A 144,179-nucleotide genomic window follows, 5' to 3' on the forward strand; every position below is an offset into this window, starting at 1 on the left:
GACACCCCAAACAGAACCTAGAAGTAGAGGCAAACGTAGTAAGGATTGGAGAAGATATGACCAGGACCTTTCCATGGGAGGGTCCTTGTCTGAGGCAGGTTAGAGGTAAAAGAGGAGAAAACATTTTCGTTGATTGAGAGTTCAAAGTTTTAATATTAAACAGGACAGAACTTTTAATAATTAAAAGTAGCAAAAAAAATCTATAAGGTTTGCCTGAGATTTTACCTAATGGACAGTGAAAAACAATTCAAGTCCTCAGGGTCTCTGACCAGAAATGATGAAAGAAGAAAATATTCTTTCTCTTCCGAAATTTTGATGTTATTGAATCACACATAAACATCACACACACACACACACACACACACACACACACACACACACACCTCTTCCCATATATATTCAGAAGTATAAGGAAGTTCAAATAGGCCTGTTGGTACTACATGTCTCAAAGGTAGTGTTACAATATTTAGAGGAGACAGCCAGGGATATAGCTCAGCAGCACAGCACCTGCCTGGCAAACCTGAGGTCCTTAGTTCATTTCCTGGAACCAAAAAAAAAAAAAAAAGGAGAAGAAAAAGTTAGGTGTACCCAGGATGAAACAAATGCCAAGGTTACTTCTTGGGTCCTTTGGAGAAATCTCAGAGCTCATAGCCAAGTTGTCCAGGATTTGTCATTAAGAAGTTAACAGACAACAAGAACACAGAAGATGAGGGGACATCCCTCGTGAGTAGGAATCCAGGCAGAAAACTCAGTGTGGTCACTGCACAGCTGAGTATCCTTCTGTAACAGACGATCAGTTGTTCTTTTAGTGACGTTTTGTGGGTTTTCACCATATATTTGGGACCATTAAACTACCACTGGTGATTTAAAATAACAAACATTTCCATTTCCTTAGTGAAAGGGCCGATGCTCTCAAGCTCTCAACTCATGTCATACAGTACAATTCAGTTGTCTTCTCTGTAAAGACCTCACTCTTTACAGAAGAGATGTTTTGTGTAATTACAGAATCCTAGTTTTTTAGTAGTGCCTATTTTCTAATAGAATCTCAAGATGTACTTGCAGAAACAGAATCAATATAATCTGCACATTAGCATATCTGTACAGGGTAGTGAGTTGTTTTTTACCTAGGAATTGCTTTTAGATAATTTTTAGTATTCTACTTTGAAAATTAATAGAGTTTAGATTACTAAGCTCATTTCAACTGCATATGCAGGTTAAAAAAAAGAAAACCCTATTGTTTAACAGTGTTTCAAACTTATTAAGAATAAGCCTCATGGATTGTTTAGTCATGCTAACAGATCCTAAATATAGTCTTAACTAAGATGAAAGTTTATTTCTCTCTTATGTAAAAGCCCAGAGGGGAGCAGGTGGTCCCAAACAGGCAGATGGTTCAAGTCCATGGCTCATCCAGGCATTTAGGTTTGGGATCTCTACTGTCCTCAGTGTGTGGCTGAGGCTTCCAAGTCCAGCTGCTCCAAATGCCACTGCCACAGTTGCCCAGTGGCTAGGAGACGACCCAGATGTTTCGTACATTACTTCTTTTACTTTCTGCTGGACAAGTGTGACCACAAGGCTGCATCCAGCTGCCAACAAGACTGGGAAGTATGGTCTCCCACTGGTCACCCACATGCTCAACAGAAACAAGGGACTCTGCTTCTAAGTGAAAACTGAGAAACTGGGTGTGGAGAGTGATGGGGTGGGGTTAATCAGTCTCCTCTGTGCCTGGAATTAAATTGCAATTTCATTTGATAAACATTTATTGAATGCTTTCTGTGTGTTGGTATTCTGGTTTACCCTGAAGAAGAAAGAGGATTTTGTTGTGTGAAAACTTTAAAAAGAAAACGCCAACATATCTGTACATAACCAAGTTCACAGTAGGACATCTCTTTGCAGGAAATTATGCAAAGCAAAGCCTTTCTCTTCACCAACTAAATTGTTTTAAATGCTCATGCATGCTATGGCATCTATCGGCTCACAGTGATGTACAGAACTAACACTATATTCACTAAATGCTAGAAGATAAGCCATTTTGGTTTGGCAGGAAAATAATGCCAGAACCACCTGTGATTCTTATGAGGCCCTTGATCTGTGTCACTTTCTCCTCTTTTGTTTTTCTACTGTAAATTTGACCTTACACAAAATAAACACTCTAAATTTGCCTTTGGGAAGAAGAGTGAGCTTTGGACTGGGATCCAAAAGCTGGAGTTGATAGCAACTCTGCACCAAATAATTGGGTGACCCCAAAGAAATAACACACAGCATCTGGGCTTCTGATCTAGATGTGAAACACACTTGGCACCTGTAGTGCATGCTTGATCCTGTATCTATGGATGTGGCTCTGTGTCACCATTTTGGCCTTTCATGACTCTCCTGATAACCCCACCTCCAATGACCATAGCAACACGGTATAATACAACCTTGTCACATACACAAAGTGAGCAAACACTGGACGCATTGGTGTTTCTGGAAGGCACGGCTAATTTTCTAACCGAACTCATTTTCCTGTTCTTCCCTTGTAGTATAACCCCTGGTTTTCAGTTGGACACAAAGCTGTATCTTCAGTCTCTGGTCGCAAAGAGTAATTATGCAATGAGTTATAGCCGATGGATGAATGGAAGCAAACTCTTTCACTCTGATTAATAAAAGCTGTATCCTCCTGTTCCTTTCCTCTCTTCCTACTGGCTGGGAAGGAGGCATCAAAGTGAATCATCTTGGACCGTGTGGAGGAGAGTGACACCCAAGGGTAGAGGAAAAACAAGATAGAAGAAGCCGGGTGCCACGTGTCAGTACTCTTTCCCTATAATAATTCATCCCAAACTACAGTGGTTTAAAGAAACATTCATAATCTCTTGGTCGATTTCCCTTGGTGAGGAATCTGGGCATGGCTTTCCTGGGTCCCTGGCTCAGGATGTCTCCCACGGCTGCAACCAAGGTGTTGGCCAGGACTCCCACAGGTCCATGTTCAACTGGTTCATTTATGTGGCTATTGGCAGCCTTTGGTTCCCAGCTGGCTGTTGACCAAGATGTCAATTCTTTGCTAAGTAAACCACAAATAGGACAGCTCACTACAGAGCAACCAGCTTTTCCAAGAAACAGCAAGAAGGAGAGAACAAGGGAAGGCAAGAGAGCCAGCAGGAAGTGAGTATTTTTGTAGTCCAATCTTGGAAGTGACTTAACATCACTTCTGGCATGTATATGTGTTGGAAGAGAGGCACCGGCCCCATGTTCAGGCTAAGTGAATGTGCAGGGCCATGAACCCAGGAGGAGATCGTGGGGGGCATTGCAGAACTGTCTACTGTAGGCTCTACTACCAAGGGGTTCCCTCTCACGGTTGGTCTGCTGATGCTACATCCTTTATGAGAAAGTAAAATAACCATTGTCTTTCCTAAAGTAGAGTCTACACAGAGCTGTTCAGCTTTTTATTGGTATGTGTGTGATGCGTAATAATCACATTCAGCTTGGATAAATATCTACAAGTTCTATCTTCATTGCCTTTCATATCTCTTTTATTTTACTCTTTTAAATATTTATATTTGAATCTTTCATGTGAGAGAAATCATGTGATATTTAGCTTGTCTGTCTGACTTGTTTCATTTAGCATTATGGTCTCAAATCCATTCATTTTCTACAAATAACTCAAACCTTTATGACTCTACTGGGTACATATGCCGCACGTGCTTTATCCATTCAGCTGTTGATGGGCATGTAGACTACTTCCATAATTTAGATATTATGAATCATTGTCACTTTTATCACACTTATATCTAATTGTTTGTTCTCACTTGTGTTGCACTTGTATCTAACTGTTTCATCCTATGGAATATCCCCTCGATTTATGAGACTCCTGTACTAGATGTTTTCTGGAATATCTGTCCAGCGAAACCTATTTCAGTGGAAATCTTCCCTCCTTTTACCCCACCATCCTCTGCCTCTACCTCACCTCCCATTTCTGGAGACCTTTATGACCATTTTATAGTAACTCCCTGGATCTATCTAGTTAAAGAAAAGGTTAACAGCCAACCTAAACTGGGTTTGCCAAGCTAAACCAGAATTTAGGATTGGGATCTGGAAGCCCTGGTCAGTGTCTCTTGAGAACTGGCCCCAGGTGAAGGTAAACCTGTGTCTGTTTGTGAGAGAGACATGGGAGAGGAGAAGCAAGTGTGCAGGGCAAGGCCTTCTTGCAGAGTGGGCACCATCCCTGGTGTCCTGCTCCAGGTCTGCCAAGGCCACCTTCAGCTCCCTGCCCCAGGTGTGTGCCACCCACCAAGAATTACAAGGTGTAATTAAAAACTGCAGAGAATATTCTTTCAAAACAAAATTATTACAGCGAAATACGCACTGCCATTAATCCCACTCAGAGTATTTTCCAATGCTTTGAGCACTTATTTCAATGCTCTTGACACTTTCTGGAACATCTCAGAGGTCTTCTTTGTGACTTTAGTTGCACAGTAGTGGCTACCTCCATGTCCTGAGTCAATTCAAAATGTTTACCTCTCATGGTCATTTTGATTTTGGGGAACAGCCAGAAGTCAAATCATACCAGATTGGGTGGAAGTTGCCATAAACGTTTTGAATCAATTTGGGACACTAAGGCAGCCATGAAGCCACTTGTGAAGGAAGTCTTCTAGAACTGCTTTGGAAAGTGGAAAGGATGAGGAGTATTCTGATATTCACTGTATTTTTGTATCTCACCTCCTGTGTCTTCCTGCCCACATCTTTATAAAACTTTGACCAGTAGAGTAGGCTTTAATTGTTAAAATGAAACAATCTTTGACCAATTTCAGTGAACTCTCAGCATTCAGTGCAACATTGCCTGGGGGCTCCTGCCATCCTGTTGCTCTCTTCCCCATGCCTACTAGAAACCAACAGAAGTCATGTCAGAAAGCACATGGGGCAGGGTCAGCCAGGCCCACTGGGAAGGGACTGTGCAGGAGACGACATTTCATGGACATATGTCTATCTATCTGCTTGTCTGTCTGTCTGTGTAACCTGGATTGGTTACAGGCTGGGGGTCAACAGAAGGAAATGACTTAGTGCCACCAGATAACAAAGAATTGAAAAAGTCACCCTTTTTGTCTGGACCCACTGTGCAATCAGTACCCCGTGTCTAGACTGTGCCTCTTTGCCACTGAATTGCAAGAAAGAGCGTCTACATCTGAGCGGACTCCTTTCTGGAGTGACTTTGCTCTGATCCTGTTGAGCTCCCTACTAGCACATGAGGAGCCCGACTGGGCTCTGAGCTAGAGGCTCTCTCCTTGCGTTGCTCTCTGGTTTATTTACTCCAGAATTCAGGCCAGGATCCTGGGGATGGGCTGTGTTTCTCTGCAGGAATTCTGCACTGCCTTTCCTGACTCACACTCTGCATTCCTTCAATGCCTTCTTGGAGCTGGGGGCTGTTTTGCGGCAAAGCCATTGGCTACACAAACCCAGGAAGTTGTGTTCCAGGAAATTTTGTCCTCACCCTTGTCCTAGCAGCTGACGCTCTGGTATTGGAAAGGGAGCAAAGTGGGATTTGGTAAACAGGAAGCCAGCAGGCCTGGCTTGGGCTGGGGAGCAGAGGACATCAGGACTGGGCCGGGTGCACAGCCTTCTCCAGTTGCAGGCTTCAGGGCTCATTTGAACCATGTTCTCAGCAGCCTGAGGTTGTCAGTGTAGCAGAAAGAATTCATCTGAAGACACCAGCTCAAGAATTGCATGGCTCCTAAGGCTGGTGTGATAGACGGATAGACAGATGGAGGGAAGGAGGACAAGGGAGAAGGAAAAGCATGGTCGAGTGATGATCCTACCTACCAAAACCTTCTTCCAAACCACTGCTTTTCCCTTCCCTATCTCAAATCCCAACCCTTCCTGACTGGGCTGTGTATTTCTGTTTCTCTTCCAATTAAGGCATATTCTTTATTCTCACAGCTTGTCTCCCCATGCTAAATCCAATTTTTGTGAAGGCAGGAAATCCTTTGTTTGTTCACCAAAGAATCTTATGTACACATCTTTGGTACACAACAGGTGTCCAAAAAATGTTGTCGAGTGAATGAGTGAATGAATGGATGGATGGATGAATGGATTTCTCTGGGGATGCTTTTTGCAGTGTTCACACTACATTGCTTTTGCCACTTCTCTGCTGTTCTTCAACTTTGGAATGGTGCCTCCCAATCTGTCCTGTTCATATTTCAAGGACCGGATCCCAAGACACTTCCACAGTTGGGCTTTGGGATTGAGAGCTGGGATTCTGGAGTTTAGTAAACCTTTCCTCTAGTGCTTCCCGGTGGTCTGGATTCCACTTGAATAACTGCTGGCTCAACCCCGAAAGGTGAAATATCACAGACGTGCTGAATTAACAGTCGTCCCCTGGTGTGCGCTAGTTGGGTGCCTTCTCTCCTATCTCTGAGCCCCCTTTTCTCACGTCCCTTTAGAGAGTTCTTCATGTTTTCTCTCATTCTCTAATTCTCTTCCTCCAACTCCTCTTCCTCCTCCTCATCTTCTTCCTCCTCTTCCACTTCCTCCTATTCCTTCCCCTCCCTTTCATCCTCCCTATTGTTCTCCCCTCTCTTTCCCCTTCTTTCTCTTCCTCTTTCCTCTCCCTCTCCATCTTCCTCCTCTCCCCTTTCTCCCCCTCCTCGTCTTCCTCCTCCTCCTCTTCCTCCTCCTCTTCTTCTTTTTCTCTGGTTGTCAAACTCAGGACTTTTCTCACTGACCTCCATCCTCAGCCCTTTCTGTGTTTTTATTTTGAGATGAAATCTTGCTGAGTTGCTAAGTTCCCCGGGCTGGGCTGGAACTTGCAGTCCTCCTGCCTCCCCATCCTAGGACATTGGAATTACAGGCGTATGTCATCATGCCTGACTATGTTGTAATTATTCTTGCTCATGTGATGTTTTCCTTTTGACACAATGCTTTGAACATACAAACTCCACAACAGACTCCTTGAGTATTTTCAAATAAAGAGATAACAAGTAAAGAGATATCAAAGCCAGGAGTGAATGTCGATGAGGAGTGAGGGAGACTCCTATTCTGAGGACAGATTAGGCACCACCTGGGAAGGACTAGAGGACAGCATGTCGTGGTGCAAAAGCACACAATCAAGGATACAAATAAACAAACAAAACCAATCACCAAACACAGCATTTAACACTGCCGTACAAGTTTTCCAGATCCAAAGAGTAAGAATCAACCATCTTCTGTGAATCAGAAGCCCCAGTTCAAAGAGAGCTGGTCAGTGAGCAAGAGGTGGGTCCAGAGCCGTCATCTGAGGAAAAGGACCTGCCCCATCTGCACCAGGATTCTCTGGAAAGGGCTTGAGATAAACACTGCTGTGTCTGCAGTCTGGCTTTTACCTCTTTAAAGGTTTCTGAGCTGTGGCATCTAGTGGCTGGAGAAGCCAAGAAAGTGTGCTGTGAGTATAGACAGGTGGGCAGAATACTTCTCCAGCAGCCATGGAGCAGGGTCCTCATTCCCGAGGGCAGTGCAGGCAAGAAGGGAGAGCTGAGGACAAGCGATGTAGGCTTTTGTCTTCCCGTTGGACTGAGTTTCCACTGCCAGGCAATGAAGCCTCTAGGGTGGGTGTCAGGAAAGGCTGGGTGACTCAAAGAACTGCAGAGAGAGAGGAACCTTCACACTGATCCCAAGGGGATGAGCTCTTTTTACATTTTCAATGCCTTTATTACAAAATATCAAAAGTAGATGACAGATCCATGCCCCATTTTACAAAACTGAAGAGAAGGGGGATGTAGGGCCCATTCATACGCACGTTTGAGCACTAGGGAAGCTTGCCAAAGGCGTGGCCCTGTGACCGCTGTCATTTGTTTTCTAGTGGTCCACAGCAACACCTTTACCCCCTCCACTGGGTCAGTGGTGACAAGCCTATGGCACGTGTGCCACAGCAGGCACGCAGAGCCCTGTCAGCACCTGAGCCAAGTCACCCCAGCAGATGAGCATCAGGTAACACTTGTTTTCTCTACACTAAGACCTCAGTATTCAGATTTAATTGCATTGTTGGCACTTATCAATAAATAAGTGGGATGCAGTGAGACACTAAGTCTCTAAAAAGTTTGCCGTCACTATACTAGGCCATAGCATGAAATCTTAAGTTACTTGAAAGAAGATCCGCACATTACAAATACTTCCCACATGTGTGCCCTTTTGTCATTATTATTACCTTAAAAAGCTGAATTGTTCATGGGAAGCACAGCAGTTGAGTCCCGTTTGCTGCAGCTTATATAATTTTATCACAAAGTCCGCTTTGAAAGCTGGCTGACACTGCATGTTACGTATCAACACTTCACACACAGAAGCACCCAAACACATTGCTACTTTTAAAAATTTGATAACAAACAAAAAAGGGGAATCACTCATCTTGGGAACAAATCACCACTGTCATTGAGTGAGCCCTCAAGTGGAACCCAACACCCCGAGGTTCCACTGAGCTTCACAATCAGTCAACAGGATGACCAAGGGGTCAGCAAGATGCAGGAGCATCACCTTAAAACACAGGAAACAGCATTTTGGGAGGATGGCACATCACAGTCTTTTACATCAGGGACCTTGTATCAGAGAGGAATTATGCTTTCGAAATCATCAGGGCTAATAAGCCATTGATTCCAGATGGGACATGGCCATGGGTGATGTGCCTTCGTTAAGGCCTGTGCTGGTTTATCTAACCATGGGTTCTGGGGAGGTCAGCCAGTAACATCGAAAGGGCCATGTTGCAATGAAGGACTCTGTATGCGTGGCTTACATCCATACCATCACAGTGATAGGGCGGGCACTCCCCTGCCAGCAGTGGTCTTGCCTGTGTAACCATAGAACTTGACTTGCCGCATTGTCTGGAAAGTCTGGATGTCCATGACCTGGATGGGTTATCGTTTCCATGCTTAGCTGGGACCACACCTGTGTGACATATGTGTCCATATAAACAACTCTGTCTCCACAAGGTTCTTTATATGTCAGCTTCAGCTGGACAAGCACCCCACCAGTGGAGAACAGAGCCTAGGCCATCGCTGGGCTGGATGTGCAACATGCTGGAGAGGCACGGGAGGCCAGCAGGTCCTCTAGGCTGGACAAGAGGCACGGGGTGCAGTGGAACCAAACCAAGTCCCTGGAGCATGGTGGGTGGACTGGACACCTGGGGAGGGCTGAGGAGATGACAGGAGGAAAGCAGCAGCCAATAACCATCACCACTCTCCTCTCAGACTTCTTTCCACCCCTATCCCCAACTGCACCCAGGGAGGAAGTGAGACCCAGAGACAAATCGAGGCTGCCAACCATCCCATGGCCCTTCCCATGCTACACTCCAAAAGGTCTTTTACAGGAAGTTTAAGTGTCACAGGCTCACTTCTCCCTCAACTTTATTAAGTTACAGATGACAATTTGTAACCAACATTCTATGAATTTGACTATTAGATTCCACATTGTCTTTATTATCTTTCTGTTTGCTGATAAAAAATACTCAGTACCCAAAATTAAGGATAAAATGTTTATTTGGCTCATGGTTTGTAGAGGTTTTAGTCCACAGTCAGCTGGCTCCAAGGCTGGGTGGCATCACAGAAGATAAACACTCCATGGCAAAGCAGAGCAGGCAGAAGTCAGCAAGCAGTGAGGTACCAAACAGCAAGCTACAAACCACAAGCAGGGACCCTCTTTCTGTCCTTTATATTTTGTCCAGGTCACCCCCTACCTCTAACGGGGGACTGTAGTCACACCCAGTGTGGGGTACCCAAAAACCTTCCCAGAACTACGCCAAACCAATCAATGGACTAATTTAGTAATAACACACCCTTGAGCCCAGTATCACACACTCCAGATTCAGCCACCTCCAAAAGCCCCACCTATGACCACATGAGGCTTTGGGGGACATCTGGACACCAGCCATAGCACCACATGTATGTGAAATGCAGAATCTGTTATTGTGCTTGTCTTAGTTACATTTTTCATTGCTGAAATGCAATATTCATGACTTAAAGCAGGAAAGGTTTATTTTGACTCACAGTTTGTAGACAGTTCAGCTCACAGTCAGCTGGCTCCAAGGCAGGATGGCATGGCAGAATGGCATCACAGAAGAGAAACAGTTGACAGCATAACAGGCAGGAGGAAGAGAGGGGTCGAGGGAGGAGGAATGAGATTGATCCTTCCAGGCCACACCTATTCCCACAAGGCTTCACCCTCCAACTTCATACCCAGTTATAAACCCATCAGTGGACTAACCGAGTGATGAATATCACACTCCTATGACCTAGTTACTTCCCCAAAGCCCCACCTATGAGTGCGCTAGGATTTATGGAGAGATCTAGATATAAACCATAACAGTGCATCTGCATCTGGCTTATTTCACTTCTCATAATGTCTTCCAGGTTCAACAAGTAGTCTCAAATGACAGGATCCCTCTTTCTCTCTCTCTCTGAATAATACTCCAATGTGTGTGTGTTTGTGTGTGTGTGTGTGTGTGTGTGTGTGTGTGTGTGTTTTATTCTTTTATCTTTGTCAGGCCTTGCAGTTGTTTCCACATCTTGCCTATTGTGAATAATGCTGCACTGAACGTGGGAATGCAGATTAATCATCAGGAAAATGCAGATCAAACTTACAATGAGATATCACTTCACATATCTTAGAATTGCTATTATCAGAAAGACAGAAAATAACAAATGTCAGTGCATGGGGTGGAGAAACATGTGCATTTTTACATTCCTGATGGAAATGAAAATCGACATAGTCAAAATTTTGAAAGCTGAGTGAGCCAATAGAATTCCCTGGAAATCCATGGTCAGAACGGCTGTCCTTCCCTCCAGGCCAGGAAGGCAGGCTCCTTGCACAGGCAAAGGTTTATGTAAAGGTCTCAGAGAATAGACTTGCAAGTTTATGCCTTAGAGGCTGACTTGAGATCCAACAGTGGCTCTTCTGTCTACTGAGATCTGGCAAGGGACCTCTCTCAGGCTTACTCTCTCTCTCTTTCTATGAAATGGGAATAAAATTAGACCACTGGGATGGTTTTCAGGAATAATAATGGAATAAGTATAATTCCAGACTGAAATGCCCTGAGTGGAAGATATATACATAATTTTATGATTATTATTATTAAAACATGAGGCTTCGTTCTGTAATTGGAGTGAAAGGGGACATATATCAGAAAAGGGAAAAGAGTTGAACTTTAGAATCCAGGAAGCCATATTATCTAGTTCTCCTGTTTGGAGGATTAGAACATTTTAGGAGTTAAAGGATTTTGGTGATAATTTCAGGGCTGTATGAAGATGTCAAAAGTTATCAAATGATATATTTGCATGCAATTCATTGTTTTGGTTACAGTTCAGTAAAGTCATTAAAATAAAAGTTAACTTTTAGAACAACTGCAGAAATAAGACCATAAGAACAGCAATGTTCAGGCAGAGGAGGGTAAGTGAATGGACGCATGGGTGAGTGAAAACTCCCACACGACCTGACACTTGTCACACACAACTATTCCTTGCACTTTCCTTAATAAGCTTCCCTTTCCTTCCCTATCATCCATTCAGATCCTTCATCCTTCAAAGCCCCAGTCAAACCTCACCTCTTCTCAGAAGCCTTCAGTGACCGCTAGACCACTCTCCAATTGGATTCACCCATAAATTACCTAACCCACATAGGCCAGAGTTTCTCAGTTATGCTCTGTGACTCTTCGTGCTCTCTCATTCTATGAATTATTTAACTCCTTGTGTGTTACAGTAATGTTGTGCTTTTTAGAATAGGAGATGCACACTTTATGTCCTTGAGCACACTGTGCTTGAAGAATATTTGAATGGTAAGATGTATAGTGCTAACCCTTGGCTTGATGCTCATCATCACAAACTCCAAGAAAGGACCCCTAGCCCATTGATACCAAATCCTTCTTGATATGAGCAAGCCATTAACTGAGACTTGCACCTTTATCATTTGTTTTTACAAGAGAATTCTGTTTTAGCTGTATTCGTTACATGCAACCAGAATGACTTTTTACTCTGATCTAAAGTGAAGAACCCTAGTGCCTAGTTTGAATGCAGCAGAGTTTTAAAGACTAGTTTCAGTACCTTCTATATGTGAGCAGTGTAGTTCTAAGTCCTAGTCAAGTGTGGACCCAGAACGCGGGGGGCATGGGAGCAGCCACCCAACCCCTCCAGAATGGCCTGGCCCTGAGCTAATCCCCTTATCCTAAGCCCTTTCTTTTTGTTTATTTGTTTGTTTTCAGTTTTCCTGGTAGTCTGATGGGTCTGATATTCCATCCCCCATAGAAGGAATGACATTTATAATCCTCTCTGCTCTAGCAAATGGATAACAAATCTAGAATTTTTCCCTCCATGCCATCTGGTTTCTCAGGTAGCAGCTTCTTACCCTGGTGGCTGGGACTGGTCAGTTCCAGGGCTGCAAGGAGCACAGAAGCCAGAGAACCTCAGACCAAGCATGAACCTAAGATCCACAGCTGAGTATTAGCAGGACAGCTCTAAGTATCCTCTTCCTGTTTCAGAGGGCTGCTGGCAGGTTTCTGAAAACCTGAAGCTTATTTATGTCCTTAATCCTGGGCTCCCTGCCACATTCCTTGCAGGAGAGCAGTCCTGGTTAGTATTAGGCTGCTCCTGCCCATCCCTGTCTGCGTGAGCAGGGATGGGCTCCATCATGCCTGACACCGCCTAGAAGCACAGCCACTGAATGGCCACAGTGACGCTCCTTGGGGAGCTGTGGGGATTGTTTTTCTAGTGTCTAATGGAAGACAGAAATCAGTTTTGTGAGGTAGGAACTAAAAGTATGGGAATATTTAGAAGGAAGTGTTGTTTTCCCAAAACAGTCTTTGTGAGTTTTTTTCTTTCTTTTAAATAATAACTCACCACTGAATGAATTGATGAACATGAGCATTTCCTAAACTGTGTTCCATGGTGTTGATAGGTATTTATCTTTTTAAACAATTGTATGTAGAGCATTCCATGTTCAAAACAATTCAAGATATAAAGATCTAGGGGGCTGGGGAGACAGGCAGCTCACAGTGGTCATGGAAGAGGTCATGCTGGAGCTAGACCTGATTCAGACCATGCAGCAAGAAAGTGGGTTCCAGACCAAAGGGATGCCTGAGGTATAGATCTAGTGTCTCTCCCAACAGCCTTATGTCTTCAGAGACTGAGCTCTGGATAGATGAGCGGATCATGGGGTTTCTATACTCATTACTGGATTAATCCACTGATGGGTTCAGAACCAATTCTGCTATTAGGAGGTGGAGGCTGGCTGGAAGAGGTAGGTCACCAGGGCTCTGTCCTCCTCCAAGCTCCTCCTCGTCTCTGTTTTCTGACTGGTGTTATGTGAGCAGTTTTCGTCCATTACACCTCTTTGCCATTCCACTTCTGCGTCACGGGGTCAGCTGGCTACAGGCTGAAAACTCTAAGAAACATGACCCCAAATAAACCTCTCCTCCTTCAAGTTGCAGGCATTTGGTATTTTGTCCCTGCAATGAAAAAGTGACTAAGACAAATTGCAAAAGACTGCCTTGGAGAGCTCAGTGCAAGCTTTTTATTTGTGTAACTCAGTGAAAATGTTCTCCCTTTCCGTTGCTCTCAGGGAGACGCTGCAAGCAGCCTTCTCCTTTGTCTCTCCAAGGGATCACACTTGCACGTGTACACACACCTGTTCACATGCTTCTTCCTTGCTAGGAGAGCTTTGACTTCTGTCTAGGTGCCCCTGCGCCCACCACATAGTCAGGCAAAGGAACTCTTCACTCTGATCCAGCAGAGTGTATTGATTAATCTTAGCTAAGTGTAGTACTGTCAGCCCCCCATATCCATGGGTTCTGAGTTATGGAGACAACTGACTGTGGGTTGAAAATACTCAGGAAAAAAATTACATCTATGTGGAACACCAAAGAGTATGGCATTTACTGTAATATAAGACACATGTGTCTTCATGGACTTCAGTATCTGAGAGAAGTCCTGGAATCGCTCCAAGCAGATGCTGGATGATGCCTCGCATTGCTTTTCCCTGCCATGGATTGCTGGGATGTGGTCATGTCATCCAATCCTAACAAATAGGACCTGGAATAGTAGCCTTTTTGGGTTTTGGAAGGGTTTCCTCTGCACTAAGTAGACACAAGTCCAAGGGTGGAAATTATCTTATTTTCCCAGAGTGGTTTTTCTACCTGAAATGCTAAGAACTACTGAGCCATGGCGCCAATTGGCAACAGGCAAGGTTGAGACATCCTGGGAAGAGCAGAATGGAAGGATGTGAGAAAGCCGACTCCTTCGTGGCAGAGTCCAGGGGCCAAGCCAGCTGGAACCACTCCCCCTCTGCCTCTGTGTTCAGTAACACAATTGACCCCACTCTGCTTAGACCACTTTCAAAGTTTTTCCCTTGATGGAACCCATCTCACAACTTGACCCTTTGTGCAGGAGGGAAGTTCTTGGCCAAACACATTACTTGGGCTCTTTCTCAGGGTGCAGTTTGGCCTTTCAGGTGCCCCTTGCCCAGTGCTTTCTCTATTCTCCTCCACTGCCCTCTGTTTGTCTGCCCTGCCCCCCCCACCAACTTCAGTCACACATTTACCATGATGCACAGGTTATAGAGCTGGACAGACCTGGGTTTTAATCTCAGCTCTGTCTCATGTTTGTTGTAGGCTTTCTCATAGTAATTTCAGTTCTATGAACTTCAGTATTCTCTTCTGTAAATCAGGAAAAATGACTTACATTACAAATCTATCTTAAAAATTAAATGAGATGATGATGAAAGAACATAGTGTATGACAGAAAATAAGGTCTGAAGTCATAAATAAACAGTTATAGTTTGTTTTTTAGTTCTGGGGTTTGTACCCAGGTCCTCACATATGCTAGGGAAGTAGTCTACCATCAGACCATACCCCTACATCTCTTTACTTTTTTATTTCTAGACAGGGTCTCTCTAAGTTCCCCAGATTGACATCCAACTTGCAATCCTCATGGCTCAGTCTCCTAAGAAGATGGGATTATAAATATGTGCCATCATGCCCAGTTATAATGATAATTTTTAAAATTTTTTATTTTTAAGAGATAAAACCAAACAAAATAAAACAGAATAAAGTCAATCAGAACAAAACAGTGAAAATGATACATGATTTCAAAACAAGATAATAGTCAATCAACAATGGTTACCATGAGTGTGATCCCTGGTACCGTTAAAAAGGGAAAAGACAAAAAAAAAATCTAATGATAATCACTTTGTATTGACTAATCTACCGTGATTCAAATTAAGTCAAGAAGCTAGGAAATGCTGTTTTTATGTAATGCAGTATAGCAACAAGACAAAAATAACCAACACATTGCCTTATGATCTGATATTTTACTGTGTATATACCTAGTTAATTCCCCAAAAGAATCCTTTTAAAAATGTTACCCTCATCTTATTGAAGCAACTGAGCCTAACAGGGCATAGATAAGTGCCTTAGCTCACATAACCGAGGGCTAGCATCTATTTAAGCAGTCTCTCCCTTTCACACTCACCCAGCCAGTGCCCCAATTGCTTTTTGCTCCCACGTTCCGTTTCTGGCCTCTGTGACTGCCTAGACTGGCTGCTATTTTTTGGTTTAGTAACTGCCGGGTTACCGTCCCTTGCTAATGTTCAGCAGTCTGAAAGCACTTCTGTGTTGGGAGAGAAGGGAGCGGCCAGCAGCCTGGTGTTCACGCAGCCTCAGAAGGACAGCTTTGCTGGGCTGCTGACTGGCGCAGCTCCCCAATGAGACAGGAGACGCTCTTGTGGGCGACAGTTAACTGCTGCTTTATTTACGCGGGCTCTGGTTTATATATTTGGCCGTGACCAATCACAGGCTGCCACGAGGAAGCAGGGCGGGAATAGGACGAAGGCTCCGGCTACTATATCCAGCTGTGGCCAATCAGGAGTTGCCACAGAGTACGGAGTGAGCACGAAGTGCGCACGGGTTGGCCAATTTAAAGAGGGACATAGCGCATTGCGGAAGCTGGCGTGGTCCTTAGTCCCGGGTGGGGTATGGTATGTTGAGCGCCTGTGCCCAACAGGCCACACATGAACAGCTCTCCTTCTGGCAGTAAGCTGAACTTTCACACTGCCTCTCAGCCTGGCTTTGTTTCCCCGGGGGCTGAGTCTCTAATCAGGTTTATGTGACTAAGAGTGGACATGTGCTGTAAAACTGTTTACCGGGGTCGCCTGGGCCCATGGCGGGGGTCTAGAGATGCTCACTCAACAGAGAATGAGACATAAAGACTTCTATTCAGAGAAAATAAGACATGCAGGAAAGTTAGAAACTAAGTAAAAAAATCTTTTGGAAATTCAAAGAGACAGCAGTGTAAGGACTGGCTTAAAGGCTTGGAAATATTTCTCAACGTTACCTTTCTTCTTTTCTCTTACAGGAGCCAACCTAAAGCAGGCACTTGAACACAGACGTTTGGGTCTCTTTGGATCTGTTGCATTCTGCAGTATATGAACTGGGGATTGAGGTGATCCTTGTTTAGGATTCCCTAGAATGAATGGATCCAATAATTGCCCTCTGAACTAAATTGCCTTTTTGGTCTTTTCTATTGTTCTGGTCCCCTCGTGTAAGCATGGTCACATATCAGGTTGTCCCAGGAATCAGAAGTCTGTGTCTGAGATAGTGATCTTCCTGCATATTCCTTGAGTTCATTTTACTCTTGTGGAGTTCAGAGTAACAGCATGATTTCTGTGATATGTGTTATTTGTTTGGGAATATCTTAGTTTGGATTTTACCAGAATCAAGAAAATACATGTAAGTTGTTTATGTAGGAGTTGCGCTTGAGACTGCCAGTAAAGAAGTGAAGGGGTGTGATATTGTGAAACATATATTTGGTCCCCACCTCGTTTCCTGGTGTGCAACTTCTGAAAGCCTTCAAATGTTTACAATGAAGAGTGTTTTTGCTTGTTTTCATATCTTATTGAGCTGACTGATAGTTGACAGCCTCTAGGTAGCTCTAAGGTAGAGAATGATCATAGAAAAGATCAAAGCAGGATTAGATGGTTGGAAATTTCACCTCAACCTTCGATCTCTGAGAAAGGAAAAGGGGCTGAAGGGTAAGTTGATCACCAATAGCCAGTGATTTAATAAATAATGCCCACATAATGAAACCTCCATGCAAATCCCAAAGGGCAGGGTTTGGTGGGCTCACCATAACTGGACATATGATGGTTCCCAGAGGGTGGTGAGCCTGGAGAGGCCACGGGAGCTCTGTACTCCTTCTCCCATCTTCACCCTAGCTCACCCCACCAATACCATTCAAGAAGGGAACAATTGACTGAAGTCACTGCTGCCCCTTATACGTGCCAGTCCTGCCCGGTCCCAGAATGTCATCTGCCGGAGCCCCCTTATTTATGGAATGGCTCCACTCCCCTCACTCACCACAGGTCGATGTAGGCACCCTGCATCTGTAGCCTCTTCATCTGTAGCCTTTGCAGTAGCCTTGATGATAAACTGATAAGTATGTATCCTTGAGTCCTCTGCGCCACCATAGTAAATTAATAGAATCCAATGAATGATACAGTTCTTAATTTACAGTTCATCAGTCAGAAGTGCAGGTAAAGTAGCCCAGGGCTTGCAATTGGCTTACTTTGGGGCAGCCTGTGGGACCAACTCTTCAATCTGTGGGAGCTGATGGCATTTCCAAGTAGATGGTGTCAGGATTTAATCAGGTGACCCAGAGCTGAAATGTGCTGCAGAATCGATTGGCTGCTGTTGGAAAAAATTACACACTTTTTGATTAACAAGATCACAGAAGTCTATGTTAAAAAAGAGGATGATGAGGGAAAACCCCACTTTGAGTTTTTCCTTTCTACTGTAGGAACTGAAGCACAAAAGATAAGGAAGTCAATAAAGAGTGCATTGCTGAGCAGGTCACCACTGAGCAGCCAGGACACAGTTCTGCCAGGCACCCTGGGAGACAATATGTAATGTCCCTTGGAGTTATCCCAACTGAAGAAAGCTGAAGATATTAGCCACCAATAACATCTCCCATCTGTCACCAAAGGAAGGGTGATTCCGAAGGGTTTGTCTCTGGTGTTTCCAGCCTCCTCTATGGGCCTGCTTAGCATAAGCCAGCAGGTGGGTGACAGGGCCTCAGGAATGGAGATGCCCCGAGCAAGCAGCAGTGCAGAGGTGCGTGTCCAGGAGAAGTGGGTGGAGTACGAACAGTGTGAACTAGTGCACTGTCTTTGTGGGTCTGGATTTTGAATTTTCTTTCTTCCGATGACAGGCACTAACGTTTTTCAAGGCCCTTTGTATGATGGGGTGACTGGATAGCGTTACTCTGCTCCATTACAGATATTTCTGACATTGTAGCTCCTATCATTTCCTTGACATTTGATCAAGATTTAGAAGTATCAGGTGAAAACACTTCTAATAAAGTGTGGATTAAGAGAATTTATAGTTAAAATATGAATTAGTGAATTAGTGTCTCCTAGCGCATTGAAAATGTGCTAATATTGATTAGAGAAATTTTAATGCCCATATTTGTACTCTGAATAACTACTTTAAACAACAACATACAGTGTATTAACTCTTGTTATTTTCCTATTGTTTTGTTATGAAATTTTGCCTTGCCTTTTCCCATAAAATATAAATAAACAAGTAAATAAAAAGAAGATGAATTAATGAAATCTTAATGGAGTTTTGGACATGTTATTTAAACATGGCAGCAGAATCTGTGAATTACTGATTCTTTAATAATTTCCTATTGTATATGTTTTTCTTCTCCAACTGCATACACCTTTGAAAATCTAATATAATTTTGATATACAATGCAGAAATATTTGACAGAAACTTATTATTACTTAAATAATATGACTCATACTAGGGAGGAGGTTTAGGCTGTGAGGACAGTCTTTACCATTAAAAAAAAAAAGAGGTAAGCTCAGCATCATTAAATTGAATAAGATGCTGCAGAGTTTCAGGGAATATTTGTTTTCCATTTAAAAGCAATACTATAAAATTCTACAGAGTTTGCAATTAAAGATGCTAGGTTGAGCACAAGCCTGTATATTTTTACTGCCTCCTGAAATTCCACTAAAATAATAGGAATTGGGTTCTTTAAAAAGGCATAAACATATAAGAACAAAGAATTCCAAACAGGAGATGATAGCTACAAAATTGTGGAAATGGGGAGATGAGTAATTACTGATTAGTAAGTGCAAGAAAGTTGAATCATAAATTCAGTAATTGGAGATATAATTTGCAGTGAAGAATCCATAAAAACTCCATGAATTGGAGACAGTAAGCATGTCCACAAGCTAGGAGAGAAGAAGGCTAAAACAGGCGGTCAGGAGCAAATGTGTATTTAAGAAGCAGTTAAGATCCCTCCCATACCTTCTCTGATCTTGTGGGGCCAAATGGCAAGCATTCTTCCACACTAAAGCAAGACAGAGCATTGCTCACTGGGAAAATTAAATTATAGTCCCTGGACTGGAAGACAGCAAGCACGATAGTATGGAGGTGATGTCATGAAAATAAATGGGCTAAATGAATGCTTCCCAATGTGGAAAGAGTCTGTTATCTCCCTTGACTCGGCTCCCAAGTGCTGGAATCAGGCTGATAGCCCCACGCAGAAGGTTAGCAGATTTCTCCATGGAATCTGGTAAATTCACAAGACCTAACAGTCTTAGTGTTCTCCTCCCTGAACCCACACTGCACATGCAGCTCACCCTACAATGAAGCTCGTGGTCAATAACCCCATTGACTCCATTTCCCATCAAAATCTGAGGGCCCCACTATTAAAAATGAGCACACAAAGTAAACAGACATATTCAGGAAAAAGCTTAACTCAAAAGATTGGGGGGAACCAATGAGCAGAGGCAACAGATTATGAAAGGGAAGAAAAACTGGAAAGAAAAAATATTACTAATATCGTCAGAAAAAAAAGATAACAGCCATGAAATACGAGCCAAAAACTACTACAATAAAGCAAATTCAAAGTAAAGAAAAGAACTTTGAAATTAAAAGTAGGGTATCAGAAACTTTTTAAAAGCTCAAAAGGAAGAGGTAACAACTTAAAAAAGAGAAAATACAGGAAAGGACAAAAATATATTAGAGGACAAGTCTGGGGGCTCCAATAGCTGCATAAAAGAAATTCCGGAGAAGAGAATGGCATCTCCAGAATGACTGTATGAAGTGTCCCAGGACTGAAATATATGAGCTTGCAGACTGAAGACGAGCAAAGTGACTTTTCAGAGCACATCTGCTGAGGCTCTCCGTGTCTTGTCCAGGTCCCCTGTGCCAGGCCAAAGCATCTTCCTGTTGGGAGTGTCAGCTGCTGCCTTGGTCTACTTCCTGCTGAAACTGTGTCACTGATGAAGAGTGAAGACTTAAGACTTTGAGTTCCGGAGACTGGACAGTCCAAGACCACAGCACCAGTGTCTGCTCATTACCTGGCGGGCACCTTCTTGCTGTGGAATCACCTGCGAGGCAGAGCAGGCGGGCTAGCTTGGGTGTCTCTGCCTCTTCTCAAAGTCGTCATAGGGGCCCACTCAGGGCCTCATCTAATCCAAATTCCTCCCACCAACGTTCCTACCTCCATTAACACACGAATGTGAGAATTAAGTTTCCCACACGTGCTCCTGTGGGAAATTCATTCAAAACAAAGGGGCGCCTGTCTCTGAGTGTTGGGAGCCGCAGCCCCGAGCCCGGTCGCCTCACTTGGCGGACGTGAGGCCTGTAGTAAAGAGTGAAGCCTGAGGTAGATTACCCCTCCCATCGAATATGTTAGTTTCCTGCTTACCGCGTAAACAACCCGCTCAACAATATAGTCTGCCTGGCAACTGATGATGTTAGCCAATCAGCTTGCCTTGCTTACTTTAACATGATTGGACACTGTACCCGTATATATACCGGTGCCACCCCTGGGCGGAAGAAGAAGCCAGGTAGAAGCCCGGAAGTAGAAGCCCAGAAGGAGCCGCAGAGAGCGGACCGATAGAGGCTTCGGGGCAGACTGAAGCACAAGAGGAGCCGCGGAGAGCGGACCAAAGGAGGCTTCAGCTGGGAGAACCCAGGGCAGGCTGTACGGAGAAGAAGAATAAAAAGAAAAGGTTGTCCACTCCCAGACTTTGTCGTGTGTCCTTCCGCCGGCCAGAAGCGACCGCGACATTTGGTGGCCCGTATGGGGACTGATCACCCCCGAGACGTGAAGTGGACAACGCTCCAGTACAGAGCTGCGAGACAGGTGAGTTGGGGATAAGCCTGGGCTCTGGGTGGCGCGCACCTACAGGGCTTTTAGACTCCCCTCAGGCTCACGCGTAAGTGGCGGATTCCTTGGGCCTCACGCGGTGAGTAACATATTAAAAAATGGGAAACATGCTAGGTAGCGGCACTAAGAGCGAGGGTGGTTGTGGAGAAAGCTCTCAAGAGCTTACAAAAGTACGCAGGGTATCTGAGCAGGCCCAGTCAGGGAGCTCCCGAGAGGTGTCCGTCAAGGGGAACAAGGATGCTAAGGAGGAGGACGGGGCTCTAGCCTCGGAGTCGTCTGACTCCAAGGACGAGGGAAAGTTGAATGGCAGGGAGGCCAAAGAGACCAGCTGTCAGGAGCCTAAGTCGCTCAATAAGGAGTCGCAGGGTTCTTTTCCAGCGTTGCCCCGCGAATTGCGCTCTGCTCAACCTGGTCTGCGGAGGAGTAGAGAGCTCCTGAGTGCGCCCCGGCGCGAGAGGGAGGCAAAGCCTTCCGCCCCACCTCGGGGGCCGTTTCCGGAGGCGATTCCTCGCCACGAGGCGGCCGCCTGGGAGCCCCCCCCCCTTTCGCCAGAACAGGAAGTGATGCACGGGCCCCCATTTTCCGCCCAATCACGGCCGCCGTCTTATGCTCCGCCGCCGGCGGGTCGGTATTTTCACAGGCGGCTTTGGCAGGGGGGACGCTTGTCTCATGAGGTACATCCACCTGGGATAGATAGTGACCCCTACGAGATATTTCCTGTACAAGTAGCTATGGGCCAGGGACGCAATGTATGGGAGCCTTTTGAGATAAAGCAGATTAGAGAACTTAAAAATGCAGTTACAACCTTTGGGCCGACTGCGCCTTACACCATTGCCATGCTGGAGAATCTGTCTTCTGGGCCCCTCACCCCCGCGGACTGGATTCAGCTAGCAAAGGCGTGTCTGCCCTCGGGTAGTTACCTGGATTGGCGAGCCTGGTATGCAGAGTTCTCTGCAGAGCAGGCTGAGAAAAACGCCAATCGAGGAAACCGGGGGTGGAACAAAGAAATGCTTATGGGAGAAGGTCGGCACGCTGATGATCAGACGCAGTTCCCCGGCGCTGTCTATGAACAAATCAATGCCATAGGGCTCCGCGCCTGGAAGCAAGTAAGTGGTGCCGGAACAGCCTCCTTGTGTCTTTCAAAAATAATTCAGGGTACCACAGAGCCATTTGTTGACTTTGTGGCCCGAATGCAAGATGCTGCCGATAAGATATTTTCTGATCCGGGAGTGGCTCGACCGCTGGTAAGGCAGCTGATTTTCGAACAGTGTACAAAGGAGTGCAAGGCAGCGATAGCTCCTCATAAGAACAAGGACCTCAATGCCTGGATTAGGATATGCAGAGAGATAGGGGGGCCGCTCTCTAACTCGGGAGTGGCTGCTCTCCTGGCCGCGGCTGTACAGCAGAGGGGACCTCGCGGGTCAGGAGGGGAATGTAAGGCTAAAGGGTGTTTTGCCTGCGGGGAGCCAGGACACATTAAACGTCACTGCCCAAACAATGCAGATGCTAGGCCTCGTCCTAGGAATGAAGAGCCATATGTTTGTGGGCGATGCAAGAAGGGATCACACAGAGCTGAGGAGTGTAGGTCAGTTTTTGATGCTCAGGGCAACCGTATTTGTGGACAAGATGCTAGAGAGCCAAAAAACGGCCAGAGGGGGCCCCCTTCACAGGCGGGCCCCCGCCCCAGAGACAGGACAGCTCAGGGTGGCAGCCTTCAACAAGGGCCACCCCTGGGTCAGCAGGTGTGGACCTCAGTGTCGCCTCAGGACTTATATTAGTGCCTGATATGGGTGTTCAAGTGGTTGAAACCACTTTTAAGGGACCGTTACCCAAAAATTCCGTGGGTCTGGTGATCGGGAGATCCTCCACGGCCCTTCGGGGTCTCACAGTAGTCCCGGGGGTCATAGACTCAGACTACACAGGACATATTAAAATTATGGTTCAATCTCTTGTGGGTACTATGGTAATCAATAAAGGAGACAAGATAGCGCAGCTCTTGCTGCTCCCCAGTCTCCACAAGAGATTTCCCTCAAAGCAGAAAATTAGAGAAAGTCAAGGTTTCGGTTCCTCAGGGGAAGTCTTTGAGGGACTCCATATGACACTTGGTAAAAGGCCTATGCTCTCACTTAAGGTCAATGGCAAAAATATAACAGGGCTCCTAGACACAGGAGCTGACCGTTCCATTATCTCCAGAAAGGATTGGCCTTCCAACTGGCCCACCAACACTGCAGATAACACGCTGCAGGGCCTGGGGATGGTGTCAGCTCCTCAGGTTAGTGCTTCAACCCTGCTCTGGTGCGATGAGGAGGGTCATCAGGGCCATTTCCAACCGTTTGTGTTGCAGTTGCCAGTGTCTCTATGGGGAAGGGACATCCTCACTCAGATGGATGTCACGCTTACGTCAAACTGCTCCCCCCAGGCTAAGGATATACTCAGGAACCAGGGATATACCCCCGGCAAAGGCTTGGGCAATGCCCTGCAGGGTCGGACATCCCCAATACCAGTAGAGAACAAAAAAGGTAGGCAAGGATTGGGTTTTTCTTAGGGGCCGCTGAAGAAGCTCTCCTACCCACTTCGATCAAAATCACCTGGAGATCAAATGATCCGGTTTGGGTACCTCAGTGGCCCCTGCCTAAGGAGAAGCTATTAGCCTTGTCAAAAATAGTCAGTACACAACTTAGATTAGGACACATTAACATTGTCTCCGATTCTAGGTATGTGGTCAATGCTATGCAAGTGCTTGAGACTGCCGGTTTAATTAGATCCACTTCCACAGTGGCTGGGCTGTTCCTGTCTATCCAGACATTGCTTCAGAACAGGCACCATAAGGTCTTCACCACCCACATAAGAGCACATACATCCCTGCCAGGGCCTATGGCACAGGGAAATGCGGCTGCTGACACTGCCACTCGCCCGTTATGGATTTTTACCTTACTAACACCAATCGAGCGAGCCCGTGCCTTCCATGATAAGTTTCATGTCAATGCCAGGACACTAGCAAACCATTTCCATGTTTCCAGAGCAGATGCACGAGATATCGTGCGACTATGTGACTCCTGTGCCACATATAAACCTGCCATACCGATGGGAGTAAACCCTCGAGGTTTGATCCCTGGTGATGTTTGGCAGATGGACATCACACATATACAGGAGTTTGGGACTCTTAAATATGTTCATGTTTCCACAGACACCTGTTCTCGCGTCATATTTGCAACAGCAGAAACAGGTGAAAAAGTGTCTAATGTGATCAATCATTGCCTGGCGGCTTGGGCCGCATGGGGCAAACCAAAGATATTAAAAACTGATAATGGACCAGCCTATATAGGCAAAGCTTTCAATGAGTTCTGCAAAATGATGGAGGTTCAATTAAAACATGGTATCCCATACAATCCCCAAGGTCAAGGAATCATTGAGAGGGCTCATAGAAGCCTCAAAGAAATTTTACAAAAACAAAAAGGGGGAGTAGGCCAAGGCCTGGCCCCAAAGGCACGATTATCCATGGCACTATTCACACACAATTTTTTAAATTTAAATAATGATAATCGCTCCCCAGCTGTGGAGCACTGCAACCCTTCCCCCAACCATAAAGGGTGGGTGAAGTGGAAAGATGTCCTGACAGGACAATGGATGGGCCCGGATCCAGTGGTCAGCTGGAACCGAGGCGCGGTTTGTGTTTTCCCACAGGAACCGGGACGAGAACCACTGTGGATACCGGAGAGACTGACACGGGCAACAAAGCCCTCGACTGAAGATCAGACCTGCCCTACTGGAGATCCATCACAGACCAACCAACAAGATGAATAGAAATAGCGGTAGCCCGAAATGGACAAGAAGATCCTCAGGCATATGCATGGCTCGCTCGCCTAGCCTACGACCGAGTCTAGGGACGGTGAGCTTCCCACACTCCTCCTCTAAAAAATTATGATATAGCAGGGTAGATGAGTCAATGACGGGTAAGAGCGTGCCTCCCCAGCATGACTCGACCTAAGCCAGGCCCTACCCCATCCTGCACGTAAGCCGCTGGACTGTTAGATGCTGCCCAGGTCTAAATTTCTCTCCGAGGGGATTTCTTTACGGAGAGGAAATGAGTGCAAGCTTGTGTGCATCCAGGTTCCGTCCAGTTTGTGCCTGGCCCTAGAAAAAGGACGAGGGCCTCAGGGCCTTGGCAGACCATGGGACGGCCGACCAGGGTCTAAGCCAAGGACCTACGGTGGGCCTACGCATAGGGCATAAGCCTCTGCACCCAGTCCAGGAAGGGCTACGATGCGCACATTCATAAAAAATAAAAAAGGGGGAGATGTTGGGAGCCGCAGCCCCGAGCCCGGTCGCCTCACTTGGCGGACGTGAGGCCTGTAGTAAAGAGTGAAGCCTGAGGTAGATTACCCCTCCCATCGAATATGTTAGTTTCCTGCTTACCGCGTAAACAACCCGCTCAACAATATAGTCTGCCTGGCAACTGATGATGTTAGCCAATCAGCTTGCCTTGCTTACTTTAACATGATTGGACACTGTACCCGTATATATACCGGTGCCACCCCTGGGCGGAAGAAGAAGCCAGGTAGAAGCCCGGAAGTAGAAGCCCAGAAGGAGCCGCAGAGAGCGGACCGATAGAGGCTTCGGGGCAGACTGAAGCACAAGAGGAGCCGCGGAGAGCGGACCAAAGGAGGCTTCAGCTGGGAGAACCCAGGGCAGGCTGTACGGAGAAGAAGAATAAAAAGAAAAGGTTGTCCACTCCCAGACTTTGTCGTGTGTCCTTCCGCCGGCCAGAAGCGACCGCGACATCTGAGAATTCCATTCTGAGGGAGAATTGAAAGAAGCAAAAGCTAAATCTTCCAGAAACTTCTACCCACCACTCTGCCTGGCAAAAGACAGTTCACACCAATGACTGATTAAACTCAACAGCTGATAGATAAACAAACAAACTGGAAAGTTGAAAATGTCAGTCACCTTGCCTTCAAGAGGGACTGAGTCTGGGGTACGTTTGCTCTCCGCAGCACCCCTCAGTGCCGAGGGACGTGAGTCCCCATGAGAGCACTTCTTCACCTCTTTCCAGGGCCCGTGATACTTTGCTAGCTTTCCTTATCCTCAGAGTTGTCCTTCAGTTAATCACATCTGTCAAATCCCTGCCTTAGTCTATCTCTAGGGAACCCAACCTAAGGGAGTAGGAGATAGAAGAAACACTCTAAAAACTTCTAGAAAGCAAAAGTAGGTTTAATTCAAAGGATTAAGAATCAGAATGGTATCAGCTTTCTCAACATAGAAGCTGGAAGACAGCTGAAAACTTCCATAAAAATCCTGAAGGAAAATGATTGTCAGTGTAGGATTCTTCACTGAGCACCTGCGATAAACAAAGAAAAGGGGGGAAAAAAATCACAGACGTTTTCAGAATCCAAGGTCTCCAAGAAACTTACTGCTTCTGTACCCTTTCACAGAGGTCCTTCTGCAAAATGAGACAGTAAATCAAGAAAGAAATTGAAGTGAAGGCAGGAGGGGGGCCAACAAAAAGGTGAAGGCTGTGCTCAGAACAAGGGTGAAGGGACATCCCAGGATGACAGCTGTGAGCAGGCCTTCAGGGGCTGGCACCGGGAAGCGCCACTTCATGCCTAGGGACTGGTAGGACATCTGATGTCTGTGGAGAGACACCTCTGCAGTTGCGGGAGGGGTCAGGAATGCACTGGTGACCTTGGGCAGCTTGCTTAACCTCTCCAGTGCTCAAGTTTCTCATTTGCGAAACAAACAAAAAAATCCCGTAGTTGTTGCTTTCTCATAGTGTTTTCCCGAGGGTTTAATGAATTAATAAATCGCATCAAACACAAAACTACCTGGCACAGAATGGACCATTTATGTTTCCCATGTTGTTTTATCTCTGGAAATGCAGTAAGATTGGACAAAAAGCACAAAGGTCTTATTTTGATATATATAGTAATGAAATTAATATATTGTTAAGATTGTGGTACAGTTTTGTCTCTGTTTTTGATTTAGTGCATTCCAAAAAGTTATTTTGATATTTTTAAAGACTTGTGTACTGATTCCATTGAATGTACATTTTTAAGTTCTTCCTTTTTCTTTTCTTTCCTTCTTTTCTTCTTTTTCATTTTCTTTTCTTTCTTTGTCTTGCTTGTTAATGGGTTCCCAGGCCATGATGTAGTGAAAGGGCCGAAGGAGAAAGTGTACCAATGAGTCCTGTAAATACGTGAAGGAGACACTCAGGAAAATAGGAAACACCACACAATGTTTTGAAGGCAAGTCCATGGAAATACTAATTACATTTGTTACATTAAACAACCCAAAAGGACTCCATTTCCAATACAAGAGAACAGCAAATTAAATTACAAGGTACTTAAGGGCATATCATCAACCATTACATTATGATCATAGATGTCGTATAGCCATGCATATATATGGACCAGGTTGAAAACAGTGTTCAGTAACTTGAAACAAAGCTTAAGGCATAGGGCGATTTTCCTCTCCTGGGTCCTTTTATGCCTCTGTTTCTTGCACTTTTAACTCGTTTGTTCCAAAGCAGCCAGAACTGCAGGTGTGTGTTTGCCTTCTCCCTGGAGAGCTGGCCCAGCCTAGTACAAGACCGGAGACCCATGCTGGGAGTGCAGTGCCACCCCAGTGTGCCTTGGGCAGCAGGGCCTGCCACACCTGCACTTGGACCAAGTCTGGAGAAATTTATGCCAACACATGGTTCCACATCTGGGAAGGCTGAGCACCAGTTACAGTCTCAGCGCTGTGGTCTTTGTTTCTTGAGCAAAACTTCAGCATCCCTTACAGATCAACGTTTTCCTTTCTTCCCACACTCCAAGGTGGGCCAGCAGGCGCCTTCCCCAAGCTGAACATGTTTAAACATTCAGGCCACAAAACTAAATTTTCCAAGATCTCACTTGGAAAATCCCAGATACAAGCAGATCTGCTACCTGTTTAGGTTCCCATCTGAGGAAGATATATTTTAAATAATATTCCTTGAATTAAATTAAATGTTTGTTTTTGCCAAAGTCTTCACAAGTCTTTTTAGGAACTGATTAAATTCAGTCCAACTAAATCTCCTGGCTTAGGCTTTTCTGAGGAGAAAAGGTTAGAAAGAAATGAATGGAAATTCTTTGCAAAGTTAGGAAACCAATGGAAAATAGAAGTAAGTCAAAGGAACTTTTTATTATTATATTTTGTATGAAAGAAAATAACCAGTTAAAAGAAGTCAAAGTAAAATCATCTACTTCGTGATTTAGAAGAATTTGCCTGTATGTTTTCCTATCATTTATATGTACTTTGTATAATTTGTGTTTAGGTGGAACAGAAAACATTATTTATGCTGTGATCCAATTAGAGGAAAGGGAATTGGGTGAGAATACTTTAATATTAAGAAGTGCTTTGTCTTTTTTGACCTACATCAGAAGATACAAAATAGCAGATACACAGGATGAACAAATCTAGACACCTAGTAAAGAACATAAAGACTAGGGTAATACATGTGTATTACGGACCTCTGTTAAGTAAACAACTTTTACCTGCTACTGTCACTGTAAGGTAATCCTGAGATGAGAGACATGTTAATTGACTTCCCTCTCGTAAGCATATATTTGTCTCATAACATTAAGCTGCAAACCTCAAATATACACAGTGAAATTTTCTGTTTTTTAAGGTACTGTGTCCATCGATAAACTGTTGTTCAAACGTGCTCTACCCAAGTTCCATGTCCACCCCTGCTTTTCAGTGTCATACTTATTTATAGGTCCTGTTGTGGTCCCAACTCTGCTAAAACCATTTCTTGAGAGTTCTCAGGCCTTGTTCCAAGCACAGCAGTGCCCCATTATGCCTCTGCACAGATGTTTATCCATGCAGACCTTGACTCAGCTGTGGGGTGTGTGTATGTGTGTATGTGTGTGTGTGTGTGTGTGTGTGTGTGTGTGTGTGTATGTGTGTGTGTGTATATTAGTGGTGAGGGTTACTCGTAAAATGTTTTAGTTTTCTTCTGGAACATCTTTGGCCTTATTGTGACTGAGCCTTACAAATGATGGAATGACACAAGCTGAGACCTTCTTTGTTACCCCATGCCAAAAAGATGGTCCTGGCACTGTGGGTGGGACCAACCCCCACTCCTGTCTACCCAAAAGAGAAGCCAGTGGGGATTTGATTCACCATGACCAATGAAATTAGCCCACCCCTGAGAAAAGCACATGTGGCTTGTACGGGGTCAAGAGATCTCCATCAGATATAGACATCGAGGCCTCATGTTCTGTGACGTGGTAGCCTTGGGAAAGCTTTGAAAATCTGCAGTGCCCTAAGTGCGTCTGACACTAGGCAAGTAAATACCCAGTAAAACCTGGACATCTGGCTCTGCACCTTCATGTGGCACTTCCTGAGTTCTCCAGGAGTCTGATCAAAAAAGCGAGGTAGCAGGAAAGCCAAAAACAGTCTCTGGATCCTGCTTTTTTGGATTTGGATCTCTATCCAGCCACTTATTAACGAGGTGACTTCTGAGTTTATTTTTCTGTGAAAGGGAGATGCCAATTGCTCTCACCGCATAAGATGGTTAGTAGGATCTACGTTTGTAAGGTACTTAAACTGGTATTGGAAAGTGTTATGTGTTTTCTGGATTAAATAAATAGATATGCAGAAACAAAATATTCTGGCTTCCATGTATTTTCACCGAGGGTTGCTTGGACATTAGAAAAAGAAGTATTGAACAGAGATGAACAGGTAAGTCAAAGCTAAACATTAATTTAATTCTCAGTAATTATAGGGACTTGAGAAAGTTTTTTCCCTTCCCCAAACTCAGTGCTTTATATAGCAATAAACTGGGAATAATATGAAACTACCAGCACTCCTCTGAAAATCAGTAAAAGTTATGTAGGGAAAGTACCAAGTCATTGATCTGGGGGGAAAACAGGGCTTTTGAGGTTCATGTTTAAAATTTTTGCTTTAATTTCCTTCATTCAACTGATTCTCTTTTTTAAAAATTGGTTTTGTAGTGTTGGGGCTCCAACCAGGGCCTCCAGTATGGGAAGGAAGCACTCTGCCTCTGAGCTATATCTCAGTCTTCTATTTTTGATTTTGAAATAATGTCTTACTACGTTGCCCAAGCTGGCCTCTAACTTATGGTCCTCCAGCCTCAACCTCCCAAGTAGCTGAGATTATAGGCGTGTACCTGGCTCCTTTCTTTAAATTCTTTAAAGACTGTATAGCTTATTTATTTATGGGTTTGGGGGAAGTTTTCTGATGTAAACAGTAGAAATTTTATCTTCTTTGAAGTTCTTTGTTATTAGTTTATCTATTAAAAGAAATGAAATATTAAAATGAAGTCTATCTATTAAAATAGATATATTTATCTATTTTATCTATTTTATTCAGTGTTTATCTCCATTGAATCACCCCGCCTACAATATCCATGTGATGAAAGAAGCTGGCAAGAACTGTAATTATTGGTAAGACTATTTTGAGAATCCTATATTTCAAGAAAATCTTCCAGACTTGAATTTTTCCTCTTTAAAATCTATCAGCAAAGTGAGATTCTCTCACACTTTGGTTGCTCTCAAAGCTCTATACCACTAGGTAAATGTCACCCAGAACTTTTTGTCTGCCTCAGCATAACTATTTGCAAGGCAAGCTTTTTAAAAGTTTTGATGGTCTGTCATATTTTTATATAAAAGACATACTAAATAATATCGAGTTTAATTTGAATTGAAATTGTGTCAAACATACTAAAACATGTCAAAACTATCTATGATTTTCAGCTGCCCAACATTTGTCTCACATCTGTCCCTTCTTAACCCGGATTGGTGCTTTTCTCTCCAATGTCAAGTTTAAAACCCCAAACCATCTTCTAAAACGTGCTTAAAACATTGAGCAAGTTGCTCTCCATGGGGGTTGCTGACGCAGGGCTGTTTGTGTTTCTTTTTCCAAAGAATGATCACTCCTCTTACTTAACTCTGAAAATTTCCTTGGAAATTTTACCAAACCACCAAAGCAACGGACTGTCTCTCCTGGAGAGAAAAATACAGTCTCTGTCAGTGTGTATGACTGTGTGCCTCTGTAACAAACATGCATGTGAATCATAAGGTCCAGGATCCCTGGGACATCCACCTCCTCCTCAAAGGCATTCCTGGCCACAGAATCATGAACTGATACTCTCTTTCAAAACAGCTGATAATCAGAGCTATGCTTCATGGTACTCTGCAAAAATAAAATGAAATCAAATAAAATAAAGTAAAATGATTTCTGTAGTTGCTATGGTTTGAATAAATGCCCATCAAAGGCCTTTTTTAAAAAGGCTTATTCTCTAACTTGGGGGATTGGGAGGTGGTAGACTATGTGGTGGGACTATGCAGTGTCTTCACCATTGGGAGAGATCCCTTGAGGAGCATGGTAGAGCCCCAGCTCTTTCCTCTCCTCCCTCCCAGCTATAAAGAGAGTGTGTTTTTCCCATCATATGCTCTCAGTTGGGTTAGACCAAAAGCAGTGGGACCAAACTATTTGAACTGAACCCTCCAGAACTGCAAGCCAAAATCAACCTTCTGTCTTTATAAACTGGTTATCTCAGATATTTGTTATAGGAAATGAGATGTTCTGTGACATAACAGTCAAACAGGCTAAGAGAATCTTTGCAAAATAGTTTAAAATATGTTGTAAATCATAAAGTCACAATACACATTAACAGATTGCAGTTCTTTCTTTTCTTTTCTTTCTTTCTCCCTTTCTTTCTCTCACTGATAGTTAAATTTTTTAATAAAGTATTTTAAAGAACACTGTGGCTCCAAAACTCACCTGGGCTCAAGCAAATGTGCCAAGAATGGCCTGCAGTACCCATTTTCTCAAAGTCATCAAAACTCCTGTCCATCTCCCTGATGCTGGCACAGAGAGCTCTCCTCCTGGAAGCTCGGAAATGAGTCTGCACCAATGGAACACTCTTTATCTCTGAAGCAAGCAACCCTATTATTTACAGCATATGGATGGGCCTGGAGGACATTATGCTAAATGAAATAAATCAGACATAGAAAGACAAATACTACATGATTCCATTTCATGAAGTATGTAAAACAGTCCAACTCATAGAACCAGAGGGTTTAAATGATAGTTGTCAGGAACAGCTAGAGGGAAAAATGAGAGGTATAAAGTCTCAATGATACAAAGTGAGTAAGTTCTAGAAATCTGTGGTTTAGCACAGTGCCCCAAATTAATGATACTGTGCTGTATACTTGAAAATTTGTCAAAATGGTAGATCTTATATTGAGAGTTTCTATAACAAGCTAAAAGTCAAACTAAGGAAGCTTTCAGAGGTGGTAAGCACACCTACTATCTTGATTGTAATAGTGTTTTTCTGGGTGTATGCGTATATCCAAGCTCATCAAATTGTACATATTAAATATGTGCAGCTTGTTGTATTAATTATCCCACAAATAAAGAAGCTTTTTAAGAAGAGAAAGTGTGCCAGGATATGTAGTTTCTGTTTATGTGGTTGCACTCACAAATCAAGTAGATGATTTGATGATCTATCATTTTGTACCGTTTTGTAGTATTTATTCCTCTCCTCTAGCACAGATAATTTAGTCTGCATCAGCTATCATTTTTTTTTTTTTTTTGCATCAGCTATCTTGAGAAAGTATCTGTAAAAAGCAGAACAAAGCTGGCAAAGTAGAGGCTGGAAGCAATGACATTCCATCAACGGCGTCCTGAGAAGCTGTCATCCTGAGGCCCCCTGCGGAAACTGGTTCAGCACCCCACAGCCATGTGCAACTGTTAGGTCTCCCCGTTAGGTGTTCTCTCCTCTTTTTCTCTTTATGCAAACAGAATTAAAAATTCAAGCTACTTTTAAGCCAGCTCAGGAGCTCCCATTGCTCTCGATATGAAGCCTGGTCTCTTTTGAAATGTGCCACAGAGACGCGCACAAGCTGGCCTTGGCCTCCACCTCACTTTACCTTTCAGCATTTCCTGCTTTGTGTGTGGGAATCAGTCATTTGTAACTTTCTTCTGGTCCCACACTGAACCCTTCTTTCTACAGTTCTCTCTGCCTCAAAATGTAGCTCATTCCCTTCTCTCGACAAATTCTCCTTGACCTGACCACAGCCTCTGCCTAGGCACCTGCCCCACATCTTTTATGTCTCAGTCTAGACACCGTTTCTTTCTGGAAGCTGATCCTTGCCTGGCCTCTCTTAGCAACACACTTGTGTTTATAGCATTGCGTGCCCTCCCCTTTTCTTCTTTTATACTGAAGAGTGAACCTAGGCCTCTGTACTGGGCCACATCCCCAGCACTTTTTATTTTTCACTTTGAGACAGAGTCTTGCTAAGTTGCTCAATTGCCCAGGTTGGACTGAAACCTGAAATTATCTTGTCTTGGACTCCGAGAGTGCTGGGATTACCGGCATGCACACTATACTAGCTTCCACTGTAACTGAGACTGTTTATATCATATATCATATTCACATTCCCTATTGGACTTTAAAGTCCACAGGGGCAGAAACTGTCTCACTGAAGCTGTTTGACCAAGTCATTTGATCAGTTAGTGGATCAATCTTAACCTTGTTGGGAGTGAATAACAATAAGAGTCTATCACCAGATTCCCAAATATTATCCCCCGTCTTCTCAAAGAACAACACATTACAATTCAACTCCTCAGTCTCTAAAATTAGGTACTGCTGCAAACATGTAGGTGTGTCTGGTAGAGAGGCTGCCCTTTAACTGACAAACTGGACTTGGTGGTGCATGACAGTAATCATAAAACTCTGGGAGACAGAGGCAGGAAGATCACAAGTTCTAGCTCAGCTGAGGCAACAAAACCCACAGGATTTTGTCATAGAGATGCATTTTTTTTTTCAGATTTTAAAAATAGTTTACATTATGTGTTTTCTGCAGTATAAGAAAAGGTGTTATTTCCTTAAAAATACAGCTTGAGGTAGTGATACAAAGTTGCTTAATAAGTCATATTGATAATTTTCTAACCAGCAATTTATTGCAGGGAGAAATTTGTGAACTAAAACAAATCACCGAGCTTTATGTTTTACCAAGCCATTAAAAATGAATTTTCATCTTGAGGACTTGGTACACTTTGAAATTGAATACGAGTAGCAACCTACATTCTTGGGAGCATACATCTCTCTTTTGCATTGATACACAAGAACATGATTTGGTACCAACAGCTTATTCCCAGGTTCATATTACTCCTATACCCTTGATTTCAGTCACGTTTCCTGCGAGTGATAGGGAACAAGGTACTAAAAATATCAAGAAAATAGCATTTGGAAACAGAAGCTAAGCTATCAGGAAGAATCAGAGTAAAACAGGGAATTAAGGGGGGAAAAAAGCAGTAAGAACCACAGAATGGGATGCAATTGTACAACTCTTAAGATTTCTTTGTTTCTAGCTCATATTTTCTGAATGTCAAATTTCCTTAAATGCATTTTCTTTTTTTTTTTTATTTAAGAGGAAAAAGAGAAAAACACAAAACAAAACAAAGCAGTGTAAGGTTACATATAATACAGAACTACAAAAAAAAGCATAACAGTAAGAAATCACCTGTTAATAGATTACATATTATCATCTTGGAAATAGTTGCTCAAATCACAGTATCAAAGAATACAAAGTAGACATTCAAACAGAGAGACTACAAACAGCTGTGTTCAATGATCCAAAAACATTAATATAGTCAGCTATTCAACATCCCTATACACACTTGCTGTTATATCCGTTAGAACTCTTTTTTCCCCTTCCTCTCTTTTTACAAGAAAATTTACACATTTTAGATTTTATTACTCCTTAGTTCTTATTACTTTTTGGGGGGGGGGGAGAATAAAGTCAAATATGGCAGAACAAAGCTGTCAGTGAAAACCAAGGATAGACTTAGCACATGATGTAGAACAGAGTATACGGTTATTAACAATAGTTATCAACGTTGTCTCTTGTTTCCTTAAAAAGATTTGTCTATCTCATTAGATATTATAAAGTTGGACAAAACAGTAGAGAACAAGACCAATAAAACTTAGACATTGTAAACATTACAGGACTTCCAAAGGAGACAATAGTCAAACCAGAATGGGCATCTTAGTGAATCTTACTGCCTTCAAAGTAGTTGCCTATACCCTCGGGCCTGATACTATCCCACAGAATGGAACAGAGTCTAATTTTGTCATGAAGATGCCAATTTTGTCATAAAGGTACATTATTGTGGGCATGTTGTACCGAACTTTATTCTTAAAATATTTCTATTTATGAATTATTAATTTTAATTTTATGAGTTTTAGTATATTAAACAATGAATATTTAACAGGAAAAATATCAAAGAAGTATTGAATTTTTAATATTTATTGTTTATAAAAAACAGCCTCAAAATTTTCAATATCAACTGGTTTTTGGTGAACAAAATCTAGAAAATAACAACAGAAATGAATTCCTATATGAACTACAATGAAAATACCAATAAAACTCTAACAAAAAATAATCTTTATTTCAATTATCAGATCTATGGTAGTTCTCACACAGAACATTTCTTTTGCACATATGACTTACACTGACAGCACTTGTGTTTTGTGTTCCTGGCCTTTTTGTAGGACATACTTGATGTCCTGCAGCTCTTGCTGCATATTATACAATGTATAGTTAGCAGGAACATACAATATCAATGAAATAAAGAATTCAAAACAGAGAACTGTATAGTACAATTCTTAATATGCATTGCACATTTGGAATAAACATCAACATTTTCACATCAGCTGTGTACTTGCCTACAAAACCTAAAAGATAGCATCACAAATAAATTCCTATATGAGCTATGAAAATACCAATAGAAATCTACCATAAAAAGAAGTTTTGACCCCATTGTCCCATCCAGGGCAGTCTTCACACATGACAACTGTATGTTCTATGCACACATCTTGCTTACACTGAGAGCACATGTGCTTACCTTTCCCTTCCTATTCTACAAACCCCATTCTGGTCACCTCTCACCTTCCTGTGTTGTCAGAAGCTTCTTACTATATTATACAACATGGACTTAACAGGAAAATAAGTAAGACATCTATAAAATAAAATATCAAATATGTAGTTAGTGCTTAGAATAGACATCAACATTTTTCATTTGTTGTTTACTGGCTTACAAAACCTAAAAGATACCATCAGAAAAAAAACTCTACGTGATCAACAATGTAAATACAAACAAAAGACCACCATAGAAATAGTCTTTGCTTCAACTGTCACACCCCAGGCAGTCTTCACACATGAAAATTGCATGTTCCGGGCACAAGCATTGCTCATACTGATAGGGGGTATATTTTGTTTTCCTGTCCTTTCCTGTGTGGCACAGTTGACATCTCTTTATTTCCTGTTCTCATACTAGGACTTTGTGATGTTGCACTTGCCTGTTCACCTGTCAGCTCACGAGTGAACTCCACAATTTTTTTCTCATAATTCCCTGGGTAGAAACATTTTGTTTTTCCTCTGCTGCAAATGATCTCCTATGAGTTGCAGCTCCAGTCTTCTAAGAAGATTTCTCCATGATATTTTCCATTTCTTATTTTCTTTGGAAACTATTTATACCACACATGTTTAGGATCAAATAAAACACAACCAGGGTTTTGTGTTTTGAGTGACATCATAGTTGCAACATACCTCATCAACATCTGCTCCACCTTTGGTTTTGTTAGAAAGTTATCATCTCAAGCTTCCATCCTTTCAAGGTTTCTCTATCAATAGTTCCGTCATGGTGCAATATTGATATCAGCAGTACCAGTTTGTTTTACTTTGCCATATATGAGGCCAATGTTATATGTTTCTGAAATCCAAAGACTGTACTATACAATTCTCTGTTTTGAAATTGCAATGCTTCAATTGGAATTTCTGCTTTGTTCCTGTGTACATCTCCTACACTAGTCTACTTGTTCTCTGTTAGTAAATGTAACATCAACTTGAAACTGGTAAACCAATTATCAGATTCATATTCCTGATAATTTGGGAGATGAGAGCAACAAATCTGTTCCCAACGTCATTTGGTTTGTTACTATATGAACAAGGACTTGATGGCTGAGTTTCATGATAAATTTCTAAGTTGAAAGTCTTCACATCTACAAGAGCATATAATTTTGTGCCATATTTTGAAGGTTTTTGGAAATATACTGCCTGAAACCATAACGACCCTTAATTGCTGCAAGATGTTCATCGATCGTCATGTGTTCAGATAGTGTGTAAATTGCTTGACAATTGCCCACAAATCTTTCGAACCATGAGCAGATGGTTTCTTTGTGATTTTATTATCAAACCTTAAGCAATTTTGAAGAAAACCAAATCTCCTCAGTGTCACCATTATTCTACAAACCTCAAGCTCACACCCATCATTTTTCCATAAGTATTTTACATTCCTGTGATTACCATGAGACAGCCCTGGTAAGTACAGCAGACCTATGAATGCTTTTGGTTCAGCTAGTGAGATGTCATAATAAATAGTTTTTTTAGTATAGCTATGGGTGCACAAAGAACATTTATTTGTATTTCAGCATTTGTGTATTTCACATCTTGTTGCATTTCATTTGTTACAAACAATTCCAGCATTGAATGGCAGTGCTGGCATTCTGTCCAACAGGTTTCACCCGTGCCATGATCCTCACTATATTTTCAGACCTAGTTTTAACATTGAAGGGTTTCATTTGGTTGTGTGACTATTTTGTACCATTTCTACCAGTCAAATATGTTCTCACATGGCTGTTTGTTTCATCATCTGAAATAAGGAGCTCTGCATTCCCTGTGTCTGTATCAGTTGATTTTTGTTTTATTTCACTGTCACAGGAACTTTGGCTCACATGGCCAGTGTCAAAGTCATTATCATCTTCATCATTCATGAATGAGCGATCTGATGATTCACTTTTGACCTCCTCCAAAACTTGCAAATCTGGTTCTTCATGTGCCATTGTTTTGAAATGGGCTACTTCTACCGGAAAAATCAAAATAAAATTGGATGCAACTTGAGACCATACTCATAAGTGAAATAAATCAGACACGCATGTGCAAACGTTGTATTGTCTCACTAGTGTGAGAAGATGAAAGAAAATATATGTGTAAAAGATAGCTATACTACTGATTTCTCTGAACTCGTTAAAGAGAAAGATTTGTGTTGGTATTGTTTGGACAATTAAATGCAGATGTCTTGTACTCTGTGTAACTGATTTGAAGATAACAATATGCAATGTGTATACCATTGTTACCCCCAATTATTGTGCTTTGAAATTTTGCTTTAATTTTTTGTCTTTAAAATAAACTAAAATTTTAAAAATGCTAATTTTTGCCCAGAAATTTAGCAATGAGCATTTCACGGGTAAAACTCACCAGTTGCTACTTTGGTTCTTCTGTACACACTTTGCCTTTCATCTACTAAGTAGGTGAATGAACAGATGTGTCTTTGCTTTCCCCAGGTTCAGCTACCGTAAGTCACACCTACATTCCACTTACGTAAAATACATATTTACAGAACAGAAGTGTGTTGTCAGTGTGATGCTCAAGTAAAAAAAAAAGCAAAACCTGTTAGATGGAGCATTATGTGAGTAAAAGTCATTGTTTGGTACTTTTGCACACATGCATGCTCCTTGCTGTTCATCACATCAAGTGGGTAAACATGAAGATTGCTTCTTGTAGCCACCAGCCACAGCTGCTGAGATGAACAGATGGCTACTATTAAGCTGAAGTACAAATTTATAGTAGAAAGCTATGTGATAGGTTGTAGCTCAATGTTATTCCCCATAGAGCATGACTTAGTGAGACTCAGTCTCAAAATAAAAAAATCTTTTTAAAAGGACAGGGGGTGTAGGTCAGTTAGTGCAAAGACCCTGGGTTCAATCTCCACTACCACAAAACAAGAAAGAAAGAAAGTTTGACTTTATTTCCATCTGTTGCTTGCTCATCAGTATTTTCCAGTCACCCAGGGAGGGTTTTGAGTCACGTTCTTTCCTCTCAGACTTTATATCTAAATCATCAGATTCAAAACAGCTCCACTGGGCCCATCTTCAGCACTGCCAGGGAGCCAGTCTCCCTTTCACAACTAGTTCTGCACGCATTGGATCCCTGAGAATCTCGCTTGTATTTTTTTGGCTCATTGCATAATAAAAGACAGATACACATAGTTATACACAGGCTCAACAACACACATGTTCTCCATTGTTCCTTCACAATCGAACTGAAATCTCCCCCTGCTGCCAAGTTTATATTCTAATAGGAAGAAAAGGAATGATTTGCTTAAAACCAAAATGAATCAGCCCGTGTCAGACAGGACTCTACTGTGACGCCCCTCCTGGTTGGACAGAAACCCCTCAAACTGGACAGCTTCAGGGAAGCAAATCACTCTTGGCTGCAGTGTAAGACGACTATACAGTTGACCAAGAAAAACACAGAAATACCCTGAGGCAATGAATTCCTGGGGCCAGAAAACAGGACTATTTCATTCCCTTAAGACATGATGCTAGTATTAGTCAGACATTTCCAGGATTTACCCTTTGCGGGGAAATACGTTGAGCCCATTGCAGGAAACTTCTCTAAGAGGAACAAGTTGTAAGCATATTCACTGCATAAATAAAGCTTTTTATCTTTCCAGCACAGGAGATTGAACCCAGGATGCTCTACCACTGAACTATGTCCCTGCCTTTTTTTTGCGACTGAGTCTCACTAAATTGCATAAATTGAACTTGTGATCCTCCTGCTTCAGCCTCCCTAGCAGCTTGGATGCTAGACAGGTGTCACTCTGCCCTGCATACTAAAGCTTTTGAATTGCACTAAGGGAAGGCTCCCTTTACAATCCTTGTTACCTCTTCAATGACTGGAATTGTGGAAATAGTTGTGGAGAGTGGGTACTTAGAAATGAGATTGTAAAAGAATTTTTCACCAGCATTGTGGATGGGCAAAGATCACAAACTTACCTTTCACAGTTCTTTGGGTCATCTCACACTGGTTAGATCAGTATTTCCTTCTGAACAATAGGTTGCCTAGCTGTTGAAGTTCAGTCTTTTTGTATCATAGGTGTGTAACATAATTTTGAGAGCACTGAAGAGTGTAGAAAACACCTTGTAGGGAATACTGATATATTAATTTTTAGGTAGTACTAGCTGTAATCCTAAAATTTGTGCAAGCTAACACAGGGGAATTTTCTGAAAGCAAATTGGCTGTAGGGTGGAAAGATGGAAAGACTCTATTCTGAGGCCTAAGTTGATAGGGTCTCCATCTGCTAAATATGACTTTCAAAGTCACCCTGGGCATACAGCTTTAGTGGCCAGTGTATGACAGGGGTACACAGAAGGTGATATTGAAGGTTTCTATGGGCCAAACCTGGAAGTGGTGTGAATCATTTTAGCCACAGAACTTGGGCACTTGGCTCCACATAAGTCCAAGGAAAGCAAGAAAAATGGAGTCTATTATCCATTTCACTTTTTGTCACAAATCAACAAAATCCTCCCAACAAGAAAGATGTCCTAAGTTCTATCCAATCATTCCAGACCCTAGAATCTCTAAGGAATTCTATGTGTCTTCCATATTCTTGTGATCCAAGTGCCTGTAAACTAAATATCACTGACAGGTGCATGTGCACACACACACACACACACACACACACACACACACACACACACTATACAGTGAGAACAGAAATAAAATAACCACACAAAAACTACTTTGCATTTTTAGGTACACTTTCCAAGCTGTATTACTGTAGCTTTTTTCTCTCTCTTTTTTCCTATTATCTGCCTTTTATTTTGTACTTTATTTATATATTTTTTCATGTAAGAGAAACTATGCAATATTTAAGAATGTGCATCAGATTTATTTCATTTAATGTTATAGTTTCAATGGTATTTAAAAGTGTACTTTGACCTATTATAGCTGGCTTATGTGTTTTATCTGCTGTTTGATCTATTAGTCTGGTTTTTCATCTGTGTATATGATAATTAGCTTTGTAAGATCTTGTAAGGTGAATAAATGAATCCAATGCTGGCTAGATAAAAAGGGAATAGAGGGAAGGGGAAAAGAAGAATTGAAATGTGTATGTATACATATAATTAATGTAATTGTGTACTTTAAACAGGTACTAGTAAAAGTAAAGAGAAAGAGAGGGAGATAGAGAGAGAGAGAAAACTAGAAAGTATGGAGGATACTGAGCAGTCATGAGAATACAGCAATGATAGAATCCTGCTTGACAGGTTTCTGACAATCCCTACTCCGCAGACACAAACTTTCTTGACTTGACCCTGATTCTTGTATCAAGGAACTTAGGCAGAGGCCAATTTTTCTTCATGACTCCTTGTCCATCACAACCTCCTTGGTTGCATCAGTAATGGGTGTTGAAAAATCTGCCCTCTTAATGGTTGCACAGTTGCCAAGATTTGTTCCTGTAGGCTTAAGTTTGAGAATCCAAAGATTGCCTCAAGCTCAAGTAGAAAAACCTATTTAATTTGGGTTTATGATTCTTTGTTTGTATTTCTTTAGAAATAAAAGAAATATTATGAGATAGAAATCCAATTAGCTCTATACATTGTTACCTAGATATGATTTTTTAATTTATTTTATTTTTTTTTAAATTTTATTTAAAGAAAGACTAAACAAAACAGAAACGATGTAGGAATAGTACATACGTTCAGAAAAAAATAAACAGTAAGAAATCACTAGTTGATGTTTACATATTGTCGTTTTACAAATAGTCATTCAAAATACAAAAATGGAACATGTAAAGTGGGACTATAGATATGATTCTTAAATCTGATATGTCTCTGCTTTCTTGAAGTTGCTTGACTTTTAATTTAATGTCAACTATCTTGAGGTCATCAAACTCAGACAGAGAAGCAATACCTCTATTCTGATTTTTGCTATGAATCTATACCTTTTCCCAGGTATTTGCACATGCTCAGCAAGAACTTTACTACTTAGCTACATTCCAAGCCCCATTATCTAAATCTTCATTGGATCTCAATGGACCATTGTGACTTAAAATTCTTTCTCATTTTTATTTCATACTGTTTGGGGTCTAGATTTTGGTGACTTTTAAAATCTGTTAATGTCCAAGTGTTCTAATTACTTTTATCATTCCTAAGACAAAATACCAGATATTCAAAGTTAAAAGAAGAAAGATTTATTTCAGCTCACAGTTTGTAGAGGTTCAGTCCATAGTCAACTGACTCCAAGGCTGGGTAGCATAGCAGAGGGGCATCACTAAGAAGAAACAGTCCATGGTAAGTGAGCAGAAGACAGGAAAGCAGCAAGCCTGCCTTCCATCTCTCCCTTCGTATTCCATCCAGGCTGTTCGCCTGATGATTGGTGCCACCCACATCCAGGATGGAGCTTCCATTATCCACACTCAGAACTATGCTAATTCTAATCAATGTACAAATTTAGTTCCACATACACTTAATTCCAGTATCAAATGCCCTAAATGTAGCCAGCTCCAGAAAGCCCTAGGTATGAGCATAAGTACGAGCTACAATACTAAGTATCTGGATTCTACATTTCTTCTTTATTTCTTCTTTCAAAGGAAAAAATCTTTGTCTGAACTCATCTCTCTTGACATTTTGATATATGCAGGCAGTCATAATCAACACATCTATTAATGTGATATTTTCCAAACATTTTCTTTAAAGTTACAAGATTGTTATATACTTGTTCTTCCTGCAACATGAGCTTTAGGACACTTGCGATAAGTCTTTTGCCACTGTAAGTCATGGATTTTATAGTAGGCTAACTTTCCAACATTCAATACCGCCACCTACTAAAACAATGTCATAAAATTAAATTGGGCTATTTACTCCATTTACATTTGGTGTAGTTAATGATATATTGGTGCTTTATCTATCATTTTGCCATTTATTTTACATGTGAAACATTTATTCCTTTTGTTTCTTTTCCTATCTTTTAATAAAGTTAATCAGATCTTTTATGACTCCATTTTCCCTTAACCTGAAAGTTAAGCATATTTTCCTATTCATTTAGAGATCACTTAGAGGTGGAAACTGTATCTTTAATTTACATCCTAGCACAATTAGCTATCTTTACTATTTTTCATATAACGTTAAATATTTAGAAAAATTTAATTCAGTTACATCTTTCCAAATTTTTGCACTAATTAATATGCAAGATTTTCCCAGCTCTTGGATATTAATTCTATATATATATTATACAATTAATATTTAGTAAAATTCATTTATATGGGCCTACTGACAGCATAATTTCTGTTGCTTTTTTTTTTCTTTTAGTACTGATTATTGAGCCAGGGCCTTGCACATGTGAGGAAAGTGCTCTGTCACTGAACTATATTCCTACCACTGCTCTATATTTCTTTTTGCAATTATGGAATTTTCACTATCCATTGAAAGAGTTTTCCTTCTATATCAAGAACTTACTTTAATATTTCTCTTATTAAGGGCTTGTTGGCAATGAACCTTCATTTTTTTTGTTCTGAAAATACCTTTTGTACTTCTTTCAATTTTTGAAGAATATTTTTAGAGGTTAGGATGATGGATTGGCACTTACCTTTCTTTCAGAATTTCAAAAATGTTATTCAATTATTTTCTGATGTTATTGTACTTATTTTTCCTCCTTTGAAAGTAACATGTGGAGTCCTGGGAGCTGAAGGTGTGCAAGATGATTTCCAGCGCACACAGCAGAAGCTTTGGAGCATCACTGCCAGTGGGTAGACCCCACTCAGTGTCCTAATCACCAGAGGATACATGCAAGGTCCCATGGATCTGACTGGGCCATGCCCAGCGACCTCCATTCAGTCCTGGGAGCTGAAACCAAGCGAGGTGATTTCCAGTGCTTGTGGGGAAGTTTTGGACCATCACTCCCAGTGGGTAAGACCCTGCCCAGCATCCTAAATCACCACAGGACACACAGGAGGTCACCATTGGCCTGGCTGGGCCACATCCAGCAACCTCCACTTACTCATGGGAGCTGAAGGCAAGCGAGGTGATTTCCCAGCATCCTGAATCACCAGAGGATGCATGGGAGGTCCTGCAGGCCTGACTGGGCCATGCTGAGTGACCTCCATTCAGTCTCAGGAGTCAAAAGTGCATGAGGTGATTTCAGGGGCACACTGGGAAAGGTGTGGAACATTGCTCAAAACCCAGAAATATAGAAAAACGACAAAACAAAAGACCCAAAATGCAATCTCAAAATTCCATCCCATCCCAAGCAAGCCTAGAAGACATGGAAATAGAAGAAAATGTAAGCCATACACCTGAAATGCCTGAAATGATAACAACTGAAGTAAAGAAACAACTCTGGGAAGCTATAAAAGAACTCAAGTCAGAAATACTCTGCCAGGTAAAACAAAAATGGTAAATGTAATGAAAGAAATTCTGTACACATCTAAAGAAGACATAGTTAAAAATTAGAGGAACAATGCAAAAAGATGGAAACCCTGAATGAACAATATAAGAAACAAACACAATGCATGAAATAGATTCAAAGAGATATACAGGAAATTAAAATTTCATTGAAAGTTGGCAAAACCACCTCAGTGAAAGTGAAGACAGAATTTCAGACCTCTGAGACAAGATTGCAGCTAGTGAACAAGAAAGGAAAGATCTCTTAAAAATAACAAAAAATCAGGAAATAACAATTCAAGAGCTGCAAGATGATGCAAAGAAAAACAACATAATATTGATAGGATAAATGAAAAAGAAGATGACAACACAAATGATATCAAGAGGCTATTTACAGAAGTAAAAGCTGAAAATTTCCCAAACATGAGAATGGAAACTGACATACACATCAGTGAAGCATATAGAACTCCAAATAGCCATAATCAAAATAAAACTACACCCAGACATATAATAATCAATATCCCAGAAATCCAACATAAGAACAAAATATTAAAAGTTGTTAGAAGAGACAGATCACCTATAAAGGAAAGTCTATCAGAATTACAGCAGACTTCTCAACACAAACTATGAAGTCAAGAAGAGCATAGAATGAAGTATTTCAGATCCTAAAGGAAAATAACTTCCAACTCAGATTGATGTACTCTGCAAAACTGTCCTTCAAAATAATGGAGAAATAAGATACTTCCACTACATAGAACAGCTGAAGAACTTCATGACCACCAAACCAACCCTTCACAGAATATTAAAAGACATACTACATAGACATAGGATAAAAACACTAAGCAAGGCAAACAATTAAACAGAGTGGAAAGGTAAAAAACAACAGCAGAAAGATACCATGTCAAAAAAACCCCAAATACATATCAGTTATAACCATTAATGTAAATGGCTTCAATTCACCAATTAAAAAAAACAGACTGGCAGAATGGATCAAGAAACAACATCCAGCCATATGCTGTCTACAAAAAACCCATCTAACCCAAAAGGAAATTTATAGACTGAAAGTCGAAGGAGGGAAAAGAATATCTCATGCAACAGGAACCCCCCGCCCCAAAAGCAGGGATAGTTATTCTGTTTGCAGACAATGTGAACTTCAAGCTAAGAATGATCAAAAGAGATAAAGAAGATCGCTACATACTAGTTATGGGAAAAACTTCAGAGGAAGAGATAACAATTTTAAATATCTGTGCACCAAATTTGAGAGCACTTAGCTATATAAAACAAATATTAACAGAAATGAGAAATCAAATAATCAATAACACAATTATAACAGGTGATGTTAACACGGCATTGACACCAAGGGACAGATCAACCAGACAGAAAATCAGCAAACTGAATCACACCTGTGAATAAATGGACTTGATAGAGTTATAAAGAGTGTTCCACCCAACAACATCAAAATGTATATTCTTCTCAGCAGTACATGGGACCTCTAAAGTAGACCATCTACAAGCCCAGAGAACATACTTAAGTAAATGCAAAAGAATTGAAATTATCCAATGCATGTTATTGTATCATAGTGCCATGAAACTAGAAATTAATGGCAGAAGAAATTGCAAACACCCCACAAATACATGGAAATTGAATAATACACTTCTGAGCAGTCAGTGGGTCACAGAGGAAAATAAGAAATTAAGCAATATCTACAAGCAGAAGAAAATACAAATATAACTTACTGGAATCTGGGGGATGCAATGAAAGTGGTCCTCAGAGGAAAATTTATTGCACTGAGTTCACACATCAGGGAAACAGAATGAACACAAATAAACAACCTGATGCTACACCTCAAACATCTAGAAAAAGAAGAGCAAGTCAAGCCCAAAGCCAAAGAAGGGAGGAAATTATTAAAACCAGAGCAGAAATTAATGCAATAGAGACTAAGAAAACAATACAAAGAATACATTAAAGAGTTGGTTCTTTGAAAGAATAAATAAAATTGATAAACCCCTAGCCAAACTTATTTTAAAAAGAAAAGAAAAAACCTCAAATTCATACAATAAGGAATTAAAAGGGTGAAATCATTATAGACTCTGTGGAAATAGAGAAGATTATCAACACCTATTTTTAAAACCTCTAGTCTCAAAAGTTTGATAACACAGAAGAAATGGACAGATTTCTAGAAACATATGATTTACCAAGATGTAAAACTGCTAAATAATCCAATTTCAATTAATGAAATTAAAAATGTAATTAAATCCTTATCAACAAAGAAAAGCCCAGGCCCAGATGGATTCACTGTGGAATTCTACAAGAAATACAAAGACACTCCTCAAGCTCTCCAAAGAATTTGAAAGGGAAGCAATTATTCCTAACTCATTCCTGGAAGCAAAATATTATTCTAATACCAAAACCTGAGAAAAACCCAACTGAAAAAGAGAACTACAGGCCACTCTCCCTAGTGAACATAGAAGCAAAAATTTTCAATAAAATTTTGGCAAACAGAATGCAGCAAATCATCAAGAAGATTATATACCACAACCAAGTGGGATTCATCCCAGAAATGCAGGGATGACTCAACATATGCAAATCAATAAATGTAATCCACCATATCAATAGAGCCGAAAATAAGAATCACATGATAATTTCTATAGATGCAGAAAAAGCTTTTGATAAGGTCAAACACTTACTCATGGTAAGAACCTTACAGAAAATTGGAATAGATGGTTTTTACCTCAATAGAATAAAAGCTGTCTATGACAAACCAACAGCCAGCATCATATTAAAGAAAGCCTTTACCATAAAATCAGGCACAAGACACTGTGATATCACCATTCCTATTCAATATAGTACTGGAAATGTTAGCTAGAGCAATTAGAAAGGGAGAGAAATAAAAGGAGAAAGGATAAGAAAAGAAGTTAAGTTATCATTATTTTCAGATGACATGACACTCTACATAGAAGACCCCCAAAACTCCATTGAAAGACTCCTAGGTATAATAAATAAATTCAGTAAGGTAACTGGATACAAAGTCAACATTCAAAAATCAATAGCATTCCTATACACTAACAACAAAATCACTGAGAGAGAAACAAGAGAAGCCACACCCTTCACACTAGCATCTAACAAAATGAATACTTAGGAATCAACCTAACAAAAGAAGTAAAAGATTATAGTACCCTGAAAAAAGAAATCGAAGAGAACCTCAGAAAATGGAAAGATATCCCTCATTTATGGATAGGAAGAACAAATATTGTGAAAATGGCCATTCTCCCAAAATTGTTATACAGATTTAATGCAATCCCAATCAAAATATCACTAGCATACCTCATAGATTTAGAGAAACCACTCCTAAAAGTCATCTGGAATCAGAAGAGACCTAGAATAGCAAAGGGAATTCTAAGCAACAAAGGCAAGGCAGGAAGCATCACAATCTCTGACTTGAAGTTGTATTACAAAGCTACTATGATAAAATAAACATGGTACTGGAATAAAAACAGACATAAAGACCAGTGGAATAGATTAGAAGATACAACTACAAACACACTCAGCCATCTTCTGTTTGATAAAGAGGTGAAACACCTTCACTGTAAGAAAGACAGTCTCTTTAATTAAATGGTGCTGGAAAAATGGTACTGGCTCTCCATATGCCAAAAACTAAAACTGGACCCATTCTATCACCATGTGCTAAACTAAAGTCTAAATCGGTCGAAGATCTGAATATTAAAACAGAAACACTAAATCTGTTGGAAGACAAAGTAGGTAAAAATCTTGAAGACATAGGGGTAGGTAGAGAATTCATGAACAAGAATCAAACTGCATGCCAGAATCAGTAACTGGAATCATGTCTTTTAAAGAATTTCTGCATGTTGAAAGCAATCTCCAGCGTAGTGAAAAAAATACCCGCAAATTGGGAAAAAATCTTAGTGAACTGTTCCTCAGACAAAGGACTTCTGTCTAGAACATATAAAGAATTTTTAAAAAATCAGATACCTGAAATTCAAGCACCCAGTCCAATAATGGGCATGTGATATGAATACACAGTTTTCAGGTGAAGAAATACAAAGGGCAAATAAATACACAAAAAAATGTTCATCATCAATAGTCATTAAAGAAATGCAAATTAAAACCACACTGAGATTCCATCTCACTCCAGAAAGAATTGCCAGGATCAAGAAAACTACCACCAACAAATGCTGGAGAAGCTGTGGGGAAAAAGGAACTCTCCTGTACTGTTGGTGGGAGTGTAGCCACTGTGGAGGTCAGTGTGGGGGCTCCCCAAAAAGCTGGAATTGGAAGTCCCATTTGACCAGCTATCCCACTTTTGGGCATATTCCCAGAAGAACTGAAAACATTATACCATAGTGATATATGTGCACTCATCATGTATATAGCAGCACAATTTGTAATAGCCAGATCTTGGAAACAACCTAAGTGCTCATCAACTGAGGAATGGATAAAAAAGTTGGTATTTTTTTATACAATTATAGCTACCTTGCTATAAAGAATGATTGCATTGAGATACTATAAATAAATGGATGCATATTGAGACCATGCTCATAAGTGAGATAAATTGAACTCACATGTGTAAACACCATATAGTCTCTCCAGTGTAAGAAATGGTAAGTGTACATAAGATTTTATGGTAGTCATTGCTTCCCATTATATTGCTTTGAAGTCTTATAATGTTTTTGTTCATTGGTTGGATTGATTTTATTGTTTTGTTTGATTTTATTATGTGTGATGGTATGAACAGCTAGCGACTTTGAAGAAACAAGACATTATGGCAGCCATTGCAGATTTACTATCATCTTGCTTTGAAGTCCACCATGCTTTTGTTCTCCTGTTTCCATTGGTTCTATCCTGTTGTGTTTTATATTTTAAAAAATTTTTTTTGTCTTTTTCTTTTTTTATCAGTACCAGGGATCGAACTCATGACCGCCTGCTTGCAAGGCAAGTGCTTATGCCCTGAGCTAAATCCCCAGCCCCGTGTTTTATATTTTAATATGTATGATGATATAAACAATTTTTTAAGGAAAATGAGATATTATTGTAGCCATTGTTCATTTCCTCTTATTTGTTTTTGTTCATTTCCTCTTATTTGTTTTTGAGTGTCCTGCAATGCTTTCATTCTCTTGAATGGTTTTATACTATTTTGTTATGTTTGATGTTTGTGTGTGTGAAGGTATGCGCAAATATTTCTAAGAAAAGGGACATTAAGGTAGCTACTATTGATATCCAGTTGTCTTGTTGTGAAGTGCTGTGTTGCTTGCATTGTTCTGATTTGCTTTGTTCTGTTCTCTTTTGTTTATTCTCTTTAAAATAAAAAAATATGCTTTTCTTTACCAATTTTTTAACCTTGAGCAGTCTTACTATGAAGTATCTAAATATGACTTTCTTTGCCTTTATTCTGCTTGTGGTTTGCAAAGACTTCTTGAACCCGTGAACTATATCTTCATCAGTTTTGGAAATTTTTTAGCCATCATCTCTTCAAAAGGTCTATGCCCTGTTTTGTCTGTCTGTCTGTCTGTCATTATTTCTCTCTCTTCTCCCTGTTGGACTCAAGACACACATGTGCCCCTATATCCCAGTGCTCTTTCCTATAGTCTTATTGTTTTACTCCCAAAAGAACTTTAGTACTCATCTTTGCCTTTGAAATCAAAATGCTGCGCTGATTTTCAAAGGTTGTTGTCTAATGTCTATGATCTTCCACCCACTAGAGTCCTAAGATGCAGTAAACATCCTGAGAGGAAAGCTAACTGTGCTCTTGAGGCCTCCAATTCTCTTCTGAAAGATGCAGCTTTCTTTAGGTACAAGCATGAGATTCTGAAACCTTTAGCTTTAGTATAATTGTGGCAAATGCTCACAGGGTTAAAGCTAATATGAAAGTGAGTCCAGTTCTCCAATCACCACTCTCTGGAGAGTTCCTTTTAGTGCAACACTTGTTACTCATCAGCTCTCTACGCTTCAAGTCCCTTGAGATGCGTGTGATTCTTTTAAAATTTACTTGTTTTAGTTGACAAAAATTACATATATATAGAGAGAGATTTATCATGTTTGTTATGATTTGTTTCTAGATGTCGCCCCTGTGCCTCAAGCAGTCCTGAGGTGGCTGAATCTAGAGTGTGAAGCTGGGATTAATCATGTGAGTGCTACACCCACCCCAGGGTGGGCAGCCTGCATACAATATAAGAGACAAAAAGAGTCTCCTTGTTCTTGTTTGTTGCTTTTGCTGTTTTCCACCACCATGAACTGTGGCCTCTTTGCCATGTGCCACTGTGCCTTGGAGCCAATTGATTATGAACTGAAACCTCTGCAAACTGTGAGCCAAATAAACTTCTCTTCGTTTACCTGGGTATTGAATATTTTGTCGTAGCAATAAGAAAATTACTCAAGACAATGTTCAATGTGATCTTTTGAAACCTTATACATAATAGACTGGCTAAATTGACCTAACTAACATATGCATTATCTCACAAATATGTGGTTTCAGTTTCCTTGTGGTGAAGTCATTTAAACTTTACTCTTAATTTTCAAGAACTCTGTCAGCTTTCTATTATATCTGGATAAATCTATTAAAAGGAGAAAGGGCTAGTTTGGTTTAGGGCTTTGAAGCTCTTGTGCATGTGATAAGGCAGTTACTATACCATCGTAGGAGTGTGTGGTGGAACAAATTATTCACTTCGCAGCATCTGAGAAGCAAAGAGAGAGAGAAAAGAGCCAAGGTTCCGACATCTCCCTCAAAGGTAATGCCCTGAACTGACCAGAATAATCCCAACTGGACCTCCAATAGCACCATACACTGAGGAACAAGCCTTTAACACATGGAGCATTGGGGAACACTTATTTAAATTATAGCAATTTAATACATTGCTATTTGCTACAGTCATATGTTGTACAATCGATCTCTTGAACTTACTTTTCTTATTTAACTGAAATGTAATTTTTTATCAGTATCTCACCAAATCCTCTTCCTCCAGCTGCTGGTAATGAACAATACACTTTATTTATTTCTATGCATTTGTCTTATTTTTTTAAGCTTACAAATGTAACTGTGATCATGTAATATCTGTCTTCCTGGGCCTGGCTTATTTGCTTCAACATAATATTCATTCCACATTGTCATAAGATTTCATTCTTCTTTATAGCTGGATGGTTTTCCATTGTGCATATATACCACAGTTGCTCTTATCCATTCATTTAGGAGGGACATTTAGGTCAGTTCCAAATCTTGGGTATTGTGAATGTTGCTTTAATAAACACGAAAGTGCGGACATGTCTTCAACATGTTGATTTCACTTCCTTTGGAAACGTAACCAGTAGTGGGACTGCTGTATCTAGTCAAGCTTAACTAAAACATTGGTGCTTAAGCCTTGTTCCCAATAATTCTGTGAGTGTTGTGCTATTGAAGTGGAGCCCAGAAATCTGGCCCGGTGAGTCGGTACAACCAAGCTAGAGATGATTACACTTGAGAATACCAATTAGTCCTTTGCCTTTCATCCCTTGAGGGTGCCATCTTTATTGCGATCCCTATGTTGTGAATTTACCATTGCGCCTGTGAATCCAAATGCTATTTCAACTGTCGTGGGACTTTCTGACATTGCCCCCAGGACCCATCAGAGAATTCTTTAAAACTGCAGAATCCAACCTGCACTGGGATACCATAAGACCCCCAGACACGTAGAACCCTTTTTTAAACTGCTAATGTGAATTATAGCTTCAAAATCATCAAGAGATCACCAGAAGGTTTTACTTAGTGAAAGGTCACAATTCATGTCTGCAATAAGGGCAATCATGGTCATCCACTGAACACTTTTTATGTACCAGGCGCTATATGCTAAGCATTTAATGGTATCTCCTATAAACATCACAGTAATCCTATTACATTGGTTTTAGCATACCCATTTTACTGACCCCCCTCAAAATAAGGAAAAGAAAAACATGGTCACTGCTCCAAAGAATCTGGATAAAATAATTCTCCAAACATGCTCAAAGTGCAGTAGGAATTAATGAGACAACCATTCAAGTCACAACTGACGCATAGTATGAAATGGGGCATCTGTGGACAAAGGCGAGGCCTCAGTTAGGGGTCAATTGTTCTTCAGCTGGAGTTCTTTTGCCTTATGGGACTACACCCACAGTGTCCCCAGATCACCAAAGACAGCAGAAATCCAAACTTATGTGAAATTGAAATCTTATCGCTGAATGTTGGCAACTACTAAAAAGTTTTTCAGCTCTCAACAGCCAAACAAAATACAGCTGGAGACTGGGTTCAGCTTTTAGCTGCTTGTTTGCAAACTCTGTCCTCTGTTCTGGGCAACTGAGAATCACTCTGGGCTCTTTTGTTCTCTTAGAGAAATGTGGCTCCTTCTACCAGAGCTCAGAGAGCCTTAAATTATTAATGCTTCCAAACTGTGGTCTCAGCCCAGCCCACCCACTTCCTTAGAAATACAAATACCCATGCCATTACCCTTGGTAGCATTCGTGTGTGACTTGTGAAATCATTAGCCTGTGAGATTTGCGGGATCTAAGTCATCATGCAGGTGTCTAAGGAAGACGATACAAGGGAGAGCAGGGAAATGAGAGAAACAACAGGGACGCCCTGCTGAGCGCTGCCCATCCTCAGGACACCCCGCTGTCCCCCAATCACTGGCCCCTGTCTGTTTTCACCATTCAGAGTCTTGAAGCCCAGCATTTGGAGCCTCAGCCCTCCATTCCTCATTTCTGATTTCTCCCCTTGGAGGAGATAAGGAGGACCCAGGGCCTCTCGGTGTGTTTTACATCAAAGGCCACTGGAGGGTCCTGACAGGCTGGATGTCAGTGCTGTAAATAAACCATTAATCACTCTGCCATTTCATGGACACACTCTATCCAGAGGGCATGAACTTTCTCCAGGTCGCTAATATAAACCACATCTTCCCTGAGCCAATGGGGGAGGCAGAGTGGAGTGTCTGAGCCCAGAGCAGCTCCTTCATTGACACACCATTACTTTCCTCTTAACCTTACGGGTCACTACTATGGTCCCAGCAGATTGTAAATAGTCAATTAAAAGAGAGATGGTTGCAATGCATTAAACAAATGAAGTCACAGTTTTGGCAAATGTGTAGACTATAGAGCAGCTTCTCCCACTTCTTCTGAACTCTCCACTTCAGCATCAGGTATCAAGAGAAAGGCCACAGGGCCACAACAGGAAGTTAACAATTTTGCCACGGGCCCAAAACTCACACCTTCAGTAGGCCTTAGAATTACAGCCCAGGGGAAAGGCGTGAAATGTCTTTCCAGAACAGGTTTCCTGCTCTGTGAAATGAAGTTAGGACCAGTAGTTCTAAGTTGGCAGGGGTCACTACTGGAGACCGCACCTTTGGTGTGGAATCATTCTTTCACTGAGCTCCTACTATGGGCAGACACTGCCGAGGTACATGGGAAGAGGGACAAGGTTCTTGCTCTCATGGCACTTACTTTGGGGACTGTAGTCACGGCCTTGGGCGCTGAGTTATATCTTTAGCACCAGTGCCCAGGTTGGGCTTGAACCTATGATCCTCTTGCCTCAGCCATGACTTTTATTTTATTGTTGGGTAGGTGGCCACTAACCAGACAAGATCAAGGTGGATAGTGAGAAAACCTCAAAGAATGTAAACAAAGCAGTGTCTACAGGGATGGCTGAATAGCTGAGTAGAAAGATGAAAACATTCATTCACTGGACAGCTGAACAGACCAGTAGTCACAGGCTTGACAAAAGAAACAGAGAGACTAATGCCTCTGTGTATGTGTGTGTGTGCGTGCATGCATACGTGCATGTGTGCATGCGTGTGTGTGGGGGGGAGGGGGCTTCTAGTCTGCCTGAAAAGGTAAGATCAGTGTGCATGGGGCCTTAAGAAATTATGAATGTACAAACCTGGAAGCCCCAATACTGAGGTCCAAGAATCAAGATGGGATTAGAACAAGGCAGCTTCTCAGAGATGAGTCTGAGCAGCTGAGAATCAGTTGTGCATATAGGCTGTGTTAAAAGGAAGGGCCTCAGCCCTTCGCAGGAGCTACTGGGAACTAGAGTTGCAGTTTAGCTGTGCCTGCGATTCCCTCACTGAACCCTCAGGTAGGGAAGGTAGAGGTCTGAGGTCAGATTTAGAAGGAAGGGCAGAAAAATATGGAAAAGGACTTTGCATTTGCTTGTTCCTCTGCTCAGAAAGTGTCACACAGCTCCTCGCACTGACTAGGTCTCAGCTCCTATCATGTCTGGGAGGCAGAGAGGCACCAAGCAGCCTGCAGAAGGTCGCCTCCCCATCCTTGCAGTCCCCTCCACCTCCTCCTCCTGGTAGATTTCCTTCCAAGCAATTCACTGTCTGAAAGCTTTTGTTCCTCTAGTTGCTTAATGGCCTGTTGTCTGGCTTCCGCTTCTGGGAAGTAAGTTTGATGTGACAAAGAAACTGTATGTTTCTGCTCCATGCTGCAACTTCTTCAAACACACCTCCTTGCACAGACCCAAAATGTGACAGATATTTGAGTGAATGCGTTAAGCACCTACTCTGTACCAAGCACAATGCTAGGACCTTGTGTAATAACATGATACTGTGGGCTGGGGATTTAGCTCAGCAGCATAAGCGCCTGCCTTACAGGTGCATGGTTGTGAGTTTGATCCCCAATACAAAAAAATAACAATAATGTGACATTGTGCTTGATGCTTTCAACAGTGCTATGTGACAGATATCATCATGTTCATTTTACAGTGAAGGAGCTATGACTCAAAACACCTAGATTAGCTTACCTTCGCTGAGCTAGCAAGCAGCCACTGAACCCAAGAGTGTCTAACCTTAAAGTCAATGTGTTTTCTATTCTCCTATTTTTTCCTATAGGAAAAACAGGAAATGAAATTAGAAGAACAAAAACTTAAAGTTATTTTGAAATTTCCTGGGACCCGGTAAGTCAGTCTAGTTTTCCAGTACCAGCTGAAAGAGGGAAGGAGTGGGGAAGGATGGCACCGGCAGAAAGATGAGTGTTGGGCCTTTGCATACCTACATATGCTAGAGGCTAAAACAGCCAAGTGATTTCTGGGGATGCTTGAGCTTGGTGTCATCTGAAGGTCCCTTACTCCCCACAGCTCCAACACATAAAGAAGCAAAGGACAGAGGGGAGGCATGTTCGGTACATATGCCTTGGACCACTTTGCTTCAAGTACAGGGAAGAAAAATTAAAATCACGTATATGATGTAGATATGATGTATATGTATACGATTATGTATAAGACATGCTTGTAAAGCAAGGTTGACCTAGGCTGACCTAGTCCTCAATGTCCAAAAGAAGAAGAGTGAATACATACCATCACTGGTAGTGCTCTGGTCTATGGAACCAGTTCTTACCAAAGCACTGAGTTCCAAGTAGTACTCACACAAACACAGTGTACCATTGCCAAGCATTGAGGGAGGGACAGGGATGCTGTGAGCTCTGGGTACTGATGATCTCTGCTATAGATTCTGCTTGGCTCTCACCTAAGTGAATTTGCTGCCATGAAAGGAAACAGGCAGCCCTGGCCCTGTGTGGAGTTGGCTATCTGCATAATCTGCACTGTACAGAAATAAATGTACCATAAACTTCAAGAACTCCTTGAAAAGAGATTGCACTACGGACTCAGTACCAGTTATGTGTCTGGTATCATAAGGCAGTTTATATGATCTCTAATTTCTAGGCCAATATTATTATTTCTACTCTAAAGATGAAGAAGTTGAGGCTCAAAGACAGCAAAATTGTTCAATACCACCAAAGGATGCTGGGATTAAAACTCAGATCAATCCTAGCACTCGAGAGGCTGAGGCAGGAGGACCACCATGAGTTAAAGGTCAGCTTGAGCTACATACTGACTTCAAGGCCAGTGAACTACATAAGGAAACCCTGTATAAAAAACAAATAAAAGTCCTCAGATCAGTCTGATTCCAAACCAGTACTCTATCATTCCAGTGGTTAGTAGACTTCAGCCCACATACCTGACAATGCTTTCACCAATTCTTAAACAAACTGAGAAAAATGTGGACAATATCATAATTTCCTTAACCCTGCACCATCTATTATAATCATTGTTTAATGTATCAGGGTAAAGAAACCATGAATGCACATGTTAATTATAGAAACTAAGATAGATAGTGACTTCGAAATTGGTAGTATATGATAAAGGTGTGTGTTACAATCAGAGAAATAAGAAACATTGGTGTAAGATTCTGTCATTACTTAAGAATTGTGCATTTATTGTGAATTTGAGTTATTGTTAGTTTATAGTATTCAACTATTTTTTATAAAATCATGGAATTATAGATGACAGGTGCTTTAAAAAAAGACTTAATTAGCAAAGATTAAAAGGATAGTCTGATTTCTTTGCAGTTTTAGTATTTGAAAACCTCTCAGTATTTAAGAACCAATACCCCATACACCACAGAATCCTACTCTTAATAACAGTCATCTCAGACTCTGGGCTCCTAAGTCAGATACAGGCCACAGAAGTGCTTTGGTGTGGCCACAGTAGGTTTTTAAATTTTGCATTAACCAAAATGTCTTAAAGAGGAGAGTGTACAACAGCTCTGCATTTCTGGCTTGCCTTCAAACCTCTGAATTAAGCTACTTACCGACGCTGCCTCCTGGAGTGTAATGGTAGAGGTTCCTGTTATCTGAAGCAGTAATGCCCTTGTGACACCTGCTCTCTGCCACTTCCTATTGTGCAGCGTCTGCAGTGGCTGCAGCAGTGACAGCCCCAGAGGGACTGTGCCTCTGTGCACTCAGGCCCAAGGTGGTCCTCCTCCCTATGCTCATGACTCTGACCTGGCCTGTGAGCCTCTTTGGTCAGTGGGGCAATAATGACCCTAAACACAGCTTGAAAAATGCTTGCACACAGGGGCTCAGCTTCATGGGCCATTGAGAGCTCTGAGACCACCACGCAGGCAGACTACATCTGCCTGCCAGGAGCTGTAAGGGGGGTAGGGGAAGCCAGGGCGGTCTGGCCAGGGACCTAGCATGTCCCCAGTTTGCAGGGCCTGTCTAGACTGCCTGGTACAGCTGAGCTGGCACTGGACTGCAGCCATGTGATTGAGGACAGGTAAACCTTGTGAAGGACCACCATGCCAAGCCCAACACAAATGGTACCAAAAAAACCCAAAGTAACAACAAAACTATCAATAAATGGCTGCTGCTTTAGTCCACAACAAATCAATTTTGAGATGTTTATAACCTCATTATCCATCCACCTTGAGCCCTGGATTATGAATGCACACATTCAAGTCTATGACCCATTTCTTAAGGCATTGAAGAGCCTTTCCAAATATGTACATGTACATACACACACACACACACACACACCTATAGACACTTTGTTATTGAATAAGAAGAGGGAATTTAAACTGTTCACTTAACTCTGTAGACAGCACCTGCCACACATTTGGCATTTAATAAATATCTTTGACTGAATAAGTGAATTCATAGATGTTTCTCAAAGTAACTTAAGATGTATCCTAAAGGTGGCCACCGCCGCCTGGACTTAGGCACTAGAGGAATCTCCAAGATAATCTCCAAGTGATGTGGACAATCACTGAATGTCCTTTCCAACGGGGCCCCTGGCGTCCCAGATCCCTTGCTGTGTCTGTAAAACTAGCCAGAGAAGCCAGCACACGTGAGCCACTCAGTGGGAATTGAGGCTTGACAGGCCCGGTAATAACAACCTATCTGTCACTTGTGCTTAGCTTTCCACTGGTGTTGACAGAGGTCTAAATGGCAAGGGGGCTGTCTTACAAAAGATGAAGGAAATATGGGGTAGCTGTGGGTGTCAGCTGAAGGACCGCCAAGATGACAGCCAGATCCTATTTACCCACTGAGAATTGGAACTGCTACTTTCCAAAGGATTAAAAAAGCAATACCATGTGGCAGAAAACACAAAATGCTCTGAACACCCTGAAATGAATGCATGTCTGTTTTGTTTTATTGTAAAATATTTAACAGAGTAATCTGTTTTTTACTATGTTATTGCTTATTTTTTTCTTTTCTGTGAAATAAGAGGATGTTCATTAAATTAATCAAAGACTTTGGTTGGAGAGAACACTTAAGGACCTGGAAATCATAACAATAAGACAAGTGGGAAGCAACCTGGAGCTGCAAAATTGAAAGTCTTCAACTTTAGTACAATATCCTGTTTCTTAATGACTTCAGACTGGTGTGGGCGCATTCAGGGTGGTACAGCTGTAGAGTCTTAATTACTGCAGGACTGAAGCACCCCCCAGCTGGCCACCTACAAGATGGCAGAAGCAGTAACTGTTTTACCTACTTTGTGGGGTTTTTGAGATTAAATAAGATCACATAAGTTTTGTTTTGTTTTGTTTTGTTTTGTTTTTTTGTCTTTTTCCTTTTTATCGGTACCGGGGATCGAACTCACGACTGCCTGCTTGCAAGGCAAGCACTTATGCCGCTGAGCTAAATCTCCAGCCCCCACATAAGTAAAATGTCATTCAAAAGTTAATAATTATATATAAAAAGAGTATGACCCGGTGGAACAAACACAGAGAAGAAATAAAGTCCATAGGAAGCTCTCCTACCCTGGTGCTGCAGCAGGCCCTCCAGATGAGTTATACCAGGTGAACAGGATAGAGTCAAACCAGAGAGAGCTGAGCCTGACAGGTACCTTAAAGGGGCACAGTGACCCTGGGCATCTGCCACAGAGCATGTGGGGCACTGAGAGAAGAGCTGCTGGTTTGGCCTGCCTGGTGTCCATTCCTCTTTCGTCGCTTTCCTCTAAGGATCTTCATTCCCACAGCCTGACCAAGATGTTTCCCTAGGATCAGACCCATTCCAGATTTCCTGTGTGGAGAATGGAAATCTTTATTGGAAAAACAAAGGAAATGGGAAACATGAGAATTGCCATTTGATCCAGCAATACCAGCTACTGTGTATATACCCAAAGAAAAGGAAATAGGTTAACTTACATCCCCCCCAACAGTAGTTCGAGGTGGTGTTCCCCTGCTGTGGTCTGCTTGCTTCTAGGGATTTTCTGACATAATCTGAGCAAACTGTTGGGTATCTGAGCAGGAAGAATGAGGTAAACGGGGTGTCATGGAAAGATGGGGAGAAGTGGGAAACATAGGGATGTATGGCAAACCTAGTTACTTTGCAGAAGCAACCAAAAGCAGAGCCACCTCTGTAAAGTAAGAACAGAAATGGGGAAAGCGGTGATCATCCCTGAGGTCAAGTAAGACCAAATTGTCATTAGGACATCATGACCAACTTTACACTCCACAATTGTAGGAGAGTTTGAGGGGAGCTGCAGTGAAGGAAAGCTTAGGAATGTAGTTCTAATTCTGGCTGTCTAGGATCAAAGGAAACCAGCAAGCAGGACCTTTGTGTCCTGGGTTTTGGGGGTCAGTTATATCAACTGACCCTTACTTTTTGTGTCTGAGAAGAGGAAGTTCAGGATGCCCCAGAGAGTAATGAGGCCTTGGTTCACTGGTGGATGTAATGGCAACCTGGGGTGAAGCACAGACCACAGGGATGGCCCTCTCTGCAGAACAGGACTTATTATTTTGGCAGTTTTTTGGTTACTTAATACAATAAAGACTACCTAGGGGGGCTTATAGTTCTAACTCTTGCTATCTCTGATGGCTTGTTTCTGCACTCTGAAAAAATTCTGGTTGAAATTTAACTCCTGACACAACAATATTGGCTTTTGGAGTTATGGCTTTTAGGATATGACCAGGTTATGAAAGCTCCACCCTCGTGAATGGGATTAGTCTATAAAAGGGTATAGTGAGGGAGTTTGTCCCTTTAGCCCTTCTGCATATAAAGACCTATCCTCAAGAGGATACAGTGCTCAGGGCGCCATCTTGGAAACAGAGAGCAGCCCTAACCAGACACCAAACCTGCTAGTGCCTTGATTTTACATTTTCCAGAAATAAATTTCTATTTTTTAGACATTATCCAGTCAGGGAGTATTTTGGTATACCAGCACAAACAGATCAAAATATCATCCAATCTACTGATTTTCTGCCTCTCTTGATAATGGAATGCACTCTTTCCTTCCCTTGGGCAAGTAGCAAGTGAGAAATGTAGTCAGCAGTCAGCAACTTAGCCTTGTGTCTGGGAAAATTTCCCTGGCTCAAGGATAGCACCTCCTTTTTAAGAAGCACCATGCTCAACCGCCACCCCAGCCTCAAAACAACTCCCTGAAAACATATTGGCAAATAGCTCAATGAGGACAGATAGTAGTACAGGTTAGAAAATGGGATTGAAACAGAAAGATACCAATGCTAACCTGAGTGAGGACCAGGAATTGCTGGATATAGAAATACTCATGGCATCAGCATTTCATTATTGCTATTTAAGTAGAAGGATTTATGGTCCAAGTTGTCAGAAGCTACTTCTTGCTAGTTCTCCCTGAACCATGTATTTGCTGAAAGATGCTCAAGTAGCCTCTTCCTCTCTCACTTACATGTTGGAATGTGGGATATGCTGGTGGTGGGATCACTGACACCTCTGTTAACACACCCTCCCACATACACTGTGTCCCCTGAACTTCCCCAGATCCCAGCACTCAGCAGGCTCATGGCCCATGGCTTTGCATACCTAGTCAGTCCCCAGTTATCCACGTTATGGTTTATGCATTGTGTCAACTTGAGAAGTTTAGAAGTTTAACTAAGAGATTCAGCAAGGAGCCAGAATCCTTACATTGTAAATATCCTCATCCTGTACAAGAGGAGGTCACAGAGATTTTGTGAGTGCTACACCTGCCCCAGGGAGGTGTAGCACCTTTTGGTCTGGCTGATTTCACTTGCTGCTGCCTTGAAGTGTTGCCCCAGTGCTATGACACCCTGCCTTACAGCCAACTGATTACGGACTGAAACCTCCACAAACAATGAGCTAAATAAACCTCTCCTTTCTTCATTTTCGGTGTTGGGTGTTTTGTCCCAGCAATGAGAGAAAAGTAACCAAGACAAAATTTGGTGCCAGGAGTGGGATTGTTGCTGTAACTATACCAGATCATGTGATTCAAGAGCCTTTGGGAAGAGTTTGGGAAAGCTTTGAGATGTCACCTGAAAGAGTGGTGCTGAAACACCTTAGGCTGTTCTGTATGGGAAATTATGGTCAGAGCTCAGAAGACCAGAAAGCTGATAGAAATCTTGCTACCAGGCTTGGGAGGTTTCTTCTGGGAAGTACTACATTTGTTGTTGGAGTACAGATGATGTGTGTTATGACTTAGTAGAAAGTTTGTCTGCATTTTGCTCATGTCCAAAGACATTTCTGAGGCTAAGATTATGGGCAGTGGACTGATTACTCTGGCAGAAGAAATTTCAAGACAGCCAAATTTTGAGGATATGGCATGGCTATTGGGTGCATTTGGCCAGATTTATATTGTGAATCAAGAGCAAAGGGCCCAGCTGGGCAATTTAAAATGTTGTGATTTCAGCCAAAAAGAAAGCTCTGATAAAGCTGTAGACTGTAAAAATAGAAGTGAGATCTCCATTGTTGAGAAAGACAGAACAATCAACCAATCAATCAATCAATCCAAAAGATGGCCTGTAGGCCTCAGAGGAAGAGGCAGTGAGTCCCTATGTTTTGCAGCCTCAAACCTTCAAAGGTGGAAGACTTGGCTTGGAAGAGAAAGCCACAAATCATCAGGTTCCAGAATGGCTGTGGCATAGAGAATCCGTCCCTCAGAATTAGGTTCATAGTGTTCAGCGCTTCAGGCACTCTATCCCCACAGACAAGAGAGAGGAAAGTCTGGTTACTGCTCTGACTAACAGCAGATCTCAGTGTCATCTACGTGGTGTTGGTTTTAGGTGCACACAGAATGCAAGGGCTCTGAGATTAAAAGGGCTTCCACATCAATTTTATCAGGCCTGGGAGGCCAAGCAAGTGTGCCCCTGAGGGGATAGTGTCTGAAGCTGTGAGTGTGAAGCCAAAGGTTCAATGGAGAACCCAGAAGTTTGCAAAAGCTAGGAGCATGGATCATCTAAGGAAAGCTTCAAAGAGAGAGCAAAGCCAATCCAAAGAGAAGCTGTGGGAACTAAAACCACTAGAAGTATTGAGGGGATGGAGCCCCACAAGCCCTTTGGAACTCACAATTTGCCACAGATTGCTTCAGATGCTGAGCATGGAATTACAGGACTTAACATTTGCCCTGCTGGATTTTGGACCTGCTTTGTTCCAATGCTATGTACTCTTCTGTTTATAACTTTTGGTATGGTAATGTCTGTCTTGTGCCATTGTATGCTGGCAATGTTTAACTTTGTTTGCATTTGTACAGGGGCTTGCAGCTGTGAGTTTGCCTTTCATCTTGTAGGAAACTTGGACTTGAACTTTTCAGCAATGCTGAAGCTTGTAAGACTTTGGCAACTCTTGTAGATGGACTAAATACCTTTTACATAAAGGGATGTACATGAGTCTTTGGGAGGACAAGGACAAAATGTTATGCTTCTAATGCAATATGTTGATAGACTTAATGCTGGTTCTTAAAGATTGTTAAGTTGTGTTATAATATTTATTTTGCAAAATGTTAAAAATAAGCATGTCTTGTATCTGGAGGCTGGTTTAAAGAAATATGTCTGGTTGCCAAGTTGACAAGGGGTAGATTGTTATGGCTGATACATTGTGTCAACTTGAGAAGTTTAGAAATTTAACTAAGAGACTCAGCAGGGAGCAAGGATTCTTATTTTGTAAAAATCCTCACCCTGTGCCAGAGGAGGGCACAGAGATTTTGTGAGTGCTATCCTTACCCTGGAGGGAGGGTGAACTGGGTACAATATAAGGGAGGAGAAGAGGCTTGTTTCCCTGTTTTGCTCTGGCTGTTGCCTTGAAGTGTTGCCCCAGTGCCATGCTACCCTGCCTTGGAACCAGCTGATTATGGACTGAAACCTCCACAAACAGTGAGCTAAATAAACCTTTCCTTCCTTCATTTTGGGCATTGAGTGTTTTGTCTCAGCAATGAGAGAAAAATAATCAAGACATTCCCCCCAAATGCTTTCCATCCCAGGCACGTGCACATTTCAGAATTTGTTAGGGTTATATTAAGACCTTCATGGACTTTAAGCATTCTTATTTTAGGGGTCCCCATCCCACATCAAAGCAGCATCCCAAACCAAATATCCATCATCAAATATAATTTCCATGCAATAACGGATGAGTTGCAATTCACTAATTGACATGTGATTATTTCTTGTATTAGACATTTTAATTGGTAACACTGTAGTTTTTCTCTTTAGATTTTCAGCCAAGATTTTCTTCAAAAGTAAAATACTTTCACTAGCTTTGAAAATCTCTTAAAACAAAGACACTGTGCTTATAGTGACATGTGTGTCAGCCATGGGCAGGAGCCAGAGAGATAGCCAATCCTGTACATTTTGGGTGACTAAGAAGTATATTTGAAAGTGGTAAAGTCAGACCTATGTTGGAATTGTGCTGATTTTAAGTTGAGTTAAACTGTATACAGGAGACAGTAGAGCTGATGAGGTAAAGGTCACAGATCTTTAGTAGCATCATCATAAGGCATAATTAGTCATACTAACCACCTCTTACTGAATACTGCTTGTTGGGTGCATATCATCTCATCTACATTTAGAATCTTATGCAAAAAATATTACACTTTATTGGGAGACAAGAGTTGATGGCATAAAAGGACTTGTATTTGATCAGAGGTCTACTAACTCCAAAGTACGTATTTTCCTCTTTTTCACTCTTCCTGGAGGTTTCTTGTATCAGCTAATATCATACACCAGGTAAGGCAATATGCACCCACAGTGGTCAATTTTGTGTCAATTTGACTGACTCTCCTGTGTCTCCAGCTTATCATGTGAACCACTTCTGCACCTAAAATTTCTCTTTTCTCCCTACCCTGCCTCAGAAGAACCCTGGCTAACAGAGCCTGCTCTCAACACATCTAACAGAGCCTGCTCTCAACACATCCCATTGAGCAACTCCTGCAAACCCTGTGCATCAGTGTGTCAAGGGCAAGATTTCCTTCTAGGAAAAATAAATGAGGCACTAACCCCACGGTACTATTTGACGCTTATGTAAATGAGCAACAAGAGATACCCAATGCACATTATAGTTGACAGAATTAGGGCAGTCTCTACCCAATCCAGCATAAATATGACCAAACAGAGCAAGAGACAAGGGGTGGGTTCAGATATCTCTTCTCGTGGAGTCTGCATCTGTGTTGAGATTTGTTGTCACGGTATTTGCTGTCCAGAGAGAACTGCTAGTTACAGGCAGGGAAGAGGACCCTTGTAGGGCAGAATTCCTCTGCAGACAACCAAAGTGCACTCACATCATTGGCAAACATAATTCAAATGTAGCTCCACACTGAGTTGAGTGGCAGTTGACTATTTGATATATTGATAATTTTTTACAGTGTTTATACTAATCTACTCTCTAACCAACAGTTGTAAAGGGTTTCTTTTTCCCTACAGAACCAGGAGCATTTTTTATTGGTTGATATATTTTTTTAAATTAAATGATTTTTTAATGAATAAGGGGGAGGATGAGATAAAAGGGGGCATAACAACATAACAATACAGGTTAAAGCATGACACTTTCAGCAACCTAGTGCTTCACCACCAAATAGCCCTATTTAATAGTAGTTATCATAGAGTCTTTTTCTTTGAAATATTTGAATATAACTTCATATGCTATAGCATCAAATATATCAAGACTGTGTAACACCATTCAAGTGGATGAAAGCATTGTAGAGTATTTAGAACCAGCTAACAGAAAAAAAATGATCAATGGTTTCAATATTATCTCTTTGCCTATAGCAATTTTGTTTATACTACCACATACGATAAAGTCCAGCAAGTTACAACATAATAAAATCAATGGAGACAGAAGAACCATAGTTTGGTACGGCTTTAAGACAAATGTTATTAAATCAGCACTAGCTGTTATTATGTCTTATTTTCTTCAAAGTGGCTGTTCATTGTATCACCGGCCATGATATCAAACAGCCCAGAATAAAGCCATTCCAATTAATGAGTGAGAATTTTATAAGGCTTCAAGGCTATATAATGGGGAATCATGGTTATCGCATACTTTTATATATTTGATTCATTTCCTACACTAGGGAAACTATTCAGAGTTCACAGATGCGAGTTTGATTTAGTTCACCTATGAGCATGGTTTCAAGCTTCGCCCATTTATTGATAAACACCTCAATGTGATCCTTCTTTATAGCTGAGTAGTACTCCATTGTGTAGAAGTACCACAGCTTTTTTATCCATTCCTTGGTTGATGGACATTTGGGTTGTTTCCATGATCTAGCAATTACAAATTGCACTGCTATAAACATAGGTGCGCATATATCACTTTGGTATGATGCTTTCAGTTCTTCTGGGAAGATGCCTAGTAGTGGAATAGCTGGAACAAGTGGGACTTCCAATCCCAGCTTTTTGAGAAATCTCCAGACAGACCTCCACAAAGGCTGTACCAGTCTACACTCCCACCAGCAGTGCAGGAGAGTTCCTTTTTCCCCACAGCCTCTCCAGCACTTGTTGTTGGTTTTCTTGATCCTGGCCATTCTTTCAGGAGTGAGATGGAATCTCAGTGTGGTTTTAATTTGCATTTCCCTAATAACCAATGATGATGAACATTTTTTCATGTATTTATTTGCCATTTGTATTTCTACTTCTGAGAAGTGTGTATTCATCTCAGATGCCCATTTTTGGATTGGGTCTTTGAATTTTGGGGGTCTGATTTTTTTTTATTCTTTAAATATTTTAGACAAAAGTCCTTTGTCTAAAATATATAAAGAATTAAAGTTTTAAATTTTAAAGTTAGTGCATATTAATAATACATAACAATAGGTTTTACTGTGGCATTTTTACTCATTCATAAAAAATGCTGTGATCTTATTCACCCCCACTTTAGTTTCCCTAGTTCTTCCCGCCACCCTCCCCCAGATCCATTTCCTCTCTCCTGATATGTTTTTTCTTTTCATAGATATTTAATCAAATGAATTTAATTGTGCCTTTCAGTTCTTCTGTCAAACAGATCCAGATATATACTTAGCTGAAAGGAAATCATCTTCTCACCTAAAGAGACTGTAGCGGGTATGTGCTCCTGGGGAGAGGGAACGATCATTCCCAGTTGAGAGCTCTTGTTGGCTCTTGTAATAGCATGATCTAGTGACTAGGATTTTGTTCCGTTTTCTTCCTTGAGACAAAGAAAGTAAGGCAAGGAATGAAGGTGTCAACCGTCCCAAAATCACTTGAATGGTGATGAAAAAGAGGAGAACCATTTGACCAAATCTGGCTCCATGGGAGAGACCTTCTACACACTCTATATGTACGTGTGCCATTCCAGGTCCTTGTAACCACCTTGTGAAGTGTGTGCTATCACCCTCCTCTTTGGATTGAGGACATCAAGACTCAGAAAATTCAATTAATTTGACCCAAATAACACCTTTTTCTAGTGGTTGAGATGAAATGTGAACCAACCTCTGTTTAAGCCCAAAGTCTTCAGGATTCCCACAATGAGAAGGAGTTCGTAGTCTTTTTCTTTTGCCCTTTATAGTACTAGTGAAATGACTCAGCCAAACTGATCAACTCCCCTTCCATGGAGCTCCGGATGGCATTACATGGAGTTACTGGTTGGCGGAGAAGCGTTTTTAATCTTCTGTGTCTGACTCTGACTGCCATGGCCATTCCCCCAGGCTGACATGATGCAGCCTTCTCTGGATGGTTTAATTGTTGGGAAGCTTGATATTACTCTGTTCCGCTCCAAGCCCATTGCCCTCCAAATTGCAGCCTGGGTCTCTCTGACTCCTATTTACGTCTGTACAGGTCTGACTGCGCCAGGTCTGGCTGGGGGAGGCCCTGTTTCTAAACACACGTTTGTCCTTGAACTGCCTCTATCTTGCTCTGGCCACAGTTGTGTATAATTAGTTAACTTCACTCACTGTCTCCTGTGTTTATGTTCCCCTGCTCAATTCCAAATGACAAATGGCTGTCCAAAGCCACAGGCTTGACCCCAGATGACCTCAGGCTTGATTGTCCTCATCTCATACACAGGTCAGCACTCAGACTCCCAGAGCCCTTGCCCAGCAGTAATTGATGTGTGTGTGAATTCATGGGCCAGTGGGTAGAGCTGGGCCACTGGGCACTCTGGCAGCACAGGCTGGGAGCTGTGCCGGAATGCTCCCTTCAAATAGCAGCCTGTACTTAAGGGAACCTTGCCTATCTGGTGCCAGGAAGGGACAACGACCTCTGAAAAAATTCTTATTCCAGAATGCCCAACTTCTCCTGAAAACTTGAATTTAGTGAGCTCCTCCCCAGCCACAATTTCTGAAGCCATTTTCTCTTACTTTTCAACATGTATTCTCTTTAATTGAAGGGTTACTCCATTAATTTTAAGTACACAGAATATACCAAATTTTAATATGTTTAAATGATACATATCTATATCATTTTATTGCAGTTAAACTACCATCCACATCAAGATAACATTGATCTTATATATGATTGCTATGTTATTTACCATGTAGGCATAAATACTTTGTAATATCTTTATTTCTGCCTAATAAAATTTTTGCTCTCTAGTTTAAACCCTTTTTAACCTTTTATACAAATTTGAGTATGTTGGATCAGAGATTGATTTTTGTTTTGTTTTGTTTTGTTTTTGTTTTTGTTTTTGTCTTTGTTTTTGGTACTGGGGATCGAACTTGCAACCTCGCATTTGCCAGGCAGGTACTTATGCCTCTGAGCTAAATCCTTGACCCAGAGGTTGATTTTTGACTCAATTTGGACCTTTTTAATTGGGATTTTAACTAGTTTATGAGTTTGATAACTCACCTAACCCTCTGTCAATCTCTTCCATGTTAATTGTATCACTTCCTTTCTGTTTTTTCTTGAGTTTAGCAATGTTTTCTTGGGTTTTTCCATTTCTTTTTAATTCCAAAACCATGAAATGTATGTATTCTCCTCTGTCCCCAACTCAAGGACAAACCGCTTATATGAGTTACCATCAGCTGCAGTAATTACCATTTTCCCAATTCAATATGTCAACACTTTATCTAACCCTCTTTAGAAATTTTCCTCTTTCTATCAGTGTTAATTGTATGGACAAACTTGCTAGTTTTTGCCTCTGTAATTAAGCATAAGGGAAATAAAACTATGACTTCCAATTTTTTCAGATTAACACTAAGAATATCTTTTCTGTATTTGTCCGGTCCACAGTGACAAAGGATTTCTATTTTACATATATTTGGTTTAAAGACATATATTATTTTTTCTAATAGTATGGAAAAAATAAAACAGTACTTATTTGCCTAGTACAGTGAATTTGTGGCATGTTATGTGATAGTTTAAAATCTCATAAACTGAAAATTTTCTATCTAGCTTACAAATCTTATAAATCTATTTTTGCATTTAGTTTTATTAACCTATATTTAGCATTTTTTATTTTTTATTCTTTTGTAAACATTTATTTGGCTTCTGTGTTGGCTGATATCAACCATCAAGAAATGAGAAATTCTGTTTTCCATCTAGCAATTGGTTTACTTGTGCATCATTAATATTTTCACTTTGAGACTTGTTACTATGACAGTGTGTACTCAAACTCAGTGAACTGCTGTGGAGAGGGAAGGATCCGAAATAAAAGTTAAGATGCGTCATGTACATGTACCAACTCCATCCAAGGAGTGTAAACAATACACAATACATACCACAAACATGTAGTACTAAAAAAAATAATAAGCCATTACCTTGCAGCTGTCAGACATTTTGTCCCGGCAATACAAAAGCTGGCCAATACAGCAATAAAAAATAACAGGTGTGAATACACCTCACAACTGAAATGGGTTTTTAAATGGCTGTCTTGCAGCTTCTGGTAAAGATGGCAGATAGATAAGAGCAGATTACAGAGGCTCCCTGAGGCAGTCAACTTAGATGCCTAAATAACACAGTGTGGGGAGTGCTGGACAGAGAGAGATGGATCCTCTCGACCCAGGAAGAAACTAAAGTAAAAAGAACCTGTCAAACATGCAGTCCCAGGGCCACTATTGGAGCAGCTAAGATTTAATGCTCCCATGTAGTGTCCAAACTCGCACAGCTGCAACTCATTGAGCTGCCCAAATTCCCGCCTCTTTGACTTACTGGAACCGCAGTCGCACTAAAGTGCAGTGGCACTGAGGTCAGAGGTCAAGGAGCCCAACGAAGAACGGAGCCAGCAAGGGACCTGCATCGACCTGTGGTGAGTGCCAGGAATAAAATCCTTCCACAGAAAAGGGTGTCATTCCAATGGGATGACATTTTGGAATCAGGTAGGACTGGCAAGAACAAGGAGCAGCAGTGACTTCAGTCAGTTGTTCCCTTCCCAAGCAAGATTGATGGGGTATGCTTGGCCCGGGTCATGCCCCTGCCTGAGACCCAATAAGTTGTCCCAAACCAATTCTCTATGTGTGGCACACACTAATACAGTGAATGTCTCTGCAGGTTGACTGACCTGAGGGGAAAGGCCAGCATATGCCACCCCTGTTTGCACTTCAATAACACATTAGAGTGGGCAGGATCACCTAGCCAGCATGCTTCAGAAGGACTGTAACCAACAAAGAAAGAGACTGGTAGCTCTTTTATAAGCCTATATGGAAGAAACAAAAAATATGACAAGAGGAAGCAACAAGAAAAAGTCCCCAGCCCCCAACCCTGAGAACATTGATCCAGGAAAGGTAAATACAAAAGAGATTGATGACAGCAAATATGCAGTATCAGACACAGCATTTGGACATAAAGAGATACCTTCAGGCCCTCATAGTCCAGTTCAAAAGTGAAATATTTAACCAAGTAAAGCATGGTATAAGTAGATTAATAAAAGAAATGCTAAGTACTTCTCAAGAAGACACAGACAGAAGAATGGAGGAGCACAAAAAAAGAAGAAAATCATTTGATGAAGAATATAAAGAAAACACAATACATGAAGCAGGTTCAAAGAGATTACCAGGAAATAAAAGCTCCATTGAAAGTTGGCAAAACTACTTGAAATAAACTAAGGATAGATTATACAGACTGGAGGACAGGTTTGCAATGTGGGTTCATGAAAGGAAAAATTTCTTAAAAATAACAAGGAAACAAGCAGTAACAATACAAAGGCTAAAAGATGAGAAGAGGACCTATAACTTAAGAACAAAGAATGTGAATGAAAAAGCAGGGGTACAAACAAAGAAACTACAAAGGCTATTCGCATAAATAATTAAGGAAAACTTCCCAAGCATAGGAAAAGAAAATGATATTCAGATGTATGAGGTGAGCAGAACTCCAGCAGCCTACAACCAAAACAAAGCTACAGCCAAGCATATAATAATCAAGATCCCAGAAATGCAATACAAGAACAGAATATTAAAAGCTTTCAGAGACAAGAAATAGATTAGCTATAAAGGAAAACCCATCAAAATCATGGCAGACTTCTTGACACAGACCATCAAATCAAGAAGAGCTTAGAGCAAAGTATTCCAAGCCCTGAAAGAAAATAACCTCTAGCCCAGAATGATGTATCCTGAAAAACTATCTCTAGAAATTAATTGAGAAACAAGATGCTTCCAAGACAAAAAGGAACTGGGGGAATTTGCAACCACCAATCCAGCTTTACACAGAATTCTGCAGAACATTCTAGAGAGAGAGAGAGAGAGAGAGAGAGAGAGAGAGAGAGAGAGAGAGAGAGAAAGTACTAGGATTCCAGGAACAGTGGCAGAGAGGCCTCAATGAATGGAGCAGAAAGTGGAATGAAGAAGAAAAACAGACAACTAATGGCAGAAAAAGAGCACAACAGAAATGAGGCAGAGAAGGTTGGCTATATAATCTCTAATATAGATGGTCTTGATACACTGAAAAGGAAAAAAAGAGAGAAACACAGGCATAGTAGATCAGGAGGTAGGGTCCACTGAGGTGCTCTTTGAAATATAATTAATCTGAAAAAGGAATATGGACCAAAAGTCAAATATGTGAAAACAATGCTCTATGTGACAGGGAACCAGAGAGAAATAGGGGCAACTAGACCAGTATTTGTGGATAAATTGGAAAGACAGGCTTTAATAGGTAAAGGAATACAACTAGAGATCAAGTCCAGGAGAGAGAAGGTTCAGAACCACTTAGGTAAATAGCAGGCAGCCCCCAATCTAAAAACCAAGGGTGTTGGTGAGACCCAAAAATGCACAGTGTACCCTGGGGGAGTGAAAGGGGAGGAATAGTCTTAAAAAAGACAGCAGATGATATTGTTAATAGTGTATCAGGATTTAAAACCCATATTACTCGCACCGCTCTGCTTAGATTTTATTCTGTCCCAGTTTGTCTATTTGCACTAGATCTGAAGGCACAGACAGCTATCCCAAAAATATCAGGATATAGTACAGTAATCATCTTTAATTTCCTATTAATTAACCTGGAGCTCTGTGTAACTTCTACTGTTTTATAATGACAGATCTTAGTTAAATTTGGTTTCTTTGATTGCTGTTTGGCATTGTCAGATTTTATTCAAAACTGTTATGATTGGTAGTATGAAGTTTGAGAGTATAGGCAACTACACTGAAGATGACAAGATTCACTACGATTCTAGTTTGATTACTACCTGTTTTTGAAGTTTTACACTATCTACAAAGTTGTGTTTTTATCAAAATTGTTATATACTGCTATATTCAAATATATTATATCTGATAATACAGCCAATTCTATTGAAGATAACAAGAGACAACACAGTAACCATGGTAAAACTCCTTGTACAATGGTCTTATATGTCTTTTTCATTTCATGTGTTTATAGGAATATGTTTTGTTTTGTCTCGCTTTGTTTTGTTTCTCCCTCTAATATAGAAAGGATAGAAATACATGTTAAGACTCATGCATGCATAGAACCTAGAAACAGTTTACAAGAACTGAATTTCTAACGCATGATGAAATGAACAAATATGGATAACTGCATGTATTATTAAGTGTGTAGGGTTGATAACCATATTACTAAGTTTTTGATGGATAGTTGAACAGAACTGTTTGCAGTGTTGCCATTTGAATCCCCATTTTATATGTTTCACTTTTGTATCTTGAACAACTATTTGTAAGAGGACAATATGTAAACATCAACTAGTGATTTCTTACTGTTTATTTTTTCTTTAAAAGTATGTATTATTTCTACCCGTTTTCTGTTTTGTGTAGTCTTTCTTTAAATAAAATTTTAAAAATGAGTATGTTGCATGAAAGAAACAAGGTAAAGGAAGAGTACACACAATATGACTCCACCATAATGTATTCAAGAATATACAAATTACTCCATTATAAATGAAAGCAGTTGTATAGAATTTTCTGAGGGCCAGGAGTGATGTGTAGGAGTCTAGAAGAGAAGGAAGAAGCAGGAGAAAAGAAACACAAAGGAGCATAAGAAGTAGCACGTATGTTCATTGTCTGCGTCGTGATGACAACTTCATGGATACACACACTCATCAAACTATCAAACTGTATATTTCAAACATATAAAGCTTACTGTGTATTTCAGTTATATCTCAATAAAGCTGCTTAAGAAAATTATAGAGAAGCTGACTTAAAAAGCTACATTTAGTATAATCTGAACATCAAAAGAAATAATTATAGAAGACGTAAAAATGGAAAGACATCTCATGTTAATGGATTAGAAGGCAATATTGGTTAAATACATTATTCAAAGTAATCTACAGATTCAATGTGAACACCATCAAAATCTCAATGGCATGTTTTATAGAAATAGAAAAAATTCTAAAATTCATGTAGAATGAAAAATACTTTAAATAGCCAAAACTATGTTGAAAAAGAACAAATCAGGAGGCATTATACTTCCTGACTTGAAACTATTATCAGGTTAGGGTTATTTAAATAATATGTTACTATGTATAGGCTTATACATGCTTTGATCTTATCCTAAAGAATTTACAAGGATTCATTTTATTACATGTGATGGTACCAGTGTCAACAGCTACTTAGATGAAAATGAGACATTATAGTAGCCATTGCTGATTTCCTTACATCTTTTTTTGAAGTCCAATAATGCTTTTATTTTTGTTTTGATTGGTTTTAGTCTGTTTTCTATTCTTTGACTGCAATATATGTGAAGAGATGGACAGCTATTTTGAAGAGAACAAGAGATATTATGGTAGCCATTGTTATCCTATTGTCTGGTTTTGAAGACCTGTAATGTTTCCATTCTTTTGTTTTGATAGGTTTTAAACTATCTTGCTTTGTTTGAATTCATTGTTTGTGAAGATATGGACAACTATTTTGAAGAAAACAAGAGACATTATGCTAGCCACTGTTGATTTCCTGTTGTCTCACTTTGAGGTCCTGTGCTGCTTGCACTGTTTTGTTTCAGTCTGCTTTGTTTTGTTTTGTTTTACTTTGTTTTATTTTATTCTCTTTAAAATAAAAATAAATAAATAAATAAAATGTACTGGCAAAAGAACATAAGGACTGGTGACCCAGAAATAAATCCAGACACAAATGGTACCTAATCTTCAATGAGATTGTAGGCATACACAACGGAGAAAGTATAGTGTCTTCAATAAGTGATCCCTATCCCATCACATACACAAAATCAACTCAGAACAAATTAAAAACATAAATGTAAGATTAGTGAATGATAACACAAAAGGGAGGGAGTGACTTCATATCGTTGGTGAGAATGTAATATAGACCAGCCACTCTGGAAGCCAGACTGAGATGTTTTCAGTAAAGCAAAGAAAACCAGACATGTCATCCTAGCTACTACCCTCAGGAAGCTCACTTGAGCCCACAAGTTCAAAAGCAAACTGAACAACATAGTAAGACCCTATCTCAAAAGGGGAAAAAAGGAAACAGTGTTAAATGTAACCCAGCACAGCAATGTCTTGGATGTAGGTATACATCCAAAAGAATTGAAAATGTGTCTGTTCAAAAATGTCTATATAAATCTTCACATCACCGTTGTTCACAGGAGCCAAGAGATGAAACTATTCTTATGCCCATCCATTGGTGAATGAACAAGTCAAATAGAGTATATCCAATGGAACCAGTCATCAAAAGGAATGAACTGATGGTTCACGCTACAATATCACTGAACCCTGAAGCATTACATTTAATGAAAGAAATTAGAAAAGGCCGCCTATTGCACAGTTGTGATCATGTGAAATGTTCAGAGTGAGCACATCCATAGAGATAGAAAGAAGACTAAAGGTTGTCAAGGGCTGGGAGGAGGGGAAATGCTCAGGACTGCCAAAGGGTGTGCAGTTTCTTTGGGGGTGAAGAAGACTTTCTGGAATTACAGTAGTACTCTGTTACCCACTGTTTCACTTTCCATGGTTTCAGTTACCCACAGTCATCTGTGGTCCAAAAAATATGAAAAGGAAAATTCCAGAAATAATTCTGATGTTTTAAATTGTATGCTATTCTGAGCCATATGGTAAAATCTCACACCATCCTGCTGTGTCCAATGGGGACATGAATCATCTCCAGGATCCACACTGTACTCACTGCCTTCCTTCAGTGCCTGAGTCATCTTGGATTTTGGACCGACTGCTGAGGGGTCACAGTGCTTGTGTTCAACTAGCAGCCAAACATTGTGGTGTGATGGGTCCGTCATTCATGTAGCACATAGATATCACAAGGGGGGCACAGCAGGACCCTATTTTGAGTGAGAGAGAGAAACTATATTCACATAACTCTACTAGAGTGTATTGCTATAGTTGTCCTATTTTATTATTAGTTGCTGTTGTTAATCTCTTATAAATTAAATTTTATCATATGTATGTAGAGGTGAAAAGCATAGTATATTGCCACATCTAACACAGCTCTTGAAACTCCAGAGTAGGGATGGTGGAGGATGAGGAGAAATAAGAGTCAAGATGTAGAAAGCTAAGGTCAAGTGGTGCCTCCTGATGAAAGAAAAAGAACTGCTCAAGGACTGCAGTGCATTTATTTATATGCCTGGGAGGTTATTGGCAGTCAAAACCCCTCTGCCTAGCAACCTGTTTGCCTGGCTCACCTTGGCAGCCTCCCATTCTTGTGCTGGAACAACTTGTTCACATGGTTTGCCTAGGGGACTCTGCATGCTTGGGGCTGACCTTGCTTTAGCCCTGCACCTGCACGTGTGATCAGTCTCCAGATTCAGCTGTTGCCAGCAGTATGTAAAAAGTTTGGGAATATACGATTTGGCACTAAAATAATAATAAGAAGAAGATTTGGTACTAACCAAGATTCAGGTGTCTGCTGAGTGGCCTTGAAACCTATTTTCTGAGAATAAAATGAGACTGTTTGTTAGAGTTTGGATTTAAAATCTCTCCCAAGTAAGCGGCTGTGGTGTGGCAGGCTTCAGCTGCCGCAGGGGGAGAAGCACAATTGTTTCCTGAGATCCACACCATGTTGGCTGGTTGGTTTCCCAGCCTGCCTTCCTGCTAAGCAATAGTGAGCCTACCAGTGCACGGGCTGAGAGTCAAACATGCCACTTCCCCTGCCCCTCTTTAGCAAATGGGAGCCAGAGATCTGGACATCTCTTGGGAGGCTGACCATATGCAATAAAACAAATAAGGGGGATTTCCTTCTACCATCCTTTTGAAGGCAAATATTTTTACTACTGTTTTGATTTATTTGGATTAATGAATATTAATGGATTAATGAATAAAATGGATTAATAAATATTCTATTCAATATTCTGTTTTGATAAGTTCTATAAGGTTTTGTACTTCAGTTTATTTTGCTATACGTGATTGACAGAAGAATTATTGTGAAAATAATGAGATATACTGTGATACCTATTACTGTTATCCCAGTAACCTGCTGTGAAGTTCTGTACCAATTTCACTACACTGTCTCAATTAGCTTTGTTCTGTTGTATTTTACTACCTTCAAAATAATAAAATAAAATAAAATAAAATCCCTCCCAAAAGGCTCCTGCATTGAAGGCTTGGTCCCCAGTGAAGCTGTGATTAGAGTCATTGGATCACTAGGGCTCTAACTTCATCCATGGATTCATGCAAGCATGAGTTCATCATTGAAAGGACTATTGGGAGGCACTGGAAAATATAGGAGGTAGGGCCTGGTTGGGAGCAGGTCCCTGGAGACATGTCCCCAAAGGGTAAATCATGTTTCCAGGCTCTTCCCCACTTCTGTTTCCCAACCACCACAAAGTGAGCCACTTTGTTCCACCATGTGTTCCCTATGCATCTGCTTCATTCTGGGCCAAGAAGTGATTGTGCCAAGTGTTCTTAAATTCAAACTCCTTAATCTATGAGCAAAAGCAAACATTCCTTCCTTTAAGTTGATCTTCTCAGGTATCTGTCACAGCAACAGAAAGCTGATCAACATCATTTCATGAATAATTACGATGAATAATTGAATATAATTTCATGAATAATTACAATCATGCATATGCTGAAATTTGCTGAATTGCAGTTTAAAAGGGTAGTTTGTGATAAATGAATTCTAGAACAACAAAAAAATTCAGACCCCAAGTCCGACCCTTTGCAACACCATCTTCATTTTAACAAGCTGCTCAGATGAATGAACGCTTATGAAAGTTTGAGAAGCGCTAACTGAGGACACCGATTCTCATGTCTTGCTGCAACGTGAATAACTAGGATGGTTTCCAAAGCACTTCCTGACATGGTTTTCTGTCTGCCTGTGTCTTGTCTGCTAGACTCATCCATAAGCTCCTGGGACATCTATCATGAACTTCATACTTTCTGACAGCTTTCTCTTCTCCTAAGGTAACTCTTGGTTCTCAAAAGTACATAATGCTCAGTATAAGAACGTGGACTCTGAGCCAGGTTGCATTGTTCAAATTCAGCTGTACCAGTGATTGAAGAGCTCGGATAAATCACATAGTCTCGTGGCTCTGTCTAGTGAGGATAATAACAAAACCCACTGCTTAGGATTGCTGAAGGAATAAAATAATACATGTTGGTTGGGATGTAGATCAGTGGCAGAACACTCACCTAGCACACACTGATCCCCAGCACTGCCTAAAAAGAATAAAAAGAATGAAGAAGAAGGGAGGAATACCAATGTGCAACAAGCATTATACACACACACACACACACACACACGTGTATTATTCTACATGTGAGTATTATGTTCATTTGTATTATATTGTATATTATATAATAGCACCCCTGAGGTGCTGCTTTACATTATTTTATATAATTCTCATCATAAACCTAAGAGATAAGAATTCATACAGCAAGTATTTAGCATTTGTTCCTCATGTACCTGGCCCCAATGACAAAGTGAGGTCCGGGGCAATCGAGTGGCCTGCCCATAGTCACGGAGTCACTGTCAGGGAAGCCCGGTCTGACCCTAGAATCCAGGCTTGTAGCCACATGTAAAAGCAAGTGGTCAACTGACTACGAGTGTGTGTGGGAGGGGCCTGAGGACTCCCAGCAGGGGTCTCTGAGCCACATACCCAGTCACCAAGGGGCAGACACACGGGCAGTCTCAGCATAGTGGAGGCTAGTGTGCTGGGGACGGGAGAGTGGACCCATGCTGGGAGGCCCAATCCCATGACCATGACAGCACAGCTTGGATGACTGGCTCATACAAAGTTTATCACAGTCATCTGATTCTGTTTGTCTGCACAGAAGAAACCATAGATCTGTCTTCACCCAGGAACTTTATGCCCTAGAGTTGCACTGGAGAGAGAAATTGAAACAAATCCCAAAATGACAAGAATTTTTCACCCCTTTTTCTTGGAAGGCCCTGCCCTCAATCTAAACTGCCTCACCCTGTCACAAATTCCCCGTGTCCCCTTCCAAAAGCTTGAAAAACAAGAGCCCTCATGGACTCTGACCCAGACCATCACTCAGTGTAATGGTTGATACATGGTATCAACTTGAGAAGTTTAGAAGTTTAACTAAGGAGATCAGCAGGGAGTCGGGGTCCCTACTTTAGAGACATCCTCCTCCTGTGCAAGAGGAGAACAGGGAGACAGTGGGGGTAGGGCAGGTAGCCTGCATATAATATACCAGAGAAAAAGAGGTTTGTTCTCCCTCTCTTTGCTCTTGTTGCTTACTTTGGGGCTTGAAATCCTGATTTTTTCTGGTTGAGGGGTTTTTTTTTTTCAGTATTGGTGATGGAATGTAGGGCTACATTCTCAGATCATTTTTATTTTGAGACAAGGTCTCACTAAGTTGCTAAGGTGCCCAAGTTGGGCTAGCACTTGCAATCATCTTGCCTCAGTTTCCCAGAGTGCTGAGATTACAAGCAGGTATGATGTCTTGTTTTCTTCAAAATAACTTTTCATATCATCACAGACAATAAAATCAAACAACCCAAAATAAAACCATTCCAATTAATGAATGAAAACATTATAAGGCTTCAAAGCAAAATAATGGGAAATCATGTTTACGACATACTTTTATGTATTATTACCATTTCTTACACTAGGGAAACTATTCAGTATTTATACATGTGAGTTTGATTTATTTCGCTTATGAGTATGGTCTCAAGCTGCACCCATTTATTTATAAATATCTCAATGGATTCAGCTATATTTTGAATTAGAAATGTTTTCAGTGGTGGTGAAACAGATCTTCATAAATGCAAATTTTTACCTACAAAATAATAGCATAAGCATGGCCTTCGTAATATATGCATACATAAATATCAGCAGGCTGAACCTGATGACCAGCCCTTTTCAGGTCACCCAGACCTCCTACCGGCCAGTGTTGTGTGCTTTGCTGACTATGGGCAGTCACTGTTGGCTCCTACGAGCCCTTCTCTCTGGTGGCTTCTAGATGCTACGCTCCCTTGATCTCTCTACTGGATTCCAGGCTAGGTAGGAAGACAGTCCAGCTCCAGAGCTGCAAGGGGAGACAGAAACACGGGAAGCAGTTGCCCCTGTCCTGGGAGCAGCCATCTTGTCCTCCCTGCCCCTACTTCCCATCCCTGAGCAGAGCTTGATGGGTTAAATGGGAGAAGATCCAAGCAACTCGTCTCCACCTCTGAGGGCCCGTTGTAGGCAGAGTGGTCACAGATGGGGCTGACTTCTGTCTCTACCTTCCTTCTCAGACCCTCATATTTGTCATTTGTAAAATGACTTCACCTATGTATGGCAGGATTCCATGCTACAAGACAGTGGTTTTTATTCAGGGAAGATTTTGCCCCCTGGCAATAACTTGATAATGTCTGGAGAAGATTTCAGGGTTACAGCATGAATGGGGAAGATGGAGAGATTGCCACTGGCATCTGTGACGAGAGACCAGGGACCCTGCTGCACAGCCTATGGGGTACAGCTCAGAGCTCAGAGATGCTGCTACAAGTCCTGTGGGGTACAGGACAGCTCCTCATGACAAAGAGTTATCTTATCCATGATGTGAGAAGCTATGGGGCTGAGAATCCCTGCTGCGATACATAGAAGTGCTTGGTGCAATGTGGAGGAAATGTTGTTGCTATTATTCTTATACGCAGCTGCTTCCTATCACAGCAATGAATGTGCTATTAGTTTTAGGGAAGAAAATTTATTTGAGTCTGTTGATCTGAGGCACAAGAATGCACTAAAAGGCACAAGTGTTGATGGAAAATGGTGCATGACTACTTACCAGGACAGCCAGGTGAAATGAGAAAGACAGCAGATTGAGCACATACCTCAGCTGAACACTAAGGAGAACTCGCTCACATGCTTTTTACATGCTGCTGTTAATCCTCCTTGAAAACAAGGTGCTTTATGCCCCTTTAGAGAGAAAGAATCCCAAGTTCATACAAGTTACTGTACTTGACTTATACAAATGGTAAATTTATGCTCGTAAGTGATTAAGATAGACTATGAATATGATTTTTTTTCTTAGCTGTGGTGGTATTGAACCCAGGGCCATGCAAGTGTGTTAGCACTGAGCTGCATTCCCAGCCCGTCAAGTAGTGTGACCCCAGTGTCCACAGCATCTCCAGTAGACTGCCAGCCTCAGTAAAACACTTTCCCCCATCTCAAAATAAAAATGATCTGAGAATGTAGCCCTACATTCAATCACCAATACTGAAAAAAAAGAAACCTCAACCAGAAAAAATCAGGATTTAAAGCCCCAAAGTAAGTCTATGTCTTTAGAGAGCTGTCAAAATCCTCAAATCCTTAGAAGCCTCAAATTTAAGACTTACCAGGAAATCTGCAATATGAGGGAAAGGTCATTCCCCATATGACCCTTAACTAGAACCCTTAACTAGAACCAGTGATAAAATACAGCATGGCCGATTCACAGGACAGCATTGTCTGGGGGCCAGGGACCTTCCTGCCAGAGAAGTCACCCCACAGGAAAAGAGGGTCTGCTTGAGCTTGACCTGATAAAGAAGCCTCAGCTGTTGGAGGACAAGGCATGGTTCAGAGCCTCAAACCATGCCCTTTTGAATTCAGAACCAAGCGTATGGCAAGAATGAGGTACAAACACAATCTCTGGAGCCACAAGTCCTCCTCTGGTATCTTCAACACAAGAATGCACAGTTACGAAGTTCCTCTCCACAAGTGCCTTCTATATGGTAGCCTTCTTTAGGCTGCTCTTGGTGAGGGCTACTGCCTTCCCCTCCCTGGAATTTCTAGTTCAGACCTGATATACTCCACATAAGCCAGAAAAGTCAGAGAACAGATTACATTTGCTCTCAAGGAGCTTGTTGAACTGAGAAAGGAGATGCGTAAAAATGTTGGCAATTGTGTTGACAACAGTAAGTCCCTCAAAAAACAACCCAAACCTTCCAAAGATGACTGAACAGCAGGGACGCTTCTAACTTGGGTATAAATGGGACAGTTGCCCTTTGAGAATCACCTCCAGTATTCCAGAGTTCCACATCGACTGTGCAGAGCAAGTTACAGTAGCAAGGTGAATGACAAAGCCGGAGAGATGTGCTCTGGTTCCCAAGCCCCGATCCAGACCCTGAAAGATGAAGGTAAGAATTCTGATAAAACCATCTTCCCTATGAGGGACGTGCCAGCCTGCTGGAAAAGCTGCTGTCACAAAACATGGGTAGAGCATCTTAACAGTTCACTGGTGCCTGTGTAGTCTCAAAGATTTCCTGCAGTATGGCATAGCTTGGACACCTAAGATGATCAGTTCATGGGATTCCTTTCTCCCATCAGAAAACATGTCCTGTCCACTGGACACCCACGTTACTGACAGTGAAGTAACTGGCACATTGAGTGTTAGGACAATATTTTAATTATTTGTAACTTATTGATATTTAAATATGTGAACTTGAGTTCGTTCATATGGGATTGATATTTGTGAATTAATAAAGTGCCTCTTACAATATTATATGTAATGGTTTTGAGATGATAATATAAAAGTCTAGGCAATTTGGAATGCCCTCATTTCTTTGAATGTGTAAGCTTAACTTAGTAAATTGCTAATTTATATACATATTTAAAGAAAAAAACAATAAAATACAGTATAATGGTAAAACACTCATTTTGGCTTTATAAAATCATGAGGTAACTTCTTTTCTAATTGCATGACTGAACTTGAAACTGTGGCGACTCTGTGAGTTTTGAGAAACGTACTGTTCCTTGCCACAACCCAGGACATAAAATAGGTTTAGGACAGCAATTCTTTGCCTAGGTCCACTGCAGATGGCTGTCAAAGCAGAGTTCGTCTGCAGGAAGATCGTCCCTGCTACAATCCATGCACTCCCTGGGTCCCACATGACTTCTGGGACTACTTCACTGCATGAAAATGTTAACTAAAAAATTCCGTTTCTAAAGACTTGGAAGAGATCATTCCTCTGGGGAAAGCAGGACCATATTTACAATGACTATTTCTCTGTAGCTGTTACATCAGCAACTCTTGTTCCCAGTTGGAATAACCTCAGGTAGACAACACGCAGCCTGAGCCCAGAACTTTCCTGTCTGTTCTCTGATTCTTTCTCCATCATTGCCCTGCATTTCCCACAAAAAAAATAACACTATTCTTCCCTCCCTCATTCTGCTTCCAACTTTTTGAGCTTGGTTTATAGTTCATGAGCTACTCAGGTATTTAAGGCTCCCCATAGGCAGGGGACAAAGGCTACATCCTCTGTTGAAGTTGCTGACACCCTCAAAATGGAGCTGACAAAGGACAAAAGAGGCTACAAAGTTATGATACATTAGCACATTGCTATTTTTAACACACATACAGGGATACAAGCAATACGGCCCTGTTTTACCCATAGGTACACATATGTGTGTGTAATCATTAAGAACCAAATTGAGTAAGTGGGAGGAAGCAGATGGATGAAGAAAGGGAAGAGAGGGACCAAAGGGTACAAAGTCTCAGGCTGGAGGAATAGGATTTAGTGACCCATTGTGCTGCATGCTAGTCACAGTTAGTGATAATATAATAAATGCTTCACAATTATTGAACGAATATTTTTTAACGTTCTCACCACACACACACACACACACACACACACACACACACACTGATAAGTTGGTAAGCTAATGGCATTTAGCTTAAGAAAATCTTTCCATGATGAGCACAGAGATCAAAATATTAATTGACGTAGACACGGAGGCACACACCTATAATCCCAGAACTCTGGGAGGCTGAGGTAGAAAGATCACAAATTTAAGACCAGCAATTTAGTGACTTAGTAAGATCCTATTTCAAAATTTTAAAAAAGCTGAGGAAGTCACTCAGTGGGAAGACTCTAGGTAATTCCTAGTGCTGCAAAAAAAAAAATCATATTGTGCCCCATAAATATATATAATTATTTCTTGTCAATTTAATATCTAAATTTAAGACAGTTTGAGAGTTTGAGGTCAAAGGACCTTTTTATCTCGGTTCCGCCCCACTCCTGCTATCCAGCTGGCTCTGTTCACACCTTTGGGTCATTTGCTCTTCCCAGAAAAGTGGTTAAATGTATCTTTAGCACCACTTGATGGAGAAGAAAACTAACGAGTGAGGCTTTGTGTGAACTAAGAGAGCAGGCAGCGTGGCAGAGCAGAGAGCCAGCCCAGCCTTGGCACCCCAAATTCAGTGCTCTTCCCCGGCAGCCTCTCATCACCACTTCCAAATGCTTTACACAGGCCAGCCTACAGGTCCACACGGAGACCCTGTCCCAAAATAGACAAGCAAATAATGGAAATCACCTATGGTCTTTGTCTTCAGAAAGATGCGCATAGCACACTGGCTCATAATAAAGGAGGAAACGTGCGCTGAACTGCATGATACAGGAGTGAAATCAAATGGGACAGACCTCATTTCAATCCAGAACTGTAACTCCTGCAAAGCCAGCAACTCTCTTTTTGTCCTATAAAGTCTATACTATACGATTCTCTGTGTCCTAGGCAATCTAAGGAATTCATTCATCTGGCAAACAGTTAAAATGCTGGCTACATGCTGAACATTGAGTAACAAGGTAAGGACCCTCAGCCAATCCAAGAATTTTCTCTGACCTGAAAGTTCATAACAGAGACAAGAAAGAAGACAGTAGATACTACCATGATACACTGAGCCATCGGGTGGTAATTGAGGATTAATTCCAAAAAGCAAGAGCAGGGAGAAGTCATGCTGGATCTGGGAGGAGCACTTCAAGAAGCCAGTTCATCCTTCTGGTAAGCCGTGCAAACCATGTGGGGCCCAGGAAGAGAGAAGCCAGATCACCCTCCTTGGGAGCGAACTGGCTGGCTCGCAGACTGAGAATCCAGAAAACACACACACACACACACACACACACACACACACACGCACACACACACACAAACACTAGCACATACATAGCAACTAGCCGATTGAAAGGACAGGCTGAATTGATAGCAACTGAGGTACAAAAAGCAACTGAATGCTCGTACTGTTTAACTGACTTGCAGCCTAAGGCCAGTAGTCTGAATATCTGCTAGGAGGATAACATTATGCAATACGGGGGGGCTTTCCTTTGGTCTTGTTTTTTAAATGCAATATTGTTCTCACTGTTTTGTTCCAATTTATTGCTTTGTTAATTCAATGTTCTGTTTTGATTGGTTTTAGTTTGTTTTGTTTTATTTAATTTTACTATGTCCAATAAAATGGAAAAGTATTGTGAAGATGATGGCATGTATTACGTAGTCACTGTAGATTTTCTATTACTGTTTTGAAATTCTGTATCACTTTCACTGCTTTTTGATTGGCTTTACTCTGTTTTGTTGGGTTTTATTCTCTTTAAAATTAAAAAAAATTTTTTTAAAAAGACCAGGTGTGCAACGATAAGAAACTTTAAAAATAAAAAGAATCACTTATACGATGGAGCTCTATGCAAACATTTATAGTTTTATGTCTTCATTTAAAAATATGACCCAATATATGTCAAATGAATGGTACAGACTAAAAATGGCATACAGTGTATGCACTCGACAGCTTTCCATTACTGTAACAATATTGGAAATAAACAACCTGTAAGGAAGAAATGTTTATTTGCCTTGATTTCAGAGGTTTTAGTTCATGGCTGGTTGGCTCTGTTTTTCAAGGATATCTGGCAACACATCACATCATGGCAGGATATCTGTGGTTCAGTAAAGTCATTCTATGGCAAACAGGAAGTGAAAAAAGAGACAGGAAGTAGTTGGAGTCTCCATAGTCCCTCCAGTGGTGCACCCAAAATGACCTCACTTCTTTGCACTAAGCCCATCACTTAAAGGTTCCTCCTCCTCCTCCTAATAGTGCCAAGCTGACCACTAGTCTTTTAACACATTAGCCTTTAGAGAACATTCAACATCCAAACCATAGCAATTTATAATGGAGGTAATCTAGAAATGCACTGAAACAATACTAGAAGTCGTCTCCTAGTGGAAAGATTATACCTGGATTCAATCCCCAGTACAGATAAAAAGAAGAGAGGAAAGAACAAGGCAGGAAGAGAAGGAGGAAGAAAAAGAAAGAAAAAATTACCACCTAAATATTTACTTGTGCCCGTCCCTTTATCTACATTATGTTAGTTTATTTCCAAAGCAACTCAAGTAACATTACATCATAACATTTTCAGGCAAAAGGTTTAGGACTTTTGGGAGGATTGGTGTGAGTTCAAGGCTACATAGTGGGTTCAAAACAGCCAGCCTAGAGTGAGACTCCATTCTAAAAGCAACAAAAACAGGAGGGCAGGAAGAATGAAAGACAAACAAGAGTAAGAGATCCCAAGTTTTATTTTACTAAAGTCTACAAAATTATGTCAAAGTTAGGCAGGTCTCCCAGAAAGCAAGCAAATACTCAGGAGGAAAAAGGTTAGAGCCATGGCCCAGGAACACAGACACAGAAACTTGTCCCAGGGAGTGCCCTCTACGTGCTCCTAGGCATGCTGCAGATGGCCATGGTTAATCTTGATTGTCAGCTGTTTGGCTTGGGACATATCTAGGTGATTAGTAAAGTCCACTTCTGGGTGTGTCTGGGATGTGGCCCTGGGGACTCTGTCTGTTCCCTTCCCCTTCCTCTCTGCTCTTCCCGGTTCACTCTGCTTCCAGCTGCGGTGAATGCCATCCTCTCCTGCCCCAGTCCTGAGCCAGCCAACCGTGGATTAAAATCTCTAAAATCATGAGCCAAAAGAAACCTCTCCTTCTTTAAACTGTTTATGTCCGAACTTTTGTGCCATTAGCGGAAAGTTGACGAAAGGTCTTGGCTGAGTGTCCGTGGATCTCAGTGTCCCTGGAGCTTCCTGGACTGTGGGCTGTCCTGCAAATTCTTTATAAGGGCTCGTTAAATGCCTGTTAGCCTCGGGTCTTGGTTACAGGACAAATCTTAATTTTACCTCTGTGATAAAACAAACAAAAAGTACAATATTTTAAAGAACAGATAAAACGTTCATTTCTATACTATTTCTCCCAACAATATCAAAACCATGAAAACAAAATAATCCCCACTGCAGGCAAAGATGCAGAGAAATCACTCTCAAATGTGCCTCACAAGAGCATGCACTGTTACTCCATGTTGTAAATGAAATCTGGTGATATCTTTTAAAATTAAAACCATACCCTCAGTGTGGAAGGCATGCCTGCAATCTCAGCTACTTGGGAGGCTGATGCAAGAAGATCATGATTTTGAGACCAGCCTGGGCAACTTAGATGCTTAAAATAAGAACGATTTTTGCTATTATTGTTGTTGTTTTGGTACTGGACATCAAACTCACAACCTTGTGCTTACTAGGCAGGTGCTCAGGCTGCTGAGCTAAACCTCTGGCCCTAGATGCTTAAAATGAAATACAGTTGGAATGTAATTCAGTGATAGAGTGCTTGCTTAGCATGCTCAACACTGGATTCCATCCCCAGTACTAAAAAGGAAAAAAATTAAAAGTATATGCTCTCTTTCATTTAACATTTCCACTTCCAGAAACTCAGCCTCCTAAAATAAGAGTGCCATTATATAACAGTATATGTGTAACTCCCGTCCTCAAGGATACCATCTGGAAAAAAGGCATTAGACCCATATCTACCAAAACAAGGATTATTCATCATGTGTTCATTAGGGAAATAAAACAAGTTGTAGAAAAAGGCAATAGAGAGAACAAATGGACAAAATGAAAAGTGAGAAAATATAATCTAAGTGAAAAAAATATATATAAGAAATACTCCCTCATGTGTAAAGTAGACACAGTTATAATACCTGTCTCAGGAGGTTTTTATGAAAATTAAACGAATTAATACATTTCAAAGGCCTGGGACAGATGTGGCACACAGGCAGGCAGTACTGAACATCTTTGTTATTTTTAATTTCTGTCTGTAACCTCACTGCAAAGATGCACATGTTAAAGTGCACAGAGCTATAAATAACAGAAACACACAAAACATTGCCTCAAGTAGAGGATGGGACTGTCCACTCTTCTTGTTGGCAGTTTTCCTCCTCCTTCTCCTGTTTCTCTTCATCCTCCTCCTTCTCTCCTTCCTTCTCCTTTTTCTTTTGAGATAAAACTCACTCTGTAATCCAGGTTTTCCTGGGACTCGCTGTGTAGCCCATGCTGAGCTCACACTTGGGATCCTCCTGTCTCATCCTCCAAGTGCTGCGATGACAGGCGCATGCCACCACACTTGGCTAGGGCTATTTTGTTAACATTACTTTTACCATTATAAGTTGGGGCACACTGGGTAACTTTGTTTCTAAGCTTCCTTTCCTGAGTGCAGCACTATCTCTCTGATAGAGCAAAGAGTAAGCTCTCTTATCCTATTTTAAAAAGTAGCTTCTACTTATTAGTACCAAATAACTGCCACTCGTATTGTATTCCATAGTGTAATTTACCTTAGAACGCTTCTCTCTGACTATAGTGACCATGTATCTAACATCAAGACATTGCATACGACAAAGGGATTTTTGAAAACTACTGCAAAAAGCCATGACACTTAAATCACACTTATTTAAATAAATGACTTCTGCTGAAAAGAATGAACTTACAAGAAATCAGGACTGGGGTGAACAGCCAAGATCGAGCACCGCCATCTGTCTGGACCAAGTCTGCTTGGAGTCACACTCCCCAGTTAGTCTCCATGGAAGCACTCGGTCCCCTGTTCATAATCTTAATGTACTTGAGGACGCCCTTCAGCTGTGTCTTTAGATAGAGTGGACGCATTCGGCTGGCCACAGCCCAGTGTCTTCCAGGAGCCGCCATGGATGTAACACTTGGAAAAAGACCTGCTGGGGACCAGGAGGGATCATTGCCTGGGACTTGGTGCTGTGTGCCTAACGATGTACATCTTTACCTTCGTTTCAGCAGGGGAGCTGAGCCGTGTGCAATGCTCTTTTAAAGGAATTTTTAAATCCTGTAAAGCGCAGCAGAAATTGAAGAGTTAAGAGTATTTAAAATTTGCTAGCGGTAGAAAGGTTAAATTATAAATCTTTGGCAAAGCATAGTTTTCTCTACGTCATTTTCCTCTGGGACTAGATGAGAAACAGCTGGATGTTGGAACAGAGAAACCACTGGAATAGCTCATGTTGGTTAACCGCTCTGCTCCCAGACCTCTGCAGGGCTGATTCTTCATCCGGGTCTCTTCTTGGCTGTCACTTCCTCAAGCATCTTTCTGTGACATTCACACCATGTCCTCCTCTCAGACCTCTCAAGCTCTTTCCCATGCAAAGCATCTGCTTGTGTCCTCTTTTCCCACCCAAATGTAAGTGTGGGGCGAGCCCAGACTTTGGCTGGTCTCTCGCTGTCATGTCCCAGCCCTTGAAACAGCACCGGCATACATTAGGTGCTCAACAAATATGTGCTAAGTGACTTCCACATGATCAAATGACCCTCGTGCTTTTCTACTTCTGTTTTTCTTCCAATGTCTATTTAATAGGCATGGAGTTAGTTTATGATAATCACAACATTTGTTTGAAAAAGAAAACATCAGCCAATCTGATTTCCAACTCCATTTGAAATGCTTAGAAAATCTAATCATGCAGGCTCCCGTGGGTTCTAGAAAATGAGGCCTTTGTCTTCTCATTACCATACTCCTCCCATCCAGTGCACAGCTGTGGCAAACAGCAGATACTCAAGGAGTGGGTAGATCTCTCTTACAAACGGTCTGGGGCTATGTTAGTCATTTCATTCCTTACGACCTGTCTCATCTACTCGCCGCCACAGTCCTTTGAAGTGGGATTCTGAGCTACATTGTACAAGATGAAAACACAGAGGCCTCGTAACTTCCTTAAATAAAATAATAATAATTGGACGCGGTGGCACACACCTGTAATACCAGCACTCAAGAAGCTGAGGCAGGAGGATGGCCGTGAGTTCAAGGCCAGTCTGGGCTACAGAGTGAGTTCAACGGCAGTCTGAACTATACAGTGAGACCTTGTCTCAATAATAACAATAATAATAAATAGTCATCTTGCTAGTAAAACAGCTAGTGTTTGAATTCAGATCTGCCAGATGCCAAATTCACCTAATTGTTACACTTCACAGTCTGCCAAATTTCTATAACACAAAATCACTCAGCAAGTTTTCTTTGTTAAGGGGAATGAGAGAAGGTGGGAGACATTGAAAGAGAGAAAAGGAGGGAGGGACGGAGGAAGAAAGGCATCATCTCTCTGTCACTAGAGAAGCAGGAGAGTCCCTGGCCCTCTGAGGGCACCGTTGGCACCACAGAACTGCGGGTTCAGCCTTCTGCTCTCTGACATGCCTGCCCTGTCTGCGGTGCCTCTAGGCCCACCAGCATTGGAATCGCTGACGGAGAGTCAGCCCTGCCAGGTTGATGCTGGGACCTGCTGGGGAGGAAAGGAAAGGAGAAACACCGGCCCGATTGTTGGCCATTGTCTCCTCTCTGGTTCCTTTGTCTCGTTAAGAAATACACTATAAGAGCAGGCTCCAGGGCTGGGTACGTGGCTCAGTGAGGACCACAGTTGTGTCCCTAGCACAGCAGGAAGGATCAGACTCTAAAAGCTCACTGCAGACTTTCCTTGGACCAGTGATTGCATCAGTGTTGGAGTGAGGGAGCGTAGAGGGGGAGCTAACAAACTTCTTTCTGCGATGATTGTGGAAACTTCGGGCTCCCTAGGTAGAGAGGCATCATTTGCAGCAGTGCAGCAGCTCATTCTCATTTGTCTGCCTGTTCTCCCTGCAGTTAGGAGCTGGGAGGGATCCTACCTGTTTGTTTCATTGTAGATGCAGCTCTGCCACAGTGCCTGGGAACACAGGGGCACATGACCATATTTAATATAGCCACTCAATACACACTGATTGAATATAGACCCGCCATCCTTGCTTTACACTTCCAAACTCTGAGCCAACACTGCCCTCCTTAGGGTAGTGGTGAGTACCCCAACCTGTCATGTGGGAGAATGGAGTTTAATTCCCAAGAGTTATTAGTGATTTTTAAGGGGTGTGACTCAGGGCACTAGCCTCCCAGAACTACAAAAACTCTGAAACCAAAAGATTTTCTGAAAACCAGAACCATCTCCCTGGCCAGGGAATACCCTGCCTGATTGGATACCAGGCTGCTTCCCATCCTTGTGGGTTTCGCTCAATGGAGATACGCCTCGTTTAATGAAATGGCTGTTCTGTGACCCTTGTACTCACCACTTGCATTTGGACTCATGATACAGGAATGAGAATAGTTGTGCAGCCTATGGTGGCTTTTTCTATGGTATAGTACTGTAATTTTTGCTGATTTACTGTACAGTACTGTAGCTTTTTAATTTTTATTTTATTTATTTATTTTGTCTTTTTGAGACAGGGTCTCATCATGCAGTTCAGGTTGGCCTTGGGCCTACTTTGAAGCCCAGGCTGGTCTCAAACTTGCAAATGATTATCCTGCCTCAGCCTCCCAAATGCTGGGATTACAGGAATATGCCACCATATTTTAGCTATTTCATTTTTATTAGTACATATTATTTTATTTTATTTATTTTTGATGCTGGGGATTGAACTCACCACCTCCCACTTGCCAAGCAGGCACTTGTGCTGCTGAGCTAAATCCCTGGCCCTTATTAGTACATTTTAGATATACATATTGATAACATTCATCATAGGGAATTTGTACCTATACATGCTATATATAATTGTTTTTAATTTTAAAGGGAAAAAAACAGAAAAATCAAGAAACAAACAAATAAAAAGCATCAACAATAGGACCTCGCGCCCACTGGGATCATCAGTCTCACCTTCCTCCTCGCTCCACTGACCTAGAGGCTGCTAGGATCATCGGTTGCACCTCCTCCTCACCCCACTGACTTAGGGGGCCAGCAGGATCACTGGCCTCCTCTTCAACTTGCCCCATGATCTGGAAAACTGGTGGGATCGTTAGTCTCCCTTCCCCCACCAAAAGACTTGCAGTAGCCCATGGACAATTAGCGACCCCTTCCACCACCTACAGAACCTTAATGGGCTGGTAAGAGCCTCACGCACCCTCACCCACACAGAGGACCTCAGAGGGCTTGCAACAGTGTGGTGAGTTTTCCCCTCAAACAGAGGACCTCAATAGGTAAACAGGAGCAGCAATGAACTCCCATCTAGCTGTAGGACCTTGGCAAGGCTGGCAAGAGTGTGGGTGAGTCCTTCTTCCATACAGAGAACACCAGGTGGTGAGGAGAGTGCCAACAAGACCTCCCTCAACCTGGAGGAAATCAAAAGGGCTTATGAGACACCCAGTGACACAGTAGGGTCCCAGCTGAGGTGCACACTATAGCCAGGTAGATCTGGCTGCCTGGAACAGCCTGAATCTGTAGTAACAGTAGGAACTAAGGATTGACACGCATTATTACTCTGAAGCTAGTCAGCCTAAGAAGAGTATAAGACTTGGCCAATAGGCCCTGTAGGAGGAATTCAGGTGACTGGCCCCTCCCCTTCATTGTGGGACCAAGCAATTGGACAAGCATCAACCATACAGTAGGACCCTAAGACACACATGGAGAACAGCTGAGACTAGTGGGATTGAAAAGACCAAAATATTAATCTGAGAGATAAAAATGACAAAATGAAAAGCAAAATGCAATCTCAAACATCTAGTCCATCAGGAGCAAGTAAAGGAGACATCAAAATAGAAGACCTTAGACATCATACACCTGAAAATCCTAAAAAGATAGCAAGTGAAATAAAGAAACAAATCTATGAGGCTATAGAGCAAATCAGACTAGAAATAATCTCTCACATAAAGACATGACAATCTTAATAAAGGAGTTGCTCAGCATAGCTAGAGAAGATATTGATAAAAAAAAAAAAGTACAGGCATATGGGAAAATGATGGGAACTTTGAATGAATAATGAATAATACAGAAAAGAAGTAGAATGCATGAAACAAATTCAAAGAGATATCCAGGAAATAAATTCTATTGAAAGCTGGCAAAACTGTTTGAACAAAGCTAAGGATAGAATTTCGGACCTTGAGGACAGGACCACAGCTAGCAATCATGAAAAGAAAGAACTTTTAAAAATTACGAGACAACCTGAATGACAACTCAACAACTTCAAGAGACACAAAGATAAAAATATAAGATTAATAGGCATCAATGAAGATGCAGAAGTCAATGCAAATGACATCAGTAAACTACTCGCAAAACAATTGTAGAAAATTTCCCAAACATAGGAAAAGAATCAGATACACAGATAAGTGAGGCATATAGGATACCGGTCATAACCAAAATAAATCTACAGTCAGACACATAATAATTAAGATCCCTTAAATCCAACATAAAAACAGAATACTAAAAGCTGTTAGAGAAAAGATACAACTCACTTATCATGAAAAGCCTATTAGAATTCCAGGTTTTGCTGCCGCAACTGGCCATCGGTGTGCAGAGGAGAAGCTGGGCAGATCTGGGGTGCCCTCATTGGCCTCTCTGCATGTCTGGAGGACTCTGGATATCTCCACCCAGACTGTTGGAGTTCCCCCAAGCTTCCAGGTGCAGTGAAGGGGAGAGGTGGGTTTGAGGCTTCCACATCAGCCTCCCCATTCCGGTTACACTTGGAGAACTGCTGAGCTCCCGACCGGTGGGCGGGCCCACACTATCAGCCTAGCCCAGCCTGTTTTGCTGCCGCGCCTGGCCATCTGTGTGCAGAGGAGGAGCTGGGCAGATCTGGGGTGCCCTCATCGGCCTCTCTGCATGTCTGGAGGACTCTGGATATCTCCACCCAGACTGTTGGAGTTCCCCCAAGCTTTCAGGTGCAGTGAAGGGGAGAGGTGGGTTTGAGGCTTCCACATCAGCCTCCCCATTCGGGTTGCACTTGGAGAACTGCTGAGCTCCTGATGGGTGGGCCGGCCCACACTATCAGCCGAGCCCAGCCTGTTTTGCGGCCACGCCTAGCCAACGGTGTACAGAGGAGGAGCTGGGCGGATCTGGGGTGCCTGCATCGTGTATCTGGATGACTGTGGATATCTCTGCAAGCAGGGAGGGACCACAGGTTCCTGAGGCACCGCGGCCTGTGGCGAGTACCCTAACCTGGCTGCGATTGAAGAACTGTGGAGCTTCCAAGGGGCAGGTGGGCACACAGTGTCCCTGAGGCCCAGCTTGTCTGGAACTGCGGAGTTCTGAGCAGGCAGAGGAGGGCCACTGGTTCTGTAGGCCCAATGGCTTGGGGTAGCGCGGTGCCAGAGTCTCAGTAGCTCCAAACATAGAAGGGATTTTCAACAGATCCTGAGGAGGCTTTCAAATAACACTTGAAACACAGAAATACAGGAAAATGACAAAACGAAAGAGCAAATTACAACCTCAAACCTCCAGCCCATCTCAAGAAACCCCAGGAGTGATGTATATAGAAGAAAATATATCCCATCCACCTCATATATCGGACACAATAGCCACTGAAATTGACAAGCAACTCCAGGAAGCTTTAAAGAAATTCAAACTCGAAATAATCTCCCAGATAAAAGAAGAAATGATAAAAGAAATGAAAGAGATTCTAAATATATCTAAAGAAAACACAGATAAAAAATTGGAGGAACTAAACAAAAAGATAGAATCCCTAGACAAGCAATATAAGAAACAAACAGAATACATAATGCAGATGCACAGAGATATACAGGAAATAAAAAACTCCACTGAAAGTTGTAAAAACCGCCTTAATGAAAGTGAAGATAGAATTTCAGACCTTGAACACAGGATTGCAGCTAGTGAACAGGAAAGGAAAGATCTTTTGAAAATAACAAGGAATCAGGAAACAACAATTCAACAATAGCAAGACGATGCAAAGAAGAATAACATAAGAATGATAGGGATTAATGAAAGAGAGGGAGACAACATGAAGGATGTCAGGAGGATATTTAGAGAAGTAATAGCTGAAAATTTCCCAAGCATGAGATCAGAAACTGACATCAGGATCAGTGAAGCATATAGAACTCCAAATAGTCATAACCAAAATAAAACTACACCCAGACATATAATAATCACCATCCCAGAAATCCAACACAAGAATAGATTATTAAAAGCTGTCAGAGAGAAAAGACAGATCACTTATAAAGGAAAACCTATCAAAATCACAGCAGACTTCTCAGCACAAATGATAAAGTCAAGAAGAGCATGGAGTGAAATATTCCAGATCCTAAATCAAAATGATTTCCAACCAAGACTGATATATCCTGCAAAACTATCATTCAAAATAGATGGTGCAATACGATACTTCCATGACAAAGAACAGCTGAAGAACTTCATGAACACCAAACCAACCCTGCAAAAAATATTGAAAGACAGTTTAGATACACAAAGGAAAAAACCACTAAGCAAAGCAAATAATTAAACAGAACAGAAAGATGAAGATGCAACAGCAGAGAGATAACATTCCTACAATTAACCAGCATTTAATAGTAATAACCATTATTGTAAATGGTCTCAATGCACCAATCAAAAGAAACAGACTAGCAGAATGGATCAAGAAACAAAATCCAACCATATGCTGTTTACAGGAAACCCATCTAACCCAGAAGGATACTCACAGACTGAAAGTCAAAGGATGGAAAACAATTCTTCATGCAGCAGGAATCCAAAAAAAGGCAGGAGTAGCCATTCTGTTCGCAGACAATGTGAACTTTAAACCAACAATGACCATAAAGGACAAAGAAGGTCACTACATACTCGTAAAGGGAAAACTCCAAGAGGAAGAGATAACTATCTTAAATATATACGCACCAAACTCCAGAGCACCCAGTTATATAAAACAATTATTAACAGAAATGAAAACTCAAATTATCAGTAACACAATTGTAACAGGAGACCTTAAAACACCACTGACACCAAGGGACAGATCAACCAGACAGAAAATGAGCAAAGAAATAACAGAACTGAATCACACCTGTGAACAAATGGGTTTGATAGACATATACAGAATGTTCCACACAACAACATCAGAATACACATTCTTCTCAGCAGTACATGGATCATTTTCTAAAATAGACCATATATTAGCTCACAAAACATATTTAAGCAAATGCAAAAGAGTTGAAATCATCCCTTGCATATTATCGGATCATAGCGCTCTGAAATTAGAAATTAATGACAAAAGATACTGCAAAAATTCCGCAAACACATGGAAACTGAATAACACACTCTTGAGCAATCAGTGGGTCACAGAAGAAATTAAAAAAGAAATTAAACAATACCTAAAAGAAAATGAAAATGCAGATACAACTTACCGGAATCTGTGGGATGCAATGAAAGCCATCCTGAGAGGAATATTTATTGCACTGAGTTCCCACATCAGGAAAACAGAACGAATACAAATAAATAACTTGATGCTACACCTCAAACAGCTAGAAAAAGAAGAGCAAGTCAAGCCCAAAGCCAAAAGAAGAGAGGAAATTATAAAAATCAGAGCAGAAATCAATGCAATAGAGACTAAGAAAACAATCCAAAGAATCAACGAATCAAAGAGTTGGTTCTTTGAAAGAATAAATAAAATCGATAAGCCCCTAGCCAACCTTATTAAAAAAAAGGGAAGAAAAAGCTCAAATTCATGCAATAAGAAATGAAAAAAGAGAAATCACTACAGACCCAATAGAAATACAGAGGATCATCAACACCTATTTCGAAAACCTCTACTCTCAAAAGTTTGATAACACAGAAGAAATAGACAGATTCTTAGAAGCATATGAAGTACCAAAGCTAGATCAAGAGGATGTAAAACTGTTGAATAACCCAATCTCTGCTAATGAACTTGAAAATGTAATTAAGTCCTTACCCACCAAGAAGAGCCCAGGCCCAGATGGATTCACTGCAGAATTCTACAAGAAATACAAAGAAGACCTAATGCCGACACTCCTCAAACTATTCAATGAAATTGAAAGGGAAGCAATCCTTCCTAAGTCATTCCTGGAAGCAAATATTACTCTAGTACCAAAACCTGAGAAAGACCCAACTATAAAAGAGAACTATAGACCGATCTCCCTAATGAACACAGATGCAAAAATCCTCAATAAAATATTGGCAAATAGGATCCAGCAAATCATCAAGAAGATTATACACCATGACCAAGTGGGATTCATCCCAGGAATGCAAGGATGGTTCAACATACATAAATCAATAAATGTAATCCACCATATCAATAAAGCCAAAAATAAGAATCACATGATCATTTCTATAGATGCAGAAAAAGCCTTCGATAAGGTCCAACACTTATTCATGATAAGAACTTTACAGAAAATTGGAATAAATGGTCTTTACCTCAATATAATAAAGGCCATTTATGACAAACCAACAGCCAGCATCATACTAAATGGCCAAAAATTGAAAGCCTTTACTTTAAAATCGGGCACAAGACAAGGATGTCCTTTATCACCACTCCTATTTAATATAGTACTGGAAGTACTAGCCAGAGCAATTAGGCAAGAAAGAGAAATAAAAGGGGTAAAGATAGGAAAAAAAGAAGTTAAATTATCATTGTTTGCAGATGACATGATACTCTACATAGAAGACCCCCTAAACTCCATTGAAAGACTCTTAGATACAATAAATAAATTCAGTAATGTGGCTGGATACAAAATCAATACTCAGAAATCAATAGCATTCCTATACACGAACAACAAAATCACAGAGAGGGAAATAAGAGAAACTGGACTATTCACATTAGCAAGCAAAAAAATGAAATATTTAGGAATTACTCTTACGAAAGAAGTGAAAGACTTATACAGTGAAAATTATAATACACTGAAAAAAGAAATTGAAGATGATCTCAGAAAATGGAAAGACATCCCTTGCTCATGGATAGGAAGAACAAACATTGTGAAAATGGCCATTCTCCCAAAACTGTTATACAGATTCAATGCAATCCCAATAGAAATACCATCAACATACCTTATAGATCTAGAGAAATCACTCCTAAATTTCATCTGGAACCAGAAGAGACCTAGAATCACAAAGGCAATTCTAAGCAGCAAAGACAAAGCAGGAGGCATCACAATCCCTGACTTGAAGTTATACTACAAAGCAACAGTAGTAAAATCAACATGGTATTGGAATCAAAACAGAGCTGAAGATCAATGGAATAGATTAGAAGATACAACCACAACTACAAACACACTCAACCACCTTATCTTTGATAAAGGAACCAAGCAGGTTCACTGGAAGAATGACAGTCTCTTTAATAAATGGTGCTGGAAAAACTGGCTCTCCATTTGCCGAAAACTAAAGCTAGACCCATGTCTATCACCATGTACTAAATTAAAATCTAAATGGGTCAAAGATCTGAATATTAAAACACAAACACTAAATCTATTGGAAGACAAATTAGGTAGTAACCTTGGAGACATAGGAGTAGGTAAAGAATTCATGAACAGGACTCAAACCGCACGGGAAATACTTCCCAGAATCAATAACTGGGACCACTTCTTATTAAAAAGTTTCTTCATGTCAAAAGAAATCTCCAGCATAGTGAAAAGAAACCCACAAACTGGGAAAAGATTTTAGTGAACTCTCTCTCAGACAAGGGCCTCTTGTCTAAAACATATAAAGAATTAAAGAAACTCAGACCTCCAAAATTCAAAGATCCAATCCAAACATGGGCATCTGAGATGAATACGCAATTCTCAGATGAAGAAATGCAAATGGCAAATAAATACATGAAAAAATGCTCATCATCATTGGTCATTAGAGAAATTCAAATTAAAACCACACTGAGATACCATCTCACTCCTGAAAGAATGGCCAGGATCAAGAAAACCAACAACAAATGCTGGAGAGGCTGTGGGGAAAAAGGAACTCTCCTGCACTGCTGGTGGGAGTGTAGACTGGTACAGCCTTTGTGGAGATCTGTCTGGAGATTTCTCAAAAAGTTGGGATTGGAAATCCCATTTATTCCAGCTATTCCACTCCTAGGCATATTCCCAGAAGAACTGAAAGCATCATACCACAGTGATATATGTGCACCTATGTTTATAGCAGCACAATTTGTAATCGCCAGATCTTGGAAACAACCCAAGTGTCCATCAACTGAGGAATGGATAAAAAAGTTGTGGTATTTCTATATAATGGAGTATTATTCAGCTATAAAGAAGGATCACATTGAGATATTTATCAATAAATGGGCGCAGCTTGAGACCATACTCATAAGTGGAATAAATCAATCCCGCATGTGTGAATACCGAATAGTTTCCCTAATGTAAGTAATGATTCAAATATATAAAAATATGTGGTAATCATGATTCCCCATTAGGTGGCCTTGAAGCCTTATAAAGTTTTCACTCATTAATTAGAAAGGCTTTATTCTGGGCTCCTTGATATGGAAATATTTGAAGCTAGAGTATATGAAGTTTTATCCAAATATTTCAAGGAAAACGACAGACACTATGGTAACTACTATTAAGTCGGGTTATATGGTGGTGAAGTACTAGGTTGCTGAAACAGTCATGCTTTGACCTCTATTGTTATAGTTATGTCCTGTTTTATCTCAATCTCCCCCTTATTCTTTTAAAAAAATTATTTAGTCATTTCTTATGTTTGTCTTAATTAAAGAAAAAATTTAAAAAATTAGGATATATAAATAGTAACTCTTTTTGATTTCCTATTAACTTGTTTTGAAGTCCTGTAATACTCCCACGATCTTGTTTTGACTGATTAGACTCTGTTCCATTCTGTATGATAGTATCAAGTTTGAGGATATAGGCAACTACTTTGAAGGCAATAAGATTCACTAAGATGCCCATTCTGGTTTGACTATTGTCTTCTTTGGAAGTCCTGTAATGTTTACAATGCCTAAGTTTTATTGGTCTTGTTCTCTACTGTTTTGTCCAACTTTATAATATCTAATGAGATAGACAATTCTTTTTAAGGAAACAAGAGACAACGTTGATAACCATTGTTGATAACCTTGTACTCTGTTCTACACCATGTGCTATGTCTATCCTTGGTTTTGACTTACAGCTTTGTTTTGCCATATTTGACTGTATTCTCTCCCCCCCCCCAAAAAGTAATAAGCACTAAGGAGTAATAAAATCCAAAATGTGTAAATTTTGTTATAAAAAAGAGAGGGGAAAAAAAAAAAGAAAAAGAGCTCTAACGGATATAACAGCAAGTGTGTTTAGGGGTGTTAAATAGCTGACTATATCAATGTTTTTGGATCATTGAACACAGCTGTTTGCAGTCTCCCTGTTTGAATGTCCACCTTGTATTCTTTGATACTGTGATTTGAGCAACTATTTTCAAGATGATAATATGTAATCTATTAACAGGTGATTTCTTACTGTTATGGTTTTTTTTTGTAGTTCTGTATTATGTGTACCCTTACACCGCTTTGTTTTATTTTGTGTTTTTCTCTTTTTCCTCTTAAATAAAATTTAAAAAAAAAGAATTCCAGTAGACTTCTCATCACAAACTCTCAAGTCAAGACAAGATTGGAGTGAAGTGCTTTATATTATTAAAGAAAATAACTTACAATCCATATTGATTTACCCTGCAAAACTGTCTTTGAAAATTAATGAAGAAATAAGACACTTCCATGACAAAGAACAACTGAAGACATTCATGTTCACCAAACCAACCCTAGGAAGAGTGTTGAAAGTACTAAAGAGATAAAAATGACTACAATTTCCAAAATAACAACAGAAATAAACAGGGCAAGCAATTAAACAAGGACAAAAAGCAGAAAACTAACAACAGGAAAATAACATGACAAAGTTGAGCCAGTACATGTCAGTTATGTCCATCAGTGTAAATGACCTCAACTTTTCAATTAAATGAAACAGGTTAACAGAATGGATCTAGAAATAGGACTCAACCATATGCTGTATACAGGAAACACATCTGACTCAAAAGGAAACTCATAGACCAACAGTCAAAGGATAAAAAACAATACTCCATGTAACAGGAATTTGTACCTGTACAAATTCTGGGTTCCATGTAACAGGAACCCAGAAAAAAATGAGGGTAGCTATTCTGTTTGCAGACAATGTGAATTTCAAACCAAAAATGACCAAAAGAGATAAAGAAGTTCTTATTAGTGTAAAAGTTCAAGAGGAAGAGCTAACAATCATAAATATACGTGCACCAAATCCTGGAACATCAGCTATATAAGATGAATACTAATAGACATTAAAACTAAATAAACAATAACACAATTGTAACAGGGGATCTTAATTTCCCATTATCATAAAGAGATAGATCAACTAGCCAAAATGTCAGCTAAAAAATAACAGAACCTAATCAAACCTGTGAACTTATTAGATATTTACAGAGTGTTCCACCAAACTACATAAGAATACACATTCTTCTGAGCTGATCATGGGACAGTCGCTAAAACAGACCATGTATTAGCCCATAGAACATTTTTAACTAAATGCAAGAGATTGAAATTAACCCATGCATATCATCTGACCATAGTGCACTGAAATTGGAAATTAATGGCAAAAGAAACTGTAAAACCTACATAAGTACATGGAAATTAAATAACAACCTGTTGAACAACCAATTGGTCACAGGTGAAATTAAAGAATAAATTAATCAATATCTATAATTCAATGAAAATGCAGATACAACATACTGAATCCTATGGGATGCAGTGAAAGCAGTCCTAAGAGGGAAATATATTGCAATGAGCTGTCACATCAGAAAAACAGAATGATCACAAATAAACAACCTAATGTTACACCTCAAGCTTCTAGAAAAAGAAGGGCATGTCAAGCCTAAAGTTCATAGAAGAGAGGAAGTTATAAAGATCAGAGCAGAAATTAATGCAATTGAGACTAAGAAAACAAAACCAAAAATTAATGAGCCAAAGGGCTGGTTCTTTCAGAGAATGAACAAAATTGATATATCTCTAGATAACCTTATCAAAAACAGAAAGAAAAAATCAAATTCATGCAATAAGAAATGAAAAGGATGAAATTACTACAGATCCCATGGAAATTCAGAAGATCATGAATACCTACTTTGAAAAACTTTACTCACATAGGGTGGAAAACACAGAGGAAATGTGACAGATTTCTGGAAATGTATGAATTACCAAAGCTGAGTCAAAAAGACATAACAATTTGAATAACCCAATATCAGTTATTGAAATTAAAAATGTGATCAAAAATTTACCAAAAAAGAAAAGCCCAGGTCCTCCTGATGGATTCAAGGATGAATTCTATAAGAAATTTAGAGAAGATTTATACCAATACTCCTTAAACTCTTCATGAAATTAAAAGGGAAGCAATTCTTTCTAACTCATTCATGGAAACAAGTATTACTCTGATACCAAAACCAGAGAAAGACCCAACCAAAAAGGAGAACTATAGGCCAGTCTCCCTAATGAATATCGATACAAATTTTGCAATAAAATACTGACAATTAAAATGCAGCAAATCATCAAGAAAATCATACTTCACAACGAACTGGGATTTATCCTGAGAATTCAGAGATGGTTTAATGTACACAAATCAATAAATTTAATACACCACACCAACAGAACCAAAGACAAAAATCGCATGATCATCTCAATAGACACAGAAGAAGATTTTGATAAAATCCAACACTTGTTCATAATAAAAACTCTACAGAAACTCAAAATAGATGGTATCTACCTGAGAAAAGCCATCTATGACAAACCAACAGCCAACATGATACTAAATGGACAAAAACTGAAAGCTTTCACTCCAGAATCAGAAACAAGACAAGGATGTCCACTACCAACACTCTCATTCAACATAGTTCTAGAAACATTATCTGGAGCAATTAGATGAGAGAGGGAAATAAAAGGAATAAAGATAGGAAAGGAAAAAATTAAATTATCACTAATTGCAAACAACATGATACTCTACATAGAAATCCCAAAAACACTATCAGAAGACTACTAGAGTTAAACAAATTCAGTGGTGTAGCTGAATACAAAGTCAGCACTCAAAAATCAATAGCATTCCTATACATAAACAACAAACTCACTGAGAGAAAAATTATGGAAATGACACCTTTCACAATGTGAAAGATACATCTAAAACAATGAAATACTTAGGAATCAACCTAAGGATGTAAAAGACCTATGTGTTGAAAACTATAATACTCTAAAAAACAATATTGAAGATGATGGAAAGACATCCCTTGCTCTTGGTTAGGAAGAACCAACATTGTGAAAATGGTCATACTCTCAAAAATGTTATACAGATTTAATGCAATTCCAATCAAAGTGCCATTATCATTTCTTACAGATCTAGAGAAAACATTTCTAAAATTCATTTAGAAACAGAAGAGACTTAGAATAGCAAAGACAATCCTGGACAACAATGGCAAGGCAAGAGGCATCACAATCCTTGACTTGAAATTATACTACAAAGCTACAGTAATAAAATCAGCATGGTACTGGAAAAAAAAAACAGACCTGAGGATCAGTAGAACAGATTAGAAGATGCAGAAACAACTACAAAGATACTTAGCCACTTTACCTTTGAGAAAGAGGGTAAATATGTTCAGTGGAAGAAAGATAGCCTTTTTAATAAATGGTGCTGGAAAAATTGGCTTTCCACATGCCGAAGACTGAAACTAGACCCTTACCATCATGCACTAAACTAAAGTCAAAGTGAACCAAAGATCTAAATATTAAAACAGAAGCACTAAATCTACTGGAAGACAAGGTAGATAGAAATCTTGACAAGCAAAGAGTCCATGAACAAAATGCAAACTGCATGGAAAGTACTTCAAAGAATCAATAACTGGAATCTCATCTTATTAAAAAGTTTTTGTACTTCAAAAGTAATCACTAACAGAGTGAAAAGAAAATCTATAGAATGGGACAGAATTTTAGCCAGCTGTCCCTCAGACAAAGGACTTCTATCTAGAATGTAAGAAGAATTGAAAAAAATCAGGCCTCCAAATTCAAAGATCCAATCCAAAAATGGGCATCTGAAATGAATGCACACTTCTCAGATGAAGAAATACAAATAGCAAATAAATGCATGAAGACATGCTCAAAAATCTCTGGTTATTTGAGAAATGCAAATTAAAACAACACTGAGATTCCATCTCACTCCAGAAAGAATGGCTGCCATCAAGAAATCAAATGATAACAAATGTTGGCAGGCCTGCGGAAGAAAAGGAACCCTTTTCCACTGCTGTGGAGGTGTAGACTGGTGCAACCACTGTGAAAATCAGTGTGGAGATTCCTCAAAAAACTAGGATTGGAAGTCCCATTTAATCCATCTATTCTCCTTCTTCAGAGTTTCCCAGAAAAGTTGAAAGTGTCGTGCCACAGCGACGTATGTGCACTGAGGTTTGTAGCAGAAACAGCTATATCTTGGAAACAACCAAAATGCTTATAACTGCAGAATGGATAAAAAAATGTATTTTATGCAATAGAATGTTACTCAGCTATAAAAAATGATAATGGAGACAATTTGAGACCATATTCATAAGTGAAATAAATCAAACTCACATTTATAAGTATTGTATTGACTCCTGGGTATAAAAAATAAAAATCTGAAAGAGTAATAAGACCCAAAATATATAATAGATATTGTAATAATGCAAGGGTAGTAAAGTGTTCAAAAGGACAGAACAACTACGATAGGGGAAAGGAGAAAAGGAAGGAAAAGAGTGTATGTGTGTTGGTAAACATGTATCAATGTATGTATGTGTATGCATGCTAGACAGATAACTGTACTATTAATCTCTGGTAGTTCCTCAAAAAGAACAGTTTGTGCTGTCAGTGTTTTATTGATCACTTTTGTGCCTGAATTTTGTAACCTGGACAACTACTTCTAAGATAACTATATGCAATGTATTAACTAGTGTCAATTCCCTACTTTTTTTTGAAAGTCTGTATCATTTCTATCCTTTTTTTGCTGCTTTGCTTTAAAAAAAAAATCAACAACAAAGCAAAATGACACCAACATCAACAAAAAACAATAGAGGGACAGGATTTCAAACCATGATGATAAGAATTTAACAATAGTTGTTATAGTGCAACTATCTTGAAAATAATTGTTCACATTACCAGATATAGGCATGCAAAATTGATCAAATAATATAACTTCTCTTTGAGTAGTTTCTTTTCCTTTTACTATTATAATTTTTGTATCATATTTACTCTTTCACTAGAAAGACACTAGCAGAACGATATGGTGTTTACACATGCAAGTCATTTATTTTACTTATGAGCATGATTTCTAGTTGCATCCTTTACCTCTGAAAGCCGTGAGTTTATTCTTCTTCATAACTAAGAAGTATTTCATTGTATAAAAACACCACCTCTTTTTTATCCATTCCTCAGTTGATACATATTTGATTTTTTCCCCAAAATTTAGCTATTCCAAATTGTGCTGCTATAAATGTGGGTACACATGTATTGTTGGGCTTTGATGTTTTCAGTTCTTCTGGGAAAATACCCAGAAGTGGAATAGCTGGATTGAATGGAACCTCTAATTCTAATTTTTTGAGGAATCACCACACTAATTTCCACAGTGGTTGCTTCGGTCTACAACTTCACAGCAATGGAGAAATGTTCCTTTTCCCCCACAGGCACACCATTTGTCATTGGTTGATCTCTTGATGTTAGCTGTTCTTTCCAGAGTGAGATGTCTCAGTGTTGTTTTAGTTTGCATTTCTCAAATCACCAATAATACTGAACATTTTTCCAGATATTTCTTTACCACTTGTATTTCTTCATCTGAGAATTATGTATTTTCCTTAAATGCCCATTTTTAGATTGGGTCTTTGGGAGACTGATACTTTTCAATTCTTTTTACATTCCAGATAGAAGTCTTTTGTCTGAGGGATAGTTGGAAAATATCTATTCCCAGTCTGTGGGTTTACTTTTCACTCTATTGGTGATTTCTTTCAATGTACAGAGCATTTTAATACGATGAGATCTGATAATTATTTGAAGTATTTCCCATGCAATTTGGTTTTTGTTCACGAACTCTATTTTCTCACAATTTCTACCTACTTTGTCTTCCAATCGATTTAATGTTTCTGCCTTAATATTTATATCTTTGATCCATTTTGATTTTAGTTTAGTGCATGGTGATAGATATGGGCCTAGTTTTAGTCTTTGGCAAGGAGAAAGCCAGTTTTTCCAATACTATTTATTAAAGAGTTTTTGTGTGTATGTGAATATGTTTGGCCTCTTTGTCAAAGATGAGTGTGTTTGGAGTTCTGTCTGTATCTTCTATTCTGTTCCATTGATCCTCAAGTCTTGTACATGCTGTATTTTGCTGCCTCTTTTTTCCCCCATTTCTCTCTTCTTCTTTCAGCCCATCTTCCTCTGCTTATATTTACAAAAACTTTGTTTCCACTTTTTCCTTCTATGGTTTTTTTGTCCCTTCCTTTCTTTTCCCATATCCCCTCTTTTGCTCTCCTTACCAATTGAACATTGTAGTCCCATTTATCAGTATCAACTATACATTTGGGTCCTTATTTACACTTTCAGTTTCTCACACCAGAGAAACAATGTGGCATTCGCACATGTGTCAAATTTCTTTCACTAAAGAGTATGATCTCAAGGTACATCCATTTACCTAAAAATGTCTCGAACTTATCCTTCTTTTTGGCAGAGCAGTACTCCAGCACATTAAAAGAATCACATCTTTGGACTTCCGGGAGAACATGGCGGACAAATAACAGCAGCCACGGAGGCTCTCTGAGATTACCAGTTTAGAATCCAGGAGTGGTGCCATGTGAGGAGTCCTACATGAGGGGAGATGTACCCTGCCAACCCAGGAATGAACTAAGCTGAGAGAAACCAACTGGAAATGCAATCCTGATGCTATAACAGGAACAGGTAAAATCTCACTGCAGAAGCTGGATCCTGCGCCATTGGAAGCCACGACTTGAATTTCCTGCTGCCGATACTGCATCCCAATCTGCACGGCAGGGAGAGAGACACGTGAAAGCTCTGAGAGCTGGAATTGGCTGACCAAATGGCATTGAGAGTGGGACTGGCAGGGAGCCCTGCATCGACCTGCGGTGAGTGAGAGAAATGGGGACCCTTTCATAGACTAGGAGGCTCCAACAGAGAACATTCTGGGAATAGCAGACTAGCCGGAACAGGGCCCTGCAGTGACTTTAGTCGCATATTCCCCTCTGAGCGGGATTGGTGGGGAGCGCTTGGCCTGGTGACACTGCGGACTAAGATCCAATGTAGGCTAGCCCAAATCAGGTCCCAGTGCCTGGCAGTGCACCATAGCAGTGAAGCATTCAGTAGGTTGACCTGGAGGGGCCGGCCCAGCAGAGGCTGCCCAGGTCTGTGTCTCCCTAGTACACTGCAGTGGGCGGGAACACCTAGCTGGTGGATTCAAACAAACTGTAACAGACAAAGAGAAAAAAAAAAAAAACTGGGCCTCCTACATATGCTTGTATGGAAGGAACAAAAAGTATGGGAAAAGGGAGCAACAAGAAAGGCTCCTCAGTCCCCAATCCTGAGAACACTGATGCAGGAAAGGTAAATGCAAAAGAGAATGAAGATAGAAAACATGCAATATCAAACACGGCACCTATAGACATAAAGCGGTATCTCTGGAGCCTCATAGACGAGTTCAAAAATGAAGTATTTAATGAAATAAAGCAAGAAATAAGTAGAATAGTTAGAGAAATGCTAAGCACCGCCCAAGAAAAACAGATGGTGGAATGCAAGAACAGAAAAAAAGGGGAGTATTGTTTGATGGAGAAAATAGAGAAAACAGAATACGTGAAGCAGGTTCAAAGAGATTACCAGGAAACTAAAAACTCTATTGAAAGCTGGCATAACAGCTTGAAAGAAACTAAGGATAGATTATCAGAACTGGAGGACAGATTTGTAAGGTGGGAGCATGAAATGAAAAACTTCTTAAAAATAACAATAACAAACAGCAATAATACAAAGACTAGAAGACGATAAGAGGATCTATAACTTAAGAATTAAGAACATAAAAGAAGAAGTAGGGACTCAAACAAATGAACTACAAAAGCTATTCACAGAAATAATCCAGGAGAATTTTCCTAATTTAGCAAAAGGTAAAGATACTCAGATGTATGAGGCATACAGGACCCCAGCCACCTACAACCCAAACAGAGCTACACCCAGGCATATAATAATCAAAATTCCAGAAATCCAATATAAGAACAGAATATTAAAAGCTGTCAAAGACAAGAAACAGATCACTTATAAGGGAACACCCATCAGAATTACAGCAGACTTCTCAGCACAAACCATCAAATCACGAAGAGCTTGGGGGGAAATAATTCAAGCTTTGAAAGATAATAATCTCCAGCCAAGATTGATACATCCTGCACAACTGTCCCTAGAAATTGATGGATAAACAAGGTGCTTCCAGGATAAAGAGGAACTAGGGGAATTTACAACCACCAATTCAACTCTACAGAGAATACTGCAGGACATTCTAAAAAAAGAAAAATACCAAGATTCCAGAAACAGTGGCAGAGAGGCCACAATGCATGGAGCAGAAAGCGAAATGAAGAAGACAAACTGACAACTAATGACAGAAAAAGAGCTCAACAGAAATGAGGCAGAGAAGGTTGGATGGTAGGAACAGCTGTTTTGGAGAAAACAAGACATCATAATAGGTAGTGCTGATTTAATATCCTCTTGTTTTGAAGTCCCATCAAGCTTTTGTTCTTCTGTCTCCATCGGTTTTAATGTGTTGTATCTTATTGGATTTTATTATATGTGATAATATAAACAAAAACTTTTATAGACAAGGAGATTATACAGAAACCATTGTTCATTTTCTGTTAGTTGATTCTAAATACCCTGTAATACTGTCATTCTCTTGAATGGTTTTACATTGTCTTGATAAGTTTGATGCTACAGTATACGAAGTTATACCCAAAGATTTTAAGGGAAGAGACACTATGATAACTACAATTATGTCAAGATTATCTTGTGGTGAAACACTATTTTGCTTAAATGGCTATGTTTTGACCTGCGCTGTTTTGTTGTTATGCCCTCTTTTTTTATCTCAATCTCCTTTTTATTATCTACTTTTTCATTTTATCCTTTTAATTAAGGGAAAAATAAAAAATAGCAGGATATATTATAGTAACCCACTTTGATTTTCTATTAACTTGATTTGAAACTCTATATTGCTCTCACCATCTTGTTTTGACTGATTTTCCTCTGTTCTGTTATGCTTGATAGTACCAAGTTTGAAAGTATAGGCAACAACTATGAAGACAATAAGATTCATTGTGATGCCCATTCTGGTTGACTATTATCTTCTTTTGAAGTCCTCTAATGTCTCCAATGTTTTGGTTTTATTGGTCTTATTCTTTACTGTTTTGTTCAATTTTATTATAACTGATGATATAGCCAATTCTTTTTAAGATAACAAGAGGCATTATGGTAACCATTGTTGATCACCTTGTATTTTGTTTTTACATTATGTATTATGTCCATCCTTTTGATTTGACTGACTCTGTCCTGGTATGTCACATTTAGTTTTACTTTCTTCAAAAAAAAAAAAAGTAATAAGAACTGTGGGAGTAGTAAAACCCAAAATGTGTGATTGTCATTGTACAAAAGAAAGGAGAAGAAAGTTCTCTAAAAGATATAATTGCATATCTATTTAAGTGTATAACATAGATAACCATGTTACTGAAATTTTGTTGGATCATTGAACAAAACTGTTTGCAGTCTCACTGTTTGAAAGTCCCCTCTATATGCTTTAATTTTGTAACTTCAACAACTGTTTCTAAGATGACAATATGTAATTAACTAATGATTTCCTACTGTTTATTTTTTCTGAAATTCTGTATAAATTGTATGCTTTTTCTTTTTTTTTCTTTTTTCTCCTTAATTAAAATTTTTTTAAAAAATCACATCTTCATTCACTCATAGGTTGATGGATATTTGGGCTGATTCCAGGATTTAGCTGTTACAAACCATACCACTGCAAACCTAGGCACGAGGTATCACTGTAGAATGATGCTATTAATTCTCTTGGAATGATAACAAGAAGGGGAATAACTGGTCCCCATAGCCCGCCAAGCATTTATTGTGGTTGAATTCTTGACAGCTGCCATTCTTTCCAGGGTGAGATAGAATCTCAGCATTGTTTTAATTTTCGTCTCTCAAATGACCAATGATGTTGAAAATTTTTTCATTTATTTGTTTATCCTTTCTGCTTCTTTATCTGATAAGTTCTATTCATTTCAGATGCCCATTTTTGGATTGAGTCTTTAAATTTTGGAGGGCTAATCTTTTTTGTTTTATATATTCTAAATGTTAGTCCTTTGAAGAACAACTGGCAAAAAATTTTTTCTACACTATGGGCTGTCTCTGCACTGTGTTGGTGGTTTATTTTGATATGCAAAATCTTTTTATAAAATGAGATCCATGTTGTTGATACTTTGAGATATATTCCATATAATCAGGATTTTGTTCGTAAAGTCTTTGCCTACACCAGTGTCTCCAAGAGTTCTACCTAATCAACCTTCCAGCAGATTTAATGTTTCTATTATGATATTTAGATCTCAGATCCATTGCAATTTTAGTTTGGTGCATGGTGAAAGATATGGATTTAGATTCAATGCATGTGGAAAACAAGTTTTTTCCAGCACTATTAAAAAGTTCTTTCCTCCAATGAATGTGTTAGGCTCCATTGTCAAAGATAAGGTGATTGCATGTGTCTGCATCTTCTAATCTGTTCCACTGATCCTGGAGTCTGTTTTCTTTTTCCAATAACATGCTGTTTTATCACAGTAACTTTGTGGTATAATTTCAAATCAGGGATTGTGATGCCCTCTGCCTTGCCTTTGTTGCCCAGAATTTCTTTTGCTATTCTAGGTCTCTTCTGGTTGGTTCCAACTGAATATTAGGATTGTTCTATCTCTGTGAGATATACTACTCATATTTTGAGTGGGACTGATTAAATCTGTTTAACAATTTTGGAAGTGTGGCATTTTTACTATAGCAGTTCTGTCTAAGAACAGGGGATATCTTCCTATTTTCTGATATCTTTTTGATCTCCTTTTTAAGAGTACTGTCATTTTAAATGTAAATGTCTTTCACTTCCTTCATTATAATGATTCCTAAGTATTTCATCTATCTTGATGCTGTTGTGAAAAGCATTATCTCTTTAATTTCTCTCTCAGTGAGTTTGGTGTACAGTAATACCAATTTTTGAGTGTTGACTTCATAACCAGTTATGCTACTGAATCTGGTTGTTAAATCCAGAAGTCTTTGGTGGAATATTTGTAGAATATCATGTAGAATATCAGATAATGTAGAATATCTGATATTTCTGTGTAGAATATCATGTCATCTACAAATAAGGATAAATCAATTTCTTTCTTTCCCATCCCTGTTCCTTTTATTTCCGTCTCTTGCCTAATTGCTCTAATACTCCCAGAACTATATTGAATAAAAGTGGTGATCATGGACATCCTTGTCTTGTTCCTGATTTCAGAGTGAGATCTTTCAGTTTTTGTCCATCTAGTATGATGTTGGCTGTTGGTTTGTCATAGATGGTTTTTATCAAATTGAGATAAAGACAATCTGCTCCGATTTTCTGTAGGGTTTTTATTGTGAATGAGTGTTGGACTTTGTCAAATGTTTATTCTGCATCTACTGAAATGATCATATGGGTTTTGCCCTTGGTACTGTTAATGTAATGTATTGCATTTATTTATTTGCATATGCTGAACCATTCACTTTTAAAAATTGGCCTATAGTTCTCTTTTTTGGTTGAATTCTTCTCTGGTTTTAGTATCAGGGTGATTGTTGCTTCCAGGATTGAGTCTGGGGTTACTGTTTCCCTTTCAGGTTCACTAACGAGTCTGAGAAGTAGCAGCATTAGGTATTCTGTAAATTGCCTTGTACATTTCATCAGTGAATACCAGAACCTGGACTTTTCTTTGTTGGGAGGTTTTTAATTACCTCTTTAATTTCACTGACTGATACTGGTTTATTTAGAATTTTTTGAATTCAGCTTTGGTAATTTATATGTATCTAGGAATCTGTTTATTTCTTCTGTGTTTTCCATCTTATGAGAATATAAGTTCTCAAAGTACATGATCATTGGATTTCTGTAGGATCTGTTGTGATTTCACCTTTTTAATTTCTAACTGCATGGATTTGAGTCTTTACTTTCTTACTTTTTGATGTTTGGCTAATGCTTTCTCAATTTTATTCAGTGTTTCAGAGAACCAACTTTTCAATTCATTGATTCTTTATATTAGTCTCAATTTCATTAATTTCTGCTCTGATCTTTATAATCTCCTCCCTCATACGATCTTTGGGCTTGATTTGCTGTACTTTTTCTAGAAGCTTGAAGTTCAGAATTAAGGTGTTTATTTGAGCTCACTCTCTTTTTTTGATGTAGGAATTTGCCACTATAAATTTCCCTCTTAGGAATGAGTTTATTGTATCCCATAAAATCCCATATGCTGTACTGGCATTATTGTTTAGCAGTGGGCTAATTTCTTCCTTAATTTCATCTGTGACCCATTGATTGCTCAGGAGAGTGTTATTTACTTTCCATGTGTTGGTGAAGTTTTTGTGGTCTCTTTGCCCTTGATTTCCAATTTCATTGTTCTATTTTCTGAAAATAATCAATTCCCTTGCATTTACTTGAGCATGTTCTGTGAGCTAGTATGTAGTCTATTTGGAGAATATGCTATGTGAAGCTAAAAAGAACATGTTTTCTGATGTTGTGGGTTGGAACACTCTATAGACATCTATGGACATTTATTCAAAAGATGGTTTAGTTCTGATATTTCTTTGTTGACTTTTTTGTCTAGTTGATGAGCTCATGATAATTGGGTATTGAGATTTCCCATTATAATTGTATTAGTACTTATTTTACTTTTCATATATATTAAATTTGTTTTTATATAGTTATGTGTTGGAATTTGGTGCATTTATACTTATGATAGTTACCTCTTTTTGGATTGTCCCCTTTACAAGAATATATCGGCATTCTTTTTCTCTTTTAACCAATCTGGGATTGAAATTCACTTTGTCTGCAAATAGAATAGCTACCCCTGCTTTGTCCAGGTTTGTGTCACATGAAGTATTGTTTTTCTATCTTTTGACCGTAAGGGTGTGAATTTATTTTTTAATTAAATGTTTTTCTTGTGTGCAGCATATTGTTGGATCTTGCTTTTTGATCCATTCTGCCAGCCTGCTTCTTTGGATTGATGAATTGAGATTATAAACATTGATAATCATAACTGATTTGTAATGACTTATCCTCATATTTTCCCATTGTTGATTCCCCTTATTTAACTTTATGTTTAATTACTTGCCTTGCCTGATGTATTCATTCTGTTGAGTTATATGGAATTGTAGTTCTCATTATCTGTTTCTAGAAAGTCCTTAAGAATATTCTGGAGAATTAGTTTGGTGGTCAAGGATTTCTTCAGGTGTTCTTTGTCATGGAAGTATCTTCTTTCTCCATCAGTTTTGAAGATAGTTTTCTGGGGTACATCCATTTGGGCTGGAAGTTGTTTTCTTTAAGGCTTGAAATGCTTCACTTTAAACTCTTCTTGGCTTGTAGGTTTGTATTTAGAAGTATGCTGTGATTCAGATTCACTTTCCTTTATAGGTGATTTGTTTCTTTTCAAGTAGCTTTTAATATTCTGTTCTTGTCTCAGTTTTCTGGAATCTGACTATTATATGCCTGAATGTAGTTTTTTCTGTTCCTGGCTAATTGGAGCTCCCTCTGCCTCACTTATCTGCATGTCTAATTCTTTTCCCATGCTTGGGAATTTTCTGCCATTACTTCTGTAAACAGCATGTTTGTGTAACTTGCACTCTCTCCTGCTTTTTCACTGACACCATTCAATCTTACATTATTCCTCTTTTTATCACCTAACAGCTGCTGGATTGAGTTTTTGTGGTCTCTTGCTACTTTTAAGAAACATTGTTTTCATGAAGCTAACCACAACCTTGTCTGTTGATAGTCTGTTCTCACACTGGCTCATTCTGTGGCAATGGACTCTTTAATCTTCTGGATGTCTGTTTGAATCTGTTTCATGGATTCCTCTTTCCTATGTTGAGTGTTCATGGTTTCCATGATTTTGCTAAGCTTCTCTATTTTTTTATGTGTATCTGCTCTAGAGTTATTAGTCATGTCTTTCATTATGTCCACCATCTCTGAAGTTATCTGAGAAATTATTTCTGATTTGATTTTTTCTAGAGTCGCATTCATTTGATTTGGTAACTTCCATGTTACCACTTCAGAGACTCCATATTGGTGACTTTTAAATTTTTTCACCTAATTTCCCCTCAGTTTGCCTTTGGTCTGCTTGAAGTCTGGGGTTACATCTTGGTTCTGTGTCTTCTCATTTTTTATTTTTTTAGTTTAATTCCTGGTTTGGTACTTGTACACTTCTTATAAGAGGTAGCTCTATTGCTAGTACTGAGAACCCTTAGGAAATGACAACTTCTCAGAGTAAGTGTAACTCGCTTTTGGATTTGTGTCTGTTGCAAGATACTGCCTTTTCAGTTTATTGGGAATGATAAGTACCATCTATATGGCCTACCTCCTTGTTTTTCAGTACTGGTCTATAATATTCATTTTGATTCTTAGACAATCTCAGTCTTTGCATACTGGGAAGAACAACTGATTAGAACAATTATGTCACCTTGGCTAAAATAGTACAATCAGCAATAACAATAACATCAAACACAGCCTAGAAAAATGATAAACTGTGGGAACTATGATTTGCTATCTTGAACTGTATTTGTAATTATATAACAAAATGTAAAAGAAACCATAAAATTGTATACAGTAAATAGGTCCTTGATGTGGTGATTTTATCCTAAGAGGAGAAAATTTAAAAGGGTTTGGGGGAGGGATAAAGAAATTGAAGAAAAAGAGATTTAGAGCAATGCTGAATAGCAAAGAAACTTTTATGTGAACTTTGAGAAACTGGGGAAGAAGACAGCAGGGAGAGAAAGAAGGAAGAAATAAAAATGAGAACACAAAAGAAGAACAACAAAAAAACTAGAAACAATGCTCACACATATAAAAACAATCAAACAATGAAGAAAAAAGAAAACAAAGAAGGAAGAAAAATGTTACTTAAGAGTGTTTCTCTATTGTCTCTGGTAGACATTGGGCTGACAGAGCCCAGGTTCATGTTGATTAATTCCAGCAAGCCAGCCACAGATATTTGGTAGGCTAATGGACAATCCCAGAAGTTTAGGCTGGTTTCTGCCTGTGAGGCTGAAACCTGACTTCTTCAGCCTGTAACACTTTATGTGCCTCCCACTGGCTGGAACTTGGCTCCTTGCTGACTTGAACTCCCAACTTGAACTCGGTTCCACCTCACCCTGACCCTGAGAACTGCTAGGTGGAGCCAACCCACATCTGTTCTGAGTTCTGAGCTTAGTTATCCTCTCTCCAAGATTGTAACCAGCCAATCACACCCCAGAGCCTCGGTGACATCGGAACCCAGATAACTCACTGGCCACAGCAGTCCACTACATCTGCTCCTCTGTTCCACTGGTGTCTTTGTTCATGGAGCCCTCTGGGGTTAGCAGTAGTCACCATGCATCTGCAGGTTCAAGCTGTCCCTCCCTCATGAAGAGTCAGGACTCAGTGAGAAAGCACTGCTTGCCACTTCCTTCTTCTGCATTGGGATCACTCTCTTTGCTCTTCCTGTGGCCTTCAGATTCTTGCTTCAGAACCCTACTGTGTCCCGGGGACCCATTTCCCTCCTTATCTTCTTCCCCAAGTTGCAATACACCAGCATCTGGACACCAAATCTCTGGGAGGCTCTTTCTCTGTTTGCTACTGCACCATCTTCCTGGAAGTCCAATCCTGTAGTTTTATGTTCCATTATACATTGCATTACCTCACATAGCAGTTATGCAGATAAAAGCAAAGTCATCAAGTTGGAGTTTCCTTTGACTATTTCTTTGTTCTCAATATTGTAATGTACATACTATATGCAATTCTTCATTTAGTGATAAATTAATTTAATGACCTAGTCACAGGAATAGAACTCATTAAACAAGAGATGTCTGTATAGAGATTCTCACATTTTGTATGCTTCACAGTAAAGGAAAAGATGTGTTTGAAGTCAGGATCCTGCCCCAGACTCTGGGCTGATCTGTAACTTAGGGATATATACCACATGACCTGTCAAAATTCTGAAAAGCCCTGAATTCCAGAAACACATGGCCCCACATGTTCCAGGGACTTGGAATATATGTCTGCTTGGCCAGACCATGTCACGGTGCTAAGAATACCACTGTGGAATAAAATCATCAACATCTTTGCTCTCATAGCATTGACTTTTTAATTAATTAGGCAATAATAAAGAAGCAAAAACCTGAAGGAAATAGAAGGTTCTGAAGAAACCAAGTCAAGAGAAAGGGATCAAGACATGATGGGAAATGAAAAATCCTCCCTGAGGATATAGATATAAATGAAGAGAAAGAAGCAGCCATGTGAAGATCTGGTTTCAGGGCACTTTTCCTGTTTCCCTCATTCTTAAAAAAAGACCAACAGGCAAGCCCATTGCTGCATCAGCTCCTCGGCATGTGCTGACTCTTCTGTCAGGAAGAAGCAAATCACTTAATCTCTCAATTTCTCCCAGAATTGCAACTATCATTAAAATAGTAGACCTGTAATAAAAACCAAGACTGCATGATATGAAGTCACCCTGGGACCCACAAGGGAAATACTTGTCTACCGAGGAGGTTCTGGGATCTGAGAGGGAGTTCTCTATAAACTGAGTGGGTCACAACAGCTGCTACTGTGGACAGTTTCTCCTGTCCTAGAAACAAAGACTCAAGCCAGAGCAACATCTCTATGAGCCAGAAATGGGGACTGTTCCCCAGAAAAACCAAAATCTGCCTATTGAAAGGACTTTGCCCTGGACAGGACACTACAGCAGTGAGAGGCAGGACCAAGGGATGTTTACCTTGAGGTCATTTTCCCTGCTCCTAGGCAATCTTCCTGTGGCACAAAATGAGTTCCAATCGGCTGTTGGCACACCAGTAATGCCCTGTTAAGGCACCAGCCCAGACAAAAGGTATATGTATGCCCCCCACACTGCATGTCCGGCAGAGAAAGCCAGACCCGGCCATCATGGAGTTTCTCTCCATGTCCTTATAATAAAGGCCACTTTGCTTTATATTCTGTCTTCTAACCACATGGAAAACTCTTTCACCCATGTCCTCCTCTGAACTACCCTTTCCAAGTCCCAGAAACCTAGGGGGCTTCAGTTTCCACAGACAACCCAGCACAATAGTGGGCATTCTGGGGAGGTCTCAGCATTGTTTCCCCAGCAACTGTGATGCCAACTCCTTCCTGAGGGTCAACACCCACTATCATGTCTCCCCAACCAATGGCATTGCTGGTCAGTCTTCCCTACTCTGAGTTGTTATCTTGTTATTGTTGGTTTCCCTTGGTCTCCTTGTTTAATACATGGCAGAGGCTGTAATAGTGATGATGCCTGGAACGAATGTGCCTTTATTGTAGACAAGCTCCAGGAGTGGAGCTCACCATGGGCCTAGTGATAAAAATGGGTGAAGGTCAGGCAGGATGCAGAAAGGCATGACCAATCACCGAATAGTGGTTTATTGCCTACCACATTTTATTGTGCCATAACATCCTTCCTTTTGGCTTTAGATGTCAGTGGCTGGTGACAAGCTTGTTGATGGAGGAGACAGCCAGGGATCCTGCAGTTTAGGTCTCCCCAGCATTGTTTTGAGTCACTGTTCCTTGGTTGGCTTCTCAGACCCCAAAGATCATATTGGACAACTTAGGATTTGCCTAGACATGTACCTGAGGGAAACTGTGAGTGCTTTCTGGCTCCACAAAACTACTTTTCCCCCATTGCAAAAAGCTGTTTCTCTAAGGGAAGAGACACTTTACAGGTTAATGATAACTGCAGGGGAAAATGTCTGAAACATGGGTTTATGCATATTGCATAAACCAATCCCCAATTGACAAGCCATTCTGCTTCTGTACTTCCTGCTTGCTTATCTTTTATAAGCCCTAGACCACCAGAGATCGGGGCCTGATATCCCGATCAGTGCCTGTCGACATAAATAAGTCTGCCTCCAAATTCTGGATGTCATTTCAGTATTTCTACTTGCCATTGCACTAAAACTCCTGTATGCTAGCAAAATAGTCTCTGTCCTCCTTTTAAATGACTGCGTTTCCCACACTTCTGTCTTTGTTGACTTAAGTTCAAAGTCAAATGAGAAAATCTGTTTTGTCAGATGCAAGCTCGCTGCTGCTAAGGTTCAGAGAGAGGCCCGGTGCCTACCCGGCTGCTGTGCTCCACTGCAGTCTGTTGTCTCCTACAGACACTAGCAGCTTTGTGCTTCCCATTTATTTACTCAGAGCTTCAGTGGCTTAAGCCAGTCTATGGAAAGTGTCCTGGAACACTGGGGCCCCAGGCTGGGAGAGATTCTTAGGCTGACTCTAAATCAGCGGTTGTGTTTGGCAGATCCCAAACTCTCATGGAAAGGCCAACTAAACAATCGTTACCTTTTATAGGTGCTTGCTTGGCGTTTGGTATTTGGATCTACCTATCAAGAGGACCTGGAGATGTAGCACTGAGCAGTGGCCAGCAGGCCCCCTGTCCAGTACTCAGGCGGCACTTGTAGGGGGAATACGGTATCTTGCCTGCTTGGAGCAGAGCTTTCAGGATGAGCCCCTGGGGTGCTTCTTTGGCCATTTCATTGAGCAAGCAAGTGGCAACTTTGCCCTGCTGTGACTGCTGGTGATTAAAATGTATTCAAACTGTGGTCCTGAAGAAGCAGAGACATCCTTAAGTCTTCTATCAAGATGCTGGCCCTTTACCTAGCAGCCCCCGGGAATGTTGCCAAAGACCAGCATTACTCAAACCAGGGAAATCAGTTTCTTTAGTTTACTAATCCATATTTCCTGTACATTTAAAATTTACTAAGTAATCATTTTTAAAATATCTTAGCTTTTGAAAAAAATGTACATTTTCTAGTTCCCGAAGAGAAATTTCCTTCCCTTTAATCTAAATTGAATCCAAAAACTAAAATTTCATGTTTCATAAAGAAATCACACAAGTCCAACTCTGCGTTTCTCTTAAGGTGCAGTTATCTCTATATTGTGCTCTATAATCAGTCACGTGGGGACTTCTGTAGAGTTGTTCCCTTTCATTTTCTTTTCCATGGGATAATTTGTCAGTATAAAATCTCTTTGCTCCAAAATTTTCAAAAAAAAATCAGCAACCATTCCTAATTAAGTCACTGTGAATCTCTGTGCAATTGTTACTAAAGATAGGACAAATGGCAGGTGAGATAGCACACAGCTGTAATCCCAACCACTCAGGAGGCTGTGGCAGGAAGATTTCAAGTTTGAGATTAGCCAGGGGAATTAACTGAGATCCTGTCACAATATGGAATCTTAAAAGGGCCTAGGATATAGCACAGTGGTCTAGTGCTTGCCTAGGATGCACAAAGCCTTGGGTTCAGCTCTCTGTATGGTAAAAATAAAATTAAAATAAAGTTAAGACAGGGGCCTGAGCTCCAGATTTCAGCCCTTTGTACCTGAAAGGAAGCACTCTTAAGAAAAAACATTTTTACCTTTGCCTTGCTGAAAGAGTCCTAGTCTATCTGCCTGATTCTACACACCTGGGCATAAACCAGTGCAAAGGCTTCATCAAAGTAACTTTGCAGAAAGAAAAAAACTAAATCAATAAATATTTTCTGACTTTGCTCTTTGATGGATATTTTCTTCCTTTTCAAATGCAGAGACTCCTCTGGGGGAGAGGATGTCATGGATAAGAAAAGTTCTGACATTTCTCTTCAAAGGTAATTAATACCCCTGGCACTGTGAGATAGGAATGTACCATGGTGTCTTCACAGGGCTTTTCACAGGCATGGAAATGGAAGAGTTCCCTGGGCCCCAGCCCAGACTGCTGCATGTAGATCATGCATTTATATAACTGTTTTCCAATCTGCCAATCAAAACACACAGTCTGAAAAGTCCATGCTCCTTTCTGGGCATAGTGGAGCCAAACATCTGTCCCCAGAACTGTCCTGGGAAATAAAGGACATCAAGTTGCTGCAGCTAGGGCTAACATTTATGAACAAAATTATGTGAGGCCAACCCCACCCTACTTTCTTGGATGATTTCTTCCCTTTCCATGGAGAACACGATCGCTGTATTGTCACGGTCATCCTGAAGCCTGCCTCAACGCCCAGCAGATGGATGCGCAGATAGGATGATTTATTGAGCGACTGAATCCTCACCAATATTATTTTTAAAGCTTCAAACCAAATGAAATTATTTGCGTTCAGGCCCAGAGCCAACAGGACTCAAAGCTGTATCTCTAAGTGTTGTGACCCACCTCTTCATCTGCCGTATTCTCCTCCACCGTCCCTGTAAATGCAGTAAATGGTCAAAGAAAGAAAAAAACTGCAAAGTTTTTGGGGTGAGCAAAAAGGAGGTCAAATTTAATTTTTAGTTAGAAAACATGTACTTAGGCCTATTTTTTAAAAATGTAGTAATTGTTCCTCAAACAAAAATGCCTTCTTGTTATAATATTTCAGTAGATTTGGACGATGTGGAGACATCTTTGGTTGACGAAGTGCCCTGCTTCACATCTCACACTAACAGTAATGAAAGTGTCATGATCAAATTATTTGAGAAAAAGTTTGCGAAACATTAGGGCAAAATCTTTTCCACGTGAGTGACTAGGGGATCTTCTCTGTGCCTGGGGACAAACCATTTTCTGCCTGGGGCTTTGAGTTCCGTGGTAACCCAAGCCAGCAGGGAGACCTCAAACAATGGAGTCTCTTTTTCTACTTTATACCCACTTTCTTGGGGACACTATTAAACACCTGGCATTAAATGGTTTGGGATATAAAGTGACAGCTTCGGGCAAGCTGAAATACTTGTGGCCCCAAAATAAAGATGTTCCAGGCAGCTAGAACCTCACCATCACACAGAAAACAACAGAAAGGCAATGACACTTTGCGGTTAAGGCAGCACTGTTTTAACCCTTACCTGCCCGGCGCTCTTTGGGAGAAGATGTGGCAGAGACCCAAGGTGGACGAAAGAGGGCAGTGTTTGCTGTGTCTTCAACTCCAGCTCTTGGCTCTTTATTGAAAAGCAACTGAGCCAAGAGAAAACTATGCCCAGCATTTCATAACACAGGAAGTGGGGAAGTAGATTAGATATTGGGCTCTGCAGACACCGCAAAGGAACACTGTGTTTGTAAAAGCCACCCCCCACCCCCACTATACAGTGGAGAGCTTTTCTGTTTTGGTTTTTTGAGTCTGCTCGGCTAAACCTCTCAAAGAACATCCTGGAACATGTAATATTTTTAAATACCACAGATCATAAGGATGCGTTATTATTTAGTGTGAGGCATTCATTTTGTAGCCAAGGGACCAGATTTCTACATTTATCATTCGCGGCTCTTTGTGCTCAGATTTTATCAGCATTTAGGGAAGAGAAGTCAGATTTCCCTCTGGAAGGTATTTGGAGAATTTGTAGTCATTTCAAAATAAGATCTGTGAATGCCTTGTGGGCAGAAAAAGTGAAGCCCTAACTCGAGGATGCTGGCCTGCCCTGGGTGTCATCATGATTGGGTGACACTTGATTCCTATTCTGTGGGGAAAGCTTAAATGGATATGTCACTGTACCCGACACAGGACTGCAACCTAAGCACCCAAAAGGTGTACATTTTAGCAAGATAGCCATGTCTTTCTAGCTATGGATCTAGTTTCTTCTCTTTTTATAAAGAAAGACTACCTAATTCCATAGTAATTCCCTCCTCCCTACATGATTTTTTGAGCCCCCATTACATTTAAGGCTCTGTGCACAAAGGTGACAAGCTCCCAGTTCTAGCCTTTAAGAAACTAATCATCAAATAAGAATTTGGTAGAGCACTTGCCTAGGATAGTCAAGTTTCTCGTTTCCATTTCCAGCAATGAAAAAAAAAAAAAAAAAGAATCAGACAAGGTCACAGTTATAAAACAAGGCAGAACACAGTCTGCTTGGAGGAAAAATACAATTTACAAAAGAAGAGATGGTGTTCATCTGTAGTGCAGAACTAAAGAGAGGCCTTATAAAGGTACAAGGCTTAATGCTGGGCACAGGTAAGATTCCAGGTACACACAGAGGGAGAGGTTCCCAAGCCTGAGCAAGAGCCCTGAGATGGAAAGTCCCCATGTTCTCCAGGTAAGGGACTTGAGCCCAGAGGACAACTGGCAGGCAAACTTCGGAGGTGTTGGAGCCGGTGCTGGGGAAGTTAGTGTAACATGATGATGTGGGGAAGGTTCTAGGAAAAACTGAAGGCCAGGAGCCCAGTTAAGGAAGGGTCAGGCAGACACAGATGCAGTTAGGACTTGAGGCAGGCACAGAATGAAAGGAATAAAGACAGAGGAAGAGGCACGGTGGTGTGGAGACAAAGTGGATGATGGGGGTGCCTGAAGACTGTCTTCCTTCCTTCCTTCCTTCCTTCCTTCCTTCCTTCCTTCCTTCCTTTCTTTCTCTCTCTCTCTTTCTCTTTCTTTCTTTCTTTCTTTCTTTTTTTCTTTCTTTCTTTCTTTCTTTCCTTCCTTTCTTTCTTTCTTTCTTTCTTTCTTTCTTTCTTTCTTTCTTTCTTTCTTTCTTTCTTTCTTTTTTTTGGTACCAGAAATCGAACTCAAGACTTTGCACTTGTCAGGTGTAAAGGCAGGTGCTGATGCTGCTGAGCGATATCCCCAGCCCAAGATTATCATTCTTGAAGACCATCTTTTTTTCTGGCAGTGGTGATGGTGGTACTGAGCACTGAATCTGGGATCTTTGCACTGAGCTATACCCTCACCCCTTTTTAAATTTTGTTTTGTTCTGTTCTGTTTTGAGACAGGGTCTCACTAAGTTGTTAAGATATCAGGCTACATTCAAACTTGCAACGCTTCTGCCTTAGCCTCCCAGAGTGCTGTGATTACATGCATATGCCACCATGCCTGATTGACTTCTGCCTGTCTTGATTATAATGCACACTGGCCTAAGAAAGCCCAATATAAAAATTAGGATTGACGAGAAATATAAACTAGTCTTGAAAGGAAAAAATTCTTCTTTGCTTAAGTAAGAGGTTATTTAGCTAGAAATACTTCTGCATTGAATTCCGTTGGAAGGGCTGAAGGTATTTCTTTTAAACATGATCTAGCTTTTATATAATCAGTTAAAAGCACACCTTTCAGGGAAAACCTCTAATACAAAGGCAAAGTGTATTCTGATACCTTAGACAGGCTTGCTATTTCATTCTGGGGCAAATGGGAACAATGCTATGAAGTGAGAAGAAAGTGTCTGACACGAGAGAGAAGAGCATGGAAAGATCTGGAATTGGGTTTTTGTCCAGCGGTACCCATTATTAACTGTGACCATATATACATTGCTTTACTCTTCTGACCCCCAATTGCTACAACAAGAAACATAATAGCATTTTCTATCCAAAGTTACTGCACTCCATAAGGTAACTTAGGTGACACTGGTCTGTACAGTTCCTGCGACAGAGTAACTTGATGAGAGGGCTAAGCCTTCCTGGTGGTCCAGCTGGAAACTTCCTGGTCCTGAAACAGAGGTTTTGGTTCATAGTCTGACTGAGGTGCAGGCTCAGAGCTCTGCTCTCTTTAGGGTGCTCTTCTTTACCCATAACTCACCTGGCCACCAGGAATACAGGTCCTGCCTTTCAACAAGAGAGCAAGCATTGCAGACCAAACCAAGGCCACAACTTCCAGAAGGTTCTGAACACCAAAGGGTGCTGGATCCTCCTCCCTGCCACTTTGGGACCAGAGGAGAGCACCCTTCACGGATCTCAGTTCTCTTGGCTCTTGGGCAAGGAACAGATAACACTCCTGATCATAATGTTACTGAATATTTGCAAGCTGGGTAGCACTAGCTGGGTTCTCAGGCATAAAGAAATTTTGTGAAGAGCATTGCCTCTGAGCTACACTGCCCCGCCATGATGGTCTGGGGAAATACAGGGGCCATTAAGAGTGCAGATTGAATGGGTCCATATCTCAGGTTCACTGCTCATCAGCTGCCACCGCCAGGCATTTAGTCACGCTCTCTGGGCCTCAGTTACCTCCTCTGCAAAATGGGGAAAATAAGAGCATCTATTTCCCATGTGTTATGATAGAGGTTAAATACAATAGGTCTATGAGAGCTCCTAGTTCAGAACCTGGGACACCATATGTATTTTATCTGTAAATTTTGCTGCTAGGAATGAGCCATGGTCCTTGTGCATGCTAAGCACATGCTCTACCACTGAGCTAAACCTGTGATCTGTACAACAAGTCCTTTAAAAGCACTTTACCCATACTCTTCCCATGCAAAGACTCGGGCTCAAAAGGCAAGCTCGAATCCACACCCCTTAAAGTTTAGAGCTAGAGCTTCAACTGAGAACTCTCTTGGCTACACACAGTTAGATCAAAAAAGAAAAATAAAAGGCTTTTCTAGACTGTTTTACAAAGAATTTGCTCTCTGAGGCCGCGTCTGTCTGGCTCATTTCTCTCCTTTCTTCCATCCTCCCCCCAAAGGTGAAAGGTTGTGCCCAAAAGTTGTGTACTGGGCTCAGTCTGAGTTTGCTGTCCCTCTCCCAAGCTGGTCCATTCTTTAGGGCTCACTCTTTTCCAGTCAAGTGCTCTGATAACTACATTATTCCTTTTTATCTGTTTAGCAAATACTCAGTCAGCATCTTATTAGGCACTAGATGAAGAGATAAAGTCCTGCTTGGGTGATAGCTGATCAGTCAAGTCATTATTTGCCAGAAGTTACTGAGTTACCAAAGGAAATTATGGAAGCTCCTTTTCTTTAAAAGTAAGACAGTTTCTTAATCAGCTGGTGGACTGGCTAGTTTATCTGGAACACAAGAGAGCAAAGGCCTTGGAGAAATTCAGATCTAGCAGGAGAGGTGAGAAGAGGACTGCTTTTTGTAATCAGACCAACAGCTCAAGGCAGGGCTGAGAAGTCCCCATTGCCTCCCAAAGAGGACAACATAGAGTGAGGTAGCAAAAGCATCAGTGTTGGCAAGATGGGTGAGACTGGCATCCCAGCTCTGCCATTCACCAATGGCATCACCTCAGGCAGTAGTGTCATCTCCGGCCGTGGCATCCTTCTAAGAGCATCCTTGTGTGGTTGTGGTGAGGTACAGAGGAATTGGGAGTACAAATTCCTTAGCGTAAGCCTGCCACATGGTAGAAACTCCTGAAGTGGAGACTTCCAATGCTAAACAGGGCAAAAGCAAATTCCCCTCCATGGCTGGGCAAGAGTGTGCTTGCACAGGCCAAGCCTGCCTGGACTGTGCTACCAGAAGGCTGCAGTCCACTGCCATAGCAGTCCGGACACCACAGAGCCAGGCTTGTGGCTGTTGACTGGTGGACCCAGCTGTCTGCCTCTAGACTGACAACATCACCAAGCTGTTAATTTCTACAGTGGCCAAATCATCACCATTTGTTAAAACTTCTGTCTTGTGTCTTTGAACTCATCTTCGCCTCCTTTTGTTCAATCCTAATGAAGTCTCCAAAGAGTAAGTCAGACTCTGTCATTCTTCTGTGCCAAGTCATTCAGTAGATACCTTTTCCTTGCAGAATAAGTGACAGCTATTAAAAAGAAGGCTTAGTACTATCCCAGAAATGCTGTTTCCTCCAGGCAGATACAATCCTGCACCTGAGCTGCAAACTTTGGTGAGTGCCAGCCTTGTGTAGTGAGTAGCCTGCATGGTCGTGTCAGCTTTCATTGTGCCCTGGTGTGCTTCTGCTTCTGGGTCCTCACACTTCCTGTGCCTTCTGTCTGGAATATCAAGTCTCACACCTTGATATTCTCTGCCTTGCTCCCTCATTTCATTCCCTTCTTGCTTTACCATCATCTGTGAGTGAGGCCTTCTCCGCCTCCACGTTTAACAGTGCAATACTCCTCACCATGGGAATCGGGCTGCATTCCCCACTCCTGCTTTATACTCTCCACTTATCACCATCTAAGCTATAACTCATGAAATTATGCATTTATCTCATGGCCTGTCTCCCCGCTCTGGAATGTCAGTTGCACAAGGGCAGGGAGCTTTTACTGCTGCCTGCCTAGCTCTGTTTCCAGAGATGTATCTGCAAATGAATATGTAGCTCTGAAGACAAGCCCAGCTGCCAAGGGAGCCCTGTTCTCGCCTCCTGTTTTTGCAGCCCTAGAGGGCCAGCTGTCTCCTTGAGTTCCAGGCCTTGGTTGCTGTTGCGGACACAGACACGATGGGCTGTGCGGTCTCACCAAGGCTTGTGCATGATGCTGGTGGTTCCCAGAAGCACCAGACCCAGAGAGGCTACAGTCTGTTTAGGAGACCCCCATGGCATCCCGGGATCAGTACATGCCAAGTGAACATGAGGATGATTTGCTGCCACATCTCCTGCTGCTGAACTGAGCTGCTTGTCCACAGCACAAACAAAATTGTTGCCCCTCAAGCACAGTAGCAGAAAGCCCGTTTCCAGTTGGCTGCCGGCTTTTTCTCCTTGTTTTTGCTGCTGGGTGAGTTGCTTAGGCCATCTGGGTGAGCTGGTTCTCTCATCAGTGCAGTGGAAACCTTAATGCATGCCTTGCCGGTGTTACAGCGTTGTGTGGTGGGTTTTCTAGGAAGGGGTCCTCACTGAGGACTGGGTGGCCCTCAAAATCCTGTTGGTATTTGGACTGGGCCTGGAGTGGTGTATGAGCTGGGAAAGGGGCAACCCGTGCAGAGGGCAGAGGTGAGGGGATCCCCACCACAGCAGGGTGTGGGCCCCAGAATGAGCCCACAAGTCAGTGTGGCTGTAGCCACACTGAGTGAGCAGATGAGCAGGTCACAGGGGAGCTCTGGTCACCAGCGCAGGCTTGTCGCCATGAGGAATTTGAATTCTTCCCTGAATGTGTTTGGAAATTCCTGGAGATTTTTAAGAGAGGAGTGGCACAGTCATCAGGGACACGTGGGAGTTTTTTGAGTTTTACCTTTTAAAGCCATGTGTTATGTTTTTTCTTCTTTTTTCTGCATGATTTTTTTTCTTTTCTTTTTTTTTTTTTTTTTTTTGGTACCAGGAACTGAACTCACAACCTCACCCTTGCCAGGCAGGTGCTTATGCCACTGAGCTAAATCCCCAGCCCTTTTTTTCAAATGTTTATGTTTTGTTAGCACATGTTTGTAGTAAATAACGGTGACATTCCTGGGGAGCTGGGACGTGTACCTAACACATCTCCATTCTTTTTTCTTCCCCTTCCCGCCCCTCTTCCTTCTCCCACTTTTGTTTCCTTCCCACTGTGAAAAAGCCATCTTCCTATTTCTTATCGATCTTTTATTTCAACTGACTCCATGGCAGGTGAACTGTGGAGTGAGGATCAGGATCAGGATCAGGGACCATGATGGGGAGGTCATGGCAGCAGGCCATGACAGTGGTGACTTGGATGAGCCGGCAGCAGAGGGCAGAGAGGTGGTGAGATTGGGAATCCACTGGGGAGGTCCAGCGGGTTAAACCTGTTAGTAGATTGGACATAAGGGTGAGGGGAATCAAATAAGCCACACCTGCCTGAGCAGCTGAGTGGGTGGTGACATCCTCCCCTGTCTTCAATAACAATTAGAATAAAAGCTGCAGGAGAGCATTGTTTGGGGCTGAGATCCTGGCCTGCACCTCAACAAACCCAGCCAGAAACCAAAGTGGAGTGGCTCATGCTGAGGTCTCCCATCACCAAACTAAAGCTACATTGTTATGTGACCTTCCAAGAAATCAGAAGAGAGATACAACTAAATTCCCGAAACTGGCTAGCTGCAATCTGTGTGATAACGATAACGCTTTAATCCTTATAGGAAATTAATCATGTAAACTCACGTTAATCAATCTGTTAATTCTCTATTGTTCTGTCTCCTTGTCCTCACTTCACAAAGAAAGTAACTTGTTCATTCTTTCTGTTTTCCTCAGCCCTTCTGTAACTGCAAAACCAACCTCTTGGTTTTGTCCCCAGAAACACACACATGCACACACACACACATACACAAACATGCACACACATGCTCCAACTGCTTCCACACAGGCCAACTGGACACTTACTCTGTTTTCTGGAATGAAGCATCTCCTGATACTAGAATTACAGAATAAAACCAATTAAGATCTTTTGATAAGTTACTGTAATTGCATCACTTGATACCTGGGGTGAAGAAGACAGGAAAGAGGAACACCTTTGAGCTGAGAGTTGGGTCAAGAGTTAGGATGTCTATGTGATAGAAGTTATGAACCCCATTGTAAGGACTTTAGTTTTTCTTCTATGTAGCTGAGAAGCTTCTAGAAGCCTTTGCCACTCCTGCCCAAGCCTCCAACCCTCTGCATAACAGCCCATGGCCTCACCGCAGACCAGTCACACAGCCAGCCACAACCTGGCTCCCACTGCCCCCCTGAGCCGGCCTCTCTTTTCTCCCTTTTGGCCATCTTGCCTTTTCTCCACACACACCCTTGCTCTTACCTTAGAGTTGGTCTTGCTACTCCCCTCGGGGTGGAACACACCCCCAGAACAACACAGCTGGCTCTCCTGTTCATCTCCTTCAATCTTTGCCCAACTGTCACCTTCTCCAGGAAGTCCATGGTGATCACACCACTCTTCAGACAATGGAAAGCCCCAGGCTCTCTAACCCTGTCAGCCCACCTCATGACTCTCTTCCTACAGAGTAGCTGCCAATTCCAGCACACTGATTATTCAAGGATTATCTCTCTCCTCTCTCTTGAATATAAACTTCATAAGGGCAGGGATTTCTAATTTGTTCACTGTTATATCTTCAGAGCCAAAAATGGAGCCTGACACATAGTATTAGTCAATAAATGTATGTTTTCTTTCTTTCATAAGAGAATTGATATTTCATATTTTATTTTGTTTTTAATACAGAATAAGGAAGAGGAAATTCATGTCCAAAGTCCTCACCTATATTGAGGGTTAATTTCCGGGTAAACCAAGACATTTGGTTCCCTTTACCACTGCCCTATTTGGGTTGAGAAAATAAGGCTTAGTTTGAAAATTCAGTGAAGCATAGTAACATTCTAATTTCCTAGAAAAAAAAATGAAACAGACTTAGAAAAGCTATTCTTTTTTTGGTCTTTTTCCTTTTTATCGGTACCGGGAATCAAACTCACGACTGCCTGCTTGCAAGGCAGGCGCTTATGCCACTGAACTAAATCCCCAGCCCAGAAGAACTATTCTTGAATGGGTCTGGTTAGGACTTCCAGCCAAACAAGTACCCCAGAGCAGAACCCAACATTTTCCTAATGCTCACACCTACCTGCAGTGTGTCAGTGCAGGGAGCTGTTTTAGATGAGCACAAATGTGAAGAGCCCTTGTATTCATTCATGAGTAACTTATGTGAGGGACTCTTCTAGTCATCAATGTGGGACTCTGCACTTGATTTACCTCTTTGACATTTATTAAGCAGTTATAACACAACTGTATAAAAGTATGTACACATGACTGGACAACGGCACCATTCACAATAGCCAAAATGTGGACACAACCCAGTATCCACACACAAATGAATGGATGAACATTGTGGGAAATGCATGCAGTGGAGTATTATTCAGCTACAAAATGGAAAGTAGTAGGCATAAATACTTCAATATGGAGGAAGTTCAAAGCAGGAAGTGGAACGGAGGAAGCAAGACACACACACACACACACACACACACACACACACACAAAACAAACAAACAAACAAACAAAACCAAAAAGCAAGGATTGTCCAGAATACACCAGGCCAACTCACAAGGCTTGAGCAGTGTTGTGCAGGCAGATAGAGGCAGTCAGCTGTGCTTGAGAGAGGCTGGGTGGGCCCATGAGGACAAGTCCTAAAAGGTCCCAATAATGACCAGCAGACACACGGGAGGGGAGAGGGGGGAGCCCAAAAGTACCCCCTTTGGAAGTTGCTCTCCTTTCCTGGCTTCTCATATCTGCTTCCTCTTCAAAGCTTGTTAGCACCTCTTGGGGGACTGGGGTCACCTTAGCACAGTGATGAGACCAGGCTGCAGGGGGCTGAGCCCACCTCCCAAGTGTTAGGCTGCTGGGGACAGCCTATCCGACTCCTAGGAGGCTGCCTACAGGAGTGACATTTCCAGTTAGAAAAACTGTACAGGCTTGGCCTGCAATACCTGTAGAAGACCTCGGGAAGCAAAGCATGCAACCAGGTCTTGGAGCCCAGAGCAACTGTACCCACGTGGTACAGACTACCTTCCTGGCTCCTGCTCCTGCCTGATGTCACCAGTCAAACCTTTCAGGGCTGTCCCACCATTTGTCCCAGGGAAGACCAAGCCAGTAGATCACGCTGAGGCAGTTGGATCACTCTGGGGCTAGCAGACTAGAAGACATAACTATGCAAAGATGCCAGTGGTATGGTCCTCTATCAGCTCATTAATGTGGCTAATGATGAAGACCAAAGAGGCCGGGGGGAGTATGCCCAAATGAATCAGCACCCCATGGTTTTGTGCTGGGTCACTTCCCCAGGGCCCCTGGGATGGCGCAAACCTTGGTTCCATTTCAGTCGATACTGAAACACCAAAAGATCAATTCAGTGAGTTCCTAGGACCACATCTGGGAGGAAATGACATTCAGCTGTATGAGATAAAGACCACTGTCGAAGCATTTTCTTCAGACATCCTCAGCGCCTATTCCTTTGATGGGCCCTCTCGTGCCTGATGTTTTAAATATAGCATTGAATATGAGTAAAATATTTATTTAAAAAAAGATGAAAAGAATTGAAATTAAATGGAATACCAACAGATGTGTGTGTGTGGAAGAAAATAAAATGGAGACTGTGGATACGTGGATAATAAGGGGGGGAAACGGTCGTCTGGATGTTGTTAATGTCTCCAGAAGTTTTCCTCCAAACTTTGTGTGAGCTATGTGCAGGACTGTGGTTAAAAGATCACGTTTTGGAGGCAGAATGTCTGGGTTCAAATTCCTCCCCTTCTGCTACCTGTGTTGCGTGAGGGCAAATATTCCACCTCCCTGAGCCTTTCTCACCTCCGTGGTGGAAGAAGCTAACGGGTGACACACTTGACCAGCTGCTTTGAAAGTGGGGTGGAGGTTGGGAGACAGCTGGCCTGGTGCCACTGAGCAGTGCTACTTCACATCTTCATTGTCTTCAGAATATAAAGAGATAATCAGTGAAGCATTTCTCAGTAGAAAGGAGGTTTTCCCTCCTACTTGGTTCCTTACCTTTATTAAATACATCCTGACTCTTGTCCACCAGGAAGAGTCGATTGCTCCAAATTCCTTTGGGTTGCCATAAAAAGAATACCTACAGTGTTGTCCTGAACTTCCCTATGGCACTTCACCCGGCAACTGTTCTCCAGACAGTTGGACCTCAAAGACAAGTTCCACAGATGGTTCAGGAAGGCTTGCATGTGGTCCAGTTAGGATGGTAGACTACAAACGGCCCACCACTGGCTCTCTAGCTCCTGACAGGAAGGCCCCACATGCACCTTGATAGTAATCACAGCAACAACAGTGGCTGATCTTTTCAAGGGCCTCGTTTTACTGTAGACACTGGTTAAGTATCCAATATGTGTCTCTCCCTACATATCTCCAGCCTTCTCAGTGGCTGCAGGAGGCAAATGCTATTGGCCCCATTTGATAGATATGCAAATGGGCCCAGGGTTGAGAAAGTCTGCATGCCCATGCCAGTGTTCTGAGCCAAGTCAGGCTGGCTCCAGAGCCATCATTTCTTCTAATTCAGTATCCAGTAGCTCTTAGTGTTTTTCTTACCCAAACTGCCTTCCAATATGTAGTAAGGATTGAACTTTGCACTGAACCACATACCCTGTCCTTTTTATTACTTTTTTTTTTTTTTTTTTTTTTTTTTTTGATGCAAGGTCAAAGTTACCCAGACTGGGCTCGAACTTAGATCTTTCTGTGTCAGCTTCCCAGAGTGCTGTAATACGTGTATGTACCACCACACCCAGTTTCTTTCCCTCTAAGGCCAATAGCAAGGTGCTCCAGGATTCTACAGTTTGCCAGACTCCCAATGTCCACCATAAATCTTATCTGCTATAATGCGTCTCTCTCTCAGTGTTTCCCTGTATCCTTGGCACTCCCAACACCCATGCGGTGATTATAGTGGTTATCCACAGGCTCTTCACCCTACCCCAGTTGTTATGGCTTGAATGTGTCTCCCAAAAGCTTATCTCTAAATAAATTAAGGAAGACCTAATCCCGAAATTCGTATTTCCTGTTTCATTTTGTGGTGCTGGGGATGGAACTCAGAGCCTCACACCAGCTGGGCAAGTGTTTTGCCACTGAGCTACACCCCAAACCCCCAACCAAATTCACACATTCAGAGTATTTGGAAGTTGGGAGGTAATTAGGGTCAGAAAAAGTCATGCGTTTTGGTCCTGTGATGTCATCAGTGGCTTTATTGAAAGAAGAAGAAAGCTTGGCTTGAATGCTTTCTGTTTCATGTGTGATCCCTCCACCACACTAGGTAACAAAAAGACCCTCGCCACATAACAAGCAGATATGCCAGTGCCTGCTTTTGGACTTCCGTGAGCTAAATCCACTTCTGCAGTGATACTCTTCTTGTTGAACAGCTCTAAGCCCAAACTTGCCCCTACTAGATCTGTGAAGTTCAGCTGAGGTACAGTTTAGTGTTTGTAACTGCCCAATAGGAGAACTGAATCAAAAACCCGACTTGGAAAAACTTGTACAGGCCAAATGAATCACTGATCACATCTTGCCATGGACACAAAGGGGTGACGCTTCAGTCTAAATGCCACTCTCATGCAGACTACATATAATGCTTCTGCTAGTGCGTTCAAACATTCGTCATTGTGCTTTGTTTGGGACCCAAAGAAAGTTAGAGATAACAACAGTAAAGCTTAGAGGAAAACTGTGAGAACCACAGTAAAGGAAAGAAATCATTGCAAAATTTGTTAACATTCTGGAAAAATGAATTTAGAAGTATAATTTTGCCTCAGAACCAATCATTTGACTTTCCATTACTTTTATGGGAAAAATAGCTTCAGTTCTCGAATTTCTTAATGTTCAAATGGGAAGGTGGAACAAATTGAGTTCAACAATCAAGATATCACAGTACACTTTATAAACTGGGCATGCTCAGATATTTAGTTATAGTAACAGAAACAGAGCTGAAACACCAGTCACTCTAAATCTGGGAGTTTCCCCAAAAAATATTGAGCCACATTAGGAGCCACAATTAGCAAAGGTGTATGATGTAGGCATTGGTAGGTAGAGGCCAAGGACTTTGGTAAACATCCCGGAGCGCCCAGAACAGTCCTATGACAATGAGCAGGCTCAGGTTGATCAGATTGTGCTTGAGGAGCCTAATTGGTTTCTGTGCCCAACCCCAGGCTCCTTGAGTTTTTCTATTGTCAAAGTCATCAAGACTCAAACCTTTACTTTAAAGTATTCTTTCCCATCACCCTCTTTGCCACGTAAAATTTAGCTGTCACTATTGAAGAAAAATTCAGTGATATGGGACTCTTATTTCGCCCCCACTCTTGGAGATTCTGTAACTATTTATGCTGTCTATTCATTCAATCCACCGCTGTTGGCTGGGCATCCACAAAATGCTCAGCATCCCTATTAGCTGCCTCTAGGTCCTCAGGATGAAGTCTCCTGGCTGTTCAAACTTTCATACAAATGTAGTTCAGCAGTTCATTTGACAGTGTTGAAAGATGTTGCAAAAATGCTTAAATAAAGAAATGTTTAAAGTCAAAGTAAATTTTTAATGACACAAGGCAAAAAGAAAACCAAGGGAAGGAAACAGAGACAAAGTTCAGGGTGCAGCCATTCACTGGGAAGCCCGTGTGGGCTTGGGCTGCATGAGGCGTGGGGGTGTGTGTATGCTGGTGCCCACATGGCTCTTTGCCTTCAGCTGGTTAGAGTCTGTGTGCCCTGGGACACGGAGGGAGGACAGCCCAGCTTCACTGCATGGATTCCCGGAGCAGTCAGCTCAGGTGTGCTGGCTCTCCCTTGCCTTTCTGAAGACCTCTCCAAAGGCCCATCCCTGTCCAAGTCTACAGAGAAGCCACTGTAGGACCACATAGATCACGCCACTAAAGAAAAGCCAAAAACTTCAAAGACACAGCTTTTCCACCCACATCTCTTGGGTCAGGCTTCCTGGCTCCCAGAAATTCACTGGGGAGCTTTTCTCAAAGAGCTACCCCCAACAGGAAATAAACTTGCTCAAAACCATGACATAGGATACAACTAAAGGTGTGATTCTGCCTGCCAAGCCCATATAACCATTCCAATGACCCCAGGATGCCTAAGGAGAGTCCTTTGTATCCATTCTATACCCAAAGGTAACCAGAAGGCCAACTCCAAAACTGTGCTCCAGGACCCTTGGGATTCTGCCTTCTGAGTCTACGAGAGGCCTCAGCATTTTCTCTCAACTGTACAGCCATGGTGGCATGGGTTGGGATCCTAGATTGTTACCTTACACAAGTCACCCAGCCCATGGAGCCTAATTTTTCTCATTCTCATTGGTAAGATGAAGAGAGTGATACAGTGCAGTTTCTATGTGGAAAGCATTCCCAACCATACTTGACATAAACATTAGCTATCTATGTTAGCTAGGACGGCATTATTATTGTCAAACTACTAGCCCAGAGCCTAGCATACGAAAGATACTCAAGAAATAGGAGCTAGTATGATCTGGTACTAGCTTAGACCGAAAATGCAAGCGATCCTGTAAGAGCCTCAGCAGCTGGGATTCTTCTCAAGGTGCATACTTGGGCCTGTAGTCCCAGCCCTCGGGGGGTGAAGGCCAGCCTGGGCTATGTAGCAAGTTTGAGGCCAGAGTGGACTACAAAGCAAGAATGTGGTAGAGTGTGTGCTTTACATGTGCAAGACCTGGGTTCTGGTCCTTAGCAACAAAATGAAAACAGAGCTTGCATGTAACCATTAGAAAGAGAGAAGGACACATCAAAAGTTCCTGTTTTCAAAATGAGCAATAAACATTGAATGGGCACCTACTAATTTAGCAGGCGCCCTGCCAGGCTCTAAAAAAAACAAAAATGCAGTGGTGAAACAGACGAATTTCTTACTTTCCTAGTGATTCTTAAAAATGTTAGAGTCACGCACTGCCTTTGGAAATTTGAGGAATGATGTTAACTCTTTAATGATGAAACAGAGGTCTGGTCCTAGTTCTTAGCAATGTGTCCAATTCTATATAGACAGTCGGTTGCAAACTGTGCACTCCATTTGGTTCAGCAACCCACCTCAGGTGGGGCAGGGGTATTTGCGGCCAGCAAATGCTTCTGATACAGCTGGAAGCTTGCCCTAACTAGACCTGCCTACCGCAATCAGATTTCCACAGAATAAGGTAGAAAGATAAGAGCTTTGCACTATGCTCCTTGTGTTTTCAAAGAAGTAGCAAAGATAACTAGGGAAAGACTCGTGACAGTGGATCACCACAGTAGCTCCTTTATGATTATAAAGTTCTGCTTCCTTATGGAGCCAATGCCAAAGGTTCTGCCATGACGCTAATTTCTGCAATTTAGCCTCTCCCCACCAGAGCCTGACTCAGATCTTTGCCGCCTTGTGGCTCAGAGGTGGCTGGCCCAGGAGGGAGGGAGGGCTGGCCTGGCAGCCTCATCTTCCTTCTCCTTGACTTTTTCAAATGCTGCAGACCAGACTGAGGCACTCTGGAAGATGGCATATGTGCTAAAATTTTGTAATTTCTGGAACACGGGAAGAAAGCTTTTCAGAATCATAAAATGAAGGGTAACCAGTTAAATGGCATAGATCAGAAATTCCTACCAAAAGTCACTCTTCTATAATGGAACAGGGACACTTCAGGGATCCTTCTTTCCCAGCCCAGATCTAACCCTTATCAGCGGTGTAAACTTAGGTAAGTTTAATCAATCTCTCTGAACCGCAGTTATTCCATCTTTAAAATGCAGATAGTAATAGAATGAAACACCTATTTCACAGCGTCAGTGGCCATCAAGCGATTGTGCATGTTAAGTCCTAGAACAGTACCTAGCAACATTGTACATCTGTGCCAGCTTTGGCAGTACATATATGAATACTATATTTCCCTGAAAATGAAAAGTGAGTCTTTTACTCATTTTTGCCCCCCAAAACATTATAAGGCCAGTTTTCAGGGCATGCCTTACTTCTTCATGTGCAACAGTCTACATTTATTTAAGCAGTCATGGCATCCTCTTCTGAAACATCATCATAACTCTCCAGGTCCCCAGTACCAGCCTGAATTGCTTGCGACTCAGTTTCCTGTGGAATGATCAGCCACAATCTCTGACTGCCAGCAACAGAATTGTCCTTACGTGAGCACTTCTTATTCAGCTTTGCCCCCCTCTTGTAGTGTGTTAGCAACACAGCTGTCAGGGGTGTGACAACAATGATGACAGTTAAGAATGACAGTCCACACGAAAATGATGAAAAACTGTAGGCACCAAAATCCAGAAAACGTTTCTTTATTTTACATGAGTGCCTTGAGTATGTCCATTACAACACATGATTCATGGAATTACGAAGACTCACACTAGACACAATCACATCCTTCCTTATCAAGTACACATGATTTCCTGTGCTGTGTCTGCTCTCCAATTGATCATTCAACAATAAGCCTCAGGTTTATGTTTACATAAGCGTTTATCTGTCATCTGAAGGTGCCCATTCAAATACTTACAAATATCTAATTATAATTTATATTATCATGTATTAATGTCAATAATATTTATTTATATTTAATTATATATTAATATTTTGTAACTCAGTATGTATGTCACGTGTTACAAAGGATATAGTAAATGCATCCATCTAGCTGACAGTTTCAACTGGGGCTTATTTTTGGAGGTAGGGCTTATATTATGAGCATCCTAAAAAGTCATGGTAAGGCTTATTTTCCACTTAGGTCTTATTTTGGAGGAAAAGCAATAGCACACTCCATAAATGCTGGGCTCTGCCACTCTCATTGCAAGACACTGCCTGCCTACAGGTGTGCCCAACACACCTCACCCGATCTCCAGGTCCCCAAGAATTAGCTGCTGATGCCTCCATCACACTCTTTCCACGTAGAATTGCTCAGCTTTGCCCCACGGTTACCTCTGGTAGGTCAATGCCAAGAGCAGTCTGCACTCCAGGGCTCCCCAGAGCAGAGAGAAGCTGGTCCCAAGCAAGTACCACAGGCCTTCTCTGTCCTGCCACCCAACTCTCTTCCCCTGAGGAAGCCCCTCCCCGGCTCTGTTTCCCGGGACTCCTTTGGAGGGCTGACACCCAGGATGGTTACTTGACTTGGCCACCACTGATGTTGAAAACAGACCTACCGTGTGCCAGGCAGTGACCAGGAGTGAGTCTGCTGTTTTAGAGCTAGAACCCAGATCTTCATGCATGCTTGACTCAGCCCAAGTGGATGAGATTTCATCGTGGGCTGGGGACAGATGCTCGGGCTCAAAGGCCACAGCAGCAGTGATGTGGGCTGGCTCTGCTCTTCTGTCCACTTCCTCTGTTGCTGGCCTGGCCTTGGGTCTCTCCTCAGGGGCTCAGGAGTCAGCTGAGCTGCCCCAGAGGTGTCTCTGTGGGGTTTGTTTCTTCTCTTCCACTTGATACAGACCACGTTACCCGCTTGGCCCAGCCCACAAACTGCGTGTGAGGGCTCCGAGGACAGTACTGGGCTCTACATCTCTGCCCTACCCCAGAGGGCAGGAAGCACCTCTGGGGAAAGAGAATGTCACAAACACCTGGCCTTTGGCAGCTGCAAGGTCGGAGTCGGAGTCTTGCCTGTCTCAGTGTTGTTGTTTAATTTTCATTTTAAAATTACTTTTAAAATTACTATTTTTCATTTGCTCAATAGATACTTGAATTTTCATTGAATTGTCCATTATACACTTTTTTTTGAAAATTAGTTTCCTACTGGAGATTTTTATGGGATATAGATCTCAAGTTTTTTGTTATGTATATTTCAAATGTTTTCTTCCAATTTCAAAACCTTCATGATAGGCTTTCTTGAACAGAAATTAAAATTTTCATATTGTTCAATTTATGACTTTTGTGGATTTTAGTTTTCATATCATGCTGGAAAGACTTTTGCCCAGGGATTAAGAGTCTGATAAGGGTTTTACTTTATGGAAATTAATTCTATTCTATGTGAGAGAGCACGCTGCATGTTGGAGTCACATTTATGAGGCAAGGTAATTTTAAACTCTGAAATTACAAGTTACAGCAGTGCTAGACCAACTAATGAGAAAAAAATTATGGAAGCAAGAAGGCAAAGGACAACATGCAATTAAAAGTAGATAACAGCCAGCCATAGTGGTGCACTCCTGAAATCCCAGTACTCAGGAGGCAGAGGCAGAAGGATCATCACCAGTTCAAGGCCGGCCTGGGTTACATAGTGAGACGCTGTCTCAAACAAAAAATCTTACTAACTGCTTTTAAGTGGGTGTTTTTCTAATTATAGAACTAATATATATTTATTATAGTGGAGAATTATGTAATAGTGCAAAGAATAAAACTGTCCCTCATAACTGCATCTCCCTGAATAAGCACTGTTCATACTTTACTCTTTTTCTTCCTAAGGCTTTGTCTAGCCTTGGGTGTGTATGTTAGCAAAATTCAGTCACACTCTTCTAGAATGGGCTTTTCTTTTCCCATTCAGTAAATGTCAGCTTGTGAAGTTAGAGAAAGGAAAGGGTCGAGTAATTTTTGTACCTTTTAGTGCACAGCCTAAAATTGATTAGGCTGCCAGTAAGTTACCCAAAGCGTCCTTTTAAATGATTAAAAAAAAAAAAAGTTCCACCCAAACAACTTTCTTTTAAGCATCTCTCCATCCTTGGATATTTTTCATCAGCTTGCCCTTGTTTTTGCCTATCTGTGTCATCGTGGAAAGGTCTCAGCGCCATCCAATCGTCTTTCTGAATCATCACTGTGCTTCCCCAGAGCGGACCACGTCAGGACCACCTCTGGGCACTGTCTCAGCTGGATAGACAGACAGCATTTGCTTTGTGCCCCTTAAAGTTTTGCAGAAATCCCAAATGGTCCTACCTTCCTGTAGACGTTCCTCTCACCACATTTCAAAAATACCCTTTGTTTCTGACAGATCTCCAAATTCTGGAGAGAGCTTCCCAAATTGGTTTCAAATTTCTATCGCACAAATCGTTCTCCACTTGCTGAAATGTCTAACGATATTTGCAGAGCCTTTGCCAGCGGCCAGATCCTGATTTGCGCCTGGTCATATCAGTAGAACCACTGCGGCTAGATGGCGCTCACATCCACCGATTTGGGGGACTCGAACGCTGAAAGGAGTTTTCCATTAGTAGGTAATCTTGCATTGATGGTGTTGGGAGGAGGAGGGCCGATATACTTAGTTAGATATATTAAATAACTGAAAAGAAACTGAAATGTATGAATTTTCCAAACAAAGCTATAATAAGCACAGCATGTTGGATACAGTTCTAAACCCCAAACAGCACCCCTAAAAGATAAATACAGCACAATTAAATGCTCCTTTTCCAGAGGAGGCACCGTGAGTCAGTAAATTTCCCAGGGTCACAGGGGCAAAAGTCAGCCCAGACTCCTTGCTGCAAAGCCAGAGAATTAACAGCGGAATTGTGAGCATCAGAGATTACACTGCTTTCTACGCAAAAGCTCTGTACTGTCAAGTGTTACTTCCCAAGCATACTCTATGATGGTGACTTTCTAAATTCAGTAATTGCTACAAGGGCAGTGTCAAAGAGCTGGACATGGTTGGAATTGCTCAACTGTGCTCATGGCAGATTCGGCTGCATGGGTCTCCAAGCTGTTTATATAGAAAAGAAGAATACTAACGAAAAAAATTTTCAAAATATAAACACAACATTAAGTATGAAAGTGAATTTTTTAGATTGAAAAATTAAAGCACAAGTTATAGATTTTTAAAAGATGGCAAATGTCATAAACAGCAAAATCCTGAAAAATCACATAGTATGGCCCTCTTTTTTTTTCTTTTTTGGGGGGCACATACATTTTATATGATTTTCTCTTTGTATCACGACAATTTTGTAGTATCATATCTCCAGAAAGAAAAGAACATAATTCAAATATATTTTAAATGTCCCTTAAAAAAAAAAGCAAATAACAGTAAGAAAAATGTCGTTAGGCTTGAACTACGTAATTGTCTGATCAAATTACCCCTACGCTATTGTAAGAGCTTAGGATGAATGCGTGTGAGCACTTTGTCACATGGACACTTAGTTTGCTTTGCTCTGATTTTAGTGCTTTTTAATGTCCCTTTTCTAGTGTTGCCAGCTTCCTCAGGATAAGGCGTACTAAGACATGCTAAGATTGATCCAGTATGTTGCTAGGTGTTGAAAGGCAGTTCTGCATGCATGAATGCCATACTTTCCTGCTTGCAAACACATGAATTCTAATCAAATCTATCTTACTTTGATCACCATTTTTAAAGGGGTGGTACATTGTAACTGTACACACCTTGTTATTCAGTATTTTCCTACAGATAATGTGCGTCTTGACTGGACATCACTGAGAACCAAATATTCCGCTCATAACTTTATACAGAGAATGGCGAAGGGCCTTCCACAGCCAGCTTTCCGCCTGTGCACTTTCCACTGCAGCTTCTCTACACAGAGTGCCAGGCCCTACAGAGCACACTGAAGTCACAGTGGGACCTGGGATGTCACTCTCCACCCTCTAGCAGCTAACAGTTTCTCAGATTCTATGTAGAAACAACTATGGACCATATAATAAGAGTTCACTGAACCCTGGATCATTCTTCAGATCAGCTTCTCCATGGCTGCCTTCCCCACTGTAGGCCTCTGGTTCTCACATACCTCCTCCTGAGAAATTGACAAAGAGACAATCACTGTGGTAAGAAGGCCCACACTTAGCCCACTGCAGTAGAGCCCTACTTCTGCATTTTTTGCCAAAAGTTTATAACCATTTGAACTCATGCAACTCACCTTTACTAGGGCCTACACCCAAGCTTCTGTCCTCACTGTGCGTGTGCCCTGGCTGTGGTGAAGATGAGTTGAGATCACGGAGAAATTGGCGTGGTCTGCGATTGTCAGGAAAAACTTCACGGAAGAGTCTTGAGGCACTGCTTGGATCTAGTAGATAGAGGAGTTGGAAGACCCTAAACCACAAGCTTTCTGTAGTCTGCCAAAAAGTAGATGCACATTGATGTGGATGTAGAATGTGTTCTTCTGCCAATGAAAACATTTTTCCATCACTGGCTTAGAGCTACCTAGTAAGTGCCAATGGCAATATATTTGCACATCACTGAAGAATGAGAAGTGCACTTTCTTCCCAGACTCTCCTCTCCCTCACAATCAGATAATCAGATAATCACTCCCAAGCCAGGATCAACCAGAGCTGCAGGCAGTTGGCACACACGTGCGCACCATCTGCCTCCTTCCGCACTGGGCTCCAAAGACCTGCACTGACATCCCAGGCATGGGAGAAGCAGCCTGAGACATGGGTTTTGGGTGACCAGGAAGCAATGCCTGGTGGATGCTGGGAGGGAGCTTGGAGGGAAGCAAGGAGATCTGCACCCAAGCTTGACTCTCTGTCTTTTATACCGTTACAGCCTAGATGGTGAAGAGGAAATGCTTCCTGCCAAAGGCTGCAACCCCTCCCCCTTGGAGATCTTTGAAATGATCTTGGCTGTGTTCTTCTGCCTGGGTCTTAAGCATGCTGCGTTTAATCCTCAGATTTGCGCTATGATATCAGAGAAATGCTCCCACGAGGCACTTGTGTGTGAATACTCTTTTGAGGATACTTAAGGAACTCCGAGGTTAGGCAGGAGTCAGACAACAATGGCCACAACCACTGGCACTGTGTCTAGCCAAGAAAGTTATGCAGATTGTGTAGGGCTACTGCATGCCAAGCATGGGCTCAGAAGCTAGGGAAACAAAGTAGTTTAAAGCTCTACATTTTCTCCTTCCTTTCTGTAAGCTTATGTCTAGCAATCTGTAATATTTGTCTTTTATCCAAATTCCTTATCAGTTCTAGAACTGAGCCCTATTAGCTTCTGGTCAATCTTAGGTGGGGACACTGGTCATCACTTTTCTTTGGTGGTGCTGGAACTGAACCCAGGACCTCAGTAGGCAGATATTATACTATTGAGTTATAATTGTAGTCCTTTCGAAATTTCTATTTTGAGACAAGATCTTGCTAAGCTGAATAGGCAAATTTCTACCATCCTGCCTCAGCCTCCAGAGTAGCCAGGATTATGGGTATGCACTACCATGCCAAGTGGCCATCACTGCTGGAATCCAGCAGCCCAACTGCTGTGGATGAGCTAGGTGTGGGGCTGAGCTGGCTCCTGAAGACAGACAGATGGAAGGAGAACGTAAAGGAAAAATTAGCAAGTGCCAGGGGACATTTACTTCAGGGTACAATTCACAGGAGAAATCAAAGGTGCTTTTTCCCTAATTCTAATCTTTGCAGAAAACCCATTGGTTAAATAATCTTATATTGAATTATCTTTGATGTCTTTTTTTTTTTTTTTTTTTTTTTGTCATTTTGGAGACAGAGTTTTGCTATTGAGTTCAGGCTGGCATTCAACTCATTTTGTAACCCAGGCTGGCCTCGAATTTGTAGCAATACTCCTGACTCAGCCTCCTGAGTGCTAGGATTAAAGGTGCGCACTACCACACCCGGCTCATGTCTTTAGATATCTTTCAGCTCCTAGATAGCTTCCCTGGCTGTCTCTTTCTCACACCAGATCACACAGCTTTCATCTGCAGAGTTAGTTCCTGTTCTTTGAAACCCTGCCTCATTCTCTCTCACCATCTCCCTTCTGTGCATCTCTGGGAGACCAGACCAGAACAAAATCTCTACTTTCCCTCAAAGAGTTTGCATTCTACACAGGAAAACAATATTTATGCTCTAAAATAGGGGAAGCGCTTACAGCCAAATTCAAGTGGTTTATTGAAATAAATTGGAATATAATGTAAAGGTATTTCCAGCTAGCCTGTGGACAAACTGCATACTGTTCTGAAAAACTTGGATCCAACTTGCCCAACATACATGTGTGTGCGTGCATGTGCACGCACGTACACACACGCGCACACACACACGCACACACACTCCTACTATATGTAATCTTGCTTTTGTTTTTCAGATTGGCCCTATTGAAATTGTGTCAAGTAAAGGTCAATGTGGTGACCTTACCCAAGTTACTTGGAAATGACGATCTAATAATCGCTGAGCCTGGTGGCACATGGTTGTAACCCCAGCACTCAGGAGGCTGAGACAGGAGGACCATCATGAGTTTAAACCCAGCCTGGGCTACATAGCAAGATCCTGTCTCACAAAAAAAAAAAAAAAAAAAACAAAATAAAAACAGAAGAACAACAACAAAAAAAGAAGAGCTAATTTAAATCATTGTTTTTGCTTTATTCTGTAGGTGGAAATGGATTGAGTGGGGGTGGAAATATTATCAGTGTTTCTAGCCCAGTGTGGTGGTGCACACCTGTAATTTAAATTGATACTTCGTGAATTAAGGCACAAAGTGTACTCTGTATAATCAAATCACTGATGAACTAATTGTACTGGGCATCTCCCGAAATGTAACAGTTTGATTTAGGAAGGTAAAGCCTGGCCCAGTGGGGTAGTGCACGCCTGTAATACTGGCACTGTCGAGGCTGAAGCAAGAGGATTGCAAGTTTGACTTCAGCCTGGCTAAACTTAGTGAGGCCCTGCCACAAAAAAAAAGTTTCAAATGTAGCTCATTGCAAAAGCCCCAGGTCCTTGGGGCTTTTGGGGGTTAGGGGTGGGGTCCCTTTCATCCCTTTGCAGGTTGGAAGACAAGACAGAGACCTGAAACTCCATTCTTTCTAATCAAGCTTTTTCAAAATATTAAAAATTCTAAAATTAACAGGTTTCCTAATCATTCTAGACATTTTGACAAGAAGGCCCAGTTCTTTGGCAGGTGTGTTACAAGCCGGCCTGTGTCCTGTCCTGGTCCATTTGAGCTTCTCGGAGTGGATCCTGCCTGGACTCGCAGCCTTGGGGTCTCAGAACATAGACTGAAGGTAAGGTGGTGTCTCTGTGGCTCTGAAACCCTGGATAAGGTCTCCGGGGCGGTTCTGTGAGCGTGGCGGCAGCGTGGAGGGGGCGGCAGGAAGCTACAGAACCTGGTTCTTGCCCAACCAGTGTTGTAAATGATGGATGGGTCAGAATTTCCCACTGACTTAGACAGGCCAGCAGCGCAGCCAGGGAGGGGCTCCCAACAGGCTCCCTGGGGTGCCCCAAGTCTGAGGCGCCCTGCCAGACTCAAGCTCCTCCTAGGCAGAGAAGACCCTCATTCATTTTTGAGTTGTGAGGCTTGGACACGTATTAAGTACTTACTAAATATTTACCAAGTTGATTATAACTGGTACTGAACTCCAGTTGGAATTTAAAATTTGACATTTTTCACAGAAAATAAGTAACTGAAACAGCTTCCAAATATTGAGCAAAAAGGAGAAAAAGGATATTCTTAACTTGACTTCAAAGAAAAGACATGAAAAAAATTTCACAATTATAACTGCTACAAATTCAACTGTTGTCAGGAATCACTAAAATCAAGATTCTTTGATGCTGCCTAGAGCATAAAACACATCACTCTGTTTCACAAAAACCATAGTCAACAGAGGAAAAAGCAGTACAGATTTTATGGTATGGAATATTTAAAAATAAAATTCATGTGACTTGGGGCCAAGGATTTAGCTCTATGGCATAACTGCCTGCCTGGCAAGTTTAAGGTTGTAAGTTAGACCCCTGGTACCAAAAATAAAAATAAAAATAAAATCTACAACCATTCTGTAGTCGCCCCCCCCCCCATCTCTTTGTCTGTCTTTCTCTCCCCCCTACAGTTGAACCCAGGATCTTTTCACTGACTATGTCACCGGAATTTATTTATTTATTTACTTTAGCTTATGATAAAGTCTTGCTAAGTCACTGGTTTGCCAAGATCGAGCTCAAACTTTGTGGTTCTCCTGCCTCAGCCTCCCAGGGTTCTGGGATCACACCACAATGCTCAACTTCTGTTTCCTTTTTATAGACATGGCGTTCTGCCTCCCTATCTCGTGCTCTGTCATCCTCTTTAGCTGTCACCCCTCCTCATCTTCTCAAAAGCCAATGATGCAGGATTTAAAG

The 144,179-nt window shown here is 41.1% G+C and overlaps 1 long non-coding RNA gene across 5 annotated transcripts; it reads right to left on the reverse strand.

Annotated features, from left to right (window-relative positions):
* Window positions 1-16,772: 16,772 nt before the first annotated feature.
* LOC106028042 (uncharacterized) lies at window positions 16,773-92,969 on the reverse strand. Of its 5 annotated transcripts, none has more exons than XR_010044632.1 (12): window positions 92,484-92,969; window positions 89,897-89,934; window positions 87,721-88,085; window positions 81,166-81,273; window positions 80,003-80,087; window positions 74,897-75,047; window positions 43,643-43,899; window positions 42,263-42,328; window positions 26,984-27,344; window positions 17,538-17,659; window positions 17,330-17,427; window positions 16,773-16,904 (listed from the first exon to the last, which is right to left on the reverse strand). It is a non-coding gene; the product is annotated as an uncharacterized LOC106028042 (long non-coding RNA). The 5 variants fall into 5 exon arrangements; XR_010044633.1 differs by lacking the exons at window positions 42,263-42,328; window positions 43,643-43,899 and adding exons at window positions 59,081-59,256; window positions 77,356-77,382 and having other exon boundaries at window positions 16,774-16,904; XR_010044631.1 differs by lacking the exons at window positions 42,263-42,328; window positions 43,643-43,899 and adding an exon at window positions 59,081-59,256 and having other exon boundaries at window positions 16,774-16,904.
* Window positions 92,970-144,179: the final 51,210 nt, after the last annotated feature.

Source organism: Cavia porcellus, unplaced genomic scaffold (genome assembly GCF_034190915.1).
Source record: "Cavia porcellus strain 051 isolate PalLab524CR breed Dunkin Hartley unplaced genomic scaffold, mCavPor4.1 scaffold_30, whole genome shotgun sequence".
In the NCBI taxonomy this organism is placed as follows: Eukaryota; Metazoa; Chordata; class Mammalia; order Rodentia; family Caviidae; genus Cavia; species Cavia porcellus.